We start from the raw sequence: 144,179 nt of genomic DNA on the forward strand, positions 1-144,179 counted from the left end.
TACTTGATTGTTTACCGTTGCTCTCATCACCGGGGGCTCAACACGGCAATCATATTCTACCGTCTGCCAGAAGTCTTTGATATTCGGCAGAGATATCGGCAGCGTGTTTGTGATCGCATGACAGATCCTCGAGCGCAGGAGGAACGTGATAATCTCGCGGTAGTCGTCCACACCGCTCGCCTCCGGGTCAAGAGTGATGTACATATTGTGACCCGGGTAAAATTGTCTCTGATTGTCACCATCATCGCCTCCTGCACCTCCAGCACCAGCTACCGCAGCCATATCTGCAACAAACTAACCAAGTTAGAACGACAAAAAGACGTAGCACAAGTTCGCTTTGTTACCATGAGCGAAGTTGTGATAAACTCTGTATAGACGAAGTTAAAGTTGAGTTGAAGTTGGGAACAACTTCGCTTCAGCTTTAAGTTCGTCTAATTAAAACTAAGTAAAATTGATCTTAGGCGAAGTTAAAGTTAACTTCGCCTCATCACAACATCGCCTCAGGCGAATTTAAGTTCTGGGCGAAGTTACGGATAACTTCGCCTCAGGCGAACTTAAGCTTCGGGCGAAGTTACGGATAACTTCGCCTCAGGCGAACTTAAGCTTCGGGCGAAGTTACGGATAACTTCGCCTAAACCCTAACTTCGCCTGAATCTGAATCGGCGACAGTGAGATTCATGGAACAACGTGCAGTTGATGATTCGGCTTGTTTTTAGCGATTAAGCACTCGTAAACACAAGTTTTAAGGACATGTTGACGATCATTATAGTGTTTAACACGTAAAAACACAAGTTAAGAGAATCGGTTTCAAAACCGATTGGTTCGAGGTTAATAACCGGGTCGAAACGACCCTTGATTAGCATGAACGACCTTATAATATATGATAAAACAACATCCGAACCTTTGATCGGTGAAAAAATCGGAATAAAAAACACGTAATCGAGGTTAAATCAAGTTCGCCGGAGAATAAGTGAATCTGTGGATATAAGTTCGCTGAAAATAATGAAAAATTGACTGTTGAAAGTCCTTTTATATGGGCGGAGTTATACAGGCGAAGTTACGGATAACTTCGCCTAGGCGAAGTTAACCACAACTTCGCCTTTACAACAACATCGCCTATATATTTACAAAATCAAACCTTATAATTTTAACAAATTTCCAATTAAGTTATAAAACTTTCCTAGAAGAAATAAATGACATGATCAATTCTAAGTAACCAGTTAATAAATCTTAAAACTATCTAAGTACAAAAACTTAAAAAATTTAAAGTATAAGGGATCAAATTTCAGTCTTGCTAGGGACTGCTACGTTGTAGAAAAGATCCGAACAGGAATCATACTAACTACGTGACTGTCACATAGATCCGTGTTTAGCTGTATTATGACATATAGAGACAGGTTGTAAGCAGGTATAACTTAAAGTGGTTTTCATCGTTTCTGTGATACGAGTTAGGTTCAATTAATCCTTAAAATTTAAGTGGGCAACAACTCAGAAATATTGATGCTTCCTATCTAACCTCAAAGCGTATTTGGCTTTCCCCAAGTCACCCCGAATTGACTTCGACCCATAGTGTCTGATTAAACAAGTATGTACTCTTCTTCTGGTTCCCGTTCTTCTTCTTACTCTAAGATAGAGAAGTCTTGATTTTATCATCACTAATATGTTACAATAACTTCAAATATATATATATATATATATATATATATATTTTTTATGAACAACATAGACTTCAAAGTAGAATTTAACTGCAAGTCCCGAATCTGGATCACTGCAGTATCTTGAAACGATATCTTCACGGGAATCAGAACACACATGGGCTCGTGTATGACTGGGTAATCGCTTTTCTGCCTATCATTCGGAAAGATATATATGAAGACACGCAAAACTCTTAAGGAGTTTCCACGTAAAATCAAGTAAAATTAGTTTGTATCACGTCTACTTTTACGCACCATAAAAAGTTACCTTGACATACAATGATTGTCCTAAAGCCTTTTAAGCCTAATAACTTCACTAGTTAAGCACACAAAGTTAGTATATCTATCATTTTCCAAGGTTGGATCAATTTTCCGTTTAACATAGCTAACGAACTTCTTACGAAGTAACAGACTTGAAAAATACTTTCATTTCCCTTGTCAAAATTTAAACAAAAATCGCCCCGACCAAAACAAAGTCTTCAGGTAAACGGCTATCCCGAAGATCCAATGGATCAGCTGGACCGACCACATACTAGTATGTGTCCTTCTAACTAAGTATGATCGACTAATTTTAAGCGGAAGAAAGAAAAACTCATCATAAACCGCCCCGGTCACTATCAGCAATCTGGTTAATGGCTATCCTCAAAATCTACAAGTAGAAAATGAGGACCAAAACATATCCGAAGACAAGTCCTTCAAACTAATGTAACCGACATAATTTTAAGCGATTAGTGACGTTTTTTTTTTTTTTTTTTTAAATAAATAAACAAGAAAAACATGGTTACTCGGGATTGATCATCCCATTCAGTTCAATAAGGTTTTGAAATCTGGATTTGTCAAACGCTTTAGTGTATAAATCAGCGAAATTATCAAGCGTATCCACCTTTTCAAGAATTATCAGTTTCTTCTCAGCACAATCCCGTATGAAATGATGACGTATGTCAATGTGTTTAGTTTTACTATGTTTCACGGGATTGTTAGTTACTGAGATAGCAGCTGTGTTATCAATGCAAATAGGAGTAAGTAAGAAATTCAGACCATAGTCGCGCAGCTGTTGTTGTATCCAAAGAACCTGAGAGCAGCAGTTGGATGCAGCCATGTATTCTGCCTCACAGGTTGAGATTGCGACTGAAGTCTGCTTCTTGCATTGCCACGACACCAATCTGCCACCAAGAAACTGACAACCTCCAGTTGTTGACTTCCGACTCTGATTGCACCCTCCATAATCAGAGTCTGTGTAAGCGACCAGCTCCAAGTCACCTCCTCTCGGGTACCACAACCCCAGCTTCGGCTTGCCCTTGAGATACCGCAGTATCCTCTTTGCACCTTTCAAATGAGATTCTTTTGGATTTGCCTGAAAACGTGCACAAAGACAAACAGCAAACATTATATCAGGCCTAGATGCAGTTAAGTACATTAAAGAACCTATTATCGCCCGATATTGAGTTGGGTCCACATCTGCATCACCGTCTACTTCAGCACCCAATTTGTGATTGACGCAGATTGGAGTATCATATGGAGAACTGTCCTCCATCTTGAAGCGCTTGAGCACATCATGAACATACTTCGTTTGATGAATGAACATCCCGTCCTTCCTCTGATCAACCTGCAATCCTAGAAAGAAAGTTAGTTCACCCATAGCACTCATTTCAAACCTTTTCTTCATGACGGCTTCAAACTCCTGACACATGGAGACTTTTGATGCAGCAAATATTATGTCATCCACGTAGACTTGAACCAGCAGGATGTCGCTTCAATCTCTTTTGAAGAACAACGTGCTATCAATTTTCCCTCTTTCAAAACCATTCTCGAGCAAGTAATCCGATAAAGTTGCATACCAGGCACGAGGTGCCTGATGTAATCCATACAACGCCTTGCTCAACCTGTACACGTGATCTGGATAGTCTGGGTCAGGAAAACCAGGAGGTTGCTCAACATACACAACCTCATCAACTATCCCATTTAAAAACGCACTCTTCACATCTAGCTGAAACACCTTCATCTTTTCATAAGCAGCAAACGCCAGAAACAATCTTATGGCTTCCAATCTGGCGACAGGAGCGAACACTTCGTTATAATCAATCCCCTCTTGTTGATTAAAACCCTTCACGACAAGCCTCGCCTTGTTTCTTATAATGATCCCCTTATCATCTCTCTTGCACTTGAACACCCATTTTGTGCCTATCGCATGCACATTCTTTGGTTTTTCAACCAAAGTCCAAACTTCCATCTTCTCGAATTGAGCCAACTCTTCTTGCATGGCCTCGACCCACGAGCTGTCCTTTAAAGCCATTTGATAATTTTTCGGTTCAATCTGGCTTATAAAGCAGGTATACAGGCATTCATCGATTATTCCTGTCTCCTTAATGCTTGTATAAACACAGGTGTGTTCATTCAAGCTGCTTCTCGTTTGTACACCTGAGGACACATCACCAATCACATTATCCAGAGGGTGATCTTTATGAATTCTCGTGGTCGGAACAGCACCGACATGCAAATTATCTTCCAAATTAGAAGAGATCTCATCAATGGTTGTTTCATGCTGAGAGTGAAAAGGATTGATAAATTCTTCTTCAGTTGAGGCAGCAGGGGTACCGATAGTGTTTGATGAGGAAGGTTGACATTTTTCAATCAGCTGTCTTTGCAATAAATTTTCTTCCTCATCGAGTATCATCTTCGTCGCAGCTCTTTCTTCTTCTTCAGAAATCTCCAAATCCGGTACGTTAAATGACTTAAAAAGCTTAACATAGTCGAAAAGCTCAGCAGGTCCATTGCTAGGTTTTGGCGGTTGGTAACTTGTGATGTCAGTGTTACACACCACCTCCACCTTGCAAGTCGAAGTATTGAAGACACGCCTGTTGGGAGTACCAACAACATAACCGACTAATATTCCTTCATCGGCTACTTCCCCAAATTTCGAATTTGTCTTCAAGATCGAACAAGGGGACCCGAATGGTTCAAGACCACTCAAGTTGGGCTTCCTTCCATGCATAAGCTCGTAGCAAGTTTTACCAAGTCTCTTAACGGTTAACACTCTATTCAGAACATAGCAGGCTGTAGCAACTGCTTCAGCCCAGAACATCACAGGAAGCTTTGAATCTGCCAGCATAGTCCTGGCTCCTTCAATTAAAGTTCGGTTCTTCCTTTCAGCCACTCCATTCTGTTGTGGAGTATACGGAGCGCGGTATTGATGTTCAATTCCTTTCTGAAGACAGAAGATCTCCATTTCAAAGTTCTTGAACTCCGTACCATTGTCACTTCTGATGAACTTAACTGTTTTACTCATGACGTTCTCAACTTTAGTAATCAAACTCTTCACCATTTGAGCCGTCTCATCTTTCGATTTCAGAAAATATACCCACGAATATCGCGAGTAGTCATCAGTGATCACCAAGCAGTAAGAAGTACCTCCTAGACTTTTTACATTCACTGGACCGAAGAGATCCATGTGAAGCAGTTCTAGAGTACTGGCAATTGAGTTGACCTTCTTGGTGAGATGGGATTTCTTGTGTTGCTTTCCCTTCTTGCATGCAATACATTTGTCTTCAAAGTTAAAACTTTTCAAGGGAACGCCCATCACAAGCCCATTCTTGACAATGTGGTTCATCTTCCGAAGATGAATGTGCCCCATCCTTCTGTGCCATAGTTCGGATTCTGATTCGCTTGCTTTTGTCATTAAACATGATTCTCCCAAGGCCATTTCAGTAGACCTCATATCCATCACATACGTATTTGTATCACGTGGAGCTGTCATCACTATCCACTCTTCTGGTATCTGAAAACCAGGCTTCAAAACGATCGCCTCATTCTTCGTGAAGTGAACAGTATACTCCTTATCACAAATCTGCGACACACTCAGCAGATTGTGCTTCAGCTCTTCCACAAATTCACATTCTCAAGTGTCATCTTCCCATTGGACACCGTACCTTTTCCCGTAATCCTTCCTCCACTTTCACCAGCAAAACTAACTCTCGCTCCCTGAACAGGTTTTAAGTCGTGCAACAAGTATTTGTTGCCCGTCATGTGCCGGGAACAGCCGCTATCTACAATCCAAAGACTGTGGGCAGCCCTGTTCAACTGTTCCTGCACAATAAAGCAAATGATTAGAATCTAGGGACCCAAGACCAATTGGTCTTGGATCTATACATCCCGTACTTCTGCTTTCCAAAGTTAGCATTTGGATAATTCCTATCAGTCCAATTAGGAAATCTCCTTGGAAATTGAGTGTGAGTCCTTCCAAACCTATGCGTATTGAAAGTATTATATCTTACGGTTTGGTGATTAGCATTGTAAAACTGAGGTTTGTTTCTCTGAAAACCTCAATTAGTTACATTTTGAAACTTTGAAGGGTTTTCATTTTTAAAATTACCATTAAGCTTATGCTCAGTTTTAATAGGCCTCACGCCTCTGAATTTAGGTGTCAGAGGACAATCTGCAACAAGATGTCCTAACTTATTACATCTAAAACAACACCTATACTCCATTTTCTTCTCAAAGGTTGTTTTGGATGTCGAGGCAGTGTTACCGGCCGTTCGTCTCACATAAGGTGAGACGTACGGGTTGAGTGGAGTATTCTTTTTAGAAGATTTATCTTTTTCTCCACCAGTGGGTAACACTACCTTCTCATTTGTCTTACCCGATTCGGACAACTTATCCGAATCCGATGAGACTGGACTCGTAACAGAAATATTCACACTTGAAACAGGCGAACTCGTTTCGCCACTACTAACACTTGATTCTTTACTTGTAACCTTGATAGGAACTGTCTGAGGAACTTCAAAATCAGCAGATTTCTGTACACTAAGATTAAAAGTGTAATTGTGGTTATACGGTGGTGGAACCTCGTGATAACCAATTCCTCCTCTCTTTGTAGAGGTACCTTGATCACTAACAAGGTGATCAAGAATAGCTGAGGAATTTCTGAACTGTTCTAGTTTTCGGTTCAGTTCCACCACTTTCACCTGGTGGTCAGCAATCTGCTTTTCTCGTTCAGCAATCAGTTTAGTTTTTTCTTCTAAAACCTCATAACTTAGATCAATTACTTCAATTTTTTCAGCAAGTTTAGTTTTTAAGCTTTTAACATCTTTTTCACATGCTTTAATTTTAACTTTGTAACTGTTTTCTCTTGCTTTTGTGAAGTGATGATCTTCTTTAAGAGTTTTAAATTCAGCATATAAACGAACATACTGATCAGTTATGGTAGCAAGTTGCTCAGACAAATTCTCACATTTAGTACAGATAGATTTAGAACTTACCTCGGAGCGTTGATCATCGTTATCTGCCATGAAAGCTTTTTCCTTACCAGCAGCTTTCTCTTCTCCGGTAGTCTTCTCACGTTCTTCACTCTCAACCTTAGCCATATTTGCCTGTTCACTAGTTTCATTTAAATGCAGGTTCCAGTTGTATTCACCTGCTTCTCTAGACAACATGGCATTGATTTCCTTATTATTCCCAGTGTGCTGTGCAGGCCTCCCTTGACCACGTTCAACTCTCTCGTTTCTGCAATCTTTGGCAAAGTGCCCGTTTTGTTGACAGTTATAGCACCTCACTTTAGATTTGTCGAACCCAGGCCTGCCACCAACAAACTTTCTCCCCGTCTTTCTCATGAACTTCTTCACTCTCCTCACTATCATGGCCATCTGCCATTGTAAATCCATCTCCTCCAGATCATCAGCATCGATCTGGTCGTAGTCTTCATCTAGCATCGCTGGATCAACCACCTTTCCTTGAATGTAGTTTTCATAAGAAGCAATAAATGAAGCATAGAGGCCAAACTGCTCTTCAGCAGATTTGACGCTCATTGGCATCTTAGAGTAATTCTTGCTTGAGGAACTTGAAGATCCACTATTCTGGCTTGCAGTCTGCTGAGTACCACTTGATCCACCCGCAACAAAGCAAACATCCCCATTTGAATTTACTGACACATGCCCCTCCTGTGAAGAATTTGCACCCGACTCACCTTTCGAGTAGTAGGCGGCAGAGTCAGTCTTTGAACTTGTATTGGAGTTCACTTTCGCACCGTACATGCCTGGATCTTGAACCTGATCCATAGATGTTTCTTTTCTAACCATATTAAGCTCAAAAGTTCTGAGCTTGTTAACAGCGGTTTCAAGATCATACGTAGAGAAGTCCTTGTCTTCCCTCATCAGTACAGTATACATCTCCCATTTTGGTGGGAGAGCATCGAGAAGTTTTTCTACAATCTCTTCTTCTCTGTAGGAAATGGAGTAGTTACTCAATTCAGTCATTAGATGATAATATCGAGTGATAATATCATCAAGAGATTCGTTCTTTAAGTACTTAAAGACTGAAAATTGAGTTTTCAGCAGCTTTATCTTTGAGGCCCGAATGCCTACATTTCCTTCGAATCTGCTCTCAAGAGCTTCCCAAAGCTCTCTAGCTGATGTATACTTTCTGAAAGTATGGAGGATCTCCTGTGGAAGAGCCATTGTGATTGCAGCATGAGCCTTGCTTTCGGCTTCATACATCTTCTTCTCCTCTTCTTCCATTTTACTGTATTTCTTTATTTGGTCTCGACCCTCATACTCCATGATCGGTGGAATATATCCATCTTGGATGCATACCCACATTTTTGCATCCTGGTACTTAACATACTGTATGAACCGATCCTTCCACGCAACAAAGTCGGTTCCCTTCAGCAACCTTGGGGCCTTTGTAGCTGACCCCGCTTCAACTTCCATCTTGACAAGCTCTGAAATATTGATTGACGACATCCTTCTTGAAGACTATGAAACCCGAAAAATTCTGAAATGGGCGAAGTTAGAAAAATTTCTTCGAAACAATACTGTAGGCGAAGTTAAGTATAACTTCGCTTAAGTAATAACTTCGCTGGATCCTTCTTAAATTCGCGTAACTGGGCGAAGTTGAGAATAACTTCGCTTAGGATAAGCGAACTTAGAAAGTAAGCGAACTTGAAGAGAACTTCGCTGAACTAGGCGAACTTGAGAAGAACTTCGCTGAGGTATGCGAAGTTGAGGAGGTAGGCGAAGTTGTGAATAACTTCGCTTCTCCTTATATCTTCGCTGAAACCCTACGAATCCTGACGGCAACTTCGCCTGATGAACAGCAACTTCGCCTGACGAACTGAAACTTTCTGCAGATCTGAAAATCGAATTTTAACGACGATTTTGACGGTTTGAAGGCTTGAACACACTTGTAGGAGGCTAGAATGAGCAACAACACCAAAAACTCGTCCCGGTAATACCCGAAATGGAACGAATTCTACACCCGCGTGAATATCCCGAACCACACAATCGAGCAAATGCTCTGATACCAATTGTAGGTTCCCTGGACGGATCACACGAGATATCCCGATATACACAGGTGCGGAATCCCTGTGTAGATCGTTACGGACGTAGAATATTAGCTCACGAACACACGTACACACAATACGAACAACCACACGTTATATTGATAACTCGGATCGTGTTACTTACAGACTCACGTCAATAGACTCACGTAAACTGAACTCGATCAACCAAGACACTAACTGACCAACTTCTAAACCGTAAACAGTTAAACAATATAAATACACGACAACTTCGCCTCAGGCGAAGTTGTCCTTAACTTCGCTCGTTCAACAAGTTCGCCTAGGCGAACTTGTCAACAACTTCGCTTGGTTAACAAGTTCGCCTAAGCGAACTTGTCAACAACTTCGCTGTTACACAAACAATTATATAAACAATATTACAGACTCGATTACAGACTTTAGACATATGAACTACTGACATCTATGCACCAACAAGTTTGAATTTGATCATGAAGTCTAGCCCTCGCCCTTTGCTGGACTAACAAAGTTCGTGTTAAACCGAGGTTATAACTTAATATAAAATACAAGATTGCGCGTACTTCTTTCGGCTCAAGTCACATCTTAAAATAAAATGCAAGCACTAAAGCGTGGTGGTTGTCACCCTAGTTAGTTTGTTGTATTTTCATCATTTTTTTTATAAAAAGGTAACTTAGGAGCCTGAAGTATTTCTTATGTAATGTTTGGTGTACAAGAATCAGGGACGTCCCCGAGAATGTGTGGGGCTTCATGGACCCCGTGCGATTAAAAATGGGCCCTCATATAAACTTATACACACACAATCAGTGATTGAATGTTAGGTGTGATACCATTAACAAAACAATACTATTGTAGATTTATAAACGGATAACCCTAATTAATCAATTTCAACTTTCAAGGTATAATTTGATACCAATACCTTGAATTGGCCTTCACGAAATCAAAGTTTGATACAATTTCAATTTATCAAAGTTCATGTAACAGTCGATTTCGCGTGAGTAGTTCGGTATAGTGTAAAATGAGATTAATGGAAACTATTAATAATTTTATAGTTTGGATCAAGATTCAATAAGACTTTATCAAAGGGGTGTTTTGTAAATTTTATTTTTATAGTTTGGAAACAAATAAATTATGAAACAAATTAGAAGGGCCAAATGGTAACTTTGTCAATAAACTCCATCCTAGCTGTAACCTTCTTCTCCATTCTCCATTTTTTTCGACCTGCAAGGTTTTAGGCGAGGTTGCTCGCAGCTTGTACAAACTCAACGATTTTAAAGTATTTCTCCATCAATCTTGGTCGACATTAGTTCTAATCACTCTCGCATTCATCTAATCACTCTACTGTACATGCTTAAGCCATTTTGGGCCCCCTAGGTTCACGGGCCCTGTGCGGCTCTCGCATTCATCTAATCATTCCATTGTCTATTTTATTACACAAAATATCCCATACTGTCTGTTTGGTATAATGGGCTATGGAATAGAACGAGCGAATGAATGGAATGGACGAGGTAATTGAATGATTCATTACCATTCCATTGACATGTTTGGTTACCATGTGAGAATCAAATGAATTATTACTTTTTTTTATTTTTTGGTAAGTTAGAAAAAACCTGAATAAAATAAAAATGGTAGTGAGTGGCGGTGGGCGGCAGCAAGTAGTTGTTGGAAGTGATAGTGGGTGGTGGCGGCGGTGGCGGTGGTAAGCGACGAGTGGAAGGCGTTGAGCAGTAATGGTGGCGCCAGTGGTGGGCGGCGGTGGCGATGGCGGGAGCCACGAGCGATTGTTGGTAGTGATAGGTGGTGGTGATAGTGGGTGGTGGCGGCGATGGCAGTGGTAAGCGACTGGTAGAAAGCGGTGATGGTCGAGTTGGTGGTGGTGGTGGTGGGCGGCGCTGATAGGTGGTGGAGGTTGGTTGGTGGTGGCGGCAAAGGTGGGTGATGGTGGTGGCGGGCGGCGGAGGTGGCAGTGGGTGGTGGCAATGGTAGAGGCGGTGGTGGTGAGAGGGCAATGTGTAGTGGTGGAGGTGATATAGTGTGAAAGAGTGATGGAATGAAAAAAAAAACAATAAGGCCGGTTGAAATGAATTTTGAGTGTTTTAAAGGGAATTGAATGGACATGGTAACGGGTGATTCCATTCCATTGACCAACCATACACATTTTTTTCCATTCCATCATAATGGTCTATTGTATTTCGCCTCTCATTTATGTATACCAAACACTACCTTAATGTCAAAACTATAAATTAGGAAATTTTCATTTGGAAAATTAGTCTTTCTAACTTTGAAACTACCTGGAAAATGATTTATAGTACTTTTCATACCGCGTTCGTCCTTTCTAATGCTTAGGCTATGTGTAGTGGAGAGGCTACAAAATGGGGCGTTTTGCGTCATGTGGTGCCCAGTCAGCAAAGGGTAGGTTTTTGTTTTTGGGGTGTAATGGTGTAGGGGCTACAAATAGTAATATATATATATATATATATATATATATATATATAACACAACATATTAAATTAATATTATTCTCCAAAACAATTCGCCAGACAAGAATATGTCGCCCCCCCATCAAATCGCCCCTTTTGTAGACTAGGGGGGCGGTGTTCACCTCAAATATCGCCTCATTTCTCTTGTTTTGTCGCCCCACCACATATGGCCTTAGTGTCTTCATATTCAAAGCACAATGTAACATAAAGGAATAATTGGTTTAAACTAATCACTTAAATTTTGGACTACTATATTCATCTAAGTGTCGAGGCAATAGTAATTATGACACATGTAGATTAATATTAATATAGGATCCAAGTCGAACTAACAAGATCTACAACCTCATAGCCGAAACCTATACCCTGCTTTAATAATTGGATTTCAGAATCATACTCATACTCATTCTTATTCGAACAATAAACTTGTGATCCTAATCCATAGAACATCAATGTGACACGTATGAACATTATCTACAACTTTGAATCTTAAAAACACACCTGAAATTGCTTAACACATACATGTTGATTTCTCCTTTTCGATCCAGTTGTCCAAAGCTCACGATATCAGTCCTTAGGAACTATTTCAATCGAGATAGGTGAATTACATGTTTAGATGATTGATAGGATAATGAAACCTAATCAACTAAAAATCAATAAGATGACACGAGGGGTTTAGGTTGTCGTGTTACGTATAGAAAATCTTCAATTGTTATTCTAGATTGTGATGATTAATAAAGATGGAGATTAGAATTCCTTTGCATAGTTGAAGATTGTTTTTGTCTTTGGAAATCGAATAGGATTACTAGAAAACAAGTCTAAACCACCCGGAAATCCATACCACAAAGATTAAATGGGTGGGAAATGAAATAAAAAAAAGTGGGCTATGTGATTTGATATAAGCTTGATTCTTTTATTATACGCTATAGATATAGATATGGATACACACACTTATTTATACTACTTTTTTTTGAAATAAAACTCCTTAAAAATAAGGTATTTATAGATTAGAATATAATGATATAATTTATTAAAATAAGTTTATAGGCCCAAACACCTTAACCTTTTTTTCTTTAGAGTTAATGGCCATTTTCGTCCCTGTGGTTTGCTGTTTTCGCCACTTCAGTCTAAAGTTTGAAATTTTGTCAATTTCGTCCTCACGGTTTTAAAAATTGGTCAATTACGTCCCACCGTCTAACGACATCCAAATATGTTGTTAGTTTCAGGGGTATTTTCGTCTATTACACATTTTAATAATTAAAACTTAATTTATATATATTCCTTATACATACATACATACACACACATATATATATATATATAACCTAAAATAATATAAACTCTCTCTCTCTCTCTCTCACAACCGGAAGTCCGGCAGCCACCACCAACCCACAACCACTTATGACCACCAGAACCACCGCCTATGACCACCGCATCCTATCAGCCCCACCGCGTGCTACCAAACACGTTTCTATTTGTTGGGCTATATAACCATGAATCTGGCGTACAGTGTACGCTTTCTAAGCTAATAACCGTTTTCCCTCCCTCAACCTCAAAAATCCCCCACCAGAACCACCATGGCTGAATTCCAACCGTCTCCGGCAACGGCAGTCACGACCGCTGAAACTTACGCACCGGATGTGAATCCGCAGGTTCAGGTGGTTTCTCCGGAGATCCTAGATGCTCCAATGGCTCTAGCGGACGGTCTAATGCAACCAGCGGTTGATATTACTGTGGATCTGAGCATGTTGTTGGCTGAGATAATGAGAGTGGATCCTTGGTAACACGCGGTGGGGCTGATAGGATGCGGTGGTCATAGGCGGTGGTAGTGGTGGTCATAAGTGGTTGTAGGTTGGTGGTGGCTGTCGGACATCCGGTTGAGAGAGAGAGAGTTTATATTATTTTAGGTTATATATATATATATATGTATGTATGTATGTATAAGGAATATATATAAATTAAGTTTTAATTATTAAAATGCGTAATAGACGAAAATACCCCTGAAACTAACGACATATTTGGATGTCGTTAGACGGTGGGACGTAATTGGCCAATTTTTAAAACCGTGAGGACGAAATTGACAAAATTTCAAACTTTGGACCGAAATGGCGAAAACAGCAAACCACAGGGACGAAAATGGCCATTAACTCTTTTCTTTATTTAATTTCCAAAAGTGTGAAATATTTTTCTTTATTTAATTTCCAAAGGAAAACGTCAACCATTCAATTCATGGGTGTCTATTCCGCAGTTGACAATATTTACCAATACATTTTGCCGTCTTTAATTTATTAAAATAGACCGACTAAGAGCTGATTTGAGGCTATCAAGTATGGACACCATTTTACTTCTCACTTTACAATACCATATCAGCGTCACATCATACCATACTCTACTCTACTCTTTTTCACAATATCAAGGAAATGGACCACAGTTTATCAATTCACCACTTTCCTTCATTTTCAAATAAAATGATAGTTTTTTTATTAAAGTTATTAATATAATTAAAATTAGAAAAAAAAAACATAATATCTAACAAATTTTAAAACGTTATTATAGAGGTAGGGTACTAAAAAGACCCAAATACCCTTAAGTAACATCCGCGGGTCAACCAAAAGCAAGTCGCAAGTCACAAATCACCCGCGGGACATATGAACCATCCGCATAGATCATCTGAGGAAGAAACACCCTCATGACGCATGCGGAAGCATCCTGGCACCCTCAAAAGTCATCCGCAAGAAGGAACATCCTTCCGCGTAAATGACCACGAGGTAATGTCCCGGGCCAACTGTCAATAGCTAGTTACCTTCTAGAAGATTTGCCAAGATGCTCCCTTGGGCAATACGTGACCTTTCGGCCAATCAGCCAGCAACACGTGACAAAGCCGTTATAACCATGCACCTGGCGAATATTACTCTTTTAACCAATATCCGAAGGGCACGTGTCCAGGTTGTTATACATGCACATGCAACGTATAGGCTGAACCTATCATACGAGGACACGTGTCCAGACGGTTATAAAGGCATCTTCTAAAGGGACAGCTGGCCTAATCACTTCCCCACACCCTTCGGCTATAAATACCCTCTCAGTCATCATGAGGTATTCATTCACTCCCACTGTACTCTCTCAATTTACTTAAGTACTTTACTCTCATCAGAACTGTACTTATTCTCACGCCGGAGGGTGGTTACGGGAAGACCCCCCCTCTTGTCCTTCTTGTAACGAGCTCACAATGTTTGTTTTGCAGGTTCACGTCATTGGACTTTGGGAAATTGTGTTCATATCGTATTGGCAGTTAACCGTATCCTACCTTGTTGACTTATCGGATCTAGGACTCATTAGTGGGAAGTATATATGTGCTTCTTCAGTTATACTACATTTAAAAACATAATATTTAATCATACGTATTATAATTATATGGAATTTTAATAAATTAAAAAATATACCCTTTTTATTTAAAAAAAATAATTATGTATGTATAGAATATATTCATATAAATCATCCCCTACCTGCCCACCCAACCATTGTTCTCATCAAAATAATCGCTTCTTCACCATGAGTTCACCCACCACAAATCCTCCACAATCACACCATTGTTGGTCACCTCCATTGCTCAACACTCACAAAATCAAAAACTCATAACATTCCTAAGTTAGCATATTCAATCAATCGCAGATCAATCATTCAAAGTCAGCATCAGTTCCGACTGACAGTGCATGAATTTCGGTCCTGGTTTACCGGACATAAATTCTACACATTAATTCAATCGTTGGGTAACACTTATATATATGTTGAAAAAATGGATTTTCTCTTTTGAAAAATGGTGAAGTCGACAGTGTTTTCATCGGTGAATTCTCCACGATATTTTTGCCGCTGGGCGGCCCCGACGACATCGGGGTGACGTTTGCCGCTGGCACCGCCAGCCACGTCACTCCTTCATCGGCAAAACGGTTTCTGCACCGTTTAGTCTAAAACATACAAATCTACATATTCTTATAAGAAAATAACTGTGACAAATGTCTGTTTGTGGTTAAATCTCACAACTATTTTCCCTTCAAAACTAAGATCTTAATTGACACTAATATATGTCATAATCACTTTCCTTTCACATTCTATTTATATTATATCTATACGTTTTTATAAAAACAAATATTAACATATTATTTTATTATAAATTTCAAAAGACTTTGTGAAATCCAAAAATAACAATATATAATGTTTGTTTTAGATTGAAAAGAATATAATTTCAAATGTTATCATTAATATATTCCAGTATGTATATTATTGAATATTATAAAGAAAAACAAAACTTGAATATGTTTTCATTTTACAAAGCAATTTTTTTAATCATTAAATTTTAAATCTATGCTTAAAAGTTGATCCATTTTTCTTAAATCAATCTATTCATCTATTATTATTATTATTGTAAATTCTTATATAAATTTATAAATTATAAATATATGCTTTAATTAATTTTTTTACTTAGTAAACTATATATTTTTCCGGTTAATTTAGTAAATATATAGTAATCACTTTCATATATAACAAAGTTTATCGTATTTAATTTCTTGGTTTTTTACCAAGGATTGTTTCAAGTTTTGTGGAACTAAAATTTGATTTTTACAGTCAAAGTTGGTAAATAGATTGTTTGGTACAAGTTAACTACATTTGGGTAAAATTTGTTACGGGTTAAAAATGGAAAATCTGAGTATTTTTAAAAGTTTGAGAATGCAAATAGATTTATCGTCAAATTTGTTACGGGTTCAAAGTGTTGACTTTAAAATGTCAAACTGATGAAAGTTAGAAATTTAAACATGATTCGGGTTTCAAATTTATTTCAATGATATTTTTGGAAATAATCAAAAGGTTTGGGATTTGAAAATTGACTATTTTTCACTCGACTATTTAAATTTAAGAAAATATAGTAAACATTTCCAACATGCCATGTCAACATTAATTTTTTGACTTTTATTAAATTTGAAATATTTATGTCAACATTAATTTTTTCTTGAATGATGATCAGAACGTTATATGAGAAGCATGTCATGCAAAAGCAAAACTAGGTGTGTGCACGGTTCGGTTCGGTTCGGTTAATTTTGGTTAATAACCGATATCAAACTTGAGCTAAATTTTTGACAAAATGGCAAAACACGTCCTGTATGTTTGCACGGTTTTTCAATGGACATCCTTTAGCAAACTTAATAACAGAAAACATCCTTTATATTTAAAATCTATATCACGTTTTGTCCTTTGATGCTAAGCCAGTTAAATTTTCTTGTTAAATCCGGTCATGTGCCTTGCACATGAGGGTAATTTTGTAAATTTATACATTTTTTTATTTAATAATTAATATAAAAACATAAAGATATTTAAAATAAAAACTCTCTCTCTCTCTTTCTCTCTCACTCCTCTCCTCCTTCCTTCTTCAACCCATCAACTTCATCCTCATCTCCATTACATTTACAATTCTTTCTTCTTCCACCTTTCAACCACTACTTCTTCGGCAACCACCCCCACCTGCACCTCCACCACCCACCCCTTCACCACCACCAACTCTAATTAGGGGGTATTTAAACCACCACTGCAACTATCATCATCAGCGATATCATTATTAAGCGAAGAAGTCAAAAACTTTGTAACATCGATAAAATTTCGAGTTCAAATTGTTAACTTTCCAAAGTCTAAGGATCAAAAATGTCAAAATTTCCAAACCTTAGGGTTTAAAATAAAAATGCAGTTTTCTTGTCCTATCGCGATACGCGACGAGACAAAAGGACAAGCCCATCGCGTATCGCGAAGGGCTTGGTCAAAAGCTTCTAGAAGAGTCAACATCGATACGCGATCTCTGTTGAACCAACGTCATCGCGATGGCCTGACACCTCTGGCACACGCTTTGCCACGTGTCCACACGTGGCACACCGTCTGCCACGTGGCCACACGTGGCACGTTGTCTGCCACGTGTCAACACGTGGCACACTGTCTGCCACGTGGCAGACCTACGTGATGACTGGCCAGGGCTACATCGCGATACGCGATGGGTGCCCAGAAGGCCATCGCATATCGCGAAGAGCTCCCAAGTTTTATCTATAAATAGCAAGTCCGGGATCTCACAAATCTCATCCCAAAATCAGTATTCCTATTTCTCTCTAACCTCTCACTAGAAACTCATAATCATATACTCGACCCACCTCGATAAGTGTGTCACGATTTCTTGTTTTCCATGCCAACATTTCCGCGAAGTTCGTGCCACTCTTCACCAACATATCGACCAAGAAGGAGTTTGTATATCTCGACATCAAGATGTTGATTACTCTCGAAAGGTGTACCGACAAGTGGTGAAAGATTGGTGTTATCGTTGGCGTGCCAAGAAAGGTGTATCAAGAAAAAGAGTTGATTAAGAAGGCAAAGCGGCGTTGGAGTGTTGCTCGAATCATTAGGGTTTCCATAAGCCAATAAAGGTAGGCGTAGGCATAACGCCAATGAAAATAATAATAAAATATTATTAAAGGCTTAAACCTTAAGTCGAGGTTATACTCGATACCTAGATAAAAGAAAAGAAAATATAACAAAGAAAAGAATAAAAGATAAGATTATAAATATCGATAAGTATATATATATGTGTGTGTAAGTATATATAATCTTGGTTATGAAAATATTATTTAAGTAATAATAACTATTCTTAAATAATAAAGAAAAGAAAGAATACGTTTCTTAGAAAAGAAGAAACGTAGGGTTTTATAAATAAACTAAAAGTTTATAAATTAGTTTTTAACTAAAGGTTTTAAAGTAAAAGAGATTTTGAACTAAAGGTTCATCAAGGTAAAGTTTATAAAATAAGACTGAAGATCTCAAGCCGGATTAAATATCCGACTAACAAATGTTTATACTCGTACTATAGGTGCGAGATAACAAAGGAAAGACTCTCGGACGGTGATTGAAGCCGATCCAAACCAAAAGGTGAATACGCCCCAATTTTTACAAACTTGTTTTCAAACGAGTCAACGTGTTATATGAAAAACTTTACGTGAGACTAAGTGTCTCTAAAACATTTATAAACAAGGGTATAAATACTGGCCTCCGGCTATAGTATATGTTTGTCTGGATCCTTACATATGTGGTGGGCACATCGCACCTAGTCACAATTACGCTCGCCTGCGGGGAGTATGACCTTGTGTATACGTATAGGCATTCAACTAGTCGAACGCTGCGGTGTTTCGCTGGGGGAACCGAGTATAGAGACTTGAGTTTATAAATTGTATGTTTTAACTTGATTATTCCTAAGCCACGTTGGGCTGGGACCTACGTAGTCCCGAGGGGTGATTAAGTAAAGAAAATATTTTTAGCGTCAGCATATTCACCAGCATTCGTTGCTAACGTATTTTCTTACATTTTGCAGGTGACCAAAATTAGCGCTTGGAGGAACGAAGTGCTCAAAAGATATCCGATGGCTCGGATCTATTTATAAAACTTAATCTATAAAAATGGTGGTTTGTAATTAAAAACAATTAATACTTTTGTTATAACTTAAAACGGGTATTTTATAATCCTGTCTTTTGTAATGTAAATATTACATTTTAAATCCACAAGTTTATAAAGTCTTCCGCTATTAAACGTAACTCTGATTTATTTACAATTGTGATACCAACATATGTGTCATACGCCTAGGCGGTGGTTTGGGGTGTGACAAGTGTTGGTATCAGAGCCATCGATCTTAGCGAATTAGGTATTACAATATAATACTTAAGCTTCGATCAAAGTATAGGAATTACTTGTTTATTTGAAATAGGGATAAGATAGGCTGGTAAACCTTTTCTTTCCCTTCTCATTCTAAACCACCCAAATTGTTAGATGTCATTCAAGAGTATGATGGAAAACTTTGTGCACAAGGCTAAAGAAGCTGGAATCACCGAACCTTTCCCCGAGGACAATATGAGTGAAGGTTACTATGAAGCATACTTTGACCAATATGTAGAACATGATCTAACCAAACTCGTATATTACCCCGGAAGCAAACACTATGCAATAAATGTTCTCGATAGCCCACCAAAACAAAGAAGTGAACCACCGAGACACTCAAGCTACCACCCACCAACAATACCCATGTGCCATCCATCTGAGGTTCCCACTGTAACAACTCGGACTTTTCGAATTTTGTAAACCCGACCCATTTCGATTTTCGGGAAATTTTATCGCTTTACCGAGTTAATTAATTATTATATTATATAACTAATTATATAAAACGTATAGATTACTTTTAAAGTTTGGCAATTTTAACCCAAACATGAACCATTACCCCATTTTGTTTCTCTCTTCAAATTCCAAGGACTAATTTGCAAATAAATTAAAAGATTTAATATAATTCTTTTAACCCATAACCCATATCCAAACCCAAACTCATATTTGCGATCCGAAACCGTACTCGTGACCCGTTTAGATGTCTTGGGCCACAATTATCATTCTAAACAAGGAATTGAATCATGTTGTGATTTCCTCATACTATTATCTACCTCACCGACTAAATTATTTAGGAAACAAGATCAATTACGACGTGTATTCATATATTCTAAGAAACCGTCCTAACCCGTCAAGCATTACACCCTAAAACGAACATCATAATGTAATTAATCACACCTGCACAACCTTGGATACGTCTCGAAGCAAACCCCTATGCCTAATTATGTTATAACAGTCGTATTATTGGTGTTTATGGTCTGCTTGCTGCCGTCTCTTTGTTCGTTCGTATTAACCCGCAATACAGCAAGTTACAAGGTAATCATTTATATGGTTTTAGTCTTCGTCCTTCATACTATATTTACCCTAATGTTAATTGAACAAACTCTTAACGATTTACGCGATTGATGAACCTAGGTTAGGTTATGAACTGGGTTATCTGGTCTGTTTGTTTATAAACAATACGTTTCAGGTTACAAACATCCAACACCCCAGCTTAGTTGGCTAGGGTAAGGGTGTTAAGGGTTGGGGGTGCTAGAGGGCGCAGGTTCGAGCCCCTCCAGTCCCGATTTTTTTGTTATTTTTGTTAATTAGTCATATAGTCTTTTTACGTTTATAAATTTAACTATTTAAACTATATACTTTAATAAATCATTATATCTACTAAAACGACTTGTTAACTAGTTCTTCTCTCGAATCTTGGATAAAACCATATGCATGTATATATATGTATTTGAAGCGTTTATTAATCATAAGTAAACATTATTTTATAAGAACCCGAAACCATTATTTATGTTTTCTCGTCGTTGATACATTTTTTCCAATTTGCTTATATTCATATATGATATATATATATATATTATTTAAACAAAAATTAGAACCAACGTATTTTAAACGTATTAATTACACTTATAAAATTAGATTTTCGTTAAAGAGTCCAAGCTATATATTGTATGATATACATATATATTAACATTCATATTAGATTATTTAATATATTACAAGTTAGATTTACTTATGTGCACATTTATAATTGCTTATTATTTATTTAAATAGTATTTAGATAATTATATAATTATATTATATTCAATTAATATTTATTTAAACTAATTAGATTATAGGATAAGCAAGCGATTCTATTAATTAAATAATAATTTCATAATAACAAATAATCCGTAGAAATCGACCGTTCAAATCCATAATCCCGATCATAACTCAAATCACATCGTAATCTTAAATCAATAAATTATGTTATATCTCTTATAATTAATTTATATTATTATATTTAACTAGGAATCCTTGTCGGTGTATCCCGAAAGGTTCATATTTCTCACATCATCCTCATTTGTATTTCGTTCATTCGATCAGGTGAGTATTTCACTCCCCTCTTTTACTTATTTTAACCGTTTTGGGGACATATGCGTTCGTAGATATTTTCTATTATATAGTATTCAAACGCAACTGTTTATCCTTGTGTGTTTATCAGTCTGCCTAACTTGCTATTTGCTTACTTGCTTTGTTCGAATGCTACTTGCTTATTTCGGCAACCGATGTCCATTTTTATGGCAACGATTTAGTCCTTGCTTGGTAACCAATGTCCATTTATATGGATTGGTTGAGCCATTTCTTTATGGTTTGCTTTCTTTATAATTGTTTGATTGTTATGTGCTATGGCTTATCTGTATATCTCACAGGAACAGTTTGCACTCTTATTTATTACTATTATAGTGTCACAAATCTGATGTTATACTCACTCAACCTTGTGTTGACAAAACTATTTTATTTTCAACGCATATGCAGGTCATCGCATGATGTAGTTGAAGTTAGAAGATCTTTTAAGGACTTATGCTAGAAGAAATTAAATGACAATTGATTATATGATTTTGATTTGTGTTTGTTTGAGATATTGTAATGAATAATTGTTTTATTTGAAATTATTAAATAGATATTGAAACTTATAATGTTGCCTAATAGTAACCTTGTGAGCTGTGACAATCAGTTCATGCCCCGACATTTTCGCCTTAGGTTGGGGTGTGACACCCACATACTATCCATCAGAGATCCCTACATACCAACCATCGGAGATACCAACTTACTACCCATCAAGTAATCCAACATATTTACCACCAAATCCTCACCCATCCTATGCTTTCCTCTCCAATCGACCAATTAAAGAAGAACCAAGGTCTCAATCCTCCGACTGGATGCAATGCCACTTAGATCAACGAAGATGGCATACCGGAAGCTCTACCTACAATGCAGTTGACTCCCAACCTAACAACGGTGAAGGGTCATCCCGCAAACCCAGGATGAGGGTGATGATGCCCTATGAAAGTTTCCAAATGCCCCCGATGATCAATGAGACCACCCAACATATGGAAGAAGAAGAGGAACCTGAAGAAGAGGAGGAACCCGAGGAGGAAGAGGAAGATCCAGAAGAAGAATCTGAGGAAGAACCGAAAGAAGAGTACCCTGATAATCCAAACGAGATATCAACACCGATCGAGGAATCACTCACTACCCAAAATGCAAGCTATGGTTCTGTTGACCCCTATGTCCAATACCTCGAGAACCTCAAGAATCAAGCTTCATCAAGTTTTCCACCTTTTCGAGGCACGGTACCGACGGAAGAAGAGCAAGCCAATGAGATTAGAGAACAAAACAAAGCTGCCGAAGCTTTCTTCCACTATGCACCCGACATTACAGCATCCCCGTATCCAGAACCAAGAAATCATTAAGACATGGTGACAATGGGTTACCGCGACCCACCTCCAAAATATGGATACCCCAACGAAATTCCGCAGTCACAAGAGGAACACTTGGACCGCGCTTTACATGAGTCGGATGTAAGGCCCTGTTACCGGTAGCCCTACTTTCGTGTTGGATTTACTCATAAACGCAGTTCTAATATCAGAGCGGAATATAAAAACTTTAATAAAACATTTCATAACAATTCAAAACTTGTCTTAAACAACCAACTTGTCTTTCGAAAACTAAGTAATTAAAACATAACACGCCCTGAGCCTTCCGATGCCAGCCTCTTATTCAATGTCACGTGTCTCCTCAAGCGAGCTGCCTCATCCTACTCACCTGCGTGCATACTAAAAGTCAGCTACGCTGAGTGAGTTCTAGTTAATCATACATTATACAATACACACAAACTTATATTCTTTCATTCATACTTTCATACTTTCATACTTTCTTTTGTACTAACTTGCATTCATATCTTACGTTATAAAGAGCATTACGCCCTACATTCCTCGAGTATTATTAGGGCTCGGTACCCTCCTTCCTCGAGTATTATTAGGGATCGGTACCCTCCTTCCTCGAGTATTATTAGGGCTCGGTACCCTCCTTCCTCGAGTATTATTAGGGCTCGGTACCCTCTTTCCTCGAATATTAGTAGGGTTCGGTTCCCTAGTTCTCGAATATTAGTAGGGTTTATTCCCTCTTCGTTACCATACAACCATACATCGTACATCGAGTATTATTAGGGCTCGGTACCCTTTTTCGTAACCATACAACCATACAACCATCCTTTCCTTCTTTTATTAACTTTATCACATTCATACACATAAGCATACATATCAAACTTACCTTATACATAGCGTTACAACCTGACAGTACGTGCAATATCCGAAGATCGTTCACGTACCATCAAGCCATCATTCATACATATCACATCATTCACATAAGGCATACACTTATCTCTTAGGATAAGCGTATTAACAAACATATTGAGTATGCACACAGCCCCGAAAACATAACACATAAATGGGGCTAGAAACTCACCTGAACACGGTTACGTTCACCGTTAATTGTTATTCCCTTCTTGAGCTGTGCACGGCTAACTGTATAACAATTACATGTATTAATTAACTATCACTACCCATATTGTGTTTCTAGTCTATTGTAATCCCACAACGAATGGGGGTCCGGGGGCAGCGCCCCTGGCAGCGGGGTTCTAGGGGCGGCAGCCCCTAGCAGGGTCCAAGGGGCAGAGCCCCTGGCTGGGGTCGAGCTGACAGGTCAGCTTGGAAAAATTTTATTAAGCGAACTTAGTGTTAAGCGAACTTAACATTAAACGAACTTAACATTAAGCGAACTTATTATCTAAGCGAACTTATCTTTTAAGCAAACTTATCATTCAGCGAAGTTAAGCATTCAGCGAACTTAACTCAGGCGAAGTTAGCATTGAACGAACTTATCACCAGGCAAAGTTATGGCTTGGCGATTACTCAGCGAACTTATGTACTCGGCGAAGTTCATACAATGGCGAACTTAGCTTGCAGGCGAGGTTAAGCTTGCAGGAAAAGTTGTTCAACAGTGGTTACTGTTCGCTCTAAAACCCCTTAATCATAATCGTTTAACATGAAATCCAGGAATATGGTATTTAACTAACCCGCGAATATTCCTATAGTCGTTTTTGGTTAAGATTTGACCCGAAACACGTAAAGTTTGGACCTTTAATTTCAGAAACGTTCAATACAAGATCTACGGTTTATCTTAAACGAACCGTACATGTTTATGGGTTTATTAGGTTCGTCCTAGCATCAAGTTCGCTACTTTACGCTTCGTTTAGATCCGATCTATTATCGTTTCAAGTTTCATGGCAAACCATCTATAAAAACATGAACTTTAAGATCGAAATCTTACCTTTATGTGTTCGCGTGGTTATCTCGTATCTAGCTCGTATATCGAAGATCTAATAATGGTTGGCTTGATTTTGGTCTCGGGCGTCTCTCCCTCTCTCGTCCGTATAGGAGGTGGTGTAGGATGTGTGTGTTTTGAGTGTGTAGAGATTTATGAAAGATGGAAATGATAGTTAGGGTTTTAGGATGGTTTAAGGGGATATTTATATCCCTTAAAACCCATGGACCTAAGGCCCATTTCCTTTAATCCATCTTAATTAGTCCAAGTCCATGATCTTTTCCTCATTAGACGTTAATTAGTAATATAAAACGCACGACAATTTAACGCAACATTCTCTATTTATTATTAGAATATTTAGGATGTTACATCGGACGATTTGAGGAAAAAGATGGCCGTTGGGGGAACCGAGTATAGAGACTTGAGTTTATAAATTGTATGTTTTAACTTGATTATTCCTAAGCCACGTTGGGCTGGGACCTACGTAGTCCCGAGGGGTGATTGAGTAAAGAAAATATTTTTAGCGTCAGCATATTCACCAGCATTCGTTGCTGAAGTATTTTCTTACATTTTGCAGGTGACCAAAATTAGCGCTTGGAGGAACGAAGTGCTCAAAAGATATCTGATGGCTCGGATCTATTTTGTATAAAACTTAATCTATAAAAATGGTGGTTTGTAATTAAAAACAATTAATACTTTTGTTATAACTTAAAACGAGTATTTTATAATCCTGTCTTTTGTAATGTAAATATTACATTTTAATCCACAAGTTTATAAAGTCTTACGCTATTAAACGTAACTCTAATTTATTAACAATTGTGGTACCAACATATGTGTCATATGCCTAGGCCGTGGTTTGGGGTATGACAAACTTGATCTGGGTCGGATATCGGATTTCATCGGAGCGGATTTGCCTTGGGACTTGAACCCGAAATCTCTAGCTAAAAGACCGAAATCGTCGATTTGTTTGACTAGATCTGTACCGAAAGTGTGCATCTTGATTGTGTTTCAGTGAAGTTGATTTGATTGATGTGTGTGTGTTTGTGTATTTACACTGATCGAATATTCATTGTGTTTCAGGGTTCGAGTTGACGGCCGTTGAATTCACGGCGTCTTTTGTGTACTAGGTCAGAATCTCCGGCAATGTGGCGCGTGCGTACAACGCGGCCGCCGTGTCTCTTTGTGGTGTCAAGGCTAAGACGAACTTTCCGATGGCCGGAGATCAATAACCCAAATACGAGTTTCAACGGTCTCGGCCTACAAAGAGTAGTTTGAGCAGTACAGAGGAACCACCGTCGTTGATGGTTGCATCTGAGATGATGATGATAATGGGTGGTGGCTGGTGTTTGGTTGTGGTGTTGATGGTGAGTTATGATGGTTAAAAAGAAGATTTGGGGAAGAAGATGATGATGGTTAAAAAGAATTTTTTTTATGTTTAAAGTCCAAAATTTTAAGTCAATTACACAAATAACCCCTGAGGGGGTAAAAATACTAAATTGCCCTCACATGAGGTGCACATGACTGGTTTTAATGAGAAAAACTAACCCTCGTTAGTGAAAATGATGAACCGTGCAACATTTTTTGAACATAAAAGATGTTTGTCATTAAATTTGCCAAAGAACGTCAATTGAAAAATCGTGCAAACATAAAAGACATCTTTTGTCATTTTATTTGATATCTACATGCAACATCAATTAAGCCGAATTTTTAGATATTTTTATCGTTTTATAACAATACACGTGCTTGTAACATAGTTTTAAATATTTGAAACTAAAGTGACCATTCAAGCGAAACAAAGTGAAGGTGTGGGCCGATGGCTAATTTATTGTTGGGTTGTTTTGTTGTGAATATTACATGATCGTTCAAAAAAAAAATTTGAAATAAACCATAATTAAAATGATCATTTATATCATTGACATGCTAAACAAAATCCATCTGAAAAAAACCGAAATCTTTATAATTTTAACTTTTGGTTTTTGATTTGATTAGTTGTCTAGTTGATTGTTGAGACTTGTGATGTTTTTATGGAATTATTCTATTTTCTATTTTCAAATGTCTATCAATTTAAAATTTGTTGAAAATTCATAGATCCAGAAAACTTGACGTCACATTAGTTATTTTCAGATATTATATAGCTTTATAGATCGTAGTTGACTTGATCTATTGGATTTGAATTCTAATTTAAAACAAATAGATTTTGACGAAGGTGAACTAGAAACCAAGGTGTTATGGTAGAAGTTAGTGTTTTAAAAACTGGTATTTTATTTGTATTGGATTGAGCTAAAAAAATGGTACAAACGGTTGAATTGGGTTATACCGGGAGGTTCAACCGGTTGAATAGTTTACCTTATAATTTCCAATAAATGTAACTACAATAAAAAAATAACCCAAAACTAAATGATTCCTATAACAAAAAAATAATCCAAAAGTTAATTCACGTTAAAAAGAGAAAATTCCAATTTGCCTCCCTGTGATATATCGGCGGGAGATAGATTGACCACTGAAAAAGAATTTGCGCATTATGTAACAATGTATTTGTTAATTTTGTAATATGAGCCCCTGGTTGAGTGTATTGAGCCCCTGGTTGAGGGTACTTTAGTAATTAGACAAATAATAATAATAATATCTAATAATAATAACAATAATAGTAATAATAATAATACTAGAGCAGCTCATCATCATCATTATCATCATCATCTCAATCATCATCATCATCATCATCTTCTCAACTCTCTCATCCCTCCCCCGTCGCCATTGTCGCCGTCGTCGTCCACCGGAAAACTTCCCACCACCAAACCCATAGGTTTTATACAAGAATTTGAACAAAAAAAGCATAGATCTAGATCTAAGGTGTGGATGAGATTTGAAAATAAATATGGTGATGCCACTTTGGTGAGCAAGAATGGTAGCGCATGGTGTTTGGTGAGTAATGATGTGATGATGGAGGTTCAAAATGTGAAAAGGGTCGGAATCCGATTTTCCGGCAGAGAGGCATGAGATGATGGCGGCTGTAATGTTTAATGACCGGAATACGATTTTCGGCGGCGGTGACGGAGATGGCGACGGTGACGGGTTGCGGGTGAAGAAGATGTGTGGTGGTGATGAAGATGAAGATATGGTGTGGCGAAGGAATGGTGGTGACGGTGGCGGTGATGGGTTGTGTGTAACACCCCGACCAAAGGCGGATTATACATCGGGGCGCCACATATTGTTTCATTACTCGTGACACTATTGGGTGTCAATATTTAATAAATATATTCATTCACGCCTGCGCAACGTATACATAAGATATAAATAAACCAACATAAATCAATATATTATAAATCAAAATATTCGAACAGCAATAACTTGTCTTGATACATTTTAATCTAGGTCCAAAAGTAAAAATGTCCTATGTGTCCACAAGCTTCAAAACAGCTACTGCAAACCTGAACATGTGTTAAAATAAACGTCAAACACTTGCGTGTTGGTGAGAAATCAAGTTTAATACAATACATAGATAACAATAAATCTGCGCGCAACATGTGTATGTCTGGTTTTCAACAAGGGTGTAATCTGATCGGGACCAACTCTAAGGTTCATAAGACTGCCAGTGCTCACAATTGAGCTCACAAACAAGACAAACTGTGCATGTGTATACAAAAGAGAAAATCATAAACGATAGTTCTCCCGTGTTCATCTAATGGTACCATGAAAACTGCGGAATAGACCGACAAGACGGTTAATGATCCACACATACAAATAACAGCCAAGTCTACGTCCTCAACACATGGGATACTGCGCGACTAAAGTTCATAAACAAGTTTAAGACTCTAAGTTTGTATGAACACATGAACATCCCAAAACATTAAAAGCAAAAAGGGATTAGGTACGAGATTACTCACTTGATAAAGATGCGATGATAGATAAAGCAAGAACCAACTTTAAACAAGCACAAGTTAACCTATAAACAAGATTATTGTTTTAATGATTTGTTTTAAGTCTTGATTATAAGTTAGCATAATTAATAAGTTATTATATATAATATATATTACCGGAAAAGCAGGGCAGAACGGAGAGGAAGACGGAGGCAGAGAGGAGGACGGCAGAGAGAGCAAGGAGCAAGAGAGAATAAGAGAGATTAAGTGTTTTGTGTGTGTAGTGTTAGGAAAAATAATGTTATTATTTATAGAGAAACCCTAGGAGACATAAATCCAGAAAAAGGGGAAAAGATTCCAAGACAAACAGAACAAGACAAAACAAAAGATAACAAAAGATATCAAAAGATATGGCAGCTGCAGGGAGCAAGATAAAGCTGACAGGGAACAGTAAAAAGGCATGGGCGGGTCAGATAAAGGTACTGGTCAAGCATGGCAAAAGCAGATCTCAAAAGATTATGTCAGTCACTTTTTCTGCCAACCAATGGGGTTGGCGCGCATGCTGCGCCGAAAGTAACTTTTCAGACATAAAGCAGATTGGGTCAACAGCTCAAAAGATAAGACAACACAAAAGCAAACGGCTAGATTCCACAGAAGAAAACTCAAAAGGGTTCAGCGCGAGAAGGCTGACACAGAAGGTCAAGAGAGCGCGAGCGCGAAGGCAGACAGAACTAACCTTAACGCGTCGCGGAAAGAACTTCATGTCTAAGCGCGCCGCGGGAAGAATCACATTTCTTAGCGCGCCGTGGGAGGAACTAAAATTCCTAGCGCGCCGCGGGAAGAACTATAATTCTTCGCGCGTCGAGGGATGAACTACGATTCTTAGCGCGCTGCGAGAAGAACTACAAATCCTTAGCGCGTCGCGGGAAGAACTACTGTTCTTAGCGCGCTGCGAGAAGAATTAAAATTCTTAGCGCGCTGCGAGAAGAGTTCGTCTCGCGTATCGCTGAAACAGGTGGTCTTCACGCAGGATTCCTTGTAAGGGGTCTGGCGCGTGGAGCTGCGCAGACAACCTTAGGCGGGAAGGAACAAAGGACAAGCAAAGAGTTAGAAGAAAAAGAGGGAAACAAGGCTTAAGGGCGGGACGGCGACAAGAGGGAAAAGAAGGCGGAAAGAGAGAAGGAGAGAGACAGGACGGCGGAAAGAAAAAGAGAGAGAAAGAGGCGGGAAGGAAATATATATTATTATTATTAAAAATAAAATATAAGTACAAATAAATATTAAATCATAAAAGAAAGAGATCGGGACAGAGAAACGGGTACCTGGGTCGGGTCGGATCGGGCAGATGTCACAGTCTCCCCTACTTTAAGAAATTTCGTCCCGAAATTTATCTCGAAGTAGGTTGCGCAGAGAACAGGTGCGGGTACTTGATCTTCATTTGATCTTCCCTTTCCCATGTAAACTCGGCTCCGCGCTTGGACTCCCAGCGAACTTTCACGATAGGGATACGACTGCGCTTGGTTTGCTTAACCTCGCGATCCATAATCTCAACAGGCTTCTCAACGAAATGCATAGATTCATCAATTTGAACTTCATCAAGTGGAATGTGAAGGTTCTCGTCAGCTAAACACTTCTTGAGATTGGATACATGGAACGTTGGATGCACATTACTGAGCGCGGGCGGCAGGTCAAGTCTGTAGGCAACTTTTCCCACACGCGCGAGAATCTTGAATGGACCAACATAACGAGGAGCAAGCTTACCTTTCTTCCCAAAGCGGACAACACCTTTCCAAGGCGACACTTTGAGGAGAACAAGATCACCAACTTGAAATTCGAGAGGCTTTCGCCTACGATCTGCGTAACTCTTCTGTCGGCTTCTGGCAGTCAGCAGATGATCACGGATCTTGGCGATTTTATCGGTTGTCTCTTGAACAAGTTCGGGTCCTGTGATTTGAGTTTCACCCACTTCGCTCCAACAAATCGGGGAGCGGCACTTACGACCGTAAAGTGCTTCAAATGGGGCCATACCAATACTGGAATGATAGCTGTTATTATAAGAGAACTCGATCAAAGGCAGGTGCGAATCCCAATTACCTCCAAAATCAAGAACACAAGATCGGAGCATATCCTCAAGAGTTTGAATAGTTCGCTCAGACTGTCCGTCGGTCTGAGGATGATATGCCGTACTCATGTCCAAGCGAGTTCCTAGTGCAGATTGGAGAGATTTCCAAAAGCGAGATATAAAACGGCCATCACGATCGGATATGATGCTCAAAGGAGTACCATGGCGGCAGACAATTTCCTTGACATAAAGCTGCGCGAGTTGCTCAACACGGTAGTTTTCACGAATGGGCAGAAAGTGAGCAGACTTAGTCAATCGATCCACTATTACCCAAATGCTATCATGTTTGCTTGCTGTCAAAGGTAACTTGGTAATAAAGTCCATCGCTACACATTCCCATTTCCACGTAGGAATTTCTGGTTGTTCGAGCAAACCAGATGGGCGTTGGTGTTCAGCTTTTACTTTGGAACAAGTCAGGCATTTAGCTACGAACACAGCAATATCCTTTTTCATACCGGGCCACCAATAAGTTATGCGCAAATCCTTGTACATCTTATCAGCGCCAGGATGAATAGAATACCGAGATTTGTGCGCTTCACTCAGGATATCAGCGCGAAGATTCTCATCAAAGGGAATCCAGATGCGATTGAGATAGCAGAGAATTCCACTCAGATTAGGGACAAAAAGTGCTTCCGCGCCACACGCTAACTCGGCGCGAAGGTTACCATTACTGATGGATGCGCGCTGCGCGTCACGAATACGCGATTCAAGGTTGCTTTGAATCGGCGCGAAGTGAAGCTGGGTGCGCGGCAAGATACAGTTAAGCTGGCAGGGTTTTCGGCTGAGCGCGTCGGCTACCACATTAGCCTTACCAGGATGATACCGGATCTCACAATCGTAATCGCTGATGAGTTCGTTCCATCGGCGTTGCCTCATGTTAAGTTCCTTCTGATCAAAGATATGCTGAAGGCTTTTATGGTCAGTGTAGAGGATACACTTAGTACCATAAAGGTAGTGTCTCCAGATCTTCAAGGCAAAAACAACAGCACCTAGTTCGAGGTCGTGAGTTGTATAATTCTTTTCATGAACCTTGAGTTGCCTTGATGCGTAAGCGATAACCTTGCCTCGTTGCATAAGAACACAACCGAGACCTTGGTTGGATGCATCGCAATACACGACAAAATCATCATTACCCTCAGGTAGCGCAAGAACAGGAGCTTCACATAACAAACGCTTGAGCGTTAGAAAGGCTTCTTCTTGCTTCGAGCCCCAAATATATGGTTTACCTTTGTGCGTTAGAGCTGTTAAAGGCAAAGCGATCTTTGAGAAGTTCGAAATGAAGCGCCGGTAATAACCAGCTAAGCCCAGAAAGGAACGGATCTCGGAAGGAGAGGATGGCGTAATCCAGTTCTTGATTGCTTCAATCTTGGATGGGTCGACATGAATACCCATCTTGTTTACAACATGACCAAGAAACTGTACTTCATCAGACCAGAATTCACACTTGGAAAGCTTAGCATAGAGTTGCTCAGCTCTAAGCTTTTGCAACACCAACCGAAGATGTTGCTCGTGCTCGGCCTTGGTCTTAGAATACACCAGAACATCATCGATAAACACAATCACGAATTTATCCAAGAAAGGCCTACACACCCGGTTCATTAGATCCATGAAAACGGCGGGTGCATTGGTTAAACCGAAGGACATGACCAAGAATTCAAAATGGCCATAACGAGTTCGAAAAGCAGTCTTCGGAACATCTTCATCGCGGATGCGCAACTGGTGATAGCCAGAGCGGAGATCGATCTTCGAGAAACAAGAGGCACCTTGGAGTTGATCAAAGAGGTCGTCAATACGCGGTAAAGGATACCGGTTTTTAATGGTGAGTTTGTTCAACTCGCGGTAATCAATACACATGCGAAACGATCCATCTTTCTTTTTAACGAACAACACCGGAGCACCCCAGGGCGAAGAGCTAGGGCGAATGAATCCTTTAGCAGTCAACTCTTGAAGTTGGCTTGCCAATTCTTGCATCTCAGCGGGCGCAAGACGGTAAGGAGATTTGGCTACGGGGGAAGCACCAGGGACAAGATCAATACGGAACTCGACTTCACGAGCGGGAGGGATACCAGGAAGATCATCAGGAAAAACTTCAGGGAAATCACGCACAACAGGGATATCGCGAAGCTTCTTTTCTTCAGCAGGTTTGACCACATGGGCTAGAAATGCAATACACTTCTTCCGCATGAGTCTTTGGGCTTCGGCGCAAGACATAAGTTTAAGACCACTGGAGGGTTTTTCGCCGTAAATATGAAGATCACCATTTTCTCGAGGTATGCGAATCATCTTCTTGGCGCAAATAACTTCGGCGCGATTCTTTGAGAGCCAGTCCATACCAATAATAACATCAAAGCTTCCAAGAGGCATGGGGATGAGGTCAATCAGAAAATCGTTTTCGTTAAGGTTAAGCGTGCAATCTTTAATCACTGAGTTTATTAAAACAGTTTCACCGTTAGCCAATTCAACTGAAAAATCTTCTTTTAAATCGTTGCGCGGTCGCGCAAGCTTCTGCTCGAAGGCGCGAGAGATAAAACTTCGATCGGCGCCAGTATCAAAAAGTACAGAAGCATAAAATCCGTTAAGTAAAAATGTACCATTAACTACGTCATTATTCGCTTGCGCTTGGTGCGCGGTTATGTTAAAAGCTCGTCCACGCGTTACTTGGTTTGAAATCTGGTTCACCGGATTCGCTTGTGTGATTTGCACTTGTAGTCTCGGGCACGCGTTCCGGAAATGACTGGGATCACCGCAGTTAAAGCACGTTCTGGGTCGTGGGTTTTGGTAGGTTGGTTGAGGGTTTTGCGGGTAGACTGGTGGTGTTGGCGCAATTGGATTGGCGAGAAGGACTCTACAGTTTTCTGCAAGGTGACCAGCGCGGCCACATCGGGTACAAAGTCGACATGGGACTTGAGGTGGGTGGTGAAATCTACAGGTTGGGCAAAAGGGATGGTTTCATGTGTAAGGTTTCTTAGGAGGCGGGGCAGGGAGTGCGGGATTGGTTAAGGCATAGTTATGGACTACAGGAGGTGTTGGGTAGGCTGACAGTGGGTTAGGCGCATGAACTGGAGGTTGGTATGCGGGTTGCTGGACAATGGGCGGGTTGGTAAGCGCATAGGCCTTGCGCCTGCGCTTGAGGTTGTTACGGTTTGAGGGTTCAGGTTTGGTTTCTGTTGGTTCAGGGACAGTCTTGGTGAGTTTGGTCTTCTCAGTTCCCCGCAGGAACAGGGTTCCTGCTCTGACATGGTTGTCGCTGAGCACAGCGGCCAACTCAATGGCGTCAGAGAGGGTAACTGGGTTTCTGGCCCATACAGAATCTTGAATTTCCATGGGGAGACCCCCAAGGAATTTCTCGATTGCTCGGCGTGAAGGGGTAACAAGGTGAGGGACCAGCAGGCTTAGTTCATGGAAGCGCGTCGCGTACTCGCGCGCTTCACCGCTGTACTGCTTAAGATTCCAAAATTCCTCCTCCAGGCGCTTAACTTCGTTGGGAGGGCAGAATTCTCGCGTAAGAATTTCCTTAAATTCCTCCCAGAGCATGCTGGAAGCAGCTTCTGCGCCACGCGCATGAGCTACTCCATTCCACCACGTAAGCGCTCTGGATTCCAGGACACTGGAAGCATATAGGGTTCGTCTGTCTGAGGGGCATTGGGTATGGAGGAAAGTGTTTTCAATCTTTTCGAGCCATTGGAGCATCACGGTGGCTCCTTCAAGACCTGTGAACTTTGGAGGGTTACCCGCGTTAAAGGACTTAATGTTGTAACCAGAGGTGTTGGTATTGTTTTGGCTCAAAGCTTGGGCTATTGCGGCGGCCATTTCCTGGGAACGTTGCTGTCTACGCATGCGCGAGGCTTCTCTTCTCTGAAATCGGCGAGATAGCGGAGGCATTCTATAAAAGTTTTAATTTTGGTTAATGTCTTAGCGCAAAGTATAATCTCATAAAGCTTGGTTTCGCAGGGTTAGATACTATCAAAAGTTAAAGTAGATTAAATGACTTTAAATGCAGACTTAATAAAGGTAACAAATTCGAATCAAGAATCGACAATTCATGTATCACCATGACTTTCCGAATTCCCAATTTAAAATATACGAGCAAACGAGTATTGGAGATTGACGATTCATGTATCACCATGACTTTCCAATCTTCAATATAAAATATACAAGAAAATGAGTATTGGAGGTTGACAATTCATGTATCACCATGACTTTTCAAGTCTCCAACCTCAGAACATAATCGTAAATGGAAATTGAAAATCAACTATTCATGTATCACCATGACTTTTCGGATCTTCAAATCCCAACAAACGAATAGGCAAGAAAAATCAATAAAAATCGAAATTCAGCAAAAATCGAAATATCGCGAAATAAAACATAAAATCATATACTGCGCAAGTGCGAGCATATTCATAAATAACGAGTAATTAACAATAAGCGTGCAAACATGAGATTTCTCTCATGCGCGAGAAGGGACTCTTAGGTATTCTAGGCCGTTACGTCTAACCACCTATCCTAAAGTCAACCTGGCTCTGATACCAATCTGTAACACCCCGACCAAAGGCGGATTATACATCGGGGCGCCACATATTGTTTCATTACTCGTGACACTATTGGGTGTCAATATTTAATAAATATATTCATTCACGCATGCGCAACGTATACATAAGATATAAATAAACCAACATAAATCAATATATTATAAATCAAAATATTCGAACAGCAATAACTTGTCTTGATACATTTTAATCTAGGTCCAAAAGTAAAAATGTCCTATGTGTCCACAAGCTTCAAAACAGCTACTGCAAACCTGAACATGTGTTAAAATAAACGTCAAACACTTGCGTGTTGGTGAGAAATCAAGTTTAATACAATACATAGATAACAATAAATCTGCGCGCAACATGTGTATGTCTGGTTTTCAACAAGGGTGTAATCTGATCGGGACCAACTCTAAGGTTCATAAGACTGCCAGTGCTCACAATTGAGCTCACAAACAAGACAAACTGTGCATGTGTATACAAAAGAGAAAATCATAAACGATAGTTCTCCCGTGTTCATCTAATGGTACCATGAAAACTGCGGAATAGACCGACAAGACGGTTAATGATCCACACATACAAATAACAGCCAAGTCTACGTCCTCAACACATGGGATACTGCGCGACTAAAGTTCATAAACAAGTTTAAGACTCTAAGTTTGTATGAACACATGAACATCCCAAAACATTAAAAGCAAAAAGGGATTAGGTACGAGATTACTCACTTGATAAAGATGCGATGATAGATAAAGCAAGAACCAACTTTAAACAAGCACAAGTTAACCTATAAACAAGATTATTGTTTTAATGATTTGTTTTAAGTCTTGATTATAAGTTAGCATAATTAATAAGTTATTATATATAATATATATTACCGGAAAAGCAGGGCAGAACGGAGAGGAAGACGGAGGCAGAGAGGAGGACGGCAGAGAGAGCAAGGAGCAAGAGAGAATAAGAGAGATTAAGTGTTTTGTGTGTGTAGTGTTAGGAAAAATAATGTTATTATTTATAGAGAAACCCTAGGAGACATAAATCCAGAAAAAGGGGAAAAGATTCCAAGACAAACAGAACAAGACAAAACAAAAGATAACAAAAGATATCAAAAGATATGGCAGCTGCAGGGAGCAAGATAAAGCTGACAGGGAACAGTAAAAAGGCATGGGCGGGTCAGATAAAGGTACTGGTCAAGCATGGCAAAAGCAGATCTCAAAAGATTATGTCAGTCACTTTTTCTGCCAACCAATGGGGTTGGCGCGCATGCTGCGCCGAAAGTAACTTTTCAGACATAAAGCAGATTGGGTCAACAGCTCAAAAGATAAGACAACACAAAAGCAAACGGCTAGATTCCACAGAAGAAAACTCAAAAGGGTTCAGCGCGAGAAGGCTGACACAGAAGGTCAAGAGAGCGCGAGCGCGAAGGCAGACAGAACTAACCTTAACGCGTCGCGGAAAGAACTTCATTTCTAAGCGCGCCGCGGGAAGAATCACATTTCTTAGCGCGCCGCGGGAGGAACTAAAATTCCTAGCGCGCCGCGGGAAGAACTATAATTCTTCGCGCGTCGAGGGATGAACTACGATTCTTAGCGCGCTGCGAGAAGAACTACAAATCCTTAGCGCGTCGCGGGAAGAACTACTGTTCTTAGCGCGCTGCGAGAAGAATTAAAATTCTTAGCGCGCTGCGAGAAGAGTTCGTCTCGCGTATCGCTGAAACAGGTGGTCTTCACGCAGGATTCCTTGTAAGGGGTCTGGCGCGTGGAGCTGCGCAGACAACCTTAGGCGGGAAGGAACAAAGGACAAGCAAAGAGTTAGAAGAAAAAGAGGGAAACAAGGCTTAAGGGCGGGACGGCGACAAGAGGGAAAAGAAGGCGGAAAGAGAGAAGGAGAGGGACAGGACGGCGGAAAGAAAAAGAGAGAGAAAGAGGCGGGAAGGAAATATATATTATTATTATTAAAAATAAAATATAAGTACAAATAAATATTAAATCATAAAAGAAAGAGATCGGAACAGAGAAACGGGTACCTGGGTCGGGTCGGATCGGGCAGATGTCACATTGTGGGTGAAGAAGATGAAGATGAATGATGAAGATATGAGTTTGTGTTTGAATGATGATGTTAATTTATGTGTTTGTATAAGATTTATGGGTTAGGGTTCTTAGACGGAGATGATGTTCTTGATTTTTTGGGTTTGTGTTTGTGTTAGGGTTCTTGATTTTCTGGGTTTATGTTCTTGACGTGTTTGAATGTTAATGATGAAGATGAAGATGAAGGGTATAATAGTCATTTAGCCAATTATTAACCACTGCAGGGAGCATTTTGCTCATAATAAACACTGCATGGAGCTAAAAACCCGCCCAGTAAACACAGGTGCGCAAAATGCGTAAATTCTTTTTCAGTGGTCAATCCATCTCCCGCCGATATATCACAGGGAGGCAAATTGGAATTTTCTTTATTAAAAAAAATAATGCAAAAGCACTCAATTTTAAAAAATAGTCCTAAAGTTCACACGTTTGAATGATAATTGTTGAGTTAAAATTAATTTTGAAAAAATATGGGCCGAAAAATATCAAAAATTTCTCGGGCTTAAAACCGGTTTGCCGGTAAAAACCGGTATTTTAGACAAAAACCGCCGGTTTGATGCTCTAGCAAACCGATTAAAATTACCGGACTTAAAATACCGGCGTACTGTGCGAAATCCGGTTCAACCGGCCGGTTTGAACCGGTTTTTAAAACACTACTTGAACTTTCGATAAGTTAAATGGTGTTTGGCAATCACAAAAATTTCTTTTATTTTAGCTTGTTGAGAGGGTTGAAAATCAGTTTTCTAAAACCCCTCCCTGAGCACGCGAGTTTCATTTTTTTTCCTTAAAGTTTTATATATATATATAGGGGATGGTTCATGCGAGAAGTAATTTTATAGAGAGAAGTGCGAGAAGTTGATCTTGACCATTGATCATGTGCAATCAATGGTATAGATTAATAGTGGCATAGTTGTAATTAATAAGATAATATGATAAATGGTTTTTTGAGTAAAAGGGCATATTAGTCTTTCAAATGTAGGGTTGATCAGTGTAACGTACATTCGCAGAAGCAGTTCCTCTTTTTATGCCCTAATCATTAATCAACATCCATCATCATGATCGTCTCCAGAGCAAAGAGCAATTCCCCCTTTTTTTGCATATAATGAAATCTCACAATCTTCAATCTCTAATTCACTAATCGATTTCCAGAATATCCAGAATCTCAATCTCTAATACGTTGATTGTTTATTGCTACTAAGGTTAGTATCATATATATATATATATATATATATATATATATATATATATATATATATATATATATATATTCTAATATCTTGATATACCTCGATTTATTAATCAATATACCAAATTCGTAATCTGAACATCAATTCGTTGATGATTTGTGTAAAAGTAGGATTTAAAAAAAAAAGTTTTTGGGCAATTTCTTTATTTCTATTTTAAACAAAACTACTAAACGTAATTGTTTGGTGCTATTTTTTTATTTTAATTATGATATTTTTTATGATAAATTATTTAGGGTTTTTTTAGTATAAAGCTACATTATTGTTTGGATAGTCTAATGATATGTATTTGTATATGTGACGGTTGTGTAGAATTATTTGCAAATTGTGTAGGCTGTGTAAGATTATTCAGCTAGATTCAACAATGAGTGGTTAGTGTAATAATATGTATTTGTATCTGTGTAGGGGTTGCCTGCAAATTGTGTAGGTTGTGTAGGTGTTAATTGGTGTATACCTTTTGTTATGTATAGGTTGTGTAGGTGTTAATTCGAGTATATATTCTGTTATGTGTAGGTTGTGTAGGGTTTATTTGCAAACTGTGTAGGTTGCGAAGGTGTGAAGGTCTTAGTTTGAGTAGACATTCAGTTATGTGTATGATGCGTAGAGTTTATCTGCAAAATGTGTAGGCTGTGTAGGTGTTAGTTGAGTATACATTTTGTTATGTGTATGTTGTGTAGGGATTATCTGTAAATTGTGCAAGTTGTGTAGGTGTTAGTTTGAGTATACATTTGGTTATATGTAAGGCGTGTAGGGTTTATATTCAAATTGTGTTGTTTAGGTGTTAATTTAACTATACAATATGTTATTTGTAGGTTATACAAGATTTAGCTACAAATTGTGTATTCTGTGTATGTATCAATTTAAGTCCGAATTATGTTATGTTTAGGATTTACTTTGCATGTGTAGTTAATGGCTGTGTAGGGATTTATAGGCTGCATATGTGTAGTCTCTATAATTGTGTGGTTAGTGTAATGTTGTATATATGTAGGAATATCCCTATACAACCATTAACAATCTCAAAAGTTCTTACACGGTACATTATGAATAATATGATTATCTATGTAGGTGGTATTATGAACAAGTGTAGTTGTATGATGATATGTGAAGGTGTTGTATATATTTGTTTTATATTTTTTTATACTGATATAGTTGATATGAAAACTGGTTGCATTAGTATTTAATCTTTTTAAACTTTGTTTTTTGTTTTATTGTTGAAACGAATGATAGATTCTGCTATCAAAGGTGACTTGACAAACATGGAGGCTCGTTCAGACGTAAACACTAGAATCATATATTTTGGAGCTTTTTAATTCAGGATGACTGTTTTGTTTGATGAAGGAATATGCAGAGAATGACTAGCTTGTTTATTGGTTTTGACTCTTGTATGGGACGTAGTGTTTTGCTTAAGTTACTCAATAAGTATTTGATTTTATTGTTAATAGGTTTTGTTTATGTGATTCGAAAAGGTTTTGTTTGTCCAGGTTGGTTGTTGGTTGTCTGAAATGTTTTTGTCCAAACCAAGATTTGTCAATAGCTCAAGAAAATTAGTATAATAAGATCTTGAATTGCAACTGACTTTGTTGTTATATTGTACACATCTATGAGGTTAAATTAACCATAAAACGATGAATGTGTGCCATATTGATTTGGTATAAAAAGATATATTTTATTCATATTGAATTAAAGAATAGACGTTTGAAATTTAAATTAAAAAAGATAACATGGATTAAACAGCATATAATGTCCGTCAAAAGATTATAGTAGTATTAGATTGTTTCAGCTTATATTTTACATTTTAAAGCATACAAATTTTTATATTGAATTTGATAAAAAAACCATATAGATTGATTTGGATATACGGAAATCTGAGAATAAATTTACTGTAACTTTCACATAAATCATGACTTACCATATAGGAAAAAATACATAATTTTACTACAATACCCTTAGCAATAAATTAATGATAAAATAAAAGAAAAAAATGTGATTGGTTGGATTCATTTCTCGCACTTCTCGCGCTAAAAATTCTTCTGAAATGAACCAAATCCTATATATATATATATATATAGGTATTGGATCATTTCAGAAGTGTTTTTACAGCGAGAAGTGTGAGAAGTGAATGTGTAACTCCATTAATCCCTAATTTCACTTCCTTTCTTATGTGTAGGTGTGTTGTGTAGGTGCATATGTATGTGTGTAGGTACGTATGTTTGTATATGTGTATGTATGTTTGTATGTGTGTAGGTACATAGGTTTGAATGTGGCTCGGTACATTTATATGTTTGTAGGTTGGTTTGAATGTGTAATTAAGACATAAATACAACCAACCTACATATATGTATGTAACATCATATGAAATGGAGTGAAATTAGGGATTAATGGAGTTATACATTCACTTCACGCACTTCTCGCTGTAATATCACTTCTCGCAAGATCCATCCCCTATATATATATATATATATATATATATATATATATACTAGTAAAAGAGCCCGCGCTTTGCGGCGGGAACACAAGAGGGATTTGGTTGGTATGGAGTTAGTAATAGTTGGCGGAAACAAATAAAATAGAATAAAAAGAGTTGATAATAATTTAGAGGTGGAAACCTTGTCAAGAGACATCCATGACCCATAAGAAAAAAAATACATATGGGAAGTTGATGCAAATTTTAAAAATATATGTATGTATATACGCGGCCATATTGCCCATATCGAAAGCTTGCTCCGATAACACTTGGTCATATAATGCCATCACTATTTTACTAATTTACAAAATCTAAGTGAAGTCTCGAACGCTCGTTAACATCTTTTAAGTCCCCCCTACACCACACACAAGCGACCTGAAAACCATAAAAAAGTTAGTTACAGTTGCGCAAAGACTAATACGAGATTATAAAACTTAAACAAAAACAAAAAGGAAATAAATAAATAAATCTATGTTCTGGACCTCATGTTGCAATAAAGCAATTTTTGCAGTTAACGGTTCCATTATAGCAGCAATTGCATTATCACGTCCATGTTTTCGATGTCCATATAGAGCTGCATATCTCTCATGCAAGTCTTTTTCTTCATTAAAATGATTTTCCTGTACTAAAGTTAAGTTCCACTAGAATGTTTAATCATACTTTAAAAGAAAAGTATTCAACAAAAATCCTTTTTTTAAATAAAAAAAAGGTAGCAAACCTTAGTTCGTTTACAGCAGAGCAAGAAGCAGCTGCAACTGGATCAACTGAAAGAAATAGTGATGCTTCTATTTGTCAAATTAGTTTTTGAGGAGTAGAACTATCAACAATGAAGAATCTTTGTAATAAGTGGTTTCTAAAAAAAATATGCCTAAATAACCACCTTTCTAAGCACAAAAGTGCAAAATAACTAAAATGCTAATTACAATTGGATATGAATAATTGAAGTGGTGGGTGAGTAAACAACCAACTTACATTTTGACAAGTAAGTAGCCTCAAAGATACTCTGCAACGATGGACGCCATGATTTTGACCTTGAAATTGATCAGGGTCTCATATCCAAACTACCCCTAGTCCAGTCTAACGTTTGCACCAAATCCTTTCGCCTGTTTAACAAATCTGACCCATACTCAACAGAATTCAAACGTGACTCGTTAACAACCTCAACGCGTTCTGGAGATAAGCCATTTGACCCGTACCCGTGAAATCACATGCTCCGTAAAATCTGTTTCAAATAGTTGAAGCACCAAATTAGCCTTTACTTCTCGCAATCATAATTAAACTAACACGTTGACAAAAATACCCTTGTATCAAGTTGACATGTATTGACTGTATTCAGCCCGTGTACCAGTAGTGAATGAAAGGGTACTTGTTCGTATAGACGATGGTTGGCCCAAATAAGATATAAATTTTCAGTGAATCTAACTTGATATGTAGAGAAAAATGTTACCCATAGTTTTCTATCTAAGGGGACGGAAGCTACTCGTCTCTAGTTGGTATCATTTGTGTACAAACCTGAACCAATTCAACATATCATATAAGTTTAAAAACACTAATTTTTACATATCAGTAAGTTTAGAAATCATCAAACATGTCATAAAAAATAAAAAATAAATGTTAAAAAACACCAAATAGAAGCAGCTAGTTTATTAAACTTACTTGTCAAATATGGTCAACTTTTCCCACTTGCACAGTCTTGGGATCAAGATGCTCTTCGTCACTAAACTCACTGAATGAATATACGAGCACGTGCCTCACAAAGAATAAATAAAATAATTAAAAATGGGCGAAATTAACTCAAAATGACCCCTATTCAACTTTGGCCCAAATGACTTTTGTAACCCGAACAAAAAATATCTCAATCTTTTGACATGTTTGTGCTGATAGTTGTATCCTTAACATCCCTCAATAAATGTTCTATTTCTGCTAATAGTTGAATACTATAACAGTTCTTGAAAGATTAGGCCTTCATCATCAGTTTAACTTTTGAAGTCAAAAATACAGTTAATGGCAACGTTGATAAACGATACAATTATTATTTTTAAACATCAACTATCTTTAATTTATGATTATATTAATATTGAAAATTTTTAAGTTTAAAGAAAAAGCGGAGCTAACATCATATGCAGAAATAGAGATTATAGTTTTAGCATAGATTATATGAATGTTACTAAAAGTATGTTTGTTTTTCTATTTTTATAATTAATATCAAGCTAATATAACGAATTAACTGTGACGCAATATACTTGATTGTTTGTAATTCTTGCAAGATTCTTAAGATGAAAAATATGCCTAAAATGATTCAAAGTATACTACCATCTGGAACACTAAAAATCTTTCAATCCACATGCTCTTCATACCTACATGCAGAATGGAAATTTACCTATTGATGCACCATTTTTGACAAATGCTATTGGGTTCTATCCAGAAGTAAGTTAGATGACTATTTTAGTAGTATCTGTGACACACTTTTAGGAGTGAAATTTTTAAATAAGACCTCTTTTGTTTTATTTATTTCACAGGTAAGGGTAAAAAAATAAGTGTGCCCGTAGATATATAATACATAACTAATTTTTAAGTAAAAAATCGTATAAGCGCTAGTATGCAATACATATAAGATATATAGTCATACTACGTATCATAGCTAAAACAAAACAGAGAACACTTTTAAGTTTCTTAAACTTGAATATTAGCACCAATAACATTAAAGCATTACATAATGAAGTTGTATACCTTATACAAACAAAGAAATACCTCTTTGTACAACTTATGGAAGCTCAGAAATTGCAGACACATCTGCGCTCAAAACACCTACAAAATCATTATTATAATAAAAATAGAACCATTTAGAGCAAATGGATGTAAACACATTGGGGTTGAACGAGTAAAAGTTGGTTTTACTCTAATAATTATAAAAACTGTGTAAATTAAAGTAAGTGGCAATAACATAGGACCGAAATAGCCTAAATTAGGAAACAACGCATCTAGACCAGAATAATTACAAAGATCAAGTTCAATTGAGATTTTAGAGTTTTAATTGAACAAAATCACTTATGAATAAGAATTAAACTTACGCGTTTTTGCCACAAACACAAATACGACAACATAATAACATTTGGTTGACCTGAGTACGCATTTTAAACGAAACCTAACTCACCTTCTTCCCGCGGAACCACAGTGCCTGAAAATTGTATGAACATGATCAAATTGAAACCAACGTTGTTTTTTAACATAATCAATTATGTAAACAGACACGAAACCTTGATCATTCAAATTCAAACCCATGTGCCTGCATAGACCTTATAATAATCTGGATTATTACAAAAGAAGTGCACGAAACATCACATTAATATGATATTCAAAATAGACTAAACAACGTTATTCATACTATCGTTTAGAAATAATATTAAAGTTTCAAAAAATAATTATAAAAAAGTAACATTAATACATGCTTTGAGAGGCTAATAACGTACCAAAGGTAGTTCATCCAACATTTCCACAACATTCTAATTTCAATCCAGCATTTAAACTAATCACCTAAGAACCAAATTATCATCTTGAGTCATCTCAATCTACAACAGAATATGCAGATACACACATTACAAGTTGACCCAATACCGAATTCAATAATATAATTAACATACCCTATACACAGACATGGTGAGGAGACCTTGATAGCAGCAAAACAATCGATGCAGGGTGGGTTCTCGCGTCACAACGTCACAGCGATTTAGGATTTGTCTGTGGTAAGAGAATAGGGCTTAAAGTATCCTTCAATTGAAACGAACAGAGGATTCAATCCGTCATCATGTATTTTGATTGCACCATAAAGTTCTTCATTCAATGGAATAGGTATTATGATTGAACCATAACTGCTTAATTCAATTGATTTCAGTTGAATGATGTCTGAGATGAGATGATTCTAATTCCATATTAATTGCAATTTAGCATTGCCGCTGGGGATTGGGAATTAATGTGGGCTGAGAATAATTGTTGTCAAGAAAGTGCCTGGAGCTTTAATTCGCAATTAATATTTCTCATGAGAGAGAAAGAGGGATATGAAAGAGCTCCTATATCTATTATAATGTAATATATATATATATATATATATATGTATGTATATATACATAAAACTAGTGTATTTATAACGAACTCACGTGTTCAAATAATCACTTATAGATTATAAACGCATTCAAGATTAACGATTTACATATTGTCCAAATCTTTTAAATAATCTTTCAAAAATCTAAGATTGTCATGACAACAAAATTCTATTATGAGGATTTGTTTTCAAAGGTTATTAAACGATTATATGTGTGATTTCAAGTATTAAATATTGTCACCTAAGGTGATAAATCTCATAAAAAAAACTTTATAAATACGAGGTTTCATTTTGAATATTGAATTCGAGGTTTATTCAATAACAGATATTTCAATTTTCATCATTTTGCATAAACTCAATGACCTTGGTTTTACAAACTCTTTTTGGGACGCATTTATGAATACTTTATATTGTGACATAAATTTTGTTTAATAACGATTTATGCGAATTATTACCTTCTTATTATCGCAAGCATCAATTTTTCATGAATTATTATAGTCACAACTTTATGTATACAAATTCCTTTAACAATTAGACTTACAAGATTTACATTTGATAATGATCAAAATACTTCTCTAGCTACGCGTTACCGCGACGCCTTGTTATTACATATATTCTTGGAAACAATAAAACAGCTTCACTTGAGATTTCATTTTCGATTTTATTCTTATGTTTTTCAAAGAGTATGTGATACGTATAACAACTCGGGTTTTTGAATTCACATTTTACCCTCAGTTTAACGTTCGGGTTCTTTTTGTTAAATAAAGATAATTGCGTTTATCGAGTTTAAATCAATTAATATATTAATATTTAATTATTTATAAATATATCTTTAATGTTCTTACACTTTTAAACCAAGTTATATACTTTTATCTCATTTGTATTCAATCTCAAACTTCAGGGTCCAGAGTGTAAAATAGTTATAACCCATATCTCCAAACTGGATATCCATTTATCAAACCCGTATCCACATTCGTTTCTTGTACCCGAATTCAATTTACAATGACTTGGACCTTAATCTTCGTTTATTAGTTGTAATTGATCTTGTGTATCATATAATTATGTTAATTCCGGTCTTAACCGACACCCAAACAAACTAATTATATAAAATCGTGATTCGTTTACCATATTAACCTAACAGACATTCGTTAACCCTTGTTGATCACGAAATCATCAAAGATATTTCAATTAACTGTGCAGATATAATCCTTATATTCTAGCAGACTATAACCCTATAAATAATTATATTAATTTACGCATTTACTTGCTCATCCGTAACCCATTATCGCCGGCCACTGCTACCATCGATTAACCCATCTCCGGTCATCTTCTAAGGTAATTAAACCCATGGTTGTGATCGAGATTTCTTGTTCTCCATTAACCCTATGGTTAATTTGATCCAATATAACGAATTGGATCAGTTTGATTTTTAGGGTTTATGTAATCATTTTGAATGAACGGCTTTTGTATATTAATCTTTAAAACTGTCATTAACAAACTGTAGCTGGTAGCTCAGTTGGTAAAGTGCTTTCGTTAAATGGGCAGGGGTCGCAGGTTCGATCCCCTTGCACCCGATTTTTTGGGAAAAATCTTTAATATTATTATTTTTAAGTAAATTATAATTGTATTAATAATAATAACTAAATAAGGTTATTTTAATAAACACCGTCTTTGTAATACTCGTTTAACTCTTGTTTTGCTCGTGTATATACGTTTAAACTTAAAGTGTGTGTGTGTGTATATATATTATAATTTAAATACTAATGTTTTTAATATACTAAACTAATTTTATATATTTATAAAACTATAAATAATAATTATTAAGTTATGTTTTCATAGATTCAAATAATTATTTTACATATTAAAACCTTATATATAATATGTTAATATTGTTTATTTAGTGTTAATAATAAGTTCTTAACTTAGCGTTTTCGTTGGCTCTCGTTTCTCATTAGGCTTAACGTTCGCGCGTGACTTTTCTTGTCTTCTCATTGTCTTAATAATCATTCGTTCATCTTCGAGGTGACTACCACATTCCCCTATTTTACCGCTTTCAATGTTTTGGGGACATATGCGTAAATATATTTCTCATTATATACTTATACTTAAAACTGCAACTTTGTCTTATGTGTTAAGAACTTATACCTTACTTGTTTATGTGCTTATTTGTTTTGTATGCTTTCGCATTCGGAGAGGTCCAACATAATCTCAGTCTAGTATGATCATACGCCAGTCGTTATAGCTTTGTGCTTCTCGACATCTCAGTTATACTTGCTCATTTGGTTATTTTGTTATTCTCATATGACTTGTTGCAAATACATATTTTTATTTATACTTTGAACTGGTGTGTTGCTCACTCAACCATGTGTTGACAAAACTATATTATTTTCAACGCATATGCAGGTTATCGTTTGATGTTCAAGCTGGTTTGGAAGAAAAACGTAGGATTGCATGTTAGAGAGAATAAACAAGATTGTAGATATATTTGTATTGTCTTAATTATTTGAATTATGGATTTTGTATTTAATGTTTTTGATTATTTAATTAATTTAATAGATATTGTCACATTTAATATTGCATGATAGTAACCTTTGAAAAGCTGTGAGCAATCAGTCCGCCCCGGCATTTCCGCCGTAGGTTGGGGTGCGACAATACGCGATTTACATATTTCGTCATTAATTCGAGTCTCACGATTATTACGATTTTCTTTTCAATTGATGAGATGTTTCGATGGTAATTTTATGCATGTGAGATTTCTTTTTGTGTTTTGATTATTCATGACCGAATTCAAGTTACTTAATAACAATTGATGTACTACTTTCGAAGCCTCACTTTCGCTAAAATTTTCGTTTATCTTTTAAACGATATTTTCATGACTATATTATCGTATTTGAGCATTTATGTAAACACGATTCTATGCATTATTCTACCTCGTTTCACTTGAGCTATTAAGCGGCCTATGCGTTGTTGTCCGCAAGTTTTGGCGCTATTAGAAACCGTTATTATAATGACGATTATATAAATGGTTTCACAATAGTGGCCGTATTCACGTTTTATCACATTTCATCGATTGTTTTGGTTGTTAATCAAATGCTATTTTATTTATGTTGATACACGTATGAGTCACCCCAAGGAACTCACATCATTCTCATGTTATTACATTCTACGCGATCGTATTCTCAATTGCTTATAACCTCAAGTTTGTTCACGTATGAAACTCATCGTACACTATTATTAATTTGTAACGTCGTTTACCCCGACCTCATGTACTCACTTGTTGGGCTTCTCATTTACACCTATCAGATTTTTTCATATTCACTATTTGGATTCTCGTTTTCATTTATTGGACTTCTCACTTCCTTTTATCGTAGTTCCCATAATTAAGATTTCACTCATCGGATTTTATACTAATTTAGTGACCTGACTTTCAACCAGGGATTTTAACGATTTATTTATTCTTTCACACTGAGAACATTTGACTTCAAATCTCGTTTTGTAATTGTTTGCCCTAAGAATTATATTATTCGATCGTCTTTACTTATTTAAACCAAATTGATATTTTCACCTTTGTTTATATTTTAAGATTTAATTGTTTCAATTATTTATTTCATTTTTCTACTTATTTAAAAAGTCAACCCCAAAATTTTCAACCGTTGGTATTGTTTTATCAATGTTTGCAAAATTTAACAAGCCTTATGTACGTTTCTAATGTTTAAGATTTCAAAATAAATATGTGTCTTAAAACACACAATGGAAAAACCATGTGGACCATACGACGATCGAAATGATTAGGGGTGCACACTTAATTATCAGAATCCCCGTATGGAACCATAGTAAGTGCGGTTGTGTGCGATAACTCAGACCCGGGAATGATAGCGGAAAAAAAATGGAAATGCGAATCATGACAAAGGCATGGTCTGGTACATCCTATATAGAAGTGCCTTTATTATGTTTCTCATTTGTAGCGTTTTTCGAATCATGCAAGGATTTGACGTTATTCTTTTCTTAAAATTTTTCATGTAATTGTTTTACCAAAAGCGACATTCGTAGTAAGTACCTTTTCTTTGAGTTTATTTTTAATTTCGGGACGAAATTTCCAAAAAGTTGAGGATACTATGACATTCGTCAATTTCTGGTTCTATTTGTATTCGTTTATCACGTAAACCGACCTGATTTATATCCCGAACATTTCAAATATATAAAATATTAGATTTTATGTTACTAAATCATTCTCACATGTTCAATTTGAAAAACCCCTTTTACAGATTCGAAAACGCCTTTAAAACGATCAAATTACATCAAAAACGAACTTCCTGGACGCAAAACGAACCACGCAAGACGATCTGACCAAACCCCACCCTCATGGGCGCCGCGCTCAGCGGCCATGAAGGCTAGGGCGGCCGCGGGTGGCGGCCTCAAACCTGCAAATTCGTTTTTTTTTTGGCTTTTTATGTTTTATTGTGTTTATAACCAACCTATTTTCATGCAAGACTCTTTATGTTTGACCATTTAAACTTAACCTATATGTACACACCCATTTTCTTCATTTTTACACTTGCTCATACTCCAAATTCTCTCTTAATTCAAAGATCTTAAAGGTTGTTCTTCATATTACTAGTAGTTTGACTTCCTAAGTCAAACTAACCATAGTCTTTCATTCTAACTTTACTAACACTTGATTATGGTGATACAACATATATATAATATACACCCTTTGTTACCATTGGTAGTTACTTATCCGACCCTGGTTGGTTAAGTTTCGGACCTTGTAAGGCAAGGCTTCATGGAGAACTTCGTGTTCTTGAAATATATATACTTATATAACTTGTTTATACATAGTAACCATGCTTTTCTGCTCATTTTAGTTTATTTACAAGTTCCATGGTTATGAGTTGAGGGTCTATGCTTCGGTTTAACCGTAAATAGCTCAAAACTGTAAACCGAACTTTTTCTTACTAGTTTTGTTAAAATAGTTGTTTAAACACATTTAATATTAGATTTGAGTTTCTAAAATCATTTTTTACAAGTTCTTTGATATTGGGCATGTGGAAACCATCTATGAACTTATTGGGAGATGGAAACCAAACCAAAACCGAACTCTTGTTTAAAGACTTTATTGTTAACTTTTTGGTTGTAAAACTTGAGTTTCTTCAATTATACATTTTTATACAAGTTCTTGGATATTTGGGCATGTGGAAACCATCAATGAACTATTTGTGAGATGGAAACCGAACTAAACCGACATTTACTCGCTTAAGACACACAAGTGTGTTTTTAGCTACCAAGACTTGTATATTTCTTTAAAAATAGTTTACAAACTGATTTTAATTATTTTCCTAAGTACTTGGAAATGTTGGATCCAACTTGATCTCATAACAAAGTTTGGACCGACAAAATCGAGCACTCGCTTAACGTACATTGTTAGTTCTAAAACAATAGATCTACATAATTGGTTAAGCCTTACTTGATTTTTTATTAGTTATCTCATAACATTTAATATTTTGGGAAGTTGACCTTGGGTTTGACCAATTATCAAGACCCGAACCAACAACCCGAAACACTTGTTAAAACCCGTTTTAGTATCTTTATCCCAAAGGGACTTGCATTCTTGCATTTTACCCACCTTATTACTTAACATAGGTTGAGTAAATATTATAGCTAGATACTTTAACCCGGTTTCGAGCAAACTTATATTTTTAAAGACTAGTATTACAATTTATTAATATTTACATTTTTAAACCTTAAACTTTAAATTGTTTGCATTTATTTTCATTTATTTTATATAAATATTTCTTAGACAACCTTTCATAGACAAGCTTTCCTTTCACCTAGACCTTGCTCGTTCATCCCCATCCTTCCGGTTACTCGTCATTTTACCGATCAAGTTTATTACTTGAACGTGAGTACTTTCATACCTCGTTTTCCATCTTTTGTTTTTGGGGTGACATTTCATACTTATCAAATGAAATGCTTTATTTACTTGAATCTTAAACCACAAACGTTATTGTATACTTTACTTGAATAATTGCTCGATTCGGTGTTCTATGATTCTATGCCTATGTGTTTATCGCTTTTGGTTGGTTGATCTATAAATCCTAGACTACTTGGCATCCCCTTGTAGCAAGGTGTCGTTAACGTAATGCAATTAACGATAACTATAAAATTATAGACTATCTGGCATCCCCTTATAGCTAGTTGTCGCTAACGTAATTCTATTAGCGATATATATTTATCAAAATTATTGCTTTTATTTATTGTTTCGTATACTAGTTTTGTGACTTTTCCTTACTATATACTATATGCACAAACTTATGAATTGCTCACCAACCTTTGTGTTGATAAACTTTATTTTATGAAATGTTACAGGTTTGACTTTGATTGACTCGAGAACTTGACGAAAAACGTTATCAAGACTATTAGGATATTAGAAAAATGAACAATCTATTTGTTTACTTGTATTCAATTTGTTTGTATGAACAAGATGTGTATTTTATTGATTTATGAAATAAATGAATTGATTAAATATTGTCACTTAAATAGTGTCTTGTGTTTTGGGCAATCCGTTGCATCCCGGCATGTCCCGCCGCCTTTGGTCGGGGCGTGACAATTTGACTTGGTATTTTTTAACCTAAAAATCTTAACAGCCGTCATCCATATGCAACTGTTCGAACTCACAATCTATTCAATCCTATTCACTGGCGATCATTCCAGGTAATAACCAATCCGCTCGATCAACTAATTTCGAATATCAGTGCTTACTATGTGCTGCTTGTTGAGATATAGATTATTAGTTTATTTAGGTTTCATTCAAGGTCTTCACCGGGAGGAGGAGTGAGTTTTTGGGCTGCATCTTCCATTTTGATAGCAAAATTGGATTTCTTTTATTTTTGTAATTAACCATTTAATAGAGGTTGAATGCATAGTTGTGTGCATAATTGAAACTGGTGAAATTTGCTCAGTTTTAGCATGCGCAATTGAAGATTAAGCATACTTCATATTTTAGAATAATGAACTATGGTTATGTGTTATATGTCTAAAATATTTCTTGATATTGTATACTTATAAACATAAATTGTTTATTAGTTTGTTTGTAAAGTATACTTTGTTGAGGGGTTAAACTTGAGTACTCAAAAAGCATAAACTCATAAAGTAAACATTACGTACTTGACCATTTTTGTTTTATAATAAATGCAGGGTATATTCATTATGTCTGGTAGTCAGGACAATTAGCGACGTGCTGGTGGAGGTCCTGGTATTCGTGGGCGTGTCCCGCATCCAAGTGCTAGATCAGGCAGACAACAGTCAGTTGACTCTAGTCCTGTTAGTGGTGATGCTAGTAGCTTACAGAAATACACCTCATCAGGAGGTCGTGTCGAATTTCGTGGGGCAGGAGGTCGTGTCGTAAGTCATGTGAGACATATTGGTCCTGGTAATAGTAGTCGTACTAGTTCGCATGATCCCCCACGCTCTCGACACTTACAATCGATCTCTGACTTTGAGGATGATGATTATGATCATGAGTTGGATAATGACGATGACGATGGGGATGAAACACCTAATGATGCCTCTCAACGTGACTCGACTTCCGGAGGCAGAGCTCGTGGTCTATCTCAGAAGCCACCTATAGAGCGAGTAGGTCAAGGGTATGTCTTTAGTTTCTTCATTTTAGTCTATGTTATAAATATATTTTGGCTATTTTTGGAATTTGAAATCACTTGTTCAAAACATGTTACATCTCGTCTGAATTTTTCCTACTTAATATTACAGGTTTGAAAAATTTGAAGTTCACCAAAGTATTTACGGCATTCTACGTGAGCATCTTAAAGGACCATGGATCACATTTAGACAGGTCCCAAAGGATATACTAGATAAGATGTATGACAAATCTAAGGTAATGTATCATACAGTTAGTTATTCATTAACTATTTGGTTTATGGTTTGACCTAAAATCGTCAAAACTAGACCACGAAAACCCCTAATCTAGCGTATGCTTATTTTTGTTAACTTTACACATTTGACTTTCACTTTTTATTTTTTGCAGACTCGTTGGAGTTGGGATCCTGCTTGCAATGAATACAATCGTGAAGATTTTATCAACATGATAAAGTCACGATACAGGGACATCATTTACACTTAAAGTTACAATCTTCAAAACAAGCCAGGTTAGGCGGATGTGAAATCGAGGAAAACGATAACAAGTTTGATATCATTCGTAGATTCCCACCTGATTTGATTGCTGAAAGTGTATGGGAAGAGATGTGTGATGTAAGATCATTCCCAACCCATCCCCCATAATTATTTGAGGGGAATTGGTAAATTACAGGGTGGAGTTTTGAATGGTTATGAGTGCAAATTATAGGGTAGAGAGAAAAATGTAGTAATTTTTTTGTAAATTTGGGAAAACAAAGTTTGTCCCTATTTATTTTTTAATATTTGTTGAATTGGTTGTGAGTAGAGAGAAAAATGTAGTAATTTTTTTAATATTTTGTAAATTAAAACCGATAGTAGTGGCAAGTTTTCCCGGCATACAGGTGGCTCAATTGGATACAATGAGTATCGTGTTAGACTGGTAAGTTAATATTTTTCTCACTTCTAATAACTGTATATCATTTAACACTTACTTCATTCTATATCCTATTATTTATCCAGAGAAAGGCCCTTGGTAGGGAACCAACTTATAAGGAAATATTTCTTGTTACCCACCTTAACAAAGAAGGTAAAAGAAAACTGTTGGCTGGAGAGCTAGACGTTAACAACTTGGAGGGGATGGTGTTTTGTACTGAACGAGCTAGAGAAGCTTATGTAAGTTATATGTTTCATATTAAAATTCTTAAAATAATTATTGTAGGAAGCTTAGCACACAAACAATCGTGTTGTTGGTGACCTTGTAGGAGGAGTACTTGTTTGTGATGTTGGAGAAGTACGGACCTGATTTCAGTGAAGATGATCATGTTGTGTGGTCACATGTTGTTGCAAAAGGGCGCACGAAACGGGTCTTTGGGATAGGATCTTCGGATCTGAATTACGTGGTGACCGAGAGACCAACATCTTACGAGAATACACGATCATCTATTGAGCAACAGTTACAAGAAAATGTGTGTTGTTATTACTGTTATCATTATATTTTTATTATTATTGTTATTGTTATTGTTATGTGCCGTTTACTAATTATTATACATGTTTTAAAAATGTGTAGATTCATAATATGGAAGTTCAAATGGAAGTTGAAAGGAAAACACAGGAGATGGAAGAAAAATTGTGACAAGACCTGCAACAAAAAATAGACGAAGCAATACAAAGAGGTGTTGCAGAGGCCATCAGAAACTCGCAACTTTCCGATCCTCAGTAGTAGTTTTATATCTGGTGTTTTTAAACATTTCACTATGTAGTGGATTTGTGGTCGTTTAAACTGGTTTTGTGGTTTTCTTATGGATGTTCATGACTTTTGACTGTATTTTGTGTTTTAATATGGTAAAAGTTGTTTTGTGTGTGAGTTTGTGGTTGTTTATACAGGTATTGTGAGTTTTATGTATTTTTAGCATAATAAATGGATTATAATGCAATATATATGCGTCGGAATTTTGTCAAAAAAACAATTTATGCAGGTGTCAAAATTGCGTCGGAAAACATTTCATATTTGCGTCGAATAATTTAATGGTGTCAGAATTGCGTCGGAAAAGGAAAAACTTAATACTGTATTTATACATATACGGTATTATAAATACAAAAATTAAAATTATTAAATTAGGTGTTAAAAATACAGTAATTGAAAGTATTAAAATTAGCTGTTAAAAAGTGTCGGAAACGTGTCGGAAAATTAAAAAGTGTCGGAAAATTGCGACACAATTTTGCGTCGGAAAAGTGTCTTAATGTGTGTCGGAAACGTGTCATAAAGGAATTTCCGACGAGGGTTTTTCTGACACGCACAATGCGTTGTAAATGAGTCGGAATCGGTCATTTCTGACGCTTTTCCGACGCAATTCAGCGTCACAACACCATCAGTTTTCTAGTGGCCGCTCTCCACTTATTTCAACCTGTCTAAATATGTTTTATAACTTAACCAACTATTTAAAAGTTAGTTAATCTTGTTATTATTGTACTTAAGCCTTCAATAACCTCCCATTGAGTACTAGACAAACCCACACCAATCAAATGATTTTACTCCATTAATATTGATGGTTGTAAGTAATTAACTCATGGGTGGTGTTGGAAATTCACGGTCTTGAAAGTTGACATGGTTTAACATGATTTATCACTACTTACGCTACTCAAAGAAGTTAAAAAATAATCATAACCGGCCTTAATCACTGATGATTTTATGCAAGACATTACCCAAAATTACTAACTATTAAGGCACTGTCACCTCATTTTTACCCAAAAGTATCTAAATTCTTCGGCTTCTTCTTTGGGTTCAAAACCCAATTTCACTACCGAAGGCACATGGGGTCGTGTTCCCGAAGTACCCAAATTATTTGATGGGGTTAGACCATGTGTAGTCAAAATCTTTTACATATGAGCATTGTGTGACACGTGTCATCCCAGTCAGCAATGAAAAGTTTTGTAAAAAATGGTGTAGTGGTAAAAAACCTCAAAACTCTCCAGCAATCATTATTTTTATAATTCTTTCTATTTTTTTAATATAAATAAAATAAAAAAATGTGGGACAAAAAATTTGATTGGCTGGAAGAGATGGGGAGAGGCGTTTTGTGGATAACTCTCAATGCCAAAACTTAGCTCATAACTTAGAGGGGGGCGGTGTTCATAGAGTTTTGGGAGAGTCTTGATGTGGGAAACGCCCCACTACGAATGGTCTTATCCAATGATGCCCGGTGCAGTCGTGCACCCTAATGGTTTTTATTCTATTATGATAGAGAGCATGCCTTTATACCTTTTGGAAAATCGGTTGCAAGTGCAGCTAGGTTCGCATTGATAGCTGACGAATTCGGTTAAGGAACTTGAAAGAAACAATGCTTAGATGGAACGTTTGCTAGTAAGAGTTTCTGCATGATATAAATCAAATAAGGGATAGCTTATAAAGGAAGACACACATTTAGCTGGTTTTGGTTACATCAATGGAGATTCATTAGTCATGCTTCTCATGTTTATTAACAGAGGTTGTTTCCCAACTAACATGAGCTGTTCAATCCCAACATTCTACTTCTATCTATAGCATTTTATAATTAAAATTTGGAGTCAAGTTTTTATTTTTTTAATAATTGTTTATTAGGATTAGTTTAACAAACGCGTGAAAAGTGCAGCAAAATAAACCTATTTGATTCAATTTAATATTAATATTTTACTCGGTCCAAAATAATTAAAACATTAAAAACAGAAGATTATTGGGTAATAATAAAATATGTTTTTCTATAATAAATTTAATTCCTTTAAATATGCATTCATGAATAATAAGGAAAATTTAAAACCCTGCTCACTTTTAACATGACTTTCCTTTATTTATTTATTTTTTTGTCTTTAAAGTGTTTTATTTTGTTAACTGGATCAAATTGACCGTCTAGGTAACTGTGAAGATCTTCATTGTTGAGTCACGTACAAACTTTATATAGGGCAAAAATGAGTTATCCAGCTTTGAATGAATCACACGGGGTCATAAAACCGTTAGTCAGATCTGATTCATCAAAATTAATTAATGTATGAAAATAATGATGATTCGAATATTTATTTAAGACTAAAGATACACTTAAACAAAAATCAACAACTTTAATATTTTGCTGTAAATTAAGATAACTTACCAGATAATCAAATAATAATGTTATGTCCATAAATAAAAAATGGTTGAAAATCCCTATGAATCTGGGTACCTTAACTCGGTCACAATGAGTCTATGACAGACCACAAACTCTCCAACATGATATGATATGATATGATGTTTTATTTGACTTCACTTCTACGATCACATTCTCACCTCTATTCTATTCTAATCTAATCTAATCTTGTTGAATGTGAACACTACTTTGCTCATAGTCGTCCCCACGTTACCCTTGCCTAACCCCACCATTTTCTCAGATCCACAAAATTACAAAACTTATTATTCATTCCAACTTTAATTTTAATCATCAACGTCCCAGTCCGTGACTGTGTGTCGATCAACAAAGATTATTATTAGGTAAATAAATTATATGATATTTTGTTAGGGTTTTGTTTTAACTACTATAGTACTTGTTACTTAATTACCTGCTGCATTTGCATTTGAATCTGGATTTTGGGGGTTAGATACTTGTTGGAAATCTGGGTTTACATCAATTTGTTATTTTTTTCATGTTGTTGCTTAAATTATGAAGTTTGAGATTTGGGATTTGGTTTCATTGTAGATTTGCGCACCAGCTGTTTGTTGAAATGCTTGGACTTTTCGTTTGATTACCAACTCTTCGGTTTGGGGTTTTTCTCCGTGTTTATGTCAAGATCTTGAATTTTTGTACTGGGAATTTAGGTTTTTGATTGCTGAATCATCAATTTGGTCAAATTTGCAATCATAAATTCTTGACTTTCTTTGCCAAATATTGATTTATTGAGACTTGGGATTGGTGATTTTTGCTACATTCTGGAACTAATGATGGGAATTTAGAGTAAAGTTAAAGCATTTTGTTGGCAAGGTAAGTTAAGTATTGTTTTAATGGCTTCATCTTCACCTTCTCCGGGTTCGTCACCTTCAGCAGTTCCACCTGCTTCTTCAAACCCTACGCCTGTTCCTCCCGTGTCTCAGCCTGATCAGGCGACTGCAACTCCACCGCCTCCGGATACACCTTCAGCTCCATCTCTTCAATTGCCTCCAGTACCAATCGTCAATTCACCACCACCGGATGCATCACCGCCCCCCCCAGATGCGTCACCGCCACCGCCACCAGATGCGTCACCACCACCACCACTAGATGCGTCACCGCCAGCACCAGCATTACCTGCCTCTCCTCCCCCGTTGCCACCTGCAGCACCACCACCTGCAAGCACTCCTCCACCGTTACCACCTCCTGCCACCGCCACTCCCCCGGCTGCTCCAGTTTTGTCTCCACCGCCACCAGACCCAACCGCTTCTCCACCGTCTCCATCCCCGCCAGACGCTACCCCGTCTCCGCCACCTCCTCAGTCACTCCCTCCTTCCCCACCACCTCCAGAAAACATTCCATCACCGCCACCAGCCTCCGCCTCTCCACCTCCACCAACAGCAAACCCGCCCAAAAACCCTCCATCACCTCCTTCACCCGCTCCCCCCTCAAACACCACCATCACCCCACCATCTTCAACCTCATCACCGCCTCCTTTATCGCCCCCTACCAATTCATCTCTTCCCACAACCCCTGGTTTACAGTCACCCCCTTCACCCACCGAGAAACCAACCGCACGATCAACCAACACCACCACAAACGCTAGACAAAATGGCTCATCCGGCGGATCAAAAACAGGTGGCGTAGTAGCAATTGGCGTGGTTGTCGGTATTGTCACACTCTCTCTCCTCTTGATGGCAGTGTGGTTCAAACAAAGGCAAAAAAGACGAGCCCGTCGCCCTAATGTTCACTACATTATGCCTTCACCATCTGCTTCCTCCCAAAAATCAGGTAATTTATTAAACCACATTTTGTATTTGATGCGCCTTTATTGCTGGTAGTTGGTTATTAAATTCCATAACTTTTATGTGGTCTACAGACTCCCAATTTCTGAGGTCCCAACCATCATCTCACCCGTTATCTGGGAGCCCATCATTAAGTAAATCCATGTACTCACCAGACCATGGTGGTGTGGAAAACTCAAGGGCATGGTTCAGTTATGAAGAGTTATCCGAGGCTACAGATGGGTTTTCTGGAAGCAATCTTTTAGGTGAAGGTGGGTTCGGGTGTGTTTACAAGGGGCTGTTACCAGATGGGAGAGAAGTTGCTGTTAAACAACTGAAAATTGGTGGTGGTCAAGGAGAACGAGAGTTCAGAGCTGAAGTTGAGATTATTAGTCGAGTCCATCATCGTCATTTAGTTTCCCTTGTTGGTTATTGCATCTCTGAGCATCAAAGATTACTCGTTTATCAATATGTCCCAAATGACACCCTTCATTATCATCTTCATGGTACGTTTTGGATCTTTTTGTTCATTTAGGATAATGTTTTTTGCAGTTTCAAACTTTTATATTATATTTTATCTGTTTGTAGGTGAAGGCAGACCGGTTATGGACTGGGCGACCCGGATTAAAGTTGCTGCTGGTGCAGCTCGTGGTTTAGCTTACTTGCATGAAGATTGTAAGTTCTGAGTCTTGAGATTTGTTTTTGTTTTTTTACTTTTGTAATTTTATAACTTTGCTGTTTCTGTTTTGTATCAGGTCATCCACGGATCATTCACAGGGACATTAAGTCATCAAACATCCTATTGGACGACAACTTTGATGCTCAGGTATCTTACTCTTTTCAACATGATTTGACAGTTGTATTTAGCACCCCTAAGCCTATCTTTTTTTCCATAAGATGAGTGAAAATATATGCATTTTAGTTTCTTCGATTTGTGTTAAAATCACTCATTCTAGGCTTTTAGCAAACTGTATTGTTTTTTCTGCCTTCAAGAAAAGCAAGTGAGATTGTCAAAAAGTTTTGATAACTGCATTTAAAAGTTATATCACTTAATTGGCAGGTGGCAGATTTCGGGCTTGCAAAGTTGGCAATGGATTCAAATACACACGTCACAACTCGTGTCATGGGCACCTTTGGGTAAGTAACCTCTTAACAGTATCCAGTTAGTTAAACTAGGAATGAGCATTTTTTGCCGAGTATCGGTACCATATCAAAATCATACTGACCAAACACCATCAGTACCGTTACCGGTATTCATTGTTTCGTGTTTTCGGTTTCGGTATCCTCCGGTTTCTGTATTTTTTGGTATTTTCAGTGATACCTGTTACGAACCAACAAAATCAGTACAGGTATTCGGAACTTTATGCTTTCACTTGTTTTCGGTATGTTTGGTATGGTACCGGTTTGGTATCGATCACATCAATAGGTTAAACATACTCTCTCTTGAACAAATGTCTCGTTTCTTTGCGTATTGTTTTGTGCTTTTCTTCTGAAAACCTAGATTTTACTAGAATAGGAACATAACTCTTGATAATATTATATGGTTGTTGAGAATTATTAAAGCAGAATTTGGCTATTACTGCTGTATGTGAATTGAGCTAATCCCTACCTTGGTCAGCTCATGAAAAAGTAGTTAGGCTTGGATTCTTTTTATGGCTTCCTAAGCTTGCACAACTTAAGCTTGGGCTGGATTGAATTGCCTAAAGCTAGAACCTTGATTAGATCGTATAGGCTTGGTTCCTATGAGTTCGTTGTGCAGCTTGTCTACAAATCGGGTACTGTGGACTGATATAGGCTTGAGCCTTGGCTTGGTTGAATAGGATTTTTGAAATAAGCTTCATCCAAAGTAGTGCTTAAGTTTCTCCTTAATGCTAATGTTTGTAGGAATATTGGATTTTAATAATCCCTATTGAATGGTATTGGCCGATAATAATCCCTATTCATTTTATCGCCACTGGCGGTCCCAAATTCAAAAAAGTTGGCCCCCAACGGTCCACCGTTAAAAATGACTTAATGACGTTATATTTTTTTCCGAATTTCAAACTAACTTTTTAGGGCTATTAATCGGAAGGAAAATACGAGTCGAATGATATAAAACTTAGCTTCAAACAATGATCTAAACGGCTTGATTTTGGTTAATTGTAAGTTCAAACACCCGAATTGAAACATTGTTTCGTCATTTTGAAGCACTGTTTCGAACTAAGTTTTACACCAATCGACTCGTATTCTCCTAAGGATCAAAAGCCCTAAAACATTGGTTTGAAATTCAGAAAAAACTATAACGTCGTTAAGTCATATTTAAGGGGGACCATTGAGGGCCAACTTTTTTGAATTTGGGACCGTCAGTGGCGATAAAATGAATAGGGATTATTATCGGCCAATACCATCCAATAGGGATTATTAAAATCCAATATTCCATGTTTGTAAATAAGAAAAATATATATTACAGCAGTAAAATGAAATATTTTTGTGATTTGCTCAGATATATGGCTCCTGAGTATGCTTCAAGCGGGAAGCTGACTGAAAAATCAGATGTATTCTCTTTCGGGGTGGTGGTCTTAGAGCTCATCACTGGCCGTAAGCCTGTTGATGCATCCCAGCCCCTTGGTGATGAAAGCCTGGTTGAATGGGTAGGGTTATGATAAACTATTCAAATTTTCAGAAATTAATTCTCTCTATTTATTAAACTTCAACTCATTGGTCTTCATCATATACTTTCAGGCCCGACCTCTACTGAATCAAGCACTTGAAAATGAGGATTTTGATGAACTGGTAGATCCAAGGCTGGGAAAGAACTACGTGCAGGTAGAAATGTTCCGGATGATTGAAGCAGCTGCAGCCTGCATTCGCCATTCAGCCCCAAAACGACCACGAATGAGCCAGGCAATAATTGTTTCATTGAACATGTAATTATTTTTTGCCCGAAATACCCAAAAACATGAAATGATTCGTGCAGGTGGTGAGAGCTCTAGACTCGATTGTTGAATTCACAACAGATTTGTCAAACGGGATGAAACCAGGACAAAGTGAAATATTTGACTCGAGAGAACATTCTGCACAGATTAGATTATTTCAAAGGATGGCGTTTGGTAGTCAAGATTACAGTTCTGAATATTTCAATAATTCTCAAACCAGCTGGAGAAGTTGAAGAAACGTGAAGCGTGTTTTCATAACAATGTCATTTTATTATGCGGTGCAGTATAACTAAGATATATGCTAGATACGCGGTTTAAGGTTGTTTGCGTGATTTTTTTTACACCGTGAGTGTATATAAAATCTGATGATATTAGCATGGTGATTGCCATCTTGGTCATTCTTTATAGGTAGTAGTCTTGTGACAAGTTTTCCATGTAAATTTTGCTATAAAAAATTTCTAACAATTTAAGAATGATTTATTATTATTCTGCATTTTGATATGTGTTTTTCTAATCATTATACTTATTGACAATTAGAATTCTTTTAGTTTTAATATTTGCATGTTCTTACATTAGTTAAAAAAAACAAAACTTTCTTTAGAAATCTTTGATAGACGGTATGCTAACTGTCCAAGCCTTAACCATTACCTTGTGCAATTTGACTAGAAGGTCAATATACATATTTGTTTCAATAATTTGATTTAATTATTAATGGTTATAAAGTTATTGCTTGTGCTAGAAGCATGAAGGCGACTTGCAAAAAGTGGCATGTGGCATGGAATATCAATCATTTCGATCCACACAACGTGGGAATGATTCGTCTGTAGAAACTTCACTAAGGTTTGTATGAATTTATATTTTATTGACAAGTGACAAGACGTAGTTTATGTTTCTTATTCTCTTTATTTTACGTTTGAACCATATAAATATTAACGGCAATATGACAATGACAAGCATTATGTTTGAATATGTTCAAATAGTTGCCATGTCATTAAACATAACCTGTCAATATTGATTTACGTATAATTACAGTATAGATAGCCGCGGAAATAATATGGCAGATAACCAACCCTATCTAGTATATCATTCATGTATTATGCCAAAATTTCACATCCTAATCATAGGTATAAAAAAAACTATAGATACGATCCATACAAATTACTTAAGTCGTCCTAGTTTCGTCCATAGTGTAAACGTCTTTGAGTAAACTAGTGAGCACTAGGGACCATATTCTTAATTTATGATACCTTATAGTAGTGATAAAATGTATAAATTGTCATAGAAAATGAATGATCCGTGTAATTCCCTCTAATTTATTTGATTTGATTTTAACTAATATATTCTCCTTTGTATGCCGTAAAATAATGTGTATTATATTTGAATGAAAAATCGGTAAGTTATTATCATGATTAGGAATTATTATCTGATTATGATATAATTTCAACAACTATTATCTGGATAATAAATTTTAACTAATATATTAGCTGATGTCCTCCCAGTAGTTTATTTTGTGTGACCCTTTAATATATAATAATGTCACATACATACGTAGAGGTTTATTTTTTATTTTTTAAATATAGCTTTGAATTTTTTTAATCCCGTGTGAGTATTGACGGAAATGGTACCATAAAAGCACCAATGGATAATTTTCAAGTTTTAAATTGTTATTCTAAATAAATACGTATATAACAAAAGCCAATCGAATATAGAAAATAACAAAAGGTTTAGATGTTTCTGTGGATTTGCCAAATATTATTTTACTTTCCAACTTTATTTTTTTAAAATCAATTTTAGAAAGTAGTGCATTGAAAAAACAAAAACAAAAAAGAATAATTAAAATCTGTATTGGTTGGTTGATGATTTTGGATCGTTAATTCGTTATGTATGGAATTACAGCTTCTAATTTTCATTTTCGATTTGATACAGAAAGAAACCCTATTCAAATCCACGTAACCCGTAAATACCAACAAACAACAACCCAATCAATAATAATAATAATACCTGTCAATCAAATTATTATTATTTCTTTCCCCGGGAATTGAATTGAATTGAATTGAATTATGAATACTCCTCCTGATTCCTTACGCTTTAGGACCAGCAGCAGCAGCAGCAGCGTTGGAAGTCGGATAAACTCAGCCAATGCTTCGCCGGCGAATAATAATTCTCCTTGTCTGAGTCGATCACAATCCTTCAGTCGTGAAATCGGACATGCTGCTTCTGAAACTTATCTCATTACTCGCCTTGCTTTTACTCTCCTTCGCTACCTAGGGTATATTATATTATATTCTATTCTTATTTCATTGTTAATTATTAGTAATGTTAGATCAATGTTTCTACAGAGCTAGCTTTTCATACAAATAATAATATTATCATTTCATTTTTAATAGGTCATGATTAATCATGGCTATTAAATGTATAGTTTTAAGACTATGTGTACTGGTTTTACAACAAACGTGAAAAACGCTCTCATTGCCACGCAAGCATGGGGTCTCACTAACTTTTCACTCAAAAACACGTAATGGTTTAATTAACAACGCAATTATTATTTAATCGTTTCTTAACTTATAAATATGCATGTGCGAAAATGCTATTGGTTGCCCCACACAAAAAGAGCCCGTTAACCAATTGGTGCCTCCTCCGTCTACCGCCCCTCTGTTTTGGTTTCATGAGAATTTGGAGCTGATGCGGAAGGGATTGACGCCTCCCACGTCCTCCACTACGCTTGGTCTAATCATATAAATGTTTCTTTACCAGGTTAGGCCGCCGGTGGATGCTCAGGCTTCTTGCCTTACTTCTTTATGCAATGCTTTTGATGCCCGGTTTCCTCAAAGGTTGGTTTGTTTAGTGATTAGTTGTTACATTCACATATAACAACATTTCAAATTTTCAATCTTGAATGATTAAGCTAAATTTCTACATTACAAGTTTTCAGTTTTATATCAATTTTGCATGTCAAGCCAAGTCCGTAGAAGTATAATTTATGGCGATCAACCTAGAAACAGGTAACATTGGTTTGTGATTTGATATCACCTTAGCACGTTATGTTCCTTTATGCATATGATCAGTGAATGTAAATTTGTTCTTTAGGTTGGATCTATACTTACCGAATAATATAGATGGCCCAAAACCAGTAGTCATCTTTGTGACTGGTGGAGCATGGATCATAGGGTATAAAGCATGGGGTGCTCTTTTAGGGCTTCAGTTAGCACAAAGAGATATCATTGTAGCATCCATTGATTACAGGTGACTTAATAAATCCAATTATCATTTTTTCGTCAAATCTTGTGAAGACTTGATGATTTCAGTTAAGATTTATTTTGCATGAATCTTGCATGTAGGAACTTTCCTCAAGGTACAATCAGCAATATGGTTGATGATGTTTCTCAAGGAATATCTTTCGTTTGCAAAAATATTTCTGAATACGGAGGTGATCCAAATAGGATTTATTTAATGGGACAGTCTGCTGGTGCACATATTTCTTCTTGTGCACTGTTTCTGCAAGCAATCAATGAATTCAAGGGAGAAAGTGTTTCTTGGAGTATCTCTCAGATTAAAGCGTATTTTGGTTTATCCGGAGTGTAAACATTCTCTCTTAAAAACATTTGTTTTCTTTTAACTAATCACATTAGCCAAATAAATTATTCTCTCTTGTAACTCAACAGGTACCATCTTCCCAATCTAATTGAACATTTTGAACGACGAGGCCTCCACCGCTCTATATTTTTAAGGCATTAAATAACATTCAATAAACCAGTATGTTTTGGTCATTTTTTTCACAGGCACCTAACTATTAACATGCTATGGCAGTATAATGGAAGGCGAAGAATCCTTGAAACAATTTTCTCCTGAAATGATTATTGAGGATCTGAGTGTTAGAAATGCTTTTGCTATCCTACCACGTATTATTCTTTTTCATGGTACCAAAGATTTTACAATACCACCGCTTGCAAGGTTTGACTCACTCAAAAGTCAAAACTCCCTATTTCATTTTATCACATCATTTATTACTCCAATACATCAACATTTATAAGTAATTTGTGTCTTGCAGTACGACTTTTGTGGAAGCTCTTAAGCAAGCTGGTGTGTCAGCTGATCTAATACTATACAAAGGAAAAACCCACACAGATTTATTTGTTCAAGTAAGTTTTCACTTTTCACTTTAGAACATAATTGATTTATTTTTTTTTTTGACAATTAACTGAATTTTGGGATTCTGCCAACTGTACAGGATCCTCTAAGAGGCGGTAAAGACGAGCTGTTTGACTATATAGTCAACTACATACATGCTGGTGATGCTACTGCACTCGCTAAGGTTGCAAATGCACCTACAAGAAAACGACTTTGTCCCGAACCCTTGTTGAAGTTAGCCGGTATGGTGAGTCCGTTTTAAGCCACCCTGATTTGTAGATTTAACACGAAAGCTCCTGCGTTCGGTCCCCAGCAAATTTTGGTTCAATCTTGTGAAATGAAAGCGCGGTATTTGATATCATAGTGGATTTAAAGTTTGGAATGATGTACATACATTGAAATTGTTAGTTTCATAAATTGAAATATTGGTTGGTTTACTTCATTATAAACCAGTTTTATATATTATTGTAGTAGTTTAATTTTTATATTGTACAAATTTCTTTTTTTCGAATTTTTCTATTTTTATCTCTTGGGTGTCTATCTTTTTGCATTTCCCGCCATCTAGTGGCAGTTAAATAACCGTTCCTCTTCATTTTCCATTGAAAACCCTAAAAAAGTTTCGATCTTTACTCAACCATGTCACCGATTGTCAAAATCTTGAGTCACATTCTTACACTTTATATGCTCGGATTACATTCTGCTGCTTCAGATCTTCCCTTGATTTCAGGTTATTATTATCTTATCTTTTCTAAGTTAAGCTTTAATCACTATTATTTTTTTTTTACAAATTTTATGATTTTAATTAGGTCACAGGCACCGTCCTATACCAACAACAACACTCTCAAATCCTTTGGTCACTGAAGGAAAGGTTTACATATGTCTGGAAAAGGACTTAATAATATTCCAGAATGATGGTTCAATTATAAAGAGAATACCTCTTAACTACACTTGCAATGCTGATATAACACCAGCTCTTGGTGCTTCTGGAAAGGTATAAGAGTAATAAAATATTAGCATACTCTTGATGACTGTTGGTTAGGTTAGGTTATATGATGGATGACTGTTGGTTATTTGGCAGGTATATTTGGTTGCAGAAAACCGAGTACTAAAAGTCGATACTATGTACATGACAACTCCTGAATCTGCAGGGGAAGTGTTCTTGGGCCTGGGAAGCGGTGTCCTATGGCCAAATGATACTGTGATTCTTGGGCTCACAGCGAGCATACCTGCTTCTTGTGTTATTGTTAATTTGAAAAGATGGGGACTGTATGCTTACGGGTTTGATGGGAGAACAAAGTGGGGCACCGGACCTGAAATGCATCGATTTCGTTTCCGTTACGGTTGTAGGAAGAGTATCACAGGATGTTATATTGTTTCAACCCCTGTGTTTGATCATTGTGATGCTAATTTATATGTAAGCACGGTTTGTTGATTACGTTTTGATGATTAATATTGGTATTAAGTTCTTGTTACTGTTGCAGTTTTCCAATAATCAAGGAGAAGTTTATGCAATGTCGTTTCTCGGTACTTATGTAAAGTGGATTCAGGATTTAAGCTATCTGAATAAGAATTTCACTATAACTGCTGGAAACAATGGTCGGTTGTACATCACTGTTCCAGAAAGATCAATTATTCTGGCTTTAGATGTGTTGACAGGATCCGTTTTATGGCAGAATGATATCGGCCCATTAGGTTCACAAAACCCTGCACCGGTTGTTGATATTAATGGTAACTTAAGTTATTAAGAATATACGAAATATTGATGTATCTTCTGTTGAATGAGATTTACTTACAGGTTGGATATCTATCGGTTCGATAGATGGATTTCTTTACTCAATCTCACCATCTGGGATTGTGAAGAAATTTCACACAAGAAAGAAAACGGATACTGTGATTCAAGTCAAACCGGTTCTTGATTGTTCTGGCTATGCGGTTTATATATCTCAGACAAAAATGGCGGGAATGATTAGACGTACGGATGAGGAAAACACATATGTTTCTGCAACGAGACCGGTAGAGACGATTTTTACATTGCTGGTTCCTGCAACAGGAAATGTTTATTGGTCTGAAAGTTATCCTGGTGATCTGGTTTCTTCACTGTCATCAAAAGTCGACATTTTTACAAATAACTGAAAACGACTTAATTTGACCTTTTGTTTTTTCATAATTAAAATAGGCGCGGTATCGAATTTGTTTCTCGAGAGTGACTTAAGGCTTTTTGTTGTGGATGAAAGAATACTTCTTGATTTTCTTTCTATTTCAAGTAAGGTTTTTTATTTATTTATTTATTTATTTATTTTGGTTCTTGAGATCATCGTGTTGAATTAGAATATGTTGGAGCTTATAACTTTATTTATTTCAATCTGATGCAGATACTGGGAATCCGCTTTCATGCTTTAGCACACGTAACAACCTTATACATTATTATTACATTAATCTGTGTTTTAATATTTTTGTTTTAACAGATCAGAAACTCACATCAACCTGTTCAATGATGGACATCAAGAAAGTTAGCATCTACACAGGTAAACTATAAGCATACCACTCAATCTCATACTATAGAATTTTGCATCCAGTTATACTAATTAATATCCATACTTCATTCAGGTAATGAGAAAGCAATCGAATTGTTTCTCTTCTTTGAAACAATTACGTTGATATTGCTAGCAGCCCTGGTAAGATTTTGCTGTGTATTTTGGAAGAAAAAGAAGCTTCAAAATCAAGATCTTGGAAACTTTCTGGAAAAGAGAGTAAGTGCCTTTAATTATTGGTGTTTGGATAAAGTATCTGTCTGCATAAATGAAACAAGAAAATTATACTTCACAACATCATTAATAAACAGTCATGTGTCGTCGTTTTGCAGAGTTCGCTTCGGCTTCAAAAGAAGGTATGTGATAGAACAATCACCGAGCTGGAGAAAAAAACAGCCGAGGGATCACCAAGCAATGAAATGCTAGAAAAACTGGGGGATTTGGTGAAAGAACGAGAAGGTATAGAGAGAAAGCTTTCAACCACATACAGTTTGGGAAGAGATGCACCAAGCCCACAATCACAGCCACTAATTCCACTCTCTGATAAGAAAAGCAAGAGTTTTTCGTTTAAAAGTGGGCAGAAAGAGAGCGCCGATATATTCGATATAATTAGCGACACTTATTCAGATGAGTATAACAGCAATGAAGAAAAGACAGAGTCAAAGGGGAAGGCTTTAATGGAGCCAGAAAGCTCTAGTGATGATGATGATGATGATGATGGTTTAGATGGTGGTGATCATGAGGAAATTGTTGAAGAACAAGAAGTGGAGATTATTGATGAGGATGATGATGATAATGAGGAAATTGTTGAAGAACAAGAAGCGGAGATTATTGATGAGGGTGATGATAATGAGGAAATTGTTGAAGAACAAGGAGTGGAGATTATTGATGAGGATGATGATGATGATGACGACGACGACGACGACGATGATGATGATCATGATGATCATGAGGAAATCGTTGAAGAACAAGAAGTGGAGATTATCGATGAGGGTGATGATCTGCAAATTGTTGGTAGCAGTATGCGAAAGAGGTCGGTTTCTTTAACCAAGAATGTTGGTAGTAGCAAGTAACTGCATTCTGCAAAATGTTGTGTTGTGTTTCTTGATTTTTCTCGGTTTTAATGATGTTTTGTTGAGTAGTTTTATTAGCATGATCATGCTTGTGAGAGTAGGGATATGATTGATGTTTAAAATTGAACACTTTTGCATATTTCTGCTATCTACTTATGAAATCCATTAGCCGTCCAATTTGAATAGTATTCTCATACTTATGAATATCTAGATTTTGATCATGTCTACCAGTCAAATTTGGTCATGTCTATCAAAGTTAAAAAGTCTACTATGATTGTTATTTACAATGTTTTGTATCATAACTTTCAATACGTTCGATAGTATCATCGATAAACTAATAATGTTTCAAGTCACATTAGTTTAGTTAGTCATTATCAAGATCATTATAAGTAATTAAAGTTTGATCGGTATCGGTTAAATTCGTAACAATAACGCTAATAAACCCAAAAAATAAACGTGAATTGTAGCATTAACACTCGTATAACTTAAGATAAAAAACATATTTAAACACTACTAGAAAAAATGCCTTTAACGACACGCATTGCGTGTCATTAAGAGGTACAGATGACACGCAAATGCATGTCAATGAAGCCCCAGTCATAAATTTAACATGACACGCATCTGCGCGTCATGTTTCTTGACACGCATTAATGACACGCTTTCATTACTCGCATTTACGACACTAGTATATGACAACCCATTTATGCGTGTCATCTTATAGTTTTTTTAGTATATATATATTTGCATAATTACTAATTTTTACAATAATGACCCAAATATAGCTGCAAAACTATTCATTTCATGAAATTAGTCAAATATTACAAAAATTGTTAAGTTAACAAAAACATAGTTTGTCAATACAATACATCACCAAAAAATAAAATATGATACAAAACTTGACCATTGTTTGCGAATTCCATCAATAATTGCATCCACGTATTCATCTTTGTCTTCCCAAACCTAAGAAGAAAATTAAACAAAGAAAATATTAGAACTCATGGCAAACAACATCAAATTTTTAAGTTTAATAAGACCATGGAAGTTAAACAAGATGAAGCAAAATTCAAAGCTTATGCCTAGCAATTTAACATTCAGGCAATACCATAGCTTAGTAACAATCTGACATTCAACTACCAGATGCTACTAACAATCTAATATGCATGACAAACAATATCAAATTCTTTATTTCAAAAAGGCTATGGGAGTTCAAATATACATACATATATATAAACATATTTGAATAATAAACGAGTCAAGCTCGAGTTTGAAAAAATGACTCATGAGCCAAACTCGAGCTTTAGAAAAAGACCACCTGGTGTAGTCTTACATGATGCAAACTATAATAGTTATTAAAAAGACACAAGGTGTTACAATCACAAATGATGTACCATAAAAGTTCATGGAAACTGTCAGGTTAGTTTTCATGGGTTTTTTTTGTTACTTCAACAAATGTTGTGATAATATAATTATTATCATTAGACCAATCACAAACTGTATAAACATAGTGGATGTTGTGACAATAATATTATTAGCATGACCTCTTGACCATATGTATGCAAGAAAATAAAAATTTTAAACCATCACACTCGAGTTTTGATTGCAACCAAATATTAAATTTACAAACAAAATGATACTACATCACACAAGAAAGAATGAATTTAGACAAATTGTGGAAACAAGACAACGGGTAGAAGTTACAAACCTGCAATTTTGGTGAATCAGTTGGCATGCTGCAGTTCTTTAGGTAGTTAAACAGTCCATGAAACTTTCTTCTGCCACAAGATACTCTATGTTCCCTAAAAGTGTTTACAACTTCAAGTGAGATCCATCATATAGTGATACTAATTCCTTCAATTGCAAAAGCAGCAGCAAGATTCATCATAATAATCCTGTCCTGTGGTATGAAAAAATGTTGAATAAAAATTACTATTTCCACAAGATAAAGCAATGCAATTTATGTCAGATTGTAGCACGAATAAGAATAAAAGATCACCATAACTCTGTCATTACAATATTAATAACTTGTTGCAATGACCAACCTTGCAGAATCTATATTCATGAACTGTACTTTTTACCTACGCTTCGTTGCAACATTTGCATAATATAAAGCGCTTACAATGACAAACAACACAAGGATCGGTGATTTGTCCTGCTTTCTTGTTAGAGTCCATAGACACATCTATAGTGTATTTAATATAACAATTACAAAATATAATTAACTACCTAGCATAGTTGTCAATAGCGATGATAGCGGGCGCTATAGCGCGCTATGTAGTGATGCGGCTATAGACCGCTATATACTAAATATCGGTCATTTAGCGTGATTATAGCGGTATTTAGGGTTTTTTTTTTAATTTTTATTTTATTTTTTAATATAAAAAATTGTAGAAACCTATTTTTAAGGCTTGTTTATCGACCAAACAGCTGCACCTTCTACAAGTTCCACCGTAAAAGCTTATTTTGTGAATATAAAGCCTAATTATTTGCTTAAAAATTTTCTACTCCTTTATTGCTAAATATGAAATAGCGGTCGCTATTTACCGCTATTCGCTATGTAGCATATAGGTGACCCGTCGCTATTTACCGCTATTCGCTATTGACAACTATGCTACCTAGCCCAGCTGCTCGTGAGCTACTCCAGGTCAGCTCGTTAAAAACTCGAATCAAGCCGAGCATAAATGATATCGAGCTTTTGAAAATCATGTTTTGTTATTTGGTTTTTGGGACTTTTTGAGCCATTATCACAGCAAGAAAAAACTTTGTTTTGTTATGGTTTTGTAAGTTTTGGCATTCTATGAAGTTGGTTTTGTTATGGTTATCTCAGCTTGGTTTTGTAAGAATTTTATCGAATCACATTACTTTGAGAATCTTTTTTACAATAACAGCTCAAATAAGCTCAATAAATTAAATGTAATCAACGATATATAACAATTTGAAGTTCTATCTCATATAAATAAGCTAAGAATGTTCTTTTGCTGCTACAAAAATAAAACGCAAGTTCAGACACCTTTGCTGCTAAAAAGAAAGATAATGCTAAAGCGGTATTGAAGGGGTAAGTTACCAAAATACCGGCACCGTAACGATCTATTCGGTATTTACTATTTTTCATCCCTACATAGAGCATTACAACAGAATGGAAGAAATTAAACTTCTGTGAACCCCTAACAAATCTCAAAACTCATAGAATTCAAGTTATTCTTCTGTGTTCATACTTACAATTTTGAATTCCATGTTATCAAATTCAAAACAGTTACATATTGTTTCTCCAATAAACATAAAATTCTCATAAAATTTTAAGTTTAAGTCACACATAAACAACATAACGATGCACTAGCACCAGCAAAACCCCAAGCTCATTCTCAACTATACTACAGTTGCGGTTCACCTTAATTCAACCGGTAAATACGAGCATGCTTACTTAAACGAATTAAGTAAACAGATCTAAACCAATACCTACATACTTGAAGGCCATATCAGATATGCGAACGATGACAGAGTGAGAAATCTCATGAAATGTTGAAGGCATACTTAAAGGCATGTACCTCACAGTAGATGAATAAGGCAAAATGAAGGCATATACCTCAAATAATCATTTAATCGACAGAAAATTTTTTCATCAAATAAGCAAAACCTAGCCAATTGAACCCTAGATGGCGTCGTGGTGTAGCAGAACTGATCGATGGCCGAAGTTGTACTCAACCCTAGAAAGCGTTCAATTGTGAGAGAGTACTGTGAGAAGATCGTGGGACTCATAGTTATAACTTGGCTCTTGGTATCTATTTTGAGAGAATTGGGCGGGTCTTCAAATTTTCATTTGGATCGCAAGATGACATGCACATATGACACACTAAGTCAGTGTTTTAATTTATGACACTAGTTTAATGACCCATAAAAATAAGAGTCATAAATCTTCAAATTTTTTAAAAATATGACGCTATTTTAATGACACATACATTTGCGCGTCATAAATCAACGCATGTCATAATGCGCATGTAAGGCATTTTTTCTACTAGTGAAAAGAACGTGTAAATGGTTGATAAAACCAGCGTGGTACAACTACAAATGGACACGAATATGGTCGTTATCGAGTTACAACACTGAAACTAAACCAAAAAATAAATTTGTTAACGCTCAAATACAACAATTACATATTAAATAAAACATAAATTAGTAAGTCCAAAAAATTAACATAATTAGTATGGGTATTGGATCGTAAACACATATAGGTAACCCTAAAATAAAAAAATAATAAAAAACAAACAGAATAAAATATTAAACGAAAAAATAAAAGAACAAAAAAGAAAAACTCGGGCATTGCAGCGGCGAACCGATGCCAATTTGGTCGACATGGTATTGACTCTAAATCGTAAACATGAATTAGTATGTCCCTAAAATATAATATAAGAAATTAAAACAAGAAAGAAAAAGACAAACGAACTAAAAATGTTAGGCATGAGATAACCATGAACTGCCACTAAATGATGCTCCTCTCATGTACCCATAATTGAAAATTCTATACATCCTGTACTGCCGTATCAAATTACCAAAAAACACCATAATCATACACAACACTCTTCTCATCCACCCTAACGCTGTGTTCCCGAGTTTATTTAACGAGAGAAAAAACGAAATTAAACATTTTCATTTCCTTTCTATTATTTTCTTTTCCTTTTCCTTTCTCTCCTCAATTTCTCTCATTTTGGAAGGAAAGAGATCATCCGTAATTTTTTCCTTATTTCACCCATTTTTCCTTTCCTTTCTTTCCTTTAATGAAAGTCGGGAATACACATTTTGTGTTGGATTTCTATGGATATTTTAAACTTAGTTAACCATTTAACTAGTCACAATTAAGGCGGAAGCGTGATATTTACAAACTAAACATATGTATCCATGTGTTTATATATATGTATATATTACAAGTTTATATAAGATGTGTTCATGAACAACCTAGTTTATTCATGTCATAAGATTACCAATAATCTATATATTAGAAACCCGAAGCAAGGATCAAATGATACGGAAAAACTAAACTATCAAAGTTATAAACACTTACATTCTTAACCCTTTAAGAGTGTAGTTGATGTTGAAGAAGATGATGATGTTGATGCTAGACTTTCAAAAGGAAAATCCTCAAACGGAATATACCCCGAGCCTCCAACACACACCGAGCTATATTAGGAAGCTTGAACACGAGAAACCGAGACCCGAACCTCCTTTCTTGGCTTTCGGCCGAACCCAAAACAAGAGAGAAAAGAGAGTGGTGTTTCTTTTGTTACTTGAAAGTGTATTTGGTTACTTGAAAGAATATCTATATATTCACACTCAACCTTTTCAAATCCTTTCATTCATCATGTTAGTTTTTAGTCAAGTAACCTTTACTCAACTTCCACCAAATACATGACAAAATTTGACCAAGACATTGGGGTGTGGGGCCCACCCTAAAACCGGCCCCAATAATTATTATTATTATTATTTTTTTTTTATTTTATTTATTTTATACTTTATAAAATATATATAAACACCCCATCTTTTATAAACCATTTTATAAAAGAACACATATTTAAATAATCATTCCAATAATAATTATTTGAATAAATAAATTAACCAATTAATTTATTTAACACTTTCAAGTAAGTATTCAGAAACCCGATTTTCTGAATGCGTCGTGTTCTGTATTTGTCTTATAGATCTTATCTTAACAAATACATAATTGGTGTGTGTCTAACTCGTTATTGGGTATGACCCGACTTGGATCAAACATAACTAGCCACATTAACCTAATTATGTGTCTCGGGCATACAGTATTCCAACAATCTCCCACTTGCACGTGACTCATAAGAAGTTAATGCTAATGGTGAATACCGCCTAACAACAGGTCACCACTCCTAGTGTGTTTGACTAAGTGCCATTCAATAACATCATCCCCTTCAAGTCCATACTTGATATGATATAGGTAAGTCTTATCATTACATCCCTTTGTTACTAGATGTCCTGTCAAATCGAAGAGACACAGAGTGATCATTCTCTCAATGATTTAACTTAACAGGCCTTAGACATCTAAACTCTCAACACATAAGAGGAACAAATCCCATCTTGACTGCATACATCCTCGTTGACATCTCATATGATATCTGAGCTCTTTCTTACACGTCATCGTGTTACCGAAATAACAAAGAAGAGAGTCAAGTTATCAGACTTGATGAGAAACCAGATCCAATATGCATCTCAGGTCAAAGGACACAATGATACTCGCCTTTACTCAAGGATTACTTATGATCAGTTGCACTAACTCCATGCAGTGATCCTTGAGAGCGGATCATGTCCAATATTTGTATTCCACAAATATCTATGAACCTTGGTGGCAAACCTATGCCCTATATTCATCACATGAATATCAACCAATCCGGGTTCATAATAGTCTTAACTTCATACTTGTTCCCACAAGTATGATCGACTACGGACGTTTAGAACAACATAAGTCATTCATGGATTAAACATGCAAATATAGAACATAACTCATTGAATAATTAAAACATAATTAATTTTCATGAGATACCCATTACATTCGTTCTTATAAAAAACACTAAATATAGATTAAATCCACTCACTAGAATACCGAAGTCCTAATGCACAAACATGACCCTCATGCTTTGGCCTATCGAGGAGCTTCGTGAGTGGGTCCGCAATATTTTGATCGGTATGAACTTTATGAATACATATCTTTCTCTTTTCAACTTCATCCCTTATGTAGTTGAATCTGCGCTCAATGTGCCTCGTTTTCTGATGAGCACGAGGCTCCTTGATCTGTGCAATAGCACCCTCATTGTCACAGAATATCTCTAGGGGCTCCTGAATGGTAGAGATAATCCCTAGATCCATGATGAACTTTTTCATCCATGCAGCCTCTTGGGCTGCCATTGAAGCGGCGATGTACTCAGATTCTGTAGTGGATAACGCGACAACATCCTGCTTCGAACTCTTCCAAGAGACAGCGCCTCTATTCAAAATGAAGACATATCCCGACTGTGACCGAGAATCATCTCGGTCAGTTTGGAAACTCGCATCCACGTAACCCTTTACGACGAGTTCCTCCTCACCAGACCCATATATTAAAAACATATCCTTAGTCCTTCTAAGGTATTTTAATATATTCTTGACAGCCATCCAATGACTGTCACCTGGGTTGTGCTGGTATCTACTCGTTATGCTTAAAGCATACGAGACGTCCGGTCTGGTGCACATCATTGCATACATAATAGATCCTATTGCCGAAGCATAAGGAACATGCTTCATCCTATCATGCTCTTCCTTAGAGCTAGGACTTTGGGATGAGCTTAACACGGTTCCTCTAGGAATAGGTACCAAACCTTTCTTAGAGTTTTCCATCCTGAACCTTTTCAGGATTTTATCAATGTATGCACTTTGATTGAGTCCGATCAATTTCCTTTGTCTATCCCTATAGACCTTTATTCCCAAGATATATGTCGCTTCTCCAAGATCCTTAATTGAGAAACGACTACTTAACCACGCTTTAACGCTTTCCATACTTGGTATATCATTTCCAAATAAAAGTATATCATCGACATACAAAATAAGGAACATGACTATACTCCCACTAGCCCATTTATACACACACGCCTCATCACCGTTTTGGACGAAACCAAACGCTTTGATTTCTTCATTAAAACGATGATTCCACATCCGTGATGCTTGTTTCAACCCGTAGATTGATTTCCTTAACTTACATACTTTGTCAGGATTAGATGGATCGACAAAACCTTCAGGCTGAACCATATGGACATCTTCCTCAAGATATCCATTAAGAAAAGCGGTCTTGACATCCATCTGCCATATCTCATAATCAAAATGGGCTGCAATGGCAAATAATATCCTGATCGATTTAAGCATCGCGACCGGCGAGAAGGTTTCATCATAATCAATCCCTTGAGTTTGTGTGAAACCTTTCGCTACAAGTCGTGCTTTGTAAGTATCTAGATTTCCATGCATATCGGTCTTCTTCTTGAAGACCCACTTACATCCAACCAGTTTGGAGTTAAGTGGACGATCAACCAATTCCCAAACTTGGTTATCGTGCATGGATTGCATCTCGGCGCTCATGGCTTCAAGCCATTTTTCACAATCAGGTTGTGACATAGCATCTTTGTAGGAGATCGGTTCATCCGAATCGACCAAGTAGCAACCATCCACGAGAAATCCATATCTCTCGGGAGGTTGACTAATCCTACTAGATCTGCGAGCAACGTGTGTATGATCAACCATTTGATCACCTTCAACATCCTCGTGTTGAAAACTAGTATCGACCAACTGTGTATCATCCAGTGATTCTTGAACCTCTTCAAGTTCCACTCTTTTTTCACTAGGTCCTTCCATAAGGAACCTAGTTTCTAAGAAGTAACCTTTGCGTGAAATAAACACTTTTTGTTCACTAGGATCATAGAATATATATCCTATATCATCCTTTGGGTATCCTATGAAGATACACCTGATGGATCGAGCCTCAAGCTTATTTGGGGTGTCACGTTTAACATAAACTATGCATCCCCATACCCTTAAATATGAAAAGGATGGAACCTTTCCATGCCACACTTCATAGGGTATTCGATCCACCTTTTTGGTCGGGGCCATATTCAAAATACGAGCCGCTGTAAGTAGCGCATATCCCCAAAATGATGGTGGTAGTGAGCTTCGTGCCATCATTGATCGAACCATGTCCAACAGTGTTCGATTCCTCCTCTCGGATACTCCGTTATGTTGAGGAGTACCAGGAGGAGTGAGCTGTGAAACAATTCCACAATCTCTAAGATGACTTTGAAAAGCATCACTTAGGTATTCGCCTCCTCTATCGGAGCGGAGTACCTTGATTGTTCGGTCGAGCTGATTTTGTACTTCATTTTGAAATTCCTTGAATATTTCAAAGGCTTCATGTTTGTGTTTCATTAGATACACATACCCATATCGACTAAAATCGTCGGTAAAGGTAATGAAGTACCTTTCACTATTCCTACTAGTGGGCTTGAGAGGTCCGCATACATCCGTATGTATGATACCTAACAAGTCCTTAGCCCTTTCATTTGTACCTTTAAAAGGCTCTTTGGTCATCTTGCCTTGAATACAAGATTCACACTCATCAAACGAACCTAACTCATTTGTTTTCAAAAGACCATTCTTTTGGAGAGTATTTACACGATTCTTGTTTATGTGTCCAAGACGACAATGCCAAATGTAGGAATCACTCAAATCCTTTTTGAGTCTTTTAGTGGAAGTTTGATATAATGAGCTATTTGAGGTATTGTCATGAACCAATTCATAAATACCGTTGTTTGGTACAGCTTTAAAATAAAAGATACCATTAGATGATACATGCATTTCTGATTTTACAAATTTAAAGTCAAAGTTACATTGTCTAAGAAGGTGCACAGAAATAATGTTCCTAGTCAAACTAGGAGCATACAAAACATTTCTCAAAACAACTTCCAAACCACTTGGAAGCGATAAAGTGAAGTCTCCTCTAGCGACCACGTGCACCCTTGCACCGTTGCCCATGAAAAGACTCACTTCGCCCTTCTTTAAGTCTTCATTCCTTTTGAACCCCTGCAACCAATTGCAAATATGAGTTCCACATCCGGTATCCAATACCCATGTGTTAGAAGAAATAAGATTTAGCTCAATATTAATCATAAAGACATTACCCGAGGCATGCCCCGCATTCCTCTTGTCTCTTAGCTCTTTTAGGTAGACCGGGCAATTGCGTTTCCAATGTCCGGTCTCCCCACAACCAAAACAAGGATCATCCTTATGACCCCTCGGTTCCACAACCTTTTGTTTCTTTGCCATAACCGGTGATTTGCCCTTACCCTTAAGATGCACAGGAGGACCCTTTCTTTTTGCTACCTTAGCCTTAGGATTGGGTTGAGATCGATTCTTGGATCTACCTTCATTGATCGCAAACACGGGTAAAACCCTTTTGCCCATGCTCGCCTCGGCTGTTTTAAGCATTGAGTGAAGTTCTCCAATGTTTTTGTCCCACCCGTTCATGTTATAATTCAACACGAAAGTGTCGAACCTTTTCGACAAAGAGTTAAGGATCAAATCCGTTGCTAACTCTTTTGAGATGGGACAATTGAGCTTGGCGAGGCGATCAATGTAACTTTTCATCTTAAGCACATAAGTTGAAACTGGTTGATTATCATCCATTCTACATGCATGCAAGGCTCGAACCGTTTCGAACCTTTCAACTCTTGATTGCTTAAGGAACATTTCCTTAAGTTGAGTAATCATGTCGTACGCATTATGGTTTTCGAAATCCTTTTGGATTTCGGGAACCATAGTCGCCAACATGAGGCATGACACTTGAATGGAATCTTCCGTGTGTTGGACCCAATTCATATATTCGACCTCACTTCCCTCTTCCGGTTCATTGGGGATAGGTGTTTCCAAAACATGATATTTTTTTTCTTGTTTTAGAACAATCCTTAAATTTCGGAACCAATCCGAAAAGTTATTGTGGTTAAGACGGTCTTTAGCGAGAATAGATCGGAGAGATACATTTTGGACGTTAGGGATTATGTTGTCGTCGACGTGTGCGGCCATCTGCAGAATTTTAATTAAGTTCATTTTAGTGTTTTACCTTTTTAATTATTAATACCCTTTTATATATACCAAATATAATTAATAATTAAAATCTAGAATCCAACGATAAACCCGACTCCGGTTAGGTGACCTTTTTCCCATTGTCGGTTTATCAAGGTAGTTATTCATAACAATTGCAAACCCTTTTGCAACTTCTAGAGTTTATGGGACCGGTTCGAAATCATATTTCGTGTCGGCATGTTAATCCCATCAACACCTATTAGACCCCATGTTTGGGTGACCCTCTTCACATGGTTCTAATTTAAGTCGTCCTACTTGTATCAACTTGTAATATTAACATACAAACGGTTAGGTGACCTTTTTCCCATTTATATGCCAATATTACCTCAACATATTAATTTACTCTACGCGGTTAGGTGACCTTTTTCCCACTAAGAGCTTACTAATATGTTAAGCGTTATACAAAAGGATGGTGTTTAACTTGTTATCCTTAATTTTAAAAGGGATTTTTTAGTTTTAATAATTCTAGTTGTAAAACTTTAAATCATGTTCTAACATGCATTTAGTAACATGATTATTTTGAAACCATTTTCAAAATTCTAATTTATAATAAAACCATTTTATTATGGGCGTGAGACGGCTAGTTAATAAATCCATTTTATTAAACTACGTGTCACGTAATTACCGATAATTATTAGAACCCGTTTTATGCTTTGTTAATTAATTCTATGTGACGAAGTTGATATCCTAATATCTAACAACCACACAATCAAACAATCAATTAACAAGCATACACAATTATACTAGACATGAGCCACTAAGTTAGACCACACTTGTTAGCCGAAACAAGTGTGTGTCTTAGGTCCGATCCTAAGGGACACATGACACATGGATGTTGTAGCTCCCACTCGATCCCGCATCCAAATGCTTCGAGCATCTTCTTCAACCCCGTTGTGATCCATTGGGCTTGAACTTGGGCCTTAGCTTCCATAAGCTTCCATTTGGGCTCAATAGGTGGGCTTAGGTCCTTTTGGGCTTGAATCCCTTAATGGGCTTGTGAGACCCATTATCACCATACCCCGCCCAATAAGGCCCAAACTTCCAATTTTGCAATCTTCTTTAAATTTACAAAACAAATGTCCTAATACATTTTTTCTATAAAATAAAGATATTACAAATAAACTATTTATTACATACCCATATGAATAAATAATTACAAAACTGCCCTTAATTAATTATTACAAACCGAAACTTTGAATAATTAATAACAATCACAACAAACATCCATTTGGTCTACGGCTCGGTCTAGTTTTAACAAACATAACCCGTTATGTCTTAGGAACCCGTTCCAAAAAAACCTCGACCTTATCGGGCCTAGCCCAACCCATTTGGGCTTGACCCAATAACTCGATTATGGGCTTCGGCCCACATGTCCAAAACACATGGGCTTCGGCCCAATGAAAGGTCTTATGGGCTTCGGCCCATTCATCCAAAATGGGCTTCGGCCCATTTCACTCGGTTTTATATATATTTTTTTTGAACAAAGCCAAAAAAAATAACTAGATTAAATACAAAAAAAATATGCATGTTAATTTTTTGTATAAAATCTTTCAAGGGAAAAATATAAAACCGAAAACCCGAAGCCTAGTTTCCCGTATCCCGGCTCTTGATGCCATTTGTTGGATTTCTATGGATATTTTAAACTTAGTTAACCATTTAACTAGTCACAATTAAGGCGGAAGCGTGATATTTACAAACTAAACATATGTATCCATGTGTTTATATATATGTATATATTACAAGTTTATATAAGATGTGTTCATGAACAACCTAGTTTATTCATGTCATAAGATTACCAATAATCTATATATTAGAAACCCGAAGCAAGGATCAAATGATACGGAAAAACTAAACTATCAAAGTTATAAACACTTACATTCTTAACCCTTTAAGAGTGTAGTTGATGTTGAAGAAGATGATGATGTTGATGCTAGACTTTCAAAAGGAAAATCCTCAAACGGAATATACCCCGAGCCTCCAACACACACCGAGCTATATTAGGAAGCTTGAACACGAGAAACCGAGACCCGAACCTCCTTTCTTGGCTTTCGGCCGAACCCAAAACAAGAGAGAAAAGAGAGTGGTGTTTCTTTTGTTACTTGAAAGTGTATTTGGTTACTTGAAAGAATATCTATATATTCACACTCAACCTTTTCAAATCCTTTCATTCATCATGTTAGTTTTTAGTCAAGTAACCTTTACTCAACTTCCACCAAATACATGACAAAATTTGACCAAGACATTGGGGTGTGGGGCCCACCCTAAAACCGGCCCCAATAATTATTATTATTATTATTTTTTTTTTATTTTATTTATTTTATACTTTATAAAATATATATAAACACCCCATCTTTTATAAACCATTTTATAAAAGAACACATATTTAAATAATCATTCCAATAATAATTATTTGAATAAATAAATTAACCAATTAATTTATTTAACACTTTCAAGTAAGTATTCAGAAACCCGATTTTCTGAATGCGTCGTGTTCTGTATTTGTCTTATAGATCTTATCTTAACAAATACATAATTGGTGTGTGTCTAACTCGTTATTGGGTATGACCCGACTTGGATCAAACATAACTAGCCACATTAACCTAATTATGTGTCTCGGGCATACAGTATTCCAACATTTTGTTCTTTCTTTCCTTAAATGAAACTCAGGAACACAACAATTCCTTTCATTTCCCTCCTTAAATGAAAATCGGGCGCAGAGCGTAAAACTGTTCTTTGTATTGTTTTTTTAATAATTATAAAGATGATGGATGATTTGGTAGGTAAATATTGCGAGCCCATTTGAACACACCCTCTCCTCTTCACTACTCGAGTACTACTACTCTTTTGCCTACCCGATTAAATACTTTAAACAGATTGAAATGAAAAAGTAAGTTGAAGGGGGTACCCAAATAGATCCATATTGATAAATAATAACTCAAAGAAAAACAAATCCAAGTTTGTTATTTTTGTACAGTTTTGACATATACCATATATAAACATGGTACAAAAATAAAATATTCCATAACTTGTCTTTAACAATACCATAAACAAACACAAATACGTCTTTATCAAATATCATGTTTGCCAACATCATGACATAAATGAATTTATATAAAGCAGGTCTGATTAATTAAAAAAAATAAAACTTATAAAATCTCTAACTTACCAATCAACCAAAATTAATCCCAAACATGACACTAAACTTTGGCGCCATTATCCCTTAATTAATCATTAATAATAATCTCACAAACCAAGGTTCTTTCTTCTTCATACAAAACAACATAAGAAAAAAAAAACCTAGTTAGTTATTATTATCATCATTATCCACAAATCAAACAATTCATACTTCCAATTCCAATTACAATTCCAACATACAAACCAACGATTCTTGTAACACCAAATAAAACCCACTTCCCCCCTTTTATTTTAACGCCATTACAAAACTAGGGTTCCTAAATTCGTTATTCAATCTCAATCAAATTCGTGCTATTTCGCAATATTATTGAAAACCCATCTCCCAAATTGAATCTTGGAATTGGGTTCTTGTGATTTGAAATTATGAGAGAATGGTTTACGAATTGGGTCATCATATAGAAGACCGGTTCAAGAATAACAACATTGGACGTTGTGGGTCTGATAATGTTAATGAGTTTATCGGAAACATGTAAGTTTGTTGGTCTTGTTTGGGTTATTTAAGGTTTTATTATATATGTTAAGAATAGTGTTGTAAGTAAGTGTGTTAATAATATGGTGTTGTTTGATTACTTTTTAACTTTTGGGAATAAAGTGGCACATAGAATTGCATAATATGGGGGATTAATGAATGAATGAATATGGTGCATTTAATGTTTTGTGTGATTAATTAATATGTGTGTTTTTATATATATCTTTAGTGCCAAGAATTATATGGAGACAACTGAGGGTGAGAATTGGGCATCCAACCTTATTAGTCACTTGAACCGCCGGTTTCCGACTTCTATCGATAATACCAAGGTTAGTGTTCTTGTTCTGTTTTGTAACTTCATTTGGCGTTACAATGTGGATCGTTATGTGTGAAAGTTGTAGTTTGGAATCAGGGTGAAACTAGTTAATACTGTAAAAATTGCAGCAGTTAGAAGATTTAGGGCTCCGATTCGCCGTTTCGATTACGTTTTGCGAATCGGTTGTATGCTAGATGATTTTTGATCGATTTGTATGGTAATGGTTGTTTGTAGATACTCAAAAACGTGTGCGATTGCTCTTTTTGTTAAGTAGAATTGATTGATGAAATTTGGTTGTAATTAGTAAGTTAATGATCGAATCGGAACCAGATTTAGGGTTCCGATTGCACCCTTTTAATAAAAAATCTCCAAATCGGTTGTAAGTTGAATTGATAATACAATGTGGATGATTATGTATATATGATTCAACTAGTTAATACAGTACTAATCACATCGATTTGAAGATATAGGGCTCCGATTCGCCGTTTCGGTTTTGTTTATCGAATCGGTTGTATGCTATATGAATTGATGACGATTCATATGGTAATTGATTATTTTAGATACTCTAAAGACATGCTTGCTTGTTCTTTTTGTTAAGTAGAATTGATTGTTGCAATTTGGTTGTAATCAGTCCCTTAATGATCAAATCGGAACAAGATTTGGGGTTCCGATGCACCCTTTGAGATTAATTCTCCAAATTGGTTGTTTGTCGTATGATTTATGCTAGATCTATTCAGTTATAGTTTTTGTAGATTGTAGTTAATTGAATCGTAGTTGGGATACTTCTGATTTTTTGCTTGTTGAAAAGTCTTAGCAAAAGGGGTAAATGAACTGCGTGCAAATGGATTCTAGGCTTATTTTAGCCTTACGAGTATGTATATTGAAATTGAGTTTCTGTGTTTCAAAGGTGTAAATTAGCTTATTTTTATTGCATACGCTGTTTTCATAGTTGAACTTTTATACTTTTAAATACTGTTAAAATTGTAAACCGGGTTTGCAGAACTTTATTCATCAAGAGGTGCAGGATGCTAATCTTCATCAGATAATATCCTCACATACATCTTTGCCAGACTTGTTGGTCTCAAATTCATATTTTTCGCCTCAAAGTGACCTGAATTTGGGATATAGTGGTTATAGTCCTGCTGCTGTCAACATATATAATCCTACTTTTTGTGGAGGTATGTTTTTCAATCTTTCTTTTGACTCAACACTTATAATCATTTGTGTTTAATGTCATTCATGATGGGATTGTTCACTTGTACAGGTGCAACATATAACGAGTATATCCAAAATGCTGCTTATGGTGGAACGCCTTTAATTTCTCCATTGGGTGTAAAACAGAGCGATTTGGACATAATTACTTCACCTGAACAGGTTTCAACCATCACTGCATGTTCTTATGGTGATATTATATCAGATACTGAAGCTTTTGATAGTCTAACAGCAATAAGTTCATTCCAACAACAACCTTTTCATAACAGTATGTTTCTTTCTTAACATAATCTGTCCGAGAACCATATGTGTCTGACATCAACCTAATATTCTGTTTTGTGTTTTTGTTACCAATAGGTCAATACATAAGCACTTACAACATGGACCATCCGTTTTTATCGGTGGATGATGTGCAATCTCCTTATTCGAATCCGTGCAATGTCCAACAGAGTTTCCATAACCTCACAGAAGCTAGTGATGCATATGCTTTTAAGGTGCTAGGTGCATATGTAATGTACAAGGGTATGCCAGCAAACTTTCGAATCCGTGCAATGTCCAACAGAGTTTCCATAACCTCACAGAAGCTAGTGATGCATATGCTTTTAAGGTGCTAGGTGCATATGTAATGTACAAGGGTATGCCAGCAAACTTGAGAAAAGATGTTTCATTTCAGGATTATATGCATGAAGCAGAATGCCAGGCGAACTTGTGCAAGTGCCATCTGCATCTTGAACTGGCATCCCATTTTGACAAGTGAAAGGATTTAGATTGCAGTGTTTGTGGACCTGCAAGGTCTTCTTCTGCCATTGCTGGTAGTTTTCAGTTGGAATCTAGAAAAAGGAAGCTTGAGCAATTAGAGGACACCGATAATACAGGCCCCACTAGTACTGTAACTCTTTTAGATGTGTTACCTACAAAATATCCAAAGTTGGAGAGCTCAAAAGTTGGGGAAGATGATATGAATAATGTGCAGAGAGGGGCAGTCGATGGTGCGCATGATCAACATGAATTAACGGTGGTAAATCAGAATGGTAATGTTGCAAACAATGGAATGATGAATTATCCAAAGTCGGATAGTTCAGAAATTGTGGACGATGCTACGGGTGATGACCAAAGAAAGGAAGTCAATGGTGCAAGCGATCAACAGGAATTAGTATTGGTGAACCAGAGTGATAATGTTGTAGAAAATGAATTGACGAAACGTCCAAAGTTGGATAGTTCAACAGTTGGTGAAGGTTCTATGAATGATGATCAGATAAGTAAAGCCAATGGTGCACATGATGAACATGAAGTGAAAGAGGTAAATCAGAATGGTAATGTTTCAAACAATGATATAATGACATATCCAAAGCCGGATAGTTCGACAGTTGGTGAAGATGCTATGGATGATGATCAGAGTGATAATGCTGTAAACAACGAAATGATCAATCGTCCAAAGACGGAGAGTTCAGCAGTTGGGGAAGATGCTATGGATGATGATCAGAGTGATAATGCTGTAAACAACGAAATGATCAATCGTCCAAAGACGGAGAGTTCAGCAGTTGGGGAAGATGCTATGGATGATGATGGGCAGAGAAGGGAAGTCAATGGTGCACATGATCAACAAGAATCAACAGTAGTAAGCCAGAGTGATAATGTCGCAAACAATGAAATGTTGAAGTATCCAAAGTCGGATAGTTCAGCAGTTGTGGAAGATGCTATGGATGATGAGCAGAGAAGGGAAGTAGATGGTGCACACGATCAACAGGAATTAACGGTGGTAAGTCAGAGTGATAATGTTGTTGTAAACAGTGAGAAGATAAACTATGCAAAGTTGGATAGTTCAGCAGTTGTGGAAGATGCTTTAGACGATGAGCAGAGAAAGGGAGTCGATGGTGCACACGATCAACAGGAATCGACTGTGCTAAATCAAAGTGATCAAATTGCCAACAATGAAATGTTGAAATATCCAATGCTGGATAGTTCAGTAGTTGGGGAAGATGCTACCAATGATCAACAGGAACCGACAGTGGTAGATCAGAGTGATCTTATTGCAAACAATGAAATACTGAAATATCCAAAGTTGAATAGTTCAAACGTTGGGGAAGATGCTATGGGTGATGACCAGACAAAGGAAGTCAATGGCACACACGATCCACAGGAATTAACCGTGGTGTGTCGGAGTAATGATGATGTTGTAAACGATGAAACAGCGAATTGTCCAAAGTCGGATGGTTCAACAGTTGAGGAAGATGCAATGGATGTTGACCAAAGAAGGGAAGTCAACAGTGTATTTGATCAACAGGAATCGGCAATGGTAAATCAGAGTTATCCGCTGCAAATAATGTAATGATTAAATATCCAAAGTCGGATAGCTCAACAATTGGGGAAGATGCTAATGGTGATGAGCAGAAAAGGACAGTCAACGGTGCACATGATCAACTGGAATCAACGGTGGTAAATCAGACTCATAATATTGCCAACAATCAGATGCTGAAATATCCAATTCTGGAGAGTTCAACTGTTCAGGAAGATGTTATGGATGATAACCAGAGGAAGAAAGCCCATAGGGTACGCGATCAAAAGAAATTAAAAGTGGTAAAACAGAGTTGTAATATTGTAAACAATGAAATGATGAATTCGCCTCAGTTATCTTCTGATCATCTTTCTTCAAAAGATATGATCACCTATGAAAAAGAGAAATCTGGAGAGGCCATAGTAGAAGCTAATAATGAAACAACTTCTGGTTCCGATGTGGCAGATTTAAATTCAAATAAACCCATGAACCAAATGTGTCTGTGGTTGATTGTGATTTGGGCACCAAAACAAAAGTTGCAACTTTGACTGATAATGGAATGATGAAATCGCCCCAGTTATGCTCTGATCATGATCATCTTTCTTCAAAAGAAATGATCATTGATGGAAAAGAGAAATCCGGGGAGGCCATAATAAAAGCAAACACTGATTCAAGTTCTGGTGCTGATGTGGCAGATTTAACTTCAAATAAATCCATAACACCAGATGTGTCTATGGTTGATTGTGATTCGGTCCTGGAATCAGATCATACCAAAATAAAAACCGCATCTTTGACTGTTAATGAAATAGTTAAATCGGCCCAGTTATTTTCTGATCATCATTCTTCAAAAGAAATGATCATTGATGAAAAAGAAAAATCCGGTGCTGATGAGGCGGATTTAAATTCAAATAAATTCATGACACCAAATGTGTCTACGATGGATTGTGATTCGGTCCTAGAAACAAATAAGACCAAAATAAAAACCGCATCTTTGACTGATAATGACTCACAGTTGGAGCCTGAGAAGAACAAGATACCGAGTGCCTCTGTATCTTTGGCTGATTTTTTTACTGCAGATCAAATTAAAGCGCATTTGTTGAGTTTTACATCTCAAAAGGTTTGTTTGTCATTATTTTTTTTTTAATGTTTTTGTTTAATTAAACTTATGGATTCTAATATAAAACACATTAATGCAGGCTTCATCACAAAACAGAGCACCTTCAATTGGTCCCAATACATGCCAACTATGTTCAAATGATAAGCTTGTGTTTGCCCCTACACCAATGTATTGTTCATCAACGTTGGGTATTATCGAACAACCGGTGAAATTGGCACACGCTATTGTTTCTGTGTATCATGTTACAGGGGAACTCATGGGAATAATATTATAATGCGTGGGTATGGGTATCTTATGCCCAAATCAAATCTACAAAGGGCGCGAAATGATGAGGAAAGAGAGGACTCGGTAAGTTTAGGTTTAAGTTTTTAACCAAACGCAATTGGGGTTTTTGTTTTATACAAGTTTAGCCCCTGGATTTAACAGACTCGTCTTTTTTTTGCAGTGGGTTCTTTGTGACAAGTGTCAAAACTGGCAGCATAGAATATGCGGTCTTTACAATGATGAAAAAGACGTTGAAGGTAAAGCAGAATATATTTGCCCTAAATGTTATTTACAAGAATTAGAAAGTGGAATTCGTGTCCCATTACCACAATCCACTGCTTCTGGAGCAAAAGATTTACCGAGAACTAATTTAAGTGATCACATTGAACAAAGACTGTTCGAACGTCTTAATCAAGAAAGACAAGAAATGGCAAAAGTGTCTGGAATCAAACCAAGTGAGGTAAAATTACTCATATACCTTAAATCTGAATATAATACATTTAAATTTATTCAGCTTCACGAATCTAGAATTTGTCTGTTTATGTAGGTACCTATGGCTGAAGGTCTTGTTGTGAGAGTAGTTGTATCTGTTGAGAAACAGTTGGAAGTTAGGCAGAAGTTTAGAAGCATACTTCACGGAGAAGATTATCCATCTGGATTTACATACAGGTCAAAGGTAAGATTAAATTACAAATATTGTGCTAGTTATGTATGTTGTAAACTGGTTATCTGACATTATTATTTTTCCATCAGTTAATTTTTTTGTTCCAGAAAATAGAAGGGGTAGATGTGTGCCTATTTGGAATGTGTGTTCAGGAATTTGGATCAGAATGTGGTGGCCCGAATAATCGGTGTGTGTATATCTCGTATCTTGATTCTGTAAAGTACTTTAGACCCGAGAGAAAATGTGTGACCGGTGAATCTCTTCGGACCTTCGTTTATCATGAAATACTGGTACTTCTCTTTTTTCCTTTCTGAAACTTCTGTAAATAGTTTTTTTTTGTATACTTTTAATTCTTTATGCTAATAATGTGAAACCATGGAAAACAGACTGGATACCTTGATTATTGCAAGAAACGAGGTTTTACCACCTGTTACATTTGGGCTGTCCTCTTGTAAAAGGGGAAGATTACATTTTTTACTGCCATCCCGAGACTCAGAGGACACCAAAGCAGGATAAGCTACGCCAGTGGTATCTCATTTTTTTTAAATCAAATTTTTATAATAGTTTTGAGTTTTGGTTTCTTTAGTGTTCAAATGTGTGTGTTTTATGTGCAGGTATAAGTCGATGTTAAAGAAAGCAACAGAAGCTAATGTTGTTATTGACCACACTAATTTCTACAATCAGTTTTTTGTTTCTGGTGGAGAGGGGAATAATATGAAGATAACTGCAGCCCGTTTGCCTTATTTTGATGGTGATTATTGGTCAGTTGCTGCTGAAAATTATGTTAGGACACTTGAACTAGAAGAAACTGCTCCTGGTGGATTGCAGAGCAAGTTACCTAACAAGAGAGTTTTGAAAGCTATGGGACAGGACAAAGCTGATATTGCTGTTAAGGATGTCTTAGTAATGCATAAGGTTACAACTTTAAGCTTAATTTTTTAAAGAAATTCTCTTTTTTATTTTATTTTATATTCTACAGTTGGGATCAACTATTCTATCCGTGAAGGAAAACTTTATGATTGTTCATTTACAACATATTTGCACACATTGTCGTGAAGTTATCTTATCTGGAAGTAGATGGTTTTGCAGCCATTGCAACAAGATTCAACTGTGTTCTAGGTAAATAATGTCGTGAAGCTCTATATTGTTTTAATATTTTATTCTTTGGGCATTCTAAAGTCATAATGTCAATGTTCATTGCCAGATGTTTCAATGCTGATAAGTATATATCTGAGAGTAAACTGCACACGTGTCACTCGGGTGAAAAAAATCAACTCTCTGAGGTTAGACCTTTATTTCCCTTTTGTGTTATTTTCTATATATTTGGTTTTTGTTTAATTAATTGGTTTTACAGGTGGTAGTGAATGATGTGACTGTTGATACCAAGGATACAGATGACGTGTTTGTGAACAGTTTCTTTGAGACGCGCGATGCATTTTTAAACAAATGCCAGAAATCCCATTTTCAGTTTGATACACTTTCGCGTGCCAAATATTCGTCTATGATGATTCTATACCATTTAATCTACAAGCCTGCTACTAAACCGACTTGTACTGCTTGTTATTCTGATGTTGTGGTTGGGCAATGCTTCTATTGCGACACCTGTCCTAAGTATTATATTTGTGAATCATGCTACAGACTGAGACATGGTGCTTATCACCCTCACAAATTATATCCACCTTCCTTGGATATTGACTGTGGGTCCGAAAGTTTACAACTTCAGATGCAAAAAGATTGGCAGGTACAAATTCAGTTTGACAAAATTAAGATAGTTATATTTTCTACAACTTATGCTAATAATGTTTTCTTATATGCAGTTTAAGATCGTGCTGAATACTTTAATGCACGCCTCCGACTGTGATAGGATACCATGTGCGTATAAAGAATGCAATACAATAAGAAGACTTTTTTGCCATGCTGTTAGATACAGTGTCAAACCTCGTGCTGATTGCAAATTTTGTCGACGCGTATGGTCAATACTAAGGCTGCACTCACAAATATGTACAGATTCTGATTGCAAAATACCTCGCTGCATGTAAGTCGTGCTAAACATGTTATTTACTGGTTTCAGATCAAGAATGTGGTTTGTATTAATTTATTATTTGATTTTTGTATTTTTCAGGGATATAAAGAAGCATAGGGGGATGCTTGCAGCCGGGCCCGCAAGTGAGCATGTTACCATAAATGTGGATTAGCGTGCTGACGTTTGTGTTGGATAGCTTAATGTAAAGGAAGTACAGAGTTTTGCATACCAAACTTGGATAGATCTGTTGGAGGTTTTGTTTTATAGAGTCATAGATGATGTTTTTGTTTTTGCTGTCTTGTGAAAATGGGAACATCTAATCTATAGGGTAGTTGAAGATGACAAACTGATAAGCTTGCCTTGTGTAGGAAAATGTGTAGTTGGATTATTTTTAGTCTGGAATGATTTTGCCCCCAATCATGTAAAGATGAAATTCAGTTTTCTTAGTTTTGATGTTGGATGACTCATTTCCCGTTTTGTTTCATGGTCCAGTTCAGCCAGTTTTAGAAAAGTTTTACTTGCTGAACCGCTAGCTGCAGTTTTGGGAAACGATAAACTAAATTGGTTAGTTGGGTGAGTTGACATTTTGGTTTTTACGGGTTGAGCCGAATTTTTTTAAATTGTTGTTTTGTGTTAATGATATATTTTAAAAGATAAAGATAATTAGTGATTATACATATATAATTACATGCTTTCAAAAAAAAAGGAATAATATAAGTATCAAAAGATGAACGGTTAGTTTGGTTTACAGGATGGCTCCAAATGGGACAAAACCTTTTGGATTTCAAACTGGCCAAACTTGCTTTGTTTTGGATGCTTTGGTCGGGTTTCAACAACTTATAGACACTAATAGGGTTAAATGGTCAATTGCAAGTGTAATGTTGAAGTGAATAACAGGTCAAACACGACATGATAAGACACGATTATTTGTGGGGCTAGACCTGAACACAAGACCGTGTCACATTTTCCAAACGTGAATATGTTTACAAACATGTTACACGATACGACCTGTTTAGGAACACGATAAATATCACATATTTTGTGAAACAAGAGTTACCAAAAGTCTTGATTTATACGCATTCCTTAACATATTTGAAACAAAAATCCACAAGTCTAAAATCAAATCATACCATTTACCAAGTAGGGCGTATACTTTATTTTTTAATAAATAAATAATACGAACAAGCTTAAACAGGTCACTAACATGTGTTCAACCGGTTAGACATGAATTTATACAGGTCTTATACGTCAACCTGTTAAGCCTACACCCGGCAAGTCCATGCCAGAAATTGTAACCCAACCTAGAGGGGTGTTATGATGTTTTTTATATAACTCGGCACGTCAAATTTATAGCCATGATGTGAAAGATGATATCAAGTAAAATGACAGAAAACGGAGAAGATGCAAATTGACAACAACAATCTGACAACAAAGTAGCAAGGGAAAAGAGGTCACAAGCAAGCACCACACAAGAAAACGAAAACAAGTGAAGGTTTTTACATGAATTTTATGTAGCAGCAACAGCAGCATCTCTTCTCACTGCAAAAACAACCTAACCCCATAACTTCTGAAGCCTAGCTACATAAAAACAATTACTGACTGACTGACACTAGAAAACACAACAAACAATTCTCACCACCAAAAAGAAAAAGGAAAGACTTGTTAGGACTCTATGCATATTGACTGACTATATAATGCTCTCATCTCATCATGTAGAGATAAAAGTCCATAGCTTTCTTCCTATGGATACTTCACCAGGATGTTCGGTCTCTTCGTCTTCAGAATCATCTTCATCTTCACCATCTTCTTCCTGGTTCTGCGCACCAGGAGTTCCAGTCTCATGTTCATCATTGCCATTCTCTCTGATACGCTGAGGCGTCCCGTTCACTTCTTCGCTTAAAGTCATATCTTCTGGAAGCTTCTTTGCTACCTCATCCTCCCTATCCACAATCTCCTTCTGCCACCTCCAAAACCAATTATCAATAATAATAACAATAATCTAATATTCTTCAAAAATAAGAAGTGAAGTAAGCATACACTGGCTTGTGAGTCTTCAGGCTGAGCATTTGAACCGCGCGCTCTTCTCTTTCTACCAACAACATTCTCTTCGCTTTGATTAGACAAAGTTCCGTTACTAGCTGCAGAAGCTCCTCCCCTGATTAACATGAAAACGGACACAAAAGGTTAGGTTGTAAATGATGGTTTGAATAATATAACAACAATAAAACATGCATAGAATCATTTACACTTACGCCTTAGCGCGTCGTAGGTTGTATCTTTTTACTGGAGCCTCAACATCTCTAGCAACTTTCCGCCTCGTGTTCCTGCGGGGCCCATTTGTAACACTGGCATACTGTTCACTGTGTCCAGGCTCGTGTTCACTTGCACGCTTACGGCTTCCACCTTTTGAAACCCCCTGGCTAACTGTGTGCTCTGCAACACCATTAAAACTCTCAGTAGTAGCCCTGGAACGAGTAGCCCTGGTCACCCGCTTCTTGATTGACTTAATTTGACCTTTATTCCCATCAGTCTTCTGAGAAACTTCTTCAATCTCATCTGATTGGCTGTTGGTGTGTTGAAGATCATCACCGGCTGATTGGTTGACCTGTCGTTGGGCATCAGAAGAATCCGGTGCAACCCTAGCTGATACTTCAGGTTCAGGCTCAGGTTCATCCTCTGAGCTCAGTATATATTCTGGTATTTCACCAACATCTACAAGCTTCTCTTGTGCTTCTGTTTCTGTTTCACCGGCTTCATTTTCTATTTTCTTCCCTGCTGCGAATATAGATGTACATTTCTTCAACCAGTTTAAGGTTTTACTACCAGAACCAGGTGTTCCCGAATTACCCATAGAAGTCCCTACATTCTGTTTATTATTCTCAGAAGTAACCTGAACCGCTTCTTTCAAATAACCATCTGCTAAGTTTGGTAAAGAAAAACTATCAGTGGTCTTATCTTCTGCTAATGATTGAAGATCAGATAGAACAAACGCAGAAACTATCTCGCCACATTCAATGCATCCCTTTTGTTTCTCAACAAAAGCAATAAACCGTTCTCTTTCTTTCAAGAATTGTTCACGTTGGTCTTTCAATTTCATGCTAAGCCCAACAAGATCATCAATGTCTCTTTTCATTTCAAGCTGTTGACCTTCTAAATGCTTCTGATTTGCAAGAACATCTTGTTTTTCCTTTTCTAAGCTTATTCTTTCTAGTTTCATTTCTTCCATTTCTCGACTTGCAACATTACTCAAGTATTTCACATTTGCTAACTCTCTTTCTCTATATTCCTCAAATGATTTCTCACGTTCACGCATGCGGTTTTCAATCTCCAATTCTCGGTTTCTCAATTCAGTCTCGAGTTCTTGTTTCTTCAGTTCAAAATCATGAAGCATTTGGGATTCTTTACTGCTGTACGTTTCTGATAACACAGATTTCTCGTGCTCCATGTTAGCAGCAAATGATTCTTTAGCTAACTTCAAAGATTCCAACTCTCTTTCCACATAACTCTCTGTTTCCAACCTCAGATTTTTCAATTTTTCTTCTTCTAAACGATTCAATTTTTCCATTTTTTCTTTCTGCACAGCAACAGATTTCAATTCCTTCTTTATCTCGGCTCGTTTCTCATCGAGTTCTTCCCATTCTTTTTCAAATTTCTCCTTTTCTTGCTTCAGATTCTCCTTCTCAATCAGAACTGATTCCCTTTCTTGCCTTGTTTTCTCTATTTCTTGCTTTAATTCCATCTGTAAACGGGCAACTTCAGCCCGTTCTTCTTCTGTTACTTGAAGCATTTCCCGTTCTTTAACCACTTTCAACCTTTGTTCTTCAATTTCAGCAGTTAATTTCTCAAGCTCGGTCTTGAGATTTGATAAATTCTCCATTTCACTGCTTAATTCTTTCCTTTCTTTCTCTAAGTTCTTCTCTTCATCTTTAAGGGATTTCTCTTTCTCCTTCAAAGCTTTTGACTTTGAAGCAACATCCTTCTCTTTCTCCTTAATTTTCTCTAGTTTCTTTTCTAATGCCTCTTCTCTTTTTACAATTTTACCCTCCAAATGATTCACTTCGACTTCCTTTTTCTCCACATCGGCAACCTTGATTTTGAAATCCTCATCTAATGATGTCCTCTTCTGTTCCATTTCTAACTCAAGGTCATGTGTTTTTTTGTCCAATATGGCCTTGTGTTCATCCAAAAGCTTTTGAATCTCTACCTGCAAGGAGATGATATTAAACATTTATAAGTACATATTGACAATAAGATTCAAATTATTTACAATCAAGTACTTACTTTTTCTCTCACGTTTAGCTTCTCCTCTAGCTTTTGTAATTCCTTTTCTTTTACCTCCAAGTTCTTTCTCATAGCAGCAGCTTCCTGCAGAAGAATCATACAGATTTAGCTATAAATACACAACTTTTCAGATGGTAATTAGCCAAAACCCTAGAACACTTACTTTCTCTTTTAAAGCTAGGTTTTTCATCCTTGTGCTTATTTCATGTTCTTTATCTTTCAAATCTGAATTAGCCACTTCAATCTTCTTCCGTGCTTCCTCAAGATCAATTTGTTTCTGTTTAAATACTTTATCGTTATCATTTGCCAGCTCTTCTCTTTGATTAATCACTCTACGAAGCTCAGCCAATTTCTCCTCTCCCTCTTGTAATTTCTTCTCCCATTCTCTTAAATCTTCCCTTTGATGAGATAAACTGCGGTCATGTGCGTCTCTCCTGATGACATAAAGATAGCATAAAAAATTTCAATAATAACAAAATGGTGAAAGTATAAGTTTTAACAAGATGTGAAGCATACTCATTGTTAAACGACATCCTTTCTCTCATAAGTGAGCTTTCTTTTGCCTCGACCTCAACGGATTTTCTTTGAAGCTCTGATAACTTCCTGCTAACCTCTGCAAGCTTAGCATCAGCAGCACGTAATTTTGCCTCTACTTCTAGTGACCTCCCTTCAATGCTGGCAGACAATGCATGTGCTTCTTCCAGCTTTGAATCAGCATTGAACTTTATTTCTGCATATTCAGACCGCATTTCACGCAAACTCTTCTCTAGCTGAAATAACCAATCATTAAATATTACTATCAACAACATGGTTTAAGTTCAAGTTAACATAAACAAAGATAATAAAAATAGTTGAACATATAACCTCAGTAACACACTGTTTTTCAACTCCTAATGCATTTCTTAACTTCTCCTCCCGTTTCTCCACCTCTGACATTGCTATAAGATGAGCGGTTTGCTCTCGTTGAAGAAGCTCCTTGGTTTCCGCTAATGCTTGCTCAAATTGCTCATTTTTGGATACCCATTCCTTTTTCTCGATTAGAAGTAGCCCCATGTTGTATTGATACTCATATAACTTTAAGTAAACCAATAATCAGATAAACTCGATTTCCAAACAGACATATAATAAAATAACTAAACAAACAAATCGAAGTAATAACACTAACAAAAGATACAAAACTTTCCTCATAGGGTTGTTCCAACTTCCACGATATACCATATTATAAAGATAAATCATTTACATATAAAATCTAATTGCAGTGCTTAAAGCAGCCCAATTATGGCATTCATTCACTAAACATAAAACTCGTCATTATTATTATGTTTAAAAATCCCAAATTTTCACTGTTTCGGGTTACCGAGACTCGAATTAGACCCGATCTACTACCAAAAAGTAAACAGTGTTTCCTTTAACTAATTATAAAAGAAACAAATTAAAGTAATAACAGTAACAAAAGAAAATTTCCATATTTTACAACTAAATCAGTTGTATCAAGTTTGGAGTTAAAAAGAAGTCCAATTGATATTTTTCGGTTTCGGTTTGATTTTGCTTTTTTTACCTTCAAACGAGTACAAGCATATTAGTTTTAGTTTTTTTTTTTTTTTTAATATTTTGAGTTATGATTTTATTTATTTATCTTTTTAGGGGTTTTTGATCTCAACCCTATCCGACCCAAACCCGTTCCGACCCAAACCAAGACAACCCTTTGTTTAAACCCCAAATTTCCCCTGTTTCGAGTTACCGAGACTCAAATTAGACCCGATTTACTAACGAAAACCCGGTCCACTATTAATCCCAACCCTTTGCTAACACCTAAATTATTATTATGAAAATTAAAATAACACACATGTTCAGTAATTATGTTTACATCCCCAAAAAAGACCTAATTAGCCCCAATTTACTGACTAAAAGAGAAATACCCATCCAAATCAAGCAATTACAAAACATTAATAGTTACTAACCTCCTTCTCAAGCTTATTAATATTATTATCAGCAGCAGCATCCTGATCCATAAGGTTGGACACCAAACCCTTGGGTGTAGACTCGCCACCAATTGCAAACCCCTTATCCCTAGTGCTTGAATTAGGGTTCGAACTGTCGTCTCTAGGCGATGACAGCTAGCCTGACCACACCTTCTTTTGAGGCGTATACACCTTTCTGAATTGCAGATCCTAAATCTACCCACGTATAAATTGAAACCATAAAACACCACACAGTGTTTGCTAATAATAAATTTGAGAGTGAATAGAATTGAAGAGAGAAGTGAAATGAAATGAAGAGTAACCGGACGTGAGATTAATCCCAAATTCCGGCGGATAAAAGCAGTTCGAGTCCGGTAACGTCTCCAAACTAACTTTTCTTTTTCTTTTATTATTTTCTTCTCTCTCTCTCTCTCTCTCTCTGGTGGGTTTGCGCGTATCGTTCACGTTCTTTCTAAATCTTTATTATTATTATTATTAGTATTTGGTAGGACAGCTTGGACCTTTTTAAAAAAATTACTATACTGCCCTTAGCAATTTTTTACACAACTCACATACTAACTAACACAGGGTGTTTGGGTGAGCCTTTAAATGTTGTTCATTCTATTTTTGAAAAGCAAAAAGTTTTTGGTAAAGTTTCTTTAAAAGCTTTAAAATGGAAGTTTTAGCTCATCCAAACGCAGCCCTCTAGCTAGATGTCTAGATATACATTAGTCACTTCTGGTCAATCTAATACAACACACAGGTCGTATGACTTGCATGAACATTATGATTCATTCATATGATTAACCACTATAACACTCATCATTCAATCCGTATGACACATCAAAGTGTATAACTTTTTTTCATCGTTTTCTCGTAAGAAAATGAAGATAGTATGCCCATGCTTATATTTTGAAGCATACAACATAATTGAATCTTTTATAAGGAGAAAAATGTTTGTAGTCTTGATCTCGTTATGATCAATTTCTTGATCTATGTACCTCTTAGACAGAGTGAGATATTACTATGTCTGTAGTTATTCCTACTTTGATGATGAGATAAGGTGGTTAATGTTTGAAATAAGGATCATAAGTTCAAACTCTATAAAGTGTAAAATTTAGTCGCTAAAAAATATATATGACTATGTTTGTTTGTGGAGAAAATTATACATGTGTGTATATAAGTTATATATTGTTTTTAGTGGAAAGGGAGTAGGTTAGCATGTTTCTAAACAAGTTAGTGATTAAATAAAATGACACGATTAGATATCATATCGTGTTTGTATTTAATACAACAAGTCATTGTATTTTATCATGTCGTGTTTGATATTGAATGACAGCCCTAAAAGTGGTAGATGTTATATTTAAATATTATTCTTGGGAATGGAAATGGTGATTATGTTTTTTGATTATGGGATTATGTACCGTTAAAGCAAGGTCCTTTTTGGTATTTTGGTAGGCCGCCTTTGGAGAAAGAACGTGGGTGTTGAAAAGGGTAGTAGGTAAATGACGTTAGTGTCCCTCTAAGTGGTGGAATAAAAGGCCACTGCACTTTGATAAATTTATGATTATTATTCCAGAAAGGGGCAATGACACTTGTACATTGCTTTAATAAAGTTGTACACTTATCTGTAAAAGTATATAAGCAGGCATATGCTTCATCTTTCAAGCGAAGCAAGAGTGAGGTTGATCTCAACGGTCGTGTTTTCCCTTTTATTTTTTACCTTTTGTAAATTTAACTCGTCACAATTTTAATTATACAAAATAACTAAGCGGGTAGGTCGAATATGTTTATGTACATGCCACTTTGTAGTGGTGCACTAATATGGGATCGGTTGATTAACATATAAAAAGTTAAAATCTTTTAAAAGACATTAATTCAGTCAGTAAAACCCGAACCATAGACATAAAACATTAACAAATTTTGATTGTAATAATAATAATAATAATATAAAATATTCATACATGTATAAGCTCAATGCATTCCTTTAATATAAATAAAAGAAGATTATTTACGAAGGAAATGGAAAATATACGTCGAAAACTGGGTATACCAAATAACAAAGCAAACACGGATTAAACTACTTGAAATCAAAGACGAAGGTTCCCATGCTTGAAATCGGATTCGAGCGTTCCCGTCAATATTAATGCTTTAACTAATGGAACATCAACCACCAGACCAACACATCATGTTTGTTAAACTCTCAAATAATTTACTTAAAAGTCAAAATAGCAAGCTACAGTTTATGAAATCAACCACCATTTTTAATCTATATAGATTAGGGGTGGCAATCTTGACTCAAACCCTTTTAAATGAGTCAATTTGAATTGTTTTAAAAGTTAAATGAGTTGGTTTGGGTAAAATGTTTTAAATAAATAGGTCAAAATGAGTCATTTGGGATTTCATCCTTTTATTATCGGGTCAAAATGGGTCGACAAGTTCAAAGAAATGGGTCGATGTGGGTTAGTGTCCTAAGGAAATGTGACAGTTTCGGATCGGAACGGGTTTTCGTACAAGACAGGTTTCGGCACGAAACGGGTTTCAGATCGGAACGGGTTCGATTCAGGTTTCAAGTCAATACGAGTTTTCACCCGTGACGTGTTGGGTTTTGGTTTCTTTTGTTTCTTTCTGGTCGATTCCGGACTCGTTTTTTTTCATTTTTTCAGTTTTGTTTTTGTTCGGTTTGAATTTTTTTAGTTTCGTTTGTATTGATTTTTTCGATTTCGATTGATGTTGTCCGGTTTTGGCTTTTTGTTTCTTTGTTTCATTTTCGTCGATTCTTTCGGTTTCGGTTCGATTCTAGATGGTTTTTTTTATGGAACAAGGACAATGTATGAAACATTTTAGTGTTTTTACTTTTTTTGTTTATGATTTATATTTTGAGTTATTATTTTTGAATATTTTTTTGAGAGTTTTTGATCTTAATAGAAAACCCCTAAAAAATAATTAAAAAAATCAAAACTTAAAATATAAGTAAAAAATGAAAAATCTAAAAAAACTAAAATGTTTCCGCCGTTATTCTCGTTTACAAAAAAAAACCCCGGTTTGACCATAACCTATTTTGACCCAAAGCAAAACAACCTTTTTTTTAATTGACTCGTTTTGACCCAAACTCATTTTGACTCATACTCGTTTTGACCCATGACTCATTTCTACTCATGACTCGTTTGACCCAACCCAACTCATTTGCCACCTCTAATATAGATAATCGTTATTGGCCATCACAAGCTAGCTCAATGGTTAGAAGTTTTTTAAAATGTTTCCTTCTAGGAGATCCTAGATTCGGCTCTTACAAGTGTATGTCACTTATTAAGGAGAATATCGTTGTAAGGGGATTCAAACTCGAGTAAGGAGCGATTAATGTATGAGTTTCTCTTTGAGGACCTATCAGTTGGACTAATGTCACCAAAAAAAATCATTATTACAATCCCAATTATATATATATATATTTATTTAGAAAGCAAGTTGGCTTTTTGAGAGGATTTCAACTGGAGCTAATTGTACACATTATTTTGCCGTCTGTACTACTACAACAAGCTTTATTTTGGATTGCCACATTTACTTTCTCACTCTCTTATCCTCCCCCAAGTACGACGAAGGAAAAGGGACAAGTGACAACAGACACCACCGACTAGGGTATCACAAGCCCTCATCGAACGGCGTCGGATTACCTGCAAACGTCGATCAATTGGTTGCGGTGACGATCAGAGTTGTTTCTTAATTAAACCGTCCTTTTCTTCTTTCATCATCGCATGTTCCGATCTTTGTCTCTGCTTAAAGTTTTAGTTTTGTTAATGGCTTAAAAGATTCAATAAAGCATCATCTGTGTTGGTTGAAGGAAGCAGAATGCTAACGGTGCACCCGGTCTCTATTTTGGGAAAACTCGGCATAGAGGCCAACCTATTATCCGTACTGTCACTTACTGTAAGCATTCCATTTTTGTGATTTTAATTCTAACTTTAAATTTGATTCAGTTTGGTACTTAACGGAGGCTAGGTCAACCAAGCTATTATCCCTACCAAATGGCTTTAAAGATAAAATGCATACTTATTTGGGTTCTTTAACAACCAATATTAGAATAATGTTTCCGTGACTTTCCATGGGTTATAGCTTATAGGAGTAAACGCCGTGCTTCGTAAAATTTGCATCAAAGTTACTTTCAATGGATTGGCAGGTTAATGCTTCATAACTTTTGAATCAAAATTTATTCGCAGTGAATTGAGCATTCTAATTTCTTGAATTATTGGGTGTACCAAACACTTGGTTTGCATGTTCGATGACTTACAAGGGATCATTTTTTATTTCGGGTTCAGGTTTTTCTGCGGAAGAATGAGCGTACAGGTTGAAAATGTTTTGAGGACATGGATTGCAAATTGTAAGCAGGTTGAAAATTCCATTAGGTTTCGTGTCAAAATTGCCTCAGTTAAATTTAGATTTGGAGGATATTTTTCGTATGGTTTCAATTGCTGTATAAAGTTTCAAATATTCGTATTGTTCACTATTTTTCCCTATTTTGTTAACGGTGTAAAGAACCTAGATTTGTATTTTTTGCTTACGGGTTGGATTACAACTTGCAATTTGTTTTTTATTGATAAGAACTTCATCTCAACCTTCTCTATCTCTGCATCAGCACAGAATCGTTTCATCACTAACTCCTTCAGATCATCCCACCTCAAGGCCTTGATCTCTTCTTGACTCTTCCTCTGCTCAACTGTCTCCCACCAGTACATCGCCTCCTCACCGAATGATTGGGTAGCATACCCCACAGCTTGGTCGGGACGACATTCGCTAATTCGGATAATTTTGTCCATCGCGGTTATCCATTGGAGAGTAGCGATTGCGTCTCCCAAGCCGGTTAGTTCCGGTGGACCATAGCCTTTGAAAGACTTATAGTTGCACCCACCTCGGCCCCTTTTCTTGTCATCAACCTTCACTGACTTCACCACGCTTGATTCTTCCCCTTCCCCTTCACCATTTTTCTTACCATCTCCTTCCGCCCTTTCAGCGGTTCTTTCACGGCCTCCAGCAGACCCTTCAGCATTCCAGTTCTTCGCAGCAGCTGCTACCGCTTGAGCAATGGCAGCTTGAACAGTAGGGTCAAGTTGATACCCCTCGTTGTTACTCGGATTTCGACCAGCTGCACTTCCTTCTCCCTCATTGTTAGTAGCTGCTTCCACTGACGGTTCTCGGACAACGCGTGGCCTGCCACGACGTCCCGTACGTCCTCCTTTTTCAGCAGCTTTATTAGCTCCAGCCGTTCGTATTCTATAAGGAAACACAAACATCATCACTTAAGGAACCATTTAGTACAAGGATAGTAAGGCTAACAGGTGATAACAGTGGCCAGCTGTGATTAGCTGATCACGTTACTTTCCGTGTCCTATACACTTCCCTTTATGAGTCTATTTGTGCTGGTTCTACTTCTAACAGTTCGACAATCAAGCAGTTCATATCATCACATACTTTATCCCTAACAATTAAGCTAGCATCCATACATTCCTTATTTAGCTACTACGCAACCATTTATTCATCATTCTACTTTACATGTAAATTTAATCACATACTTTACCTTTACTTAGCTTGCTTGAGTGACACATGGCATTCTCGTACTGGCATCTTCTTTCTTTTCTTACTATAATCCCATTCTCTGTTCGAGTCTAAGCATGTAGGATGCTTAAATCTCTCGAACTTTGCTCTGATACCAACTTGTAACAGCCCAGCTATCACCGCACCATAATATTGTGCGCTTGGCCGGGACGTACCACCATTGCCTCACGGATTTGCTTTTGGTTGCCCAGGTGGTCTCACATCCTCATACTTCTCCCACCTGAGCACGCTTAACTGTGGAATTCTCCTCTCATCCACTACCATTAAGCGCCCAAAACGAGTTATGATGGGGAAGGTATCCACAGTTTTGGGCGCTTAATGGTAGTGGATGAGAGGAGAATTCCACAGTTAAGCGTGCTCAGGTGGGAGAAGTATGAGGATGGGTGACCACCTGGGCAACCAAAAGCAAATCCGTGAGGCGATGGTGGTACGTCCCGGCCAAAGCGGACAATATTATGGTGCGGTGATAGCTGGGCTGTTACAAGCTAACTTGAATCCACATAGATTATCAGAAATTCATTTATGTAAAAGTATCTAACCCACCAATATATTTCTAGAACAGTAACCCATGTTACACATTGGTTGAAAATATATAAACAACCAAATACATATAGACAACCATAAAATTTCATAACTAACATATTAAACCAACAAAAATATTTAACATAAGTTTGTAACCAAAATATTAAACATTTAGACTGTATACATAAAAGGTTAATACTTACATAAACTTACTATACACCTAAACTAAAAAACCAAATGAAGATACGAACATGTTATAATCATATTAGCCCACCATTAACTTCTTTGATATTTTACAAAAAAAAAAATCGTTTTGCTTCACAATCTAAAAAACAAAATAAACCATAACAGCCTGATTAAATATATAGCTAAAGTTTTTAACGTATTATGAGTTTCATTTCAACATTAATAAATAAATAAAGATATATTTTATTATAAATTATTTGTAATTAAACTTTTGTTTTATTTCAATTCAAAGACCATTTAGTTAAATGTATTAAGTTAAATAAGTAGATATCTATTTTTAATTAAATCAATATGAAATCATTTTTACATTAAAACTGTTTGACTACTAATAACAATATTAATTAGATAAATTATAGGTTTGAACTTTCCTTTTTTTGTTGCATATGTAAAAATTCAAATTTATATGAAACTGATTACCTTGTTAGGTCAAAATTCAAAATTCAAATTGATATCGTAATTAATGGATTTTCAAATAATATGCAATGTTACATAATTAGATTCGAAATACAAATAACATATTTCGAAATTTTTAAATTTTATGTAATGGTAGTTCTGTAAAATGAATGTTACATAATGTAAAATGTAAGTTACTAATTATGTAGTATGTATTGTAATTCATATAAGGTGTGAAAATAAAAAGTTACTAATTTAGTTATCTATATATGTAACTCAATTGTTAATTAGTAAATCGTATTTCTAAGTCAATGTTGACAATTATAAGTGAATGGGTGAATGGGTCAACAATGGATTTGTAACTAAATTGTTATTGTTAAACAATAATAAGTCAATGGATTTGTATTTTAATTATTAAACGTAAATGAGTGAAATTAAATAAGTGGGTCAATGTGTCAATGGGTCAACTAACGTAATTATAGTAAAACTTTTATTTTGAAAAGCATTTACTATTTTTATATATTAAAAAATCTTTGTATATTTAGCTTCTATGATATTTCATATAACCTTAAAATATATATTTTTCTTTAATTCAAAATGTTAATTTAATTATTAAACTATTATATTAGATTTATATAGCTATCTTAAGTATGGTATATGGTATATTCTTTAATTTCATTCAACAATTTGAATTTTAAATAAGTAGATATCTATTTTTTATTAAATCAATATGAAATAATTTTTACATTAAAACCGTTTGACTACTAATAACAATATTAATTAGATAAATTATAGGTTTGAACTTTCCTTTTTTTGTTGCATATGTCAAAATTCAAATTTATATGAAACTGATTACCTTGAATGCAATTGAAAATAATAATTCTTCTTTAATTAACTAACCAAAAATAATTATGTGTATTTAATATAACACATATTAACTTTTCAGTATAATCAAAAGTAAATTATTTAAATTTCCTGTATTCATTAAATTTGCCATTTATGCTAATTAAAAATTGGTCAAATATAAAATATGGAAAGTTTTTTGACATTGAAAACTATTAAAAACTTCAAAAGATTGTTGCAAGAGTGGTCAATTTTGGTTTTGAAAAACAAAAATAAATAAATGTAAATATTATTATAAAAACTTTCCATTTTTTTATAAGTTTACTAACTAAACAATATGTAAGTCCCCCCGGGGCGTCGATGATCGATACGAGATCCGCACGAGGTCTAGGAGTGCGGAATCCTCCTAGACTCGTTTATGGTGTTGGAGACGAAGAACACGATTAAACACAAACAAATACACGAATGGGATAAACGAATCTGCAGATCCTTTATATAATAACCAAAACACATTACATACCAAACACGAAATCAAACTACGACCGACCCGAGGTGAGCTCTACCTCGGGCCGTCCCACGCGACTCTCTCTCTCGGTTTCTCTCTCACAAATACTCTCTCTTTCTTGATCAACTCACAACCACTACAAAAAAACTAACTCTCAAACCCTAAACATTACACACATATATATAGACTAATATCTTCGCGGGCTTGGGCTTGGGCCTACGGTGAAGTTGTCCTAACTTCACCAACACGTGAAGTTGTTCTAACTTCACCAACATGTGAAGTTCTTCTAACTTCACCAACACGTGAAGTTGTGCTAACTTCACCAACACGTCCCATCTAGTCAAAATTGCATAGCGACGGTCACAAAATGCACCAACACAATATACTATTAACTTTTTTTAATTATCACGAAATTATTGTCAAGACTCTAGCATCATTAACTTATTTAACAATAAATTCATTAGATAATTCGTTTTTCAATTTTATACATTAATCTTGACATTTATGCCTTATGAAAAGTTAGTCAAATATAAAAGATGGAAAGTTTTTATTTTCTATTTAGTTTATTAGTTTATTTTTTAATTTCACCAGAATAATTTAGACGAATAGGTAATTCTTGACATTTATGCCTAATTAAAAATTGGTCAATCATAAAAGATGTAAAGTTTATTGAGATTAGAGAATATTAAAACTAAAAAAGAGTGGTCAAATTCGGTTCTTAAAAATAGAAATAAATTAATGTATAAATGATTAGAATGTATCATTAAATTAAAGATGATGAATATTTTAAAATAAATAAGCAATTATAGTAAATATCTAAAATGTTCTAAATATACATTTGAAATAAGTAATACACCACATATTAAATTGGTCAAATAAATTAATGTGTTTTTAATCCAAAACTTATTAACTTTCATGTATTATCAAAAGTTAATTATTTAAAATTTCCGGTATGTATTAAATATGTCGTTTATGCTAATTAAAATTTGGTATAATATAAAAGATGAAAAGTTTGTTGAGATTGAATACTACTAAAAACTAAAAAAAGATTGTTGTAATAATGGTCAATTTTGAATTTTGAAAACAAAAATAAATAATTGTAAATATTATTATAAAAAACGATCGATTTTTTGGAAGTTCAATATATAATTGTTAAAACTTTCAAGATAAGTTTCAAAAACTTTAACACAGAAAAAATAAAGATTGTTATTCATATAAAAATGAAATAATTTACATAAATTGTCTAAGCTACATAAAATAAAAAATGATAGAAAATTAATAACTAAAATACATTAGTAATGACCAAAACAAACATAATCAAACTACTCTCCATCAAATACTTTTTCCATGCAATTAGCCAATCTACCAATTTGGGCCGCCATAAACTGAAATTATTTAAAATAAATTAATGTTAGATATACTGAACTATTAAAAAACAAATTAGTAAGAATTATCAATGGATGAAACAAAGCTTGTGTGGGCAGTTGATGTATTTGTAAGTACACATATTTGCACCGAGTGAGGCCTTCCGAACAATCAAAGATTTATTCTCGGCAAGCCAAACATCATGCTTAGGAAATTATTATTAAGATTAGTAAATAGTTGCATGAATAATATAATAAATTATTGAATGTGTTAACAATACCATTTCGTCTCGAACAATCATTTCGATGGACCAATCTTGCCCGGGCTTTGAGTTATCCTTCAGCCGCCAAAGTTTCAATATACGGACCTTTAGGATACACTCACTATTAAGAACATCAAGTTGGTTCAACATGGTGATATTTGTTGGCTCCATCTTACTAGAAAAAATTAACAAAAACACAAATAAATTAAAATTAAACAACAATAACACTTTTAAGCCTAAAAAATGAAATATGAAAATGGAAGATATATAAACAAAAAAAACTAAAAACCTTGGCATAAAGCTCTTCGTTTTTACTAAAGAGGCTTTGATGGTGTAAGAATTAGCCTTTCAAATGTACATATTTATAGGAAACGAATTAGGGTAGAGAAAATTATAGAATGAAGGTATAAATGTAATTGATTAAAAACATAAATTTAGGAATTTTCAAAAATTTTCAAAATTATTATAGTAAGAAGGAATAGAATTGATATCGTAATTAATGGATTTTCCAAATAATATGCAATGTTATTCGAAATACAAATAATATATTTTGAAATTTTTGAATTTTATGTAATGGTGGTTCTGTAAAATAAAATGTTACATAATGTAAAATGTAAGTTACTAATTATATAGTACGTATTGTAATTCATATAAGGTGTGAAAATAAAAGTTACTAATTTAGTTATATATATGTAACTCAATTGTTAATTAGTAAATCGTATTTCTAAGTCAATGTTGACAATTATAAGTGAATGGGTGAATGGGTCAACAATGGATTTGTAACTCAATTGTTATTGTTAAACAATAATAAGTCAATGTATTTGTATTTTAATTCTTAAAAGTAAATGAGTGAAATTATATAAGTGGGTCAATGGGTCAACTAACGTAATTATAGTAAAACTTAATGATTGTTAATTAAATAAAATTGACATTCAAATTTATACCATAATTTAGACAATAATTAATTTAAATAGGAAGGAGGGAATATCAAATTTACAAATTTACAAATTCGTAATTAAACATTTCCTTAATGAAATGGGTCATCCTTTCCTAATTTCCTTACGAGTTTGACAAATATAATTTAAATAATATCATATTTTAACAGAATTATAATATTTTAAATCGGTATCTCTATATTATACATATATGTATATATATATTATCCGTAATCTCTATATTAAATCCATAATATCTTCTATTGATGAAATAAAAAATAATTAATTAAATTATTTATTATATATTATCTATAAAATTAACACAGGTGGTGAATGAAATCAACCAAAAAATAACAAAGGTGGTGAATGAAATCAACAAAAAATAATACAATTTTCAAATAAAAAATTTGAATAATTCGTATTCAAACTATAGCTACGATTTTAAAATATTACATTAATTAGAATATTTTTTATTGTTATTAAATGAATCTAAATTTACACTTTTAGCTCAATGGAATATTAAAATATTACATTATTATTTAAGTATTCAAAATGAAAAAATAAAGATTAAAGGAAAGGGAAAAGATAATAATTAAATAGCATTGATTAATCTTATTTTAATATATTATTGATTTATTTTATTCACTTGAAAATTAGAGAAGACATTGATATATATGGAAAGTATGAGAACCAACCAATAAGAAGGGGGTATATGGACTTAAAACTTATTGCTTTAATAGTATAGTTAGATTTGTTAGTCGGATACACGATCCGGCTTAAGACCTTTAGTCTTATATCTCAATCCTCGATTGAACCTTTAGTTCAATTCTTATTTACTTGAAAACCTTTAGTTTAAAAGTAAGTTATAAACTTTTAGTTTATATAGAAACCCGACGTTTCTTCTTCTCCAAGAAACGTAATCTTTTTCTTTTATTATTTAAGAATACTCTTTATTCAATAAATAATATTTCATACCAAAGAATATTTACATATATACTTACACACATATATATGTTATCATATTATTCAATATCTGTTCTTTCATTCATTTCTTTGTTATGTTTTCTTTTCTTTTCTTTTATCGAGGTATCGAGTATATCCTCGACTTAAGGCTTAAGCCTTTAATATAATATTGAATTATAATGAATTCATCATAACGCCTAACCTTAGTGGCGTATAGAAACTCTAGGGACTTGAGCAGCACTTCAACGCCGCTTCAATCTTCTCGAATCGAGGAACGCCAAATCTTTAATACTCGTCGACACGCTTTACGAGATCTTTCGCCATTATAACAACACCTTTGCTCGAATGTGGGTGGCGGGTGGCACAAACTCCAAGAAAACGTTGGTACACAAATGAAGGTTCGAGGCACGCTTAACGATGGATTATGGCACGCTTATTGAGGTAAAGCTAGAGAGAGAGTAGTGAGATGTGAGAGCAATGTTGGTGTGCAGAAATGAGCTGCCCATGGCCGCTATTTATAGGCAATATTTTGGATCCCATCGCGTACCGCGATGGGTCCTTTGGGCACCCCGTCGCGTACCGCGACGTAGGGTTGATGACGCAGAGGGTAGGTCTGCCACGTGTCGACACGTGGCAACACGTGGCAACACGTGGCAGCAGGCGTTGCCACGTGGTGACACGTGGCAGCACATAGTGCCACGTGGCACACGTGTCACGCTGTGTCAGGCTCCCCATCGCGTACCGCGATGGGAGTCTCTTCTGACCTGTCGCGTACCGCGATGGGTCAGGAAAATCAGATTTTACAATTTAGACCCTCAACTTTGGAATTTGGCAATTTTAGTCCCTATACCTTGTAAAGTTGATACTTTAAACTCGAAATTTTCACGTTGTTACACTCGAGCTCGACTTGTGAACAATCCTGGATGGGATGAGGTGGCCAGTCGGTATAATCACAATATTTGCAATTGCAATATATAAAATAACATAAATATATTTAAATAATACTATATATTCTTGGAAGTTACAATGTCACAAAATAATGAAATTTGAGATCGTGAGGAACAAAATTAAAAGTAAGTGAAGATATTGAAATAGGTTCGTGAGATGAAATAAATTGCTCGAGAAAAGGTTTTATGGGGATATTTTCTGCTATTTCCAATGTGTCTATTGACCAAACATGTTTTCAAAAAATTGTAGTTGCCACTTGCCAGACTGGAGATGTACTATAGATGGTTTAAAATACTAAATTTTGAGTAGGATGTTAGATACACGTATGGTGAGTATATCCACATTTATATTGGATAGAAGATGAGTATTGTAATAAATAATAACCCATAATCTACCTCCAACACCTAATAAAGATATTCTAACTACTAACTAGATATAATAAGCAATTAAAAATCTCTAAACCAAATGGGTATAATGCAATGCATGGTCCTTAGGTGTTGAAACACTTCTTCCAAGTGATGTGGGGTTTAAATTTTTTTATGGACAAACAACGTAGAATCAAAGTCGGTTTTGGGTTGTGTAAGTTTGCCGGTACAAAGGTGTTAGAAAATTGTCTCACTCAAGTGGTGATCATTCATGTCATATTGACATATTGTAGACAAATAATGTAAATTTTAGGAGTAATTTAGAGGTGTGTGGGTCTGTTGTTAAAAAATTGTAAAATGTAATAAAAACAACAAAAACCCCAAAGCTGAAATCAAAATGTTTGCCGTAAGCTTGGAGCTAATAATTGATTTTCAAACCAAGAATCAAAACTTGGATAAAATATGGAGAGGGGATATATGTAAGTGGTTTGTTGCCAGAGAGGAGAAGCAATGCGTCATCTCATCGGAGTTGAGAAACAATGTATTGTTATAGATCAATTGTCATGTTACGAATCACTTTAACAAAAAAACTAATCCTAGTATTGTAGTAGTATGTATTTATGACATCACCAATCACCATCTATCTTAAATAATAAAATCTTAATCTAATAATTTATAATTTAAAGGAGATAACTTAAATCAATTTCTAAAACAAATAATATTATCTTAGTATGCAAATTTAATTTATCACTTCAAAAATTATCGTGTTGTCTTACGTATAAGCTCTGTGGCGGACTCGTCTCGTTTGCACCGTCCACAGTTGCTGACCCATAACACATTTTTTAAACATTAAAACTTTCAAAGTTTAGGTTTTCTTTTCTATATTAGGAGAACTACTGGATCAGCATGAGAATAAACAACTAGAATAAAAAGGATGTTAGTCAAATATTAAAAATAAAATAAAAATGTGATAAATGTGGCAGGCTGTATCCAGGCCAGATTTTACTAGGTCATGTCTATCAACTTACCTATTCCTTCGGGCCTCTTTCTCTCCTGATTTTGCTCGAAATATGTCCCACCCATTCTTTTCTATATAATCCCTATTGTTTGAATATGTTACTTTATTTTCCTAAAGATGCAAAGTATGGTATAAGTGATTTATTAAAGGTGTCCTTAGTGGTCACTTGGTATTTTGATTAGTAGTGTATTACACCTAAGTATAACACCAAAGTTTGCGACTTGTTATCAAATGAGAGACGGTGCCAAACCTAACCTCAAAAAGATGATAGAGCACAACGCTATTTGAGAAGTGAGGACATTTATCTTTCTTCACGAGAAAAGTAGAAAAACCTTGTTTAGAGAAACAAAACAAAAGGAAAGGAAAGCGTTAGAAGATTACCTAATGACATGATTGGACTAAACTTGAGGTTCACAACCTTAGTTTCACCTTTCTAGCATCGATATGGCACTATGAGTTAGGCATAACAGATTTAAATGAACTCTGGGATCGGGGTATAAGATTCCTAACCAACTATTTAAAATATCAAATATTACGGGTTTGGATAACATAAAGATAAGAATTATGTTGCGAATGCTACGAATCAAAGATAAAATGCTTGGTGGCAATTTTGTACGCAACAAGAAGATATAAGTAATGTAATGTAACATCCCCAAAATTTTGATCCAAATTTAACAACTTAGGAAAGTTGAGAGATCAAATATAATCTCAAGATAAGTAATAAGAAAATATTAAATAAGGAATTATAAGAAAAATAAGGAAATAAAAATATTTCCTAATGTTAAGTTTACTTACATGAAAGAAATTTCATCCCACATTGGAAGATGTAAGAAAGTGGAAGCATTCCACCAAGGTATAAATAAGGAAGATGGAATCCATCCCACATGGAAAGTGGTAAAAAAATGGAAGCTCTTTATAAGAGATAGAATTTCCATAGTTATATTCTTTTATGAATATCATGTACGAAGTGGTCCTAGCGGGTGCACGCGCTCGGGCGAGGACGAGGACGATGGCGAAGGGCGTTGGGCGCAATGTGGCGCTTTGATGGCGCACTTCGCACGCTCGCATCGCCGCAAGCCGCTTTAAGAGCCGCCTTAGTATTTTTGGACAATGAGAACTAGACCAGAAATGACAAGCTACAAAAGATAAAGGACTGAAAACGAAAAATAATATCTAAGGACCCATCGCGGTACGCGATGAGTCCAAGAGGACGGTCATCGCGGTACGCGATGGGCCGTGATGACTCACGAACACGTGTCACACTCTGGTGACACGTGGCAACACGACGGGACACGTGGCAGAATGTGTCAGACCACGTGTCAGATTGGTATTCGTCGCGGTACGCGACAGTGTTGAAAATCCGCGATGGGACACAAAAATGGCTATAAAAGGGGAGGGATCCGGCTCATTTCACACACACCTTTCCACTCTCTCTCTAGATTTTTACTCTCTCTACCTCGGTTTGCGTGCCGAACATCGTTTTGCGTGACACCGACCCGACAATCATGACCTCGTAATTCGTGCCAAATACCCGGTGTTTCCTCGAAGTGCGTGCCACTCAAGAAACCCGACATTCCGTCTTGAAGTACGTGCACGACCCGGCGACACCCGAACATTGCCTCGATTTGCGTGCCAAGAAAAGGTGGGTCAAGGACGCCTCGATAAACGTGCATAGAGTAGAAGTACTGCCCGTATAAACTTAGGAATATCTAACTCCGAATACCTGTGCGAGGTAAGGGGTTCTGCCTAAGTTATTATATTATTATTATTATAAATGGCTTAGACAATAGTCGAAGTTATAGCTGAACCTTGATTACGAATAAATATAATATAATCTTTCTTAAGCAAAGGTTATAGTTAAATATAGTTTCTTCTTGATTAAGAAACGTAAGCAAGTTTTTAAGGGATATAATTAAATAGTATTTCTTTATTGTTAAGAAATATAATATTATAAAGTAATGTTTCTTCTTGAAGAAGAAAAAACATCGTGTGTAAATGATAAACAAACAAAGGGACTAAATGTCCAAATGTTTTGAATAAACGAATGCTTTTATCAAGGTTAAAGCTAAACGAAATAGACTAAAGGTCTAAAGCTAGATCGCTGATCTAGTTATTTATACAAAATGTTATTCTCGTACTATAGGTCCGAGGTAACAAAACAAGAAGAGGAATCAGAAAACAGGAATCAGTAAAGAAACTGATTATAAACAGACAAGGTGAATACGCCCCCAAACTTTTTATAATGAGTCTGAATGTTTGCATAGGATTTACGAATCCTTAAAAACTTTGTGTACAATAATAAGAAACGGACACTCTGATTAAGAGTATACATGTGTCTGGATCCAAACATACATGGTGACTCGGCATTTCTCCGAGGCCATGCATATCATCAACATTCCTCTGAAGGTCTACGGGACTGTTCAAAGAAATGATATTGTGTATATAATTAATTGTACATGGTACTTAGGGTAATTTGATCCCAATTTAGTTGGGTGCCTAATGAGTAGTCACAAAGGTATTATTGTTGGTTTCACAAAGGTATTGAAATGAGATTTTAGAGTCAGCGTTATTCACCAGCTTTGTGCTGACGTATTTTTCCCCCATGTTACAGGGAAACAAAAAAGGTTAGACTATACAAGCAAAGAGGAATAGAAGATTGGAGTTATAGTCATTAGATGCTATCTGATAGCTCAGATATTTTATTTCAAAATATTATAAAAGAAATATGTTTTCGAAAGAAATGTATTTGAAACATTGAACGGATATTTAAACCCGAGATTCTAATAAGTTTTCAATAATAATATTTTATAAAAGACTTCCGCTGAAATGAAACTCGCAACTCTGATTTATTTACAAAACATGTACCAACTATTGGTCACACGCCTAGACCCTAAAGTTGGGGTGTGACATGTAATGATAGTTATGATACATTTTACTTGACAAAAAGGCTAACGTCTCATTTTTTTTAGTTCGTATCTTTTGTACAATAACTATTATTTGTATAATTGTATTTGATTCAAACTCTAAATATTATTTTACTTATGGTAAATAAGTTTTGTTGTTGCATACGTTCTATCTATAATTACTTATAATATCTACAATTCTAAAAGTGTTTATCTTCATATCTGTCTCTCATATATGAAAGGTTATTTAAATTAAAAAATATAGTAATTCATTGTGCTTATTGTCTTCATATTTGTAGTAGTGATTATTGAGAAATAGTTCAGGGACTAATTTGAAGCATAGAAATAAAAGAAGACGAAAATGGTAAGATATTTGTGGTTTCTACGTGGCGACACGCTTGCGTTTGCCAGAAAATCATTTGTTGACGTCCACGTCATTCCTATTCTTCGGCCTCTCTTTCCTCACGGGTGTGTGGTTCACAATTTGACAAAACGTATTTTAATTTTAAAGCAACTTCATTTAACAAACAGAAATAGTAATAATCATGTACAAGTATTTATTATCTAACTTTCTAGAACTAACTCGAAATTAAGTACAACTACATTTTAGCCTTTTAGGTGACAATGATTTTCATAGTAAAATATTTTTCGAATAAAACTATAAAATAGTAAATAAATTTTCATGTTTTCGGATAAAACCTCTTCTAGAGATGTAAAAAACTAGAAAAAAAAACTGCAGCTGAATTGCGAATTCGGTTTCTAGTTCAGTCTATATTTGTAAGTTTATTATTAATAAACCAACCCAATTAATCTCAGTTAGCAAGTATTCATCTAGTTACACATTCGATGCACAACTAATGGTCGGAACATATATGGGAAGCAAAACTAGGCAAAATCGATATTCGATTAGAAGCGATTAGGTTCTTAACCAAAACCAAACGGAATTGCATTCGGTTATACAATTGCGAATTTGGATTTTAGTTATAGACAAATGAATTTCAACCTTAACCACTACTTGTCCAACTATACAAACTAAAGTTTTTAGATTATTTCACTATAAAATTTTAAAAGTTATTTTAAAACCTCATAACATTAATAAAACAATCATAGAATTGATTACCATTATTTAAGAAATACTTCATATATACTCTTGTAGTCTTACAAATATTGAAATTATCATTAAGGGTATATTGTTTTATTATTACATATTTTTTGTGTGTATTAAAATAAGTAAGCATAATGACACTTGAATAGTTTCTGGTTAGATTTAATCGATTCACTACACCATGTGTGCATAAGAGTAAAATATTAGTTTTCCATACAATTTAACAAAGTAATTTAACTAAATAAATTAACAAACTTACTAACAACCTTCGTAAACAGTGAAGAGGAAGCAATAGGATTCATGCGTGTTAAAGTTAGAGCGAATCTACATTTGTTAAAATTAAAAAACATGCAATCTTAATTTTATTAACATGAGATGCACATATGCTTATTGGTTCTAACTTATCACTAGAATTTTATTAAAAATATTTCATCGTCGTAAAAAAAAGTAACTAAATAAACTATATTTGGTGGTGATGTATTTTTCGTGTTCGCTTTTTTATGGCTAGTTACTTGCTAGTTCTTATTATTTAATAAATTAAATGTTCAAAAAAAAAACTAAATTTTTTTTTTGGTTATAAAGGGTACGTATATACACCAATGTGACAATCAATGAGCTACTGGTAGATCGATAAGAGAGAGACTTAGGGTTTGTTTGGTATGAGGTAATGGAATGAACGAGTGAATGGAATGAGCAAAGAAATGTAATGAATCATTACTATTTCATTGTCTTGTTTAATTACCATATATGAATGAAATAATTCATCACTTTATTATTATTTTTTTATTAAATAGTAAACTATCCAATCATAATATTTTTAGTTAATTAATATAACGGTAATATGATAATACAATATAGTAATAAAAATATAACAACAATTATAATTTAATAATATTTATACTATAATAAAATAATAATGATGATGATAAAATAACAATAATAACAGTAGTAGCAATAATAATAATAATAAATAATTAATAATAAAAATAATAATATTTATTATTATTATTAATCATTTTCCATTTCATTCCTAGAAGGAATGAAAGAACAACCACTTTTTACTAAGGAATGGAAAATGATATATACATGAAAGAAATTGCATTCCTTAGAAATGATTCATTACATTGATTAATGACAACCAAACATGTTTTATTTCATTCATTTGGAATAATCCATTTCTTTCGCTTATCATTACTTCATATCAAACACTACCTTAGTGTTCTTTGTGACCAAGGTTTGATTCCTACTCTCAACATTTAGTTTCAAAGACACCAAGGAGATGATATGAGACTAGGCAAGTAATTGGTTTTAACTAGTTGGATGTTTGAACTGAATGAGTTTTATCTTACTGCACTGTCATGCCTTCAGAAGAGTGTTCACGAGCGTTAGTGAAGGTTTTTCCCATATCGAAAGACGGGTGTATATCGATATGGTAAATTTAGCCAGTAGCCCATTTAAAAGATTCGTTGCCCGTTCAAAAAAATATACACCAATGCAATAAGGCGATTTCTTAGACGGGTGTATATCGATATGGCAAATAAGGCGATTTCTTAGAGGAACGCCCCCCCTTCCCGGGGCAGATAAGAGGGCGGCAAGGGGGCGTCTTTTTGTTGCCAGTGTGTGTTTGTTTATTATTATTGTTATTAGTCTGTGTTGGGAGTATAACACCATTTATATTTTTAAAACAAAAATTCATTATTTACTGATTGTGAGTCATATTCATAAATCGGCCCATTTTGCTATGGATAGCATACGAGTCCAAGTACATATGCATACGCATAAACCTTTTTGTTATTAAATTTTTTATTAGAAGCATCATATTAGCGTAAGAAAACTTGTTCTTATCCTCCTATCCATGTACACCCTCAAAATCAATCCCCCTATAAATGTGGAGTCTTTAACTGCTGTCTTCCTCCATTCATTCATTTATTCATTCAAGCCTTCACATTTCACTACAAAAACACACCAACCGTTTCCTTAATCCCATAAAACCAAAACACCAAACAACTGTGTCTGTCTGTCAATTATCAATATCATCATCATCAATGGCATTCAAGCAAAACCTTATTCACCGGATGTTAAACATCTGCAACACCAAACTCTCCAACCAAACCTTACGCAACTGCCGCATTTCACCCTCTTCCTCCGCCGCAGCCCCTCACGTTTTCATACCGCCCAATCCCGCCGCACCAGATCCCGGCGACCAGACGGTTTTCCGGCGGTTATCTTTACCGAATATACTCCGGCCAAAAACAGAAAACATATTGGAGAGGTTAAAACAAATGGACATTACCCGAAACCGGGTCCGTCTCGATGCACTTTCACTTTCTCCGTCGGTGGAGAGGTCGCCGGAGAGTTCACCGGAGACGGAGTTGACGGCGGCGGACGCAAAGAAGATACTTCGGGTTTTGCAAATTGAAAAGTTGAAGTCGAAGTTAAAAAGCAGTGGTAATAATAATATATCTTATGACGAGTATGTTGAGATGTGTGTGGATGGATGTGGCAACAGAGATCAAGGGTTGGATTTGGCTAAAGCGTTAGATGATTCCGGTGACGTCATCATACTAGGAAACGTTGTGTTCCTTAAGCCTGAACAGGTTAGCACTTGATTTTTAATCTTTTATACAAATTGGTTGGTTTATTTCATATACGAATTAGTTGTTTTACAGAATTTATTATTTTAGGGATTTGGTGTTTTTAAGGTTTGTAATTTGCATAGAATATATTAATTTGTTTGTTAAAAGATAGACCGAAATCTGATAGTTTTTTTTTTTGTATTATTTTGTGTTATGTTTTTCTCGACAGGGATGATTCAGAAACAACCAGATCTAAAAGCGTGTAGTTAAACACGTTGGTTTGACGTGGACACCGACCTAGAGATCATGATCCATCTTCCTTTCCAACCAAATGAATTAATAAATGATAAATTATTAATAATTAAATAATTCAGTTTTGGAGCAATGGTTTATCTGGTTTCATTAATTTCTAGATAAATATACAAATTGCATTGCATGAAGTGCAACTTGAATATATATATATATATATTTTCTGGCTTTATAAAATCTGATCTGGGAAAGGGATCTGGGGTTTGACTAAATTTTCAATAATTAGGTGTGGTCAAAATTGGGTTTTTGGGTCATGTAAGTGGTTTTGGGTTCTAAGAAAAGAACAAATTAGATTTGTATGTTTGAGTTTTTTGCGTGTGTTTTGGTAGGCAAAAGTTATGTGTTCAACTTGTATATTTTTTGGATTTTCACTTATTTTGTTTTAGTTTGAAGTATTTTGGTGGTCAATGTTTAGGGACGAAAGTGTCATAAAAAGTTGTCAAATTTGAATTTGGGTGAGTCTTGTTTTACCAACAATTTTGTGTTACAGGTGGTGAAAGCAATACACAGCTTGCTACCCAAGAATGTTCCGGTGGCCCACAACCGGTTTGTGAAAGAATTGGAAGAGATGGAGCAGTGGAAGTCAGCAATTGATACTCGGGCGAGAAACATGGTTCAGCGCGAGCTATGGGGTGGTTTGGCATACCTGATTGTCCAGACTAGCGTGTTCATGAGGCTCACGTTTTGGGAACTTTCATGGGACGTGATGGAACCCATTTGTTTTTATGTTACGTCGATGTATTTCATGGCTGGATACACGTTTTTCTTGAGGACTTCAAAAGAACCGTCTTTTGAAGGGTTCTATCAGAGCCGGTTTAGTTCGAAGCAGATGAAGTTGATGAAACGCGAAGGGTTTGATGTGGAGAAGTATAAGGAGTTGAGGAAAGCTTGTTACCCACATCAAGAGCCATGGCCAAGTGAACATTCATTTGTAGATGAAGGGGTTAAAAAGACATTTACTTGAACATAAATTGAAATTGTAGAAGAAATAGGAATTTTATTCTAAACCCCCTTGGAAAATTCTATGTTTTATTTTTGATCTCTTTTAGATTGAGAAGCGGCATCTTGTAATATTAACATGGAGAGCCAAGTTTTGTTTATGTTTTCCCCTTATATGAAATGAGAGCATTCTAACAAAAACATAATATTTCTTCATGACACTCAATATCGTACACATAAGTTACATAATCCTAATTTGTTCCATGTTTTTCCTTACGGGTGAGCAAATGGTTATAGGTATTGATACCGAAACAATCAGTACTAGGTCTTTAAAAATATCGAGATCGGGAAAATCAGAATCAGTACCGGTATGGTACCGAGCTAATCCCTAATTTGTCATGTACAAGGACTGATGACATCTAATCGATTGGGACATTCTTCTTTTAATTGCGAACCAGAAAGCTTTTGTTCATGGCTTCATGTGAGTCTTGTTCACTTGCTAGTAGTCACGATAATAATCATCAATCATCATCAGTCTATCACTGTTTGGAACTCGTTTTGATAAAGAAGTTTCTGTACTGTATATACTGCATTATATGCATTAAAAACTTGTGAATAATACATTAGGCATTTTATATGCATTTCATTTGTGTTGTTACTAATAATATATATTCTCTAAAAAGCATGTGAGGCCACTTGAAGCTGTAAACAACCTTTTTTTGTTAAACTGTAACTGCTGAAGCATGTAATGATCATTTAGGAAATAGGAATTAGGACTAGAGATTCGGTAACAACCATTTAACAAATACATTATTAGACACAATTAAAAAGTTAGTCCTGACGTTTTTCTAAAGTAATAAGATTGGTTACTAAGGTTTAAAAGTTGCAGGTATGAGTACTAACGTTTTAATTTTGTAAAAATGTTAGGCATTAACTTTAACTTCCGTTAAAAGTTAACGGAATTTGTGTCACTAATTATTTGGCATATTTAACTTCCGTTAAAAACTGTCATAACGCTCTGGTTAATTGAAATTACACATTGTCACTAATTATATGGCATATTTGTGTTTAAGAATATTTTAGAATTTCACGTTCTATTCAGTATGGAAACTAGTGATTTACCGGCGTATTACATGACGAATTCAGTAGGTAAAAACTCAGGCATTGCAGTTGTGAGTCAACGTGAATTCTGTTTGTATTTACATTCATTACAGTATTGAAACTAAACCTAAAAAATAAATTCATCATATTAACTTACTTAAAAAATAGTGGCACTCGTATAGCGTATTATTTTTAAAATTACCATTTAAAATGATATTTCTTCACCCGGTAAAACCATACATTGTATTTGTGTTACAACAGTGAGTTGACACATATTCAGTAGGTATTGGTTACGTTAGTAATGTACCTTAATAAAACCCAAAATATAAATTTGTTGAATTAACATATAAAAAGATTAACATCCAAAAAAATTAAAACATTTAAAACAATGTTTATTCGGTCGGTAAAACCGGCCGTTGGTAAAATCCGAGCGTTATGACGGCAAGTTGACGCAAATTCCGTTAACTTTTAACAGAAGTTAAAGTTAATACTAACATTGTTACAAAATGAAAACTTTAGGACCTAAATCTGTAACTTTTAAACCTTAATACATAATCTTATTACTTTAAACAAACATCAGGGACTAACTTCATAACAGTGAATTTGTGTCTATTATTATAAATGTTGATGACCTGAGAAAAGCTTGAATAGGGGGAAAATACAAATTCGGTTAAGGCATTTTGTCAAGCAAGTGGTGGGTTGAAAACGCCATTTTAACAAGAAGATCATGTGTAACAAAACATTAGAGGGACACTGTATGAATGGATAAAGTTTCTATAGCATCTTTAGGGGCTATGATAACATGGACGTTTTTACAATAAAGCTTATACGTTTCTTGAATGGTAATTATAATAATAGGTTACAGAACAGTGGGATTCAATTATGGCCGTCCGATAAGATTCAAGATTGAATATTGGCCGTTCGATAAGGATGAATTAAAGAGCGGTTACTTTTCATCATATGTAACTACCCCACTACACCTGATAACTACCACACTAACCCCATTACACCTATTTACATGGGTAACCAGCCAATATTTATATAAAATTTGAAACTTTTTTTATGCATACATCAACCATTGCACAAAAGATGGAAGAAAACCAAAGTGATAAACATGTCCACGTAAGGTGCAATACATATGTGAGTTTCTTTTGTCTTACATTCATCATTTAATCATATTATTTGAAAAATGATTATGTTGTATTTTTAATTACAATGATAATGTACACTTTATATATTTTCTTTGGTTGCTTATGGTCTTGCTTATTTTCAGACATGTTGTGAGAGTGTTGAAGTTGTATCATTCGGACCCTATAGTCCATACAAATCACAACTTTCTCGTGAGTTCAACGAAGAGGTAGTTTGCATGAAGTTCTTCAATTCGACTTTTAATGTATTTATGTCTTATTGAGTTTATGAACTTCCAACAAACAAGTTATTTATGTTTTGTAGATCCGTCGTATAGTGAAGAAAAGAAAAAGAACCTGAGCCTTGATATAATGGAAATGGAATGACGTTGTCGAAATCAGCAGTTCTAAGGAATCTATTGAGTTTGTTGATATGACTGTCGATGCTACCATCCCGTCTGATTATGATTCGACACCCTCCGAAGATGCAACTGCCGACACGGCTGATTCGCTAGAGAGTTTCTACAAAGGACTGAACATTCCAAAAGTTTTCATTAACCGCCATTGTCGTGTTGTCAAGCTTTAAGTTGCTGTTTTATAGGGTTTTTTTTGGTATGTTGTCTTATGTCTTTTTGTTGGCTTCTTAAGTTGTGTTATGTTTATGTTACAAGATTACTTTATCAGTTAATATTTTATAACATGACTGAACAAATGTTTAAGCCAATTATTATAATCATACTTTCTGTTTGGCTCTAAATCCCAATTTATAACTAGACACATAAGCCCAATGTTGCATAAGCCCAAATTAATCAAAAGGGGTGGATTATAATTATTTAACGTTAAAACCGGATCCTATACCTACCTTATACTCGACCCTTATAATCTCAATTCCCTTATCTCGCTCTTGATCTACGACGACAAGTTTATTGTAATTAAGTTTGCACAATACACAAAACTCGCCTCACAAAACTCCAGGTAAGTTTAAACCATGCAGTATATTTTCCATTAGTCAAATGAACCTTGCTATGATGCTACTGCTTTTAGGTGGTATGACGTTTTTGGGAACAAAATGACCCACGGGCTGCTATTAATGCCTTGCAGAAATTGCCAGATCATGATGTATGTATTCCAAATCCAAAGGTACTTTCTGCATCTTCAACGTTTACATATTTAGGTACAGTATTTAATAAATTGCACTAGTGATTAAATACGTCTTATAATTTTTATTAACTTTTTGTTTCTAGGGTAAAATGTTACAAATAAAATTCTCAACTGGGTATTAGTTATTGTCCTCTACCATGCTCTCCTACAAATAAGCTGAATTCAAATGTTCTATTTAATAAAGTAAATGAATTATTATTAAATATAAACATACTGACAATTTTAGTTTTTATATTCATCAACTACTTCTCACACAGCATGTCCACTATCTCCTACAAAGTTGGGAAGTGGAGTTTCAACTGCTATGGTAGTGGCTATGACTCTATATATATTGAATTCTAGATACCACTTCTCAAGTGCATTGTTTATTGTGTTGCTAAGTAACTCTTATCATGGATAAATAATATAATCATCACACAACTCTCTATAACGAGGAGGTACGTCAATTAATTTCTTTTTAATAAATACATTCATAATCGCAACCAAAGTTATAAGTATTTATCCATGAAAATACTTTCAAGTCAACCGAACCTGGCCCGTTTTGACTCCTACTGACAAAACAACCTGTTAACTTTTTTTGAGTTTTGACCCGTTACCCAACCCATTAGTCTTACCATCTCAGGGCATAGGGTACACCGCAAGCAACTCGACCCAAGAAGCAATCTACGCAACCGAACAAGGTTTCGCGGCCGGAATGAAAACTTCTTTATTCTATTCGTCACAAGCACGTTCATGAGAGTTTGTTTAAAATAAGTTTTATGTATTTATTTATGCTTCAAGAACTTATATTAATAAATTTTCAAGACTAAAACATGTCTTTCGTTTACATTATTATCAGATGGATTTATACCCAAATAACAGTTCTATTGTATGTGTCACAATTACTATTAAAGGGCAAAATTCTCTAGCAGTACTCTATTGGTAATTATTGTTACTTCTAATAGTAATTTTAGAATTAAAAAGTTTGCCCTGCTTGTGATACTATATGGCCATATATTAGCATGGCAAAATGGATGGACTAGGTTGGATGGGGCAAGGGGTCAAAATGTGTTATGAGTAGAATGAGTTTGGATTGAGACATGTTGTTTTTAAAAAGTATCAATTTTGTTCGGGTAAAACAAGTTTTTTTAAATCATTGAGTGCAGGGTAATTCTGAATCATGTTGGTGATTTAAAATTGGGTGACACTCAAAATGGGGAAATCGTCTTTGGTCATGGCTCATTTCATGGTCAAAATTAGAAATATATTCATTGTTGACTTTTCAGTTTGGGTTGACATTTTTACTATGTGGATCTTTTGGATGTTGTTGACCAAAAGGTCAAAAATGTGATCAGAGTTACTATGAGTTTTAAGTGTCAGATGATGAATAAGGAGAATATGCTTGAAGTCGGAATTCAATACTATGTTGGGCTACAAAGAATGCGAAGAGAATTATATTAGGAGTTGGCCATGATTATTTTTCCCCAACTAATCTGGTGTTATTAGAGTATGTGAGATTCTCTTGTAATTTTTACTATTAACTTATAAACTTACCATGCTAAATTTAGAGATTCAAAATCTTACGGTTAACATATTTATATTATTGAATTAATGTAGTCACATTCTCGTGTTGATATTCCCGTTCACCGGACGGGAAAAATACTAGTTATTGAAGGAGCATTAAAGACATTATCCATTACACATACTTTTGACTAAAACAGATGACGGTGTGACAAAAACGGCCCTTAAGAGTCATTAACCATAACACATGGCCTAACAATTACGAGCTTACCGTTATAGCTTTTTCATTCTTGTATGTTCACAACTCACGTATATTGATGCATGATGCAAGTTTTAAAGAGATCGTATAAATATTATAGGTCTAGAAATCAATACATTTTATTTTATGACAATTTTTTTATAAAAAATAACATTTATAAAATTATCTCTCGATTTCCTAGATTAAAATGAGTGGGAAATTGTTGGAAAACTTTGGATAAATATGAAAAAAAAAAAGGTTTTCATCAGATATGAAAACAAATTTTTCACATATTGGACACAATTTATTTATTTGTGACTGCAGTTAATATACATGGTAACTGTTTTGTTTTGTGCTCTATGTGGTGAGTGTTTTGTAACAAACCACATCTCATTCCAAGTGAAGCTAAGATGAATAAGATATTGACATTCGAAGTTGACGGAGAGAGAAAAACCTAGAATAATTTACAAGGAGATGGTTTGGTTATGACAGAAGAATGTAAGATACGATTTTGAAAAACTAAAGCCAAAATGCTTCAATCTTGCAATCGCCTTCTAATTATGTGTTTTGATCGTTGATGTTGTATATTAGTCACGGTTTAGTTTTGTTTTGATTTGTTATACTCGATTATTAATCACGATTTGAATACCGCCATTGCTTGTTTTTTCATGTTCTAAATTTCTACTTATGTTTTGATTGTTGATATGCTGGATATTATTCTTATTATGTTCGGTTTGCATTGATTAGTTTTATGTGACATAATTAGAAATTTAGAACATGACAAAACAAGCAATGGCACTCAGTCTCTCTCAGTTGGACCAAAATCGAATCCGTTGAAACTCATCTATGTAAACTAGCATTGGCAGCCCAAGACTAAGAGAGAAGAGGGCCCATTAGAGTTAGGCCCACCAATTTCCTATAAATAATCTTTCACAACTTTGCTCCTCCTCTTCTACTCTCTACACATTTATCACTTTTATTCATATCCATGGTGAATCGAATAATGACTTAAGCGTTGGAGGGTGCATTAGCGACCCCGTTTTATGACCCACTCTAACGAAGTTTCACGATTTTGTAGATCTGGATGGAGAAGAACACGGGGTGTGGTTAGATCATCCTCTTAGTAGTTCACTCACTTATAAAATATGATCCAAAACCATCCGACTAAGATTTGTTTCTTCATTTTAGAGTTTAAATTTTCACTCCAATGTGTCCCCAAAATCATTGTGTATTTGTGTTAGTAGTCATATCTAAAACCCTCTAGACGCCAACCCACACATTGAGCCCGTGAAAAAACTACTTATAAGCCATTCTTTCTTGCCAGTTTGAATGAAGATTTTTAAACAAAGATAAAAGAGGTATAAGCATTCTTTCTCTTGTATTTAAGTAACTTATTGATATATCCACTCTTAACATACCATGTGACGAATCTTTCATAATATGGCGTGCATGTGTTGGAGAATTTAAACTTAACCGGGATAGCCAAGTTTTGCTTGTGTTTTTCCCCAACATGTAATTAGAGAATTTAAACAAAACATAATACTTCTTCATGACACACAATATATATCGTCCACATAATCCTGGCTAACATCTTTTACATATCAAATACAAGGAATGATGACATACATATCAAATATTGTGAACCAGAAAGCTCTTGTTTGTGGACTCATGTGAGTCTTGTTTGCTTGCTAGCTAGTAGTCACAATGGTAATCATCATCATCACTGTTTGGGACTCCCTTCAAGAAGTATCTGTAGTATACATACTGCATTATAATCTGTAATGGTTATATGTTTGTTAAGGTAATCAAATCATATATACATATGATGATGATGATGATTAGGATTTATTCTAATAAGAAAGGACTAAAATGTAAACATTTCAACATAAAGGATACAAAAGCATCAAGCGCCACACAGACCGCAGCATCAAGCAACCAAGGCATGTTTGCTCTAATTCTCTCCCATTCTGTACTCCTTACAAGAATGCTGCATTCAAATCATTATCGTGTCAAAACGCTTTAGTGTATATATGAGAAAGATCTAGATATAGAAATCGAGCACCTTCCAACATAAGTTGCATTGGCGATAAGAGCAAATATGAACATGAGAGGATTCAAACCCTGAATGCACATTGTAAGGTCAAAATTTATTTACATTTTAGTTTCGTAAATTTTACGAACAAACAAGCAAGGGACTTACCTCAACACTGCCTCTTTTGATCTGGAAATAATTACAGCAACTATGTTACAAGTTTCATGAAATCTTACTAAATTTGAGACAATAAGATAAAGAAACATGACTTACATTTAAGACGATTTGAGGAATCCGACCGCCCATGTATATAGCAGCCATCAACCACCCTAACCATTGGCCATAAGCTGTATAACTTCCACCATTATCCTGCAACAATAATTTGACCATCCTTCAAATAAAACACAAGAGCTTAACTATTTCTGTATCCGTGAAGTTAATAATGTGTTGTCATACCTGTAGAAGGTTCTTGTAAGTGTACACTTGTACCAAACCTTTGGCGTGTGAAGGCATATACAATGAAGTAGCCAAAAATGATCCATAACCAACCTGACATAAACAACCCATATATCACACTTCTTACAAGAAACATGGAACATTTCAACAAATTCATACTAGCAATCAAGCTTTATAACGGCTTACAGAGCGTGGTATGGGCTTAGGCTGGGAAGCGGTCTTTATCTTTGGTGCCCGAACATATGACTCGTCATCTGAAGAATCATCATCATTAACAGCCATAGCTGAGGCTGGACCACTTCTTGTTGTCCATGGACAAGCTCTATTAGGCGGTGTTGAACTTGCAGCGAGTGATCTTGCAGACCTGCATGCACACAGATTTCATAGATATTGTTAAAACTTGTCAAATTCTAATAATGATAATTAGTAAAATCCAGGAGTGGATAGACATGAAGACAGACGTGAAATAGTAGTCCCGACGGTGAGACGCGGTTGGTTTAATGGCACGATTTTGTGATCCTATGAATTTTTGTTTGAGAGGCTTCTTGACTTCTTCCACCTGATAAAAGTACCAATAATAATAAGGGAAAATCCTCAAAATGTCCATTTTATCGCAAGAAGTCAAGAGAATGTACATCTAACCAAAAAAAATTCTTGAAAGTCTGTCCCAAATCCGTCGGACCTGACTGTTTAAAAGTGTTAGGCGACGATATTTTCAACCTGTTATAAGAAGCCATATGTTTAAATAAAATATGTTGTATTTTGCGTGGAAACCTTCATATCTTGTATTTTAAGATTAAAGAAAATTTGCTTGGCATCACAAAAAATTAGTTTGAACTCACAAAAATTTTGTTAGACCTCACGAAAATTTCGTTGGAACTCATAAAGATTTTGTCAAAACTCACAAAGATTTCTTCGGCACTCACAGATAATATTGTCGGCTCACAATAATAACCATCAGACCTCACAGGATAATAACGTTGTCTCACAACAAATACCTTAAGATCGAGGGTTTCCGTGACACATGGCATGATATAATATGTTAAAAAAGCGGTGTCCAACAATACAAATTACAAACATGGCATTTCCAACGGTATTTAGGAACTTTTTGTTAATTAAATGGACAATCTCTTAACCTTGTAAGGCAAAATGGTCACTTGTAGAATTTAGTTGCATAATCAATATCTAGGAGTGAAGTTTTACCTCGGGGATGCCAGCATCGGTTTTCCCTGATTTCAACCACGCATAGATGTGATCATAGTACAAGCTTTGCAACACCAAGATTACCGTGCTTGTAGTATAGAGCTAGTAAAAAAATCAGAATGGAATGATTAAAAGAAAATTAAAAGAAACCAATTTAAGGGGGAGTGTCATATAACATATTTTTACCATAGCGGTGTAGTACTGTGTGGGTAACTGCATCCACAACAAAAACAATAACACCTAGCTACATTAACTCAAATTTAAAAACAATATATATAACTAGATTAAAAAGAAGCTCACAGTAGCAGGCTCAAGAAGACAACCCACAAGATTAAAAACATCTCTGCACCATATATCAAAAACAAAAATGGATTTAATTAATTATAAGTTATAACAAGTACGTTTTGAGTCAGGCATATACATTATACACAAACAGTACTACTTACCCGGCAATCCACGTTAGGAGGAATATGAGTGACACACCATGACTAGATTTTGTACGGAAGTTGGTAATTATCTGAGGGATTTCAGCAACACCCCAACACACAAGGCTTATGATTCCCAACACAAATGAAGCCTCGTCATAGACATTACACAGACAGTCTTTGAAATACTGGTCAACCCACCACCCTATACATGGCTTATTATCTTCAACACAGTAGGATAATGAGTTACTACTGCTTTCATTCCACAATAAAAACTTCATTTCTAATTGGTATGTGTGTTTTATTAAATAAAGAGTAGTGTGATTTTGAAGGTGATCTGTACTGTAATGGGAAATGGAAACCTTCAGTGGTGGTGCAGCTTTGTAGTATAGTAGCAGTGGTAACTGTGTTGGCACCTAGATTTACGATCCTGCCCCAGGTTTTTTTGTTTTTGTTTTTTTTGAACGGCCAACTAAGTAACGCCGGGTACTCCGTACGCGGCCCCCATTGGCTAAAGGTAGCCCGAGCCGGCCACTACTCCGGACGGACGGAGCCCCTAGCGGTCCACCTGTTGAGAGATTCACCAGATAAAATCCGACCCATACGCCCACCAAACAGCACGACAGCGAGGAGCCGGTAAAACCGGGTGAGATCAGGACTCGAACCCTGGCAAGCCAGGGTCATCCCTCATATCTCCCATATAAGTTGGTGGTAGTGAGATTTGATCCCTCTACCTCTCACTTGTAAAGGCAGTGCTCTACCATTAAGCCACAACCAACTTATTTGCCCCAGGTTTTTTTAATATGAGTATCAACACCAAAAGAGTAAATTAAATAAAAAGGGTATTTTACTATATATCTTACTAGGAGCCCATGTTGTTAGAATAAATAAATTTATTCAACGACTCCATGATATAAAATATAAATAGTATCTTAAATTGTTTATATAAATATTTAGCTTACTGTAGTTTCTTATATAAACTCAAATAGTAATTTTAATAAGTAAAGTAAATAAAAATTCTAAAAGAAAATAATAAAACATGACAGACAAATAGTACTTCATAATTAATATTATTAATAAATATATTATATTGAATATATATATTTTTAAGCACATTTTACATATATCTTTTATGAAGATATTAAAAACACTAAAGAACAACCTGACTAAGTTTAACCAGTTTTACATCAGACTAAATAAAGTTATTGTTGCATTTATAGATACTACAAGAGATTTGAATATTAAAAAAGATCTGCAAGAGTTACAAAGTTAGATTTTAATATCTACTATATTAAGGCGAAGCTTAGAGTTGTTCACGGTCTTGTTTTTAGGTTAAACCATGAGCCAAGTCGTTTTTTCTTATTTAAAACTAAAACCATAACACTGAAATTTAAAATGAAACCAAACCGAACGTTCTGTTTAGCTTTACGGTTTTTGGCTTACGGTTTTGTATAAGCGGTGTTTTTAAAACTAAAATTGACCGGACCAACTGGGAAAAAAACAGAAAACTAAAAAACTGGCCGATAATTCCGCGAATCCAAAAGACCAGCTTTCGAAGCGGAAAAAACCAATCTGTATAAAATTAAATATTTTTAAAACTAAGCAACCATGCACAATAATTCATGCATTGACTAATGACAAGTTTGATGAAAAATGCATTTTATAGTAGTTAACTTTCTAATTGATTTCTTCTTTGAGCAATGTGGGATGAGGATAATATAGTTTTGTTACAACCTTAAGGTGCCAAGTGACACAAGATGGTCAAATTAGATTGTCAAATTAGATGCCAAGCGACACAACCACATTTTTATTTATTATAATAGCAGATAAGACAACCTTTTTATGCATACGACTAGTGTAACACCTTTTATTCACATATGCCATATGACCACTAGTTCAAATTTCCGTACGGGACAACTAGATCTCTTTGCATAAGAGAATGTCATGTAATCGTTCTCGTATCAATAAGTTGATGGCTTATTGGGTTGGGAGGAACAATGACCAAAAGATCATTTTAATCAACCACGTTGCTTGACTAGCCTCCGTTTCTAAAAATAACAAAATGGTCAGACCGGCTAAACTATTTGAAAGGACCGACCAAACTACAAAACCAATACAATATCGCCATTCGCTCATATTTGTGAGGGATTGTGTCCGACTAACCAAATCCAACCAATTTGTTTTTATTAATATTATTTAATTAAACATTTTAGTTTGAAAATACAAGTTATAAACTTAAAATAAACTTTTATATAATAATTTTATAATAAATTATGACGGTATATTCAAATTGATATAATAAATTATAACTTTATAATAAAAAAACATAAAATTTTATACAAATTTTATTTAAAGTTGTAACATGTTATAATAATGTTATAAATTATATTATAATTTTATTTAAATGGTTTTATAAAAATTAGAATTTATTTTATAACATGTAATAATATTTTTATGATCAATTTTATAAATTTAAATAAAATTTATATAAAAAATGGTATTATTTTTATAACATTTCTATTATAAATTGGTTGTGACTCAATGGTAGAGCACTCATTTTACTAATGAGATGTATGTGGTTCAAACATCACTACCACCAATTTATATGGGAGATATGAGGGATGATCCTGGCTTGCCAGGTTCGAATCCTGATCTCACCCGGTTTTACCGACTCCTCGTTGTTGTGCCGTTTGGCGGGCGTGGGGGTCGGGTTTTATCCGGTGAATCCCTCAATAGGTGGACCGCTAGAGGCTCCGTCCGTCCGGACTAGTGTCCGGCTCGGGCTATCTTTAGCCAATTAGGGACCGCGTACGGAGTACCCAACGTTACTTAGTTGATCGTTCAAAAAAAAAGAAAAAAAAACATTTCTAGAAATGCGGGCTAGTCAAGGAATGTTGTTGGTCAAATAGTGCTTTTGGTCAATTTTCCAAGGATGGATGGGTTTGAATTGGGTCAGGTCCTACTAGAGACACCCAAAGAAAATTAAAAGGGTTTTTTACATGCACCATATGATGTTTTCAAAACACTCACCCAATCCATCAAGGATTGGGCAATCCATGGCATATTGGTGGGGTCTTTTGAAAAAATGTGTTTTTTTTTTTGCTTTTTGTTGTCTTTTTTATATATTTTATTGTGTTTTTGTCTTTTTGTTGTCTTTTCTTTTCTTTTGTTTGTTTTTGTTTTTGTATTAGTAATTTTTTTAAAAAAAATACTTTTTAAAATTTTTTTCATTTTAAACCAAGTTTCGGGTAAAACCGAGTAAAAGTCGAACTTTTCATTTTAACGAGCTAGTCACTGTTCAAATCACCAAAAATATTTCCTAACATTTTTAACTTGTATTTCATTTTATATTATTTAAATTTCTAAGTTTTCTAAATTTGTGGTGTGTTGGAACCAAACTTGGTTTAATACCAAGATCGAGAGGATTTACATTCGCTTAAACCCTAGTTTAGGACTTTAGTTAATAAAAATTCTTCTCAAACTTGCTTAAGCTATTGATTTTATTGAAGTGATTTATATATTTAAATAGAATTGTTTGACGAGTTTGAATAATACGAGGATATAAAATGAATTAAACAAAATTAAATACTCAAAAATACAAGTTTTTATTAATAAGAAAGTTCCGAATTACATTCCCAAGTCGGGTAAATATAAACGAATACAAATACGAAAAAATCCGAGATGTTACAACGACGGTAGAACGACGATGACGATGATGCTGGGGATAAGCCCATCACACGCAGACGAGACGACGACGCGGGTGGTTCTGCGGTTTAGATTTGTTTTTTTCTTTTCCGAACTCATTGTTATGTATTTAATATTATTATATAAATTTTGTTTGTTTACGTTGTTTCGTTTCAATTTTAAAATTGTTGTTTCATTTTTATTTTTGATTTTGTTTTGTTTTGTTTTGTTTTTGTGTTAGTGGGGATGTAACCAATTTTTATTTTCAATATTTCTTTGTTTTCAATTCATCGGTTTTGAAATTACAACGAAACAACAATTTTAAAATTGAAACGGAACAACATAAACAAAACAAAATTTATATAATAATATTAAATACATAACGATTTCGAAAAAAAAAACAAAACACAAAACAAATCTAAACCACAGCACCACCCGTGCCGTGGTCTCGTCTGCGTGTGGTGGGCTTATCCCCACCATCATCGCCGTCGTCGTTCTACCGTCATTGTAACATCTCAGATTTTTCGTATTTGTATTCGTTTATGTTTACCTGACTCGGGAATGTAATTCGAAACTTTCTTATTAATAAAAACTTGTATTTTTGAGTATTTAATTTTGTTTAATTCATTTTATATCCTCGTATTATTCAAACTCGTCAAACAATTCTATTTAAATATATAAATCACTTCAATAAAATCAATAGCTTAAGCAAGTTTGAGAAGAATTTTTATTAACTAAAGTCCTAAACTCGGGTTTAAGCGAATGTAAATCTCGATCTTGGTATTAAACCAAGTTCGGTTCCAACACACCACAAATTTAGAAAACTTAGAAATTTAAATAATATAAAATGAAATATAAGTTAAAATGTTAGGAAATATTTTTGGTGATTTAAACAGTGACTAGCTCGTTAAAATAAAAAGTTCGACTTTTACTCGGTTTTACCCGAAACTTGGTTTATTTTTTTTAAAAAAATTACTAATACAAAAACAAAAACAAACAAAAGAAAAGAAAAGACAACAAAAAGACAAAAACACAATAAAATATATAAAAAAGACAAAAAAAAAAAACAAAAAAAAACACTTTTTTTCAAAAGACCCCACCAATATGTCATGGATTGTCCAATCCTTGGTGGATAGGATGGGTATTTTGGAAACACCATATGGTGCATGTAAAAACCCCTTTGAATTTGAAAAGTGTTAAGTTCAAGTATTGTATATGATAAAAGAAATTATACATTAAAAAATATATGTAATTGTTGTCATAATAAAAATTAAAAATAATTTATAACGTGGTCGTATGTGATTTGGTTTTTAGTCTTTTTTATTAATAGGGCCAACTAATTAGTAATTTTATTTGAACTAACATAAAGTTACGAATTAAAAAAGTATAACATTTCAGGCTTGAAACGTGTGATTGGATGATAGACAACAAAAAAAGACAAAAATAAAAATGAGAAATGATATAATATTATTAGACTATGTGTAGTCAAAACTAAACAATCTCAAGCATTTACGCCATGTGACGTTTGTTAGCATTTTTAAAGTTTAACAAAAAAAAAATTAAGTGTAATTGAAAAATACTCATAACTCTTCTACAATAAATACTTTATTTCTTCACTCTCTCTCTCACATAACTCTTCTCAAAACGTCGACCATCAAACGCCATCCATAATGTCTGATAAAAGTGTTCCCAACGCCAAAATAAAAAAAGAAAAAGAAAAATCCCTTGATGTAACGATGTTCTTATACTAGTACTGTAGTACATGATTACTGTAAATATTAAATTTACGTAAAAACTAAAAAACGCAAACGAATGAGGACAACATGACAAGATGTAGTACGCTCCTAGTCATCCATGATCCATGTAGGTGGCCTTTATGATGACCAGGTTCACTTCCCAAAAACTCGTGAAGAAGAGAAGAAAGACGATAAATTGTAAGTAGTTTTTTAACGACCAACAAAAACTATTATATTTAAATAAAATCTAGCGAGTCGCTAGACCCACTAGAAATTGTAAGTGGTTAGATAATTATTATTTAAATCCGTCAATTGTAAGTGGTTAGATAATAAAATTGTAAGTAGTTAGATAATTATTATTTAAATCCGTCGATTAAATTTAGCGAGTGAGGTTTTTATAATATAAGAAGTGGTTTAGGTATTGTGAGTGTAAGAGAAAGAAAATGTAGTAATTTTTCATGTATATTTGAAAAGTTCATGTAACACACTATAAATTTTTTAATAAATTTTGAAAGTGGTTATGAGTGAATGAGAGGGAAAATGTAATAATAAATGCAAAAAAAATATATTTAATTGAGAACGAGAGAGAAAATGTAGTGTGTTTTAGAGTAGTTTTGGATTTGAAGATAAAAGAAGGGATGTGAATGCTCTAACGTGTAATAATCCACTTATCTATAATATATATAAACGAAAACCCAAAAATCTTAGGTGTCGCGATGTGGTCGCTCTCCCCTTTTTTGGAGCCAACAGATTTGCTTGATTTTTAAATGGAGGCTTCTAATGCACTTGACCCGAATTTACGGGTATGGGTCTTATCAAACCCATATATTTCTTAAACGGGTTATAACAACTCATTAAATTAAAAACTAATCTCACTAAATATTTGATATAATAATCTTATAAAGTAGGGATATACTGAAAAATAATATATGATTTATTTAAAAAAAGATATATATTATTTATAATTAAAAAACCAATTTGTAGTAAAAAAATAAACGGGTCTTTGGTCTCATCAAACTCATATAGCTTTTAAACCATGTTATAACATCTCATTTATTTGTGAAACAATTTATCATCAAATCATAAGTATATTATTAACTTTCATATAATAACAATGATACAAATTAAAAAAATAAATAAATATTAGAAACAAATAATATAAAACAAACCCATAATACAGGGGGATAAAAACTAGTACACCAATATATAAGATTAAAAAATGGCTCGAGTAAAAAAATTGGTAATACCTAGTGGCGGACATATAATTTTTCATCGTAAGCGATGGCAGATACGAGTCCGAGTTAAAGTGGCTTGAGTAAATATATTACCGGTAAAAAGAATTTTATTTAAGGGATAATAATTTGATATACTTTTATACGGAGGTAATGTAAATAAATTTTTTTAAAAAGATAGATACAAAAGTTGTGTGTTCTCTAAGGTTGTGCGGCATACACAACAAATGGCCACACGGGGTGTCGACTTGGCGGCCAGAACCTTCAAAGAACTTTATGTCGCCCCTCCTAGTCATGCCTGATAGGGTCTCCCTGAACTAGCCCACGCAATCCTTTGCTTATTCCTTAGTTAGGCTGGCAATTGGGTACATGTTTAAGACATCATAAGACCTGTTAATCAAAAAGTGTGGTATGTGATTTTTCTATTTTCTTAAATAATTGAAATTAGTATGCTAACTCCATCATTTTCCGTTATTGGTGCACAAAACTTAAAACTGTCTTATAGTCATGACATATAAAGTAATTATACAAGTCGTATTCATGTTTGATATTTTTGTTACGCGCGTCAGTTCTTACCTGTTAAACCTGTTAAGACACAAATTGTCAGGCCTCGGGCCTTAGTTATAAATTTTTATACTTTTAGCACTAAATTAAATATTAGGAATAATTTAATTATAAATATTCAATTTAAATATTAAATTTTAGTATTATATCTAACTATACTATTAAAGCAATAACCTTTATGTCAAAATCCCCTTTCCCATTGATTGATTCTCATACTTTCCATTTATATCTAGGTCTTCTCTAATTTTCATCTTAATTAAATTAATCAAAAATATATTAAAATTATATTCATCAATGCTATTAAAGTCTTATCTTTCATTTTCATTTTGAATATTTAAAATTGTCATTTATATAGGAACATTTCTAGATATTTCTATTAAGTGACATTTCTAGGTACATTTCATTTTGAATATTTAAAATCGTAGCTATAGTTTCCAAAACCAAATATTCAAAATATCATTTTGAATATTTTCTTAGATAGTATATAATATATAATCTATTAAAGTCTTATCTTTCATTTTCATTTTGAATATTTAAAATTGTCATTTATATAGGAAAATTTCTAGATATTTCTATTAAGTGACATTTCTAGGTACATTTCATTTTGAATATTTAAAATCGTAGCTATAGTTTCCAAAACCAAGTATTCAAAATATCATTTTGAATATTTTCTCAGATAGTATATAATATATAATCTAGATTATTATTTGATATTTCATCAATAGAAATGATTACGGATTTAATATAGAGATTACGTATAGAGTAAATATATATTGTACATAGAGATTACCGATATTAAATTTTGAATTTTTGTTAAAATATTATATTTATTTTAATTTAAATTTATCAAATTCATAAACTTGTAAATGTTTGTACCATTCATGTTAAATTTAGGAAATGATGACCAATTTGATTAAGGAATGGTTTAATTACGGAAATTGTATATTTAAATAAATTTTTGTATATTCTTTGAATGTAATTAATTTGTAAATTTGAATTAATGATTGTATAACTTATGGTGTCAATTTGAATGTAATTCAAAATTTGAATTAATTAATAATGATTTAGTGTTACTATAATTATGGATGTTGACCCATTGACCCATTTACTTAATTTCGGTCATTAAGTTTTAACAATTATAACCAAAATCCATTGTCTTATTATTGTTTAAGAATAACACTTGAGTTACAAATCCATTCTTGACCCATTAACCCATGACTTATAATTACGATTTACTTATAATTACAATAATATAATTCACAATTTACTTACATATATATAACAAAATTATTAACTTTTATTTTCAAACCTTATATGAATTACATTAAATAATATATGGTGTTATAATTGATGATTAATTATATTATTATAAATAATATAATTAGAAACTTATATTTTTACATGAGATTATAGTCAACATTTAAATTAAATAATATGACATTTATACTAATCTAATATTTATATTTATACTAATCTAATATACTAATCTAATTATACGAAAAGATAAATTAAGACTTTAATGGAATTGTTGAATTGTTGAATAATAGAAATTTCAAAATACATTCATTACGGAATCCTTTGTAATCGTTCTTACCATAATTTATTTTCAAAATATTCAAATTACTAAATTTATGTTTGCAATCAATTACCTTACTACCTTCCTTCTATAATTTTGTCTACCCTGATTCATTTGGTATAAATACGTACATTTGATAGCCTAATCCTTACACCATTATAACCTCTTTATTAAAAACGATTACCTTTGTGCGAAGGTTTTTACTTTTTGTTGTTTTTATATCTTCCATTTTCTTATTAATTTTATTGGTTAAATTTTTTATTGTTCGTAAATGATATGTTTGTTTTTTAAAATTTTTCACCACTAGTAATATGGAGCCAACCAATATCACCATGTTGAACCAATTTGATGCTCAAAACAGTGAGTGTATCCTAAAGGTGCGTATTTTAAGACTTTGGCGGCTGAAGGACAACTCAAAACCCGAGAAAGATTGGTCCATCGAAATGATTGTTCAAAACGAAATGCTATTGTTAATACATTCATTAATTTACTATATTATTCATACAACTTTTTACTAATCTTAATAATAATTTGCAGGGCAACAGAATGCAAGCCTATGTAAGAAAGGCGTGCATTCCTAAACATGATGTTTGGCTTGCGGAGAATAAATCTTTGATTGTTCGGAAGGCCTCACTCGGTGCAAATATGTCTACTTACAAATACATAGACTGCCCACACAAACTTTGTTTCACAGCCGAGACCCATCTCTCAAATTCCTATGAATTTGAAGGTCACTTGTATGGGCTGAAATTTGTTAATTTTAATGACATAAAAGCCAAAAACTTTCCACAAAACGAAACATAGGTTATTTGTATTTCTTATTTACCACATAAATAACCCTCATGATATGTATAATTACTGATATATTTTATTTGTAGATGTCATCGGACATGTTACCAGATTTTTTAATAACAAGAACTCCTTTTTAAGGGAGGCTCAACATCAAAACCGAAGTACAATGGAGTTTTCTGATTTGGGGTATAATTATTATATATATATTTATATTTTTATTATATACATATGTGTAGTTGTGTTAATTTAATACTTTTTGAAATTTGAATCTTTTATAATTATGTTTCAACTTAATAACTATAATTAATATTTAATTATTTTTTTACTACAATTATAGTTATACTATAACTATAATTACGATTTCTTTATTATGTATACTATAACTATAATTATCTTTTAAAACTAATTTTATTTTATTATTTTTGTTTGATTTCATTCACAAGCTTTATGTTTCTTTCCCACCAGGTTTAATATTTTTTAGAGAATAGATAATGTATAATTTAGATAATTAATTTCTTTATTATGTATACTATAACTATAATTATCTTTTAAAACTAATTTTATTTTATTATTTTTTATTACGGATTTTTTATGTATATTATAACTATAATTACGATTTCTTTATTATGTATACTATAACTATTATTATCTTTCATTTAAATATTTGATTAATTGATTAATGATAACAATTTTCAGAAGAGATTATTTGATTAACTATTTGATTATAAATCATTAAGCTTTACTATAATTACGGATGTAGACCTATTGACTTATTAATTACGGAAATTGTTTAATTACGAAATTTTGTTATTAATAGGTAATCAAATAGTTAATCAAACCTTTGATTAAGGATAATGTTTAATTACGGAATTTTTCAATTAGAATATGTTATAATATTTAAATTTAAATCATTAATGGCTCAATTCATTAATGATTTGATTAACCATCCTTAAGGTTTACTAAAAATACAAATGTTGACCGTGTAATATGGTGCTGATTTTAAATTTTAAATATAACATTTGACTAATCATCCTTATTCCACCTCAATTACCCGTGTAATATGGTGCTGATTTTAAATTTAAATATTCTAATTGATTATATTGGATTTGATAATTAGTGTTCAATTATATTAAAATTGTGTAATAAATAATTATATTATGTTGATTATTTTTATAACTTTCAATCATATGATTCATTAGTTCATTATATTAGAATTTATTATAATTTTATATATTACATACATGGTTATTTTATAAATTATATTTTTACATTAATCATAAGGTTCAGTAGTTCATTATATCAGAATTGATTATAATTTTATATATTAGATACATGGTTATTTTATAAATCATATGATTCATGGTTATGTTTATAACTTATATTTATTCCACCTCAATTACCCGTGTAATAGGGTGCTGATTTTAAATATTCTAATTGATTATAGTGGATTGATTATATTGGAATTGATAATCAGTGTTCAATTATAAAATTCCGTAATTGTGTAATAAATAATTATATTATGTTAACTATTTTTATAACTTTCAATCATATGATTCAGTAGTTCATTATATCAAAATTTATTATAATTTTATATATTACATACATTGTTATTTTATAAATTATATTTTTACATTAATCATATGGTTTAAGTTGATTATATCATAATTGATTATGATTTTATATATTAGATACATGGTTATTTTATAAATCATATGATTCATGGTTATTTTTATAACTTATATTTTTACATTAATAAGTTTATTTCCGTATATATAAATATAGTCAACATTTAAATAATATTACATTTATAATAATCTAATTTTCGAACATTACATTTTAGATAATTCAAAATTTGAAAATTCATTAATCCTGGTTCCCTAATTTTCATTGTTAATTTAAGATATTTCAAATTCCCTAATTTGTTTCTAATTAATTCCTTGTATACCTTCCTTTTCTAATCCAGTCTCCCATGATTAAATCCGTATAAATACCTAACTTTGATACGGTAATTCTTACACCATCAAACCATCTTTAGCAAAAACCATTATCTTTGTGTTTAAGGTTTTTATTTTGTGTTGTGTTTATATCTTCCATTTTTAAAAATTTTGGCTTAAAAGTGTTATTGTTCTTAAATGAATTTTTTGTTTTGTTTATTTTAATTTTTCATCACTAGGAAGATGGAGCCAACGAACATCACCATATTGAACCAATTGGATGTTCTTAACAGTGAGTGTATCCTAAAGGTGCGTATTTTGAAACTTTGGCGGCTGAAGGACAATTCAAAGCCTGCGAAGATTGGTCGATCGAAATGATCGTGCAACACGAAATGGTATTGTTAACACATTCATTAATTTACTATCATAATTATGTGTGTATGTTTTTTTATAAATATTTGTTGCACATCATAATTATGTGTATATGTTTTTTTTATGTATTTTTTATCATAATTACATTTAGTTATGTTTATTTTGTATCACCATTTTATAACCATAGTCCTCAAAGTTTTATGCTATTTTAATATTTTATAAACTTTAAAACTTTGAAGTGTAACTCAAAGGTAAATTTTGTAAATCAATGATCAAATATTTCATAATGTGTAATATTACTACGATTGATACTTATTATTTTTAAAAGGATTTTCAGTTTTAAATTTTAAACTTTTAAATTTAACTGGTCAAACATTCCATAATGTCTAAATGTACCATGATTAAAAATTCTTTATTACTAAAAAAGATTCAATTTTAAATTTTAAAATTTACAATAACTTAAATATTTTACAATCTGGTCAAAAAATCCATAAAAGGTATTCACATTTCGTCAACATTTCAACCAAAACAATTAAAATTTGGTCACCATTTAATTAATGTATACAAGTATGTTTTGTGATGTTAAATTTCCCTTACATATATTATGAATTTAATGATTTATATCGTCACTAAATCTAAATCTAACTCTAATTGCATTTTGACATGCCTTGGAATATTGTAAGGTTAATTTATCCAACGATGTATATTGAAATAAAGTTTGTATTGTCTTCCTTAGTGCTATTTTTTATGAGAATTCGATTTTGGAACATAACAATTTTTTTCTATTGTCTTCATTAGTGCTATTTTTATCATTCAAAAGTATATATATATATATATATATATGTTTTTTTATCATAATTACATTTAGTTATGTTTATTTTGTGTCACCATTTTATAACCATAGTCCTCAAAGTTTTATGCCATTTTAATAATTTTATAAACTTTAAATTGTAACTCAAAGGTAAATTTTGTAAATCAATGGTCAAACATTTCATAATGTGTAACATTACTATGATTGAAACTTATTATATTTAAAAGGATTTCAATTTTAAATTTTAAAATTTAACTGGTCAAACATTCCATAATGTCTAAATGTAGCATGATTAAAAATTCATTATTACTAAAAAGATATCCAATTTTAAATTTTAAAATTTACAATAACTTAAATATTTTTAGTCAAACAAATCATAATTAACCTTTTAATGTAATTATGATATTAATTATTGTAAATATTATTAGAATTTAAAAACATACTAAATAATATCATTTACATTATATAAATCTTAAGGTTGAAAACCCTAACCATTATAATCTGTGTGTGTGTGTGTGTGTGTTTCGGATTACCATCTCCGTCATCGCCAATTCCAGTAAGGGAGATTAATTATTTTCTGGTAAGGTTTAATTTGATACTGTAATAGTCGATTCTCATATTATTCATTTTTTCATTAACAATTCTTTTCCTTCTCCCTTTTTGTTTGTATTGATTTTAATTATTATATAGTTTTCTTATAATCTCTTGAGGGTCCATATCAAAATAAAAAAATCAATGGAGATGTTGAAATATTACGGTTTTCCAGTAAGGTATTATGGAAAATACTATAATACCAGATGGGTTATTAGCATCTTGAGTTGAAGTCATAACAAGTTCAAGTCAATATTAGAGTGTATACAAGTTATGGCTCTATGAATCGTTAAACAAGTCATATAAGCCAATTGATGTTTCTAAGTGTTTAGTTAGTAACTATTAAAAAACAATTTGTTCCTTTTTATATTAATCTTTGACAACAACGAAATGCTACAAATTAAAGTATAAACCTTGAATAAAAGGAAGTATTTAGGGAGTTGTAAATATTAAATTTATGATACTTTTGTTAAATAAATAGTTAGATTGTATAGACTTTTGTTCGTGTTTATTTTAAATTACACTTCAATAAGTTCTTCCTACATCTTGTCAAAGTGAAAGATACTTAAACTGTCAAAAAAACACGAAGCTCACAGTTGGATGTCAATCCTTACATGTTGAAGAGGGGCATAAGACTTGGAACAATAAAATAATTTGCGAATTAATTATTGGATATAAGTGAAGGGAATGTTGGGGATGGGGGTCCAAATGATGACAAATGAATGTACAAATTCCCGATGATCTTCTAATTAACAATTCATTATATCCAGTATATGATTTAATAGACTTTGTGTATCCTTCGATTTTAGACAAGTTCAATGAACTTGCTTTCAAGAACGGACGATATTGTCGGTTAAAATTATTTGTGTTTATTAGACGAAGAATATAATATTCAAACATATAATCAAATTTCTTTACGTGAGGAATTTCCTATTTTCCACCCGTCTACTACATGGGTTAGTAACCTAGTTATAATTATATTAGAATAAAAAAGAGAGGAATGGAGAATGATGAGTATAATAGAAAGCTACAATGAGTAATTAATGCGATGTTTAAGAAAAAAAAAACGATGAGTTCAAGAATTAAACAGCTAGACTTACCTTGAAACGTGGGTTGCAAGTTGATGAGGTTAAACACACCATTCTCATAATGAGCTAACGAAGAAAGCTCGAAACGAACATGAACCCACACATTTTGAAGCTCTATATTTTCTAATGGGTTGATGAAATCTTTTATTATGTTATCTTCAAACTTAGTTTCTCAAACACTGGTGTAATTTAGCAGGTGCTGGTGTGACCCTTCGTAGAAACTTAGTTTTAACACCATGTATCAAAACAAAAATCTATTTTGGGATGTATCCTCAGCAATTCCAATGTGTTTACAGACAATGGTCCAGCCGGTGAGACGTGGTTGGTCTGATGGCACGCTTATATCTAATGAATTTATAACGGTTTCATTTGCATGCAACCATTCACCATGCATTTTTTGTTATATTTGCTGCCTTTTTTTTTTGTTGGATGCACACATGCCATTTCCTAACGAGGTGTATTAGAAATTAGAGGAGTGAAATGTTTATAACCTACTTTTGATATATAAGTCATTGGCACTACTAATCTACTATAGCATTTTCTTATTTCCCGAAGCATTCCAAAGTCTAGTGCAAGGCCGGCCATGGCATATGGCAGGGTAGTCGACGGCCATATGCCCGACTACCCACTAGGCTCAGTTTTTTTTTAAAATTTTATGTATTTTTATGAAATACTATATCTATACTTAATGTTTTAACACAATTTTAAAATAACAAATTTGGTCTAGTGGCAAGGGGTATGAATTTCAACTAAAAAGTTGTGGGTTCTAGCCTCATTTGAGACATCTTTTAGCCTATTTTTATACTATAGTTTTTTAAACAACCCAAATCATAAACAATGAATCCAATTTAAAAATTAAATTGTTTAAACCCAACAAAATACTATTTTTACTTTAGGCCCAAAATATTTTTTGCCATCGGCCCAAATTTGTTTTTCAATTCTCTGAGCCGGCACTGGTCTAATGACATAGATATTGATTATGAAAAGAAATAAAAGTTTGTAAATTTATAATAGCATCCTATAGGTCACGAGCCACGATCTTGCAAGTTACGTAAATACGGGATTAGGCCAAGATACCGCGATCTAAAATTTTTAGAATTTAAAACTAACAGTTTACTAGGCCCAACC

General features: G+C 34.9%; 10 protein-coding genes, 1 long non-coding RNA gene and 1 pseudogene across 12 annotated transcripts; 9 read left to right on the top strand and 3 right to left on the bottom strand.

The window, feature by feature from the left end:
- Positions 1-41,751: 41,751 nt before the first annotated feature.
- LOC143636016 (uncharacterized) lies at positions 41,752-42,669 on the bottom strand. Its single transcript, XR_013154172.1, has 3 exons — positions 42,526-42,669; positions 42,317-42,381; positions 41,752-42,091 (listed from the first exon to the last, which is right to left on the bottom strand). It is a non-coding gene; the product is annotated as an uncharacterized LOC143636016 (long non-coding RNA).
- Positions 42,670-51,982: 9,313 nt separating this feature from the next.
- Positions 51,983-53,228, top strand: LOC143636000 (uncharacterized). The gene is made up of 4 exons (XM_077103696.1): positions 51,983-52,021; positions 52,199-52,611; positions 52,736-52,859; positions 53,010-53,228. Exons 1-4 carry the CDS (start codon positions 51,983-51,985, stop codon positions 53,103-53,105), a joined length of 672 nt encoding a protein of 223 aa, XP_076959811.1. The 3' UTR covers positions 53,106-53,228.
- A 240-nt stretch (positions 53,229-53,468) lies between these two features.
- LOC143636017 (uncharacterized) lies at positions 53,469-54,454 on the top strand. Its single transcript, XM_077103711.1, has 4 exons — positions 53,469-53,537; positions 53,618-53,770; positions 53,860-54,063; positions 54,165-54,454. The coding sequence occupies exons 2-4, from the start codon at positions 53,735-53,737 to the stop codon at positions 54,228-54,230; spliced, it is 306 nt and encodes a 101-aa protein (XP_076959826.1). The 5' UTR covers positions 53,469-53,537; positions 53,618-53,734; the 3' UTR covers positions 54,231-54,454.
- Positions 54,455-57,497: 3,043 nt separating this feature from the next.
- LOC143636073 (proline-rich receptor-like protein kinase PERK8) lies at positions 57,498-61,922 on the top strand. The gene is made up of 8 exons (XM_077103758.1): positions 57,498-58,536; positions 58,625-59,035; positions 59,118-59,204; positions 59,285-59,355; positions 59,590-59,666; positions 61,012-61,159; positions 61,251-61,412; positions 61,486-61,922. The coding sequence occupies exons 1-8, from the start codon at positions 57,600-57,602 to the stop codon at positions 61,675-61,677; spliced, it is 2,085 nt and encodes a 694-aa protein (XP_076959873.1). The 5' UTR covers positions 57,498-57,599; the 3' UTR covers positions 61,678-61,922.
- A 1,582-nt stretch (positions 61,923-63,504) lies between these two features.
- On the top strand, positions 63,505-65,994 carry LOC143636075 (putative isoprenylcysteine alpha-carbonyl methylesterase ICMEL2). Its single transcript, XM_077103760.1, has 9 exons — positions 63,505-63,713; positions 64,199-64,275; positions 64,377-64,446; positions 64,532-64,687; positions 64,783-65,022; positions 65,107-65,172; positions 65,252-65,395; positions 65,493-65,583; positions 65,673-65,994. Exons 1-9 carry the CDS (start codon positions 63,505-63,507, stop codon positions 65,832-65,834), a joined length of 1,215 nt encoding a protein of 404 aa, XP_076959875.1. The 3' UTR covers positions 65,835-65,994.
- Positions 65,995-66,096: 102 nt separating this feature from the next.
- LOC143636074 (protein GAMETE EXPRESSED 3-like) lies at positions 66,097-69,271 on the top strand. Its single transcript, XM_077103759.1, has 10 exons — positions 66,097-66,299; positions 66,379-66,563; positions 66,651-66,986; positions 67,054-67,300; positions 67,368-67,652; positions 67,749-67,835; positions 67,945-67,977; positions 68,038-68,097; positions 68,180-68,322; positions 68,436-69,271. Exons 1-10 carry the CDS (start codon positions 66,209-66,211, stop codon positions 69,174-69,176), a joined length of 2,208 nt encoding a protein of 735 aa, XP_076959874.1. The 5' UTR covers positions 66,097-66,208; the 3' UTR covers positions 69,177-69,271.
- A 13,895-nt stretch (positions 69,272-83,166) lies between these two features.
- On the top strand, positions 83,167-85,653 carry LOC143636025 (uncharacterized). Its single transcript, XM_077103719.1, has 5 exons — positions 83,167-83,511; positions 83,741-83,840; positions 84,828-85,005; positions 85,092-85,307; positions 85,397-85,653. The coding sequence occupies exons 1-5, from the start codon at positions 83,414-83,416 to the stop codon at positions 85,651-85,653; spliced, it is 849 nt and encodes a 282-aa protein (XP_076959834.1). The 5' UTR covers positions 83,167-83,413.
- LOC143636026 (uncharacterized) lies at positions 85,588-87,368 on the top strand. Its single transcript, XM_077103720.1, has 2 exons — positions 85,588-85,966; positions 86,015-87,368. The coding sequence occupies exon 2, from the start codon at positions 86,091-86,093 to the stop codon at positions 87,366-87,368; it is 1,278 nt and encodes a 425-aa protein (XP_076959835.1). The 5' UTR covers positions 85,588-85,966; positions 86,015-86,090.
- A 403-nt stretch (positions 87,369-87,771) lies between these two features.
- Positions 87,772-91,828, top strand: LOC143636076 (histone acetyltransferase HAC12-like; annotated as a pseudogene). Its single transcript, XR_013154181.1, has 12 exons — positions 87,772-88,431; positions 88,511-88,779; positions 88,877-89,155; positions 89,243-89,371; positions 89,449-89,649; positions 89,746-89,887; positions 89,974-90,274; positions 90,339-90,478; positions 90,564-90,642; positions 90,714-91,100; positions 91,177-91,394; positions 91,482-91,828. The product of XR_013154181.1 is annotated as a histone acetyltransferase HAC12-like (transcript).
- A 973-nt stretch (positions 91,829-92,801) lies between these two features.
- On the bottom strand, positions 92,802-97,889 carry LOC143636077 (nuclear matrix constituent protein 1-like). The gene is made up of 8 exons (XM_077103761.1): positions 97,625-97,889; positions 96,528-96,737; positions 96,180-96,433; positions 95,827-96,097; positions 95,664-95,747; positions 93,635-95,586; positions 93,420-93,537; positions 92,802-93,339 (listed from the first exon to the last, which is right to left on the bottom strand). The coding sequence occupies exons 1-8, from the start codon at positions 97,673-97,675 to the stop codon at positions 93,091-93,093; spliced, it is 3,189 nt and encodes a 1,062-aa protein (XP_076959876.1). The 5' UTR covers positions 97,676-97,889; the 3' UTR covers positions 92,802-93,090.
- A 19,662-nt stretch (positions 97,890-117,551) lies between these two features.
- Positions 117,552-119,654, top strand: LOC143636078 (calcium uniporter protein 3, mitochondrial-like). The gene is made up of 2 exons (XM_077103762.1): positions 117,552-118,201; positions 118,980-119,654. The coding sequence occupies exons 1-2, from the start codon at positions 117,650-117,652 to the stop codon at positions 119,451-119,453; spliced, it is 1,026 nt and encodes a 341-aa protein (XP_076959877.1). The 5' UTR covers positions 117,552-117,649; the 3' UTR covers positions 119,454-119,654.
- Positions 119,655-126,160: 6,506 nt separating this feature from the next.
- Positions 126,161-128,952, bottom strand: LOC143636018 (vacuolar lysine transporter YPQ1-like). The gene is made up of 12 exons (XM_077103712.1): positions 128,693-128,952; positions 128,547-128,589; positions 128,433-128,459; positions 128,247-128,348; positions 127,505-127,602; positions 127,230-127,407; positions 127,044-127,136; positions 126,861-126,956; positions 126,756-126,776; positions 126,618-126,676; positions 126,452-126,542; positions 126,161-126,331 (listed from the first exon to the last, which is right to left on the bottom strand). Exons 1-12 carry the CDS (start codon positions 128,950-128,952, stop codon positions 126,248-126,250), a joined length of 1,152 nt encoding a protein of 383 aa, XP_076959827.1. The 3' UTR covers positions 126,161-126,247.
- Between the last annotated feature and the right edge of the window lie 15,227 nt (positions 128,953-144,179).

This window comes from Bidens hawaiensis, unplaced genomic scaffold (assembly GCF_021521415.1).
Source record: "Bidens hawaiensis isolate Kalapana, Puna unplaced genomic scaffold, B.hawaiensis_p1.1 tig00007761_1, whole genome shotgun sequence".
Lineage (NCBI taxonomy): Eukaryota > Viridiplantae > Streptophyta > Magnoliopsida > Asterales > Asteraceae > Bidens > Bidens hawaiensis.

What these genes read in the sequence shown, in the direction of transcription:
- LOC143636000 (XM_077103696.1), top strand. Translation starts at nt 51,983, where the DNA reads ATGGTTATGTGTTATATGTCTAAAATATTTCTTGATATT. An exon ending in CTAAAATATTTCTTGATATT is followed by an intron (nt 52,022 to 52,198) that starts GTATACTTATAA and finishes CAGGACAATTAG; the next exon opens with CGACGTGCTGGTGGAGGTCC. An exon ending in AGATGTATGACAAATCTAAG is followed by an intron (nt 52,860 to 53,009) that starts GTAATGTATCAT and finishes TATTTTTTGCAG; the next exon opens with ACTCGTTGGAGTTGGGATCC.
- LOC143636017 (XM_077103711.1), top strand. Translation starts at nt 53,735, where the DNA reads ATGGTGTTTTGTACTGAACGAGCTAGAGAAGCTTAT. An exon ending in AACGAGCTAGAGAAGCTTAT is followed by an intron (nt 53,771 to 53,859) that starts GTAAGTTATATG and finishes GTGACCTTGTAG; the next exon opens with GAGGAGTACTTGTTTGTGAT. An exon ending in AGCAACAGTTACAAGAAAAT is followed by an intron (nt 54,064 to 54,164) that starts GTGTGTTGTTAT and finishes AAAAATGTGTAG; the next exon opens with ATTCATAATATGGAAGTTCA.
- LOC143636073 (XM_077103758.1), top strand. Translation starts at nt 57,600, where the DNA reads ATGGCTTCATCTTCACCTTCTCCGGGTTCGTCACCTTCAGCAGTTCCA. An exon ending in TGCTTCCTCCCAAAAATCAG is followed by an intron (nt 58,537 to 58,624) that starts GTAATTTATTAA and finishes TGTGGTCTACAG; the next exon opens with ACTCCCAATTTCTGAGGTCC. An exon ending in AGCTTACTTGCATGAAGATT is followed by an intron (nt 59,205 to 59,284) that starts GTAAGTTCTGAG and finishes GTTTTGTATCAG; the next exon opens with GTCATCCACGGATCATTCAC.
- LOC143636075 (XM_077103760.1), top strand. Translation starts at nt 63,505, where the DNA reads ATGAATACTCCTCCTGATTCCTTACGCTTTAGGACCAGCAGCAGCAGC. An exon ending in GGCGATCAACCTAGAAACAG is followed by an intron (nt 64,447 to 64,531) that starts GTAACATTGGTT and finishes TTTGTTCTTTAG; the next exon opens with GTTGGATCTATACTTACCGA. An exon ending in CACCGCTCTATATTTTTAAG is followed by an intron (nt 65,173 to 65,251) that starts GCATTAAATAAC and finishes ATGCTATGGCAG; the next exon opens with TATAATGGAAGGCGAAGAAT.
- LOC143636074 (XM_077103759.1), top strand. Translation starts at nt 66,209, where the DNA reads ATGTCACCGATTGTCAAAATCTTGAGTCACATTCTTACACTTTATATG. An exon ending in AGATCTTCCCTTGATTTCAG is followed by an intron (nt 66,300 to 66,378) that starts GTTATTATTATC and finishes GATTTTAATTAG; the next exon opens with GTCACAGGCACCGTCCTATA. An exon ending in TGATTTTCTTTCTATTTCAA is followed by an intron (nt 67,836 to 67,944) that starts GTAAGGTTTTTT and finishes AATCTGATGCAG; the next exon opens with ATACTGGGAATCCGCTTTCA.
- LOC143636025 (XM_077103719.1), top strand. Translation starts at nt 83,414, where the DNA reads ATGGTTTACGAATTGGGTCATCATATAGAAGACCGGTTCAAGAATAAC. An exon ending in CTTCTATCGATAATACCAAG is followed by an intron (nt 83,841 to 84,827) that starts GTTAGTGTTCTT and finishes CCGGGTTTGCAG; the next exon opens with AACTTTATTCATCAAGAGGT. An exon ending in ACAACAACCTTTTCATAACA is followed by an intron (nt 85,308 to 85,396) that starts GTATGTTTCTTT and finishes TGTTACCAATAG; the next exon opens with GTCAATACATAAGCACTTAC.
- LOC143636026 (XM_077103720.1), top strand. Translation starts at nt 86,091, where the DNA reads ATGATGAATTATCCAAAGTCGGATAGTTCAGAAATTGTGGACGATGCT.
- LOC143636077 (XM_077103761.1), bottom strand. Translation starts at nt 97,675, where the DNA reads ATGGATCAGGATGCTGCTGCTGATAATAATATTAATAAGCTTGAGAAG. An exon ending in TTAATAAGCTTGAGAAGGAG is followed by an intron (nt 96,738 to 97,624) that starts GTTAGTAACTAT and finishes GTTTACTTAAAG; the next exon opens with TTATATGAGTATCAATACAA. An exon ending in ACCTAGCTTTAAAAGAGAAA is followed by an intron (nt 95,748 to 95,826) that starts GTAAGTGTTCTA and finishes ATTCTTCTGCAG; the next exon opens with GAAGCTGCTGCTATGAGAAA.
- LOC143636078 (XM_077103762.1), top strand. Translation starts at nt 117,650, where the DNA reads ATGGCATTCAAGCAAAACCTTATTCACCGGATGTTAAACATCTGCAAC. An exon ending in TGTTCCTTAAGCCTGAACAG is followed by an intron (nt 118,202 to 118,979) that starts GTTAGCACTTGA and finishes TTTGTGTTACAG; the next exon opens with GTGGTGAAAGCAATACACAG.
- LOC143636018 (XM_077103712.1), bottom strand. Translation starts at nt 128,952, where the DNA reads ATGAAGTTTTTATTGTGGAATGAAAGCAGTAGTAACTCATTATCCTAC. An exon ending in CTCCTAACGTGGATTGCCGG is followed by an intron (nt 128,590 to 128,692) that starts GTAAGTAGTACT and finishes TATATGGTGCAG; the next exon opens with AGATGTTTTTAATCTTGTGG. An exon ending in CTTACAAGAACCTTCTACAG is followed by an intron (nt 126,957 to 127,043) that starts GTATGACAACAC and finishes TTATTGTTGCAG; the next exon opens with GATAATGGTGGAAGTTATAC.